General features: G+C 57.5%; 4 protein-coding genes and 3 non-coding genes across 11 annotated transcripts; 5 read left to right on the forward strand and 2 right to left on the reverse strand.

The window, feature by feature from the left end:
- Positions 1–5325: 5325 nt before the first annotated feature.
- Syngr1 (synaptogyrin 1) lies at positions 5326–36979 on the reverse strand. Of its 3 annotated transcripts, none has more exons than XM_071609466.1 (6): positions 36818–36979; positions 22406–22643; positions 21227–21372; positions 15587–17310; positions 13062–13188; positions 5326–10782 (listed from the first exon to the last, which is right to left on the reverse strand). In XM_071609466.1, exons 1-4 carry the CDS (start codon positions 36914–36916, stop codon positions 17155–17157), a joined length of 639 nt encoding a protein of 212 aa, XP_071465567.1. In that variant the 5' UTR covers positions 36917–36979; the 3' UTR covers positions 5326–10782; positions 13062–13188; positions 15587–17154. The 3 variants fall into 3 exon arrangements, with proteins under 3 accessions (XP_071465567.1, XP_071465566.1, XP_027785148.2); XM_071609465.1 differs by having other exon boundaries at positions 15587–17376; XM_027929347.2 differs by lacking the exons at positions 5326–10782; positions 13062–13188; positions 15587–17310 and adding an exon at positions 19750–20016 and having other exon boundaries at positions 36818–36976.
- Positions 36980–52505: 15526 nt separating this feature from the next.
- On the reverse strand, positions 52506–58803 carry LOC139705160 (uncharacterized). 3 transcript variants are annotated; one of them, XM_071609469.1, is made up of 3 exons: positions 58462–58803; positions 56039–56210; positions 52506–53251 (listed from the first exon to the last, which is right to left on the reverse strand). In XM_071609469.1, the coding sequence occupies exons 2-3, from the start codon at positions 56056–56058 to the stop codon at positions 52525–52527; spliced, it is 747 nt and encodes a 248-aa protein (XP_071465570.1). In that variant the 5' UTR covers positions 56059–56210; positions 58462–58803; the 3' UTR covers positions 52506–52524. The 3 variants fall into 3 exon arrangements, with proteins under 3 accessions (XP_071465570.1, XP_071465569.1, XP_071465568.1); XM_071609468.1 differs by lacking the exon at positions 58462–58803 and adding an exon at positions 57127–58048; XM_071609467.1 differs by lacking the exons at positions 56039–56210; positions 58462–58803 and adding an exon at positions 54886–55459 and having other exon boundaries at positions 52506–54728.
- A 2-nt stretch (positions 58804–58805) lies between these two features.
- Rpl3 (ribosomal protein L3) lies at positions 58806–65113 on the forward strand. The gene is made up of 10 exons (XM_027929545.2): positions 58806–58939; positions 60052–60244; positions 60712–60880; positions 61481–61616; positions 62629–62815; positions 63075–63235; positions 63825–63926; positions 64319–64414; positions 64763–64882; positions 65020–65113. Exons 1-10 carry the CDS (start codon positions 58937–58939, stop codon positions 65062–65064), a joined length of 1212 nt encoding a protein of 403 aa, XP_027785346.2. The 5' UTR covers positions 58806–58936; the 3' UTR covers positions 65065–65113.
- LOC114088824 (small nucleolar RNA SNORD43) lies at positions 59424–59487 on the forward strand. Its single transcript, XR_003582071.1, has one exon. It is a non-coding gene; the product is annotated as a small nucleolar RNA SNORD43 (small nucleolar RNA).
- On the forward strand, positions 61426–61480 carry LOC114088907 (small nucleolar RNA U82P). The gene has a single exon (XR_003582086.2). It is a non-coding gene; the product is annotated as a small nucleolar RNA U82P (small nucleolar RNA).
- On the forward strand, positions 62877–62969 carry LOC114088893 (small nucleolar RNA U83B). The gene has a single exon (XR_003582083.1). It is a non-coding gene; the product is annotated as a small nucleolar RNA U83B (small nucleolar RNA).
- A 47872-nt stretch (positions 65114–112985) lies between the features above and the next one.
- Pdgfb (platelet derived growth factor subunit B) lies at positions 112986–128888 on the forward strand. The gene is made up of 7 exons (XM_027928979.2): positions 112986–114036; positions 121479–121575; positions 123596–123685; positions 124562–124767; positions 125857–126001; positions 126970–127118; positions 127446–128888. Exons 1-6 carry the CDS (start codon positions 113974–113976, stop codon positions 127092–127094), a joined length of 726 nt encoding a protein of 241 aa, XP_027784780.2. The 5' UTR covers positions 112986–113973; the 3' UTR covers positions 127095–127118; positions 127446–128888.
- The last annotated feature ends 8828 nt before the right edge of the window (positions 128889–137716 follow it).

Genomic DNA, 137716 nt, shown 5'->3' on the forward strand with positions numbered 1-137716 from the left:
TCTATTGCGAGCGTTGTGTACTGCGGCCCAGCGGCCTTGGCATCTTAATGGCTGCATCAATTGGAGATGGTCGGTCAGAAAACTTCTCTGCAGTTGCTGTGCACTGAGGACTCACTCGTGCATTTAAGAGCTATTTATTGAACTTCTTAGAGGAACAGGGAAATGCCGCGGGAAGGGGAGGATTTGTTTTTATAACACGTCAGCAAAGGAAAAAAGGAGACATGGAACCCGTGGGGTGAAATCTAGATCTCTGTGGGATCTGGGGTGCGGGGTGTCTCTTAATAAAAAATTCAAAATTCAGAATACGCTCCACTGTCATGTCTATCTAAAAAGAACAGATAAAAAATTAAGAATAGAGGATGGGGTAGGAGACCCAGCGGGGGGCCACCTCCTCTGACTCCGGAAATCAGGGGCGGCTTCCTGGACAAGGTGACATCTGAGCTGAGGCCTGCAGAGTGCCTAGGCGGAGAGGGACTGGCCCGGGCAGGGAGCTGGTGGAGACGGCGCGGCCGCAGGGACACTGGACGCAGAGGCCCGGCTGGCTTGAGTGTGGTGAGTCCACAGGGAGCCACGGCCAGCTCGGCAGGGCCGGAGCAGCCTCACTCCGAACCATGGTAGAGTCCAGCGTCCCCCCGCGGGCCATGCAGCAGGGGACGCAGGACCTGAGGACACTCCCTCTAGCTGCGGGGCAGGACCGGTTGTGGGGCTGTGGGTGAGAGACTGTCGCGCCTCTGGGCACCCCTTTCAGACAGTGTCCCCAGGTCTTGTCCCTGGGTGTCTCTGTGCACCCTGATTTTCAGACCAGCTTGTCCCTCCTGGCACAGGCCTTCCAGGAAGCAGGGCTCGGTTCTGCTCCTCTCTGCCACCCCGCGTCTCGCACACAGCAGTCACCAAATAAATGCTTGGTGAATGAGCATGTACTGAGCGCTCACCAAGCGGCACATTCATTACTTCCTGTGCCAGGGCTTACGGGTGTGTGACTGTCATCCCTGCTCTCCGGGTCCTCCAGCAGTGAGCGCCAAGATCAGGTATTCTGGGGAGACCCCTGTGGAGGAGGGAGGGGAGCCAGAGAAGAAGGGAGTTCCCCAGACGGAGGCAGGACAGCGTCCTGCACAGGGGACCGGGGTTAGGGGAGATGAAGGGGGTTTGGTAGGAGGGGCTCAGACCTTCGTATAGCCTAAAGAAGTGCTGACCAGACCAGCCGGGGTCCCCAATCTCTCAGGAGCCCCCTTGTGCTCAGTCGCTGGCTGGGAGCAGCCTGCTCCTGTAGGAATATGAGGGGAGATCTAGAGGGCAGCAGCTAGAACTGCTGGCTAACAATGTGCACAATCGCCATTTATAGCTCTGCGAATTGAGGCCCAGAGAGGTAAGGCCACTTGTCCAAAGTCACACAGCTGGGAAGGAGCGAAGCCCCTTTGTTTTCGAGGCTGTGTTTGTGACTCCAACTTGACAACAGCATTGTTACGGTGGAATTATGTCCCCAATTATGGGATTAGGTCAATGCAGATGTAATGAGTTAAGATGAGGTCACACTGGAGTAGGCTGGGCCACTGACCAATGTAACTGGTGCCCTTACGAAGAGGGAGAATTTGGACCCAGAAACAAATGCCTACAAGGAGAACACCAGGTGGACACTAAAGCAGAGCCTGGGCTGCAGTACCTACAAACCAAGGGATGCCGAGGGCCACCAGAGCCAGGAGAGACCTGGGAGAGCGTCTCCCTTCCGGCTTGGAAGGAATGGACCCTCGGACACTTTGACCTCAGACTTCCAGTTACAGTCCAAACCCAAGCCAATACCTTCCTCTTCTTGGGTCCCCAGTAGGTGGCATTTGTCACAGCAGCCATAGGCAGTTCATACAGTGTGACATCCTTAGGAGCAGTCACATGCAAAGAAGTCTGAGGTCTCTGGCTGAGAAGCAGCTCTGGGCTGCAGGAGGAGCCGGGCAGGCCTTGGCCGTGGATCCAGGTGGGCACAGGTGCACATGGAGTCCAGGGCTGCAGGAGCGTTTCCAAAGGTGTCTGAGCGGCATCGGTGACAGGATCACAGCCAGGAGACTGAGGCCCAGGGGATGGGAGTGACCAGCTTGAGGGTGGTATGGCCATCAGTGAACCCCAGATGGGCCCATGTCCCGTCTCCCCGGCCAGCCCCCTGGAGAGGGCCGAACTGCGGCCAGCTGCACCCCTGGCCCACCTGGGCAAACGCACAGGCAATCCCTGGCCCTCCGGAGGCTTGTGGCCGGCCAGCCTGGGACGAGGGCTGCTGAGGCCCCCCTCCTGCACTTACCCTCGGCTCTGTCCACCGAGGCCCTGGCTTCTGAGCCATCCTTTCCGAGGCCCCCGGGAGGCTGCCAGTGCCCATCTGCCAGGCAGGCTGCTCTTCCGTCTGGAGGCTCCTGGAAACAGCCGCCTCGGACCCCTCCCACAGCCACCCGCCCACTCCAACCACCTGCCCACCGGCCCCAAAGGAAGGGGAGTTTGCTGGAAGATGGCCAAGGGTGGACCCAAAGGTCTTTCCGGAGTGTCCAGAGGACTGTGGGCAAGGAGAGCCAGGGTTTGCCTCCCAGCCCCTGGCACCCACTTCGCCATCTCTACAGCAGACGGGCACCCAGCAGGTGTCAGGCCGCAGCAGGGAGGCCGCGGGCGGAGCGTGGACTGAGGCACTGCTCTTGGGACACCTGGTTTGGGGCTCAAGTCAGCCACTACTCACTTTGTGACCTCAGATAGGTTGCTTCACCTCTCTGGGCCTCCTTTGCCTCAACAGTTAAATGGAGGTAATTTTACCCCCTCTGCAAGATGCCTGGGAGATAGAGCAGGCATGGGGCAGGGGCCAGCGCAGCCGGCACTCAGCAAAGACTCCACCAATGGCTCTGTTGTTGCTATGGAAGGCGCTGGGGGTTGAGCGGTAAGGTGGTGCCCCTGTCCTTGAGGAGCAAACAGGTGAAGACAAGTGTGACTCACCATTACTGACCCACACCAGGAGCGAGCGAGTCACAGAAGAGGGCCGTACAGGCTGGTGGTGGGAAGAGGACGGAGAGGAGAAAACCCCAGAAGGCTTCCTGGTGGAGGGGGCAGCCCCAGGCAGCTCAGCTAACTTCTCTAAGAATCTGGTCAATTGTTCCTCCCTTCCTTTCCTCCCTCCCTCCCTTTCTTCCTTTTGCGTTTCTGGGGATTGAATGGGGCCTTGCTACCCAAGTTCTCTACCACATCCCCAGCCCCTTTTATTTTTATTTTGAGACGGGGGTAGTGCTAAGTTGCCCAGGTTGGCCTCAAAAAGTAACTTTGAGACAAAACTCTATGGTGACCAAAGCAGATCAGTGGTTACAGGAGTAGGGCTGGTAAAGGAGCCCAGGGAATGTTCTGGGCCTCATTGTGCCGGTGGTTACTTGGCTGTGTTTGTCGGACCTCATGGCACTTCACACTTGGAAGTGGTGAGTTTTATTGTGTGTGAATTGTGTCTGATGGGGCGGGGCTGGGGCTGGGGCTGGGGCTGGGGCTAGGTGGAGAGCGCTTGCCTCACAAGTGTGAGATCCTGCGTTCCAATCTCAGCACCACATAAAAATAAATCAGCAGTCACCCATAATCCCCACTGCATTGTTAATGACTTGGTAAATGACCTAGAGAAGTAATATGTGTACTCCATACTTACCTTTACAAAAATTTGGTATCATTGTACATACTATTTTCTAATCTGATTTTTTTTTTTTGTGTGTGTGTGTGTGTGATCAGGGATTGAACCCAGGGACTTAACCACTGAGCCACATCCTCAACCCTTTTTATTTTTATTTTTTTGAAACAGGGTCTCACTCAGGTGCTTAGGACCTCACTGCATGGCTGAGGCTGGCCTCCAACTTGCAATCCTCCTGCCTCAGGCTCCTAAGCTGCTGGAGTTACAGGTGTGCACCACTGTGCCCAGTTAATTTTCAAATCTATTTTGATATTATCACGTGAACATTTTCACTCTGCTATTATCCTGCAATGAAGTTTTATTTCCCATATGGTGGCCCACCTACAGATACCACCCGCCTGAGTGCCCCCCCTCCTACTCCCATGTGATGGCCTGTCATTTCCTGCTTCTCAGGCTCCTGCAGGGTGCCCTGTACATCCTACAGCACAACTCAGCATTCCCTGTGTGGCCCCAAGTGGACCTGGCGTGAGGGCCCCCAGCAGACCGTCTCCCTTCAGGAGAGGCAGAGCAGCCCCTGCCCCAGCACCTCCACCTGAAGCTGAGCCCCCAGGCCAACCCAGCCTGGGTGAGCTGACCAGGGGACCCACAGACGCACGATGAGTCCTGGAGGGTTTGCTCTGCAGCAAAAGCTGCCCCATGCAGTGAGGGAACAAGGCCTTCAGGCTTCGTGCAGAGAGCAACATTTGGGCTGGGAGTCAGGCCAGGCCGGGGAGGGCCAGGAAGCACTGAGGGTGCTGCACATCGTGAGCCTCAGTCAGACGTCGCTGCACACCCTCCATGGCTAAATCCCAACACCGACTACACCGAGTGCTGACGAGGATGCAGAGCAACAGAAACTCCCGTTCTTTGCTAGTGGGAATGCAAACTGGTGCAGCCACCTGGAAGATGGTTAGGGGGTCTTCACAGAGATGAATATTCTCCTACCATAAGAAGCAGCTCCTTAGTATTTACCAGAGATGAAAAGAAATGCATTATCAGACCACGAAAGGACATGGAGGGACTTCACAGTATATTGCTAAGTAGGAGAAGCCAGTCTGTAGAGACCGTATACTGTATGATTCCAACATTCTGGAAAAGAAAAAACTGGGGAGATGGCAAAGAAAGCAATGGCTTCAGCCAGGCACTGTGGGTGGAAGCCCAGTGACTCGGGAGGCTGAGGCAGGAGGATTGCGAGTTTGAGGCCAGCCTCTGCAAATTAGTGAGGCTCCGTCTCAAAATAAGTAAATAAATAAAGATGTCTGGGGTTGTAGCTCAGCGGTAGAGCACCCCTGAGTTGGAAGGAAGGAAGGAAGGAAGGAAGGAAAGAAGGAAGGAAGGACATCCAGGAATGCAGGGAAAGAGAGGGAAGGATGAATAGGTGATACATAGGGGATTTCTAGGGCCATGAAATTATTATTATTCTTTACGTGCTTCATTTATTTTCAGAACTAGAGATTGAATCCAGAGGCATTTTACCCCTGAGCTACAGCCTCAGCTCTTTTCATTTACTGATTTCATTTTATTTTGAGGCAGGGTCTTGCTTAGTTGCTGAGGCTGGTCTCAAACTTGTGATCCTCCTGCCTCAGCCTCCTGAGAAGCTGGGATGACAGGCATGCACCACCCTGCCTGGTGCCCTGAGATTATTAAACCCCTAGGAACGGTTCTGTTGCATAAGCACATGCCCGTTTTTAATGGTTGATGACTGGAGAGTTGACTCTCAGTTTACAGCTGGGCCTCTGGGCTTTTTAACACTCAGATGAAAACAGCGGCAGTCCCTAGGGTCAGGCCTTCGCAGGCCCCCACCCCACTCCCCACCCCTGCTTATGTCCCCCCAGCAGGGCTTCCTGTTGTCTGCCCCGACTTTGGCTGTGGCTCCTCATCTCAGCCACGGCCTCTCCTCTGGACTCCTCAGAGACATCACTTCCCACAGTCTGGTGACATCTCCAGGCCTCGGGGGCTGGCTGGTGGCTCCTGTGGGCTGGGCACCCTTCCTGAATCACAGAAACGTGGCCATGATCAGCTGAACAGAAGCTTCTCGAAGGTTTGGGGCAGATCTCAGCCTGGCCCTGGCCGAGGGAGGTCCTGCCTGGGATGGCACCAGCTGCCTCTCCGCTGTCTGGGGTCAGGCCCAGGCCATGTCCCACAGTGGGAGTGCCACAGGCTGGCACCGCACCCAGGGCCCTGGCCGAGGCTGCTGCAGCTCCTGCTCCTGAAGGGTCCACAGTGGGAATACTGTTCCCCTAGGGAAGGTCCTGACTCCGCTAGAGGGCTGGTCACCTCCCCAGGCCCGGCCAGACCGCCACGCCAGTGACCGTACTTCTTCCAAGCCAGGCGAGCTCTGCTCAGGTCTTGTTGCTGTTGTTGTTTTGTCTTCGCTGTGAGCAGAAGACCTAGCAGAACAGTTAGAGGAGGAGAAGTTTATTTGGGATCATGGTTTCAGAGGTCTCAGTCCACAGATGGCTGTCTCCGCTGCTCTGGGCCCCAGGCGAGGCAGGACATCTTGGCAGAAGGGTGTGGTGGAGGGAAGCCACTCAGACCAGGACACCAGGAAGCAGAGAGCTCCACTCCCCAGGGACGAAATATGCATCCGACGGCACCCCCAGTGACCCGCCCTCCAGCCACGTCCTACCTGTTCCACTCACTCAGGCTCTTCAAGTGGATCACGGGCTGCGTGGGCTAAGGCGCTCGGATCCCCAGCGTTTCACCCCTGAACTTTCTTGCTTTGACTCACACGTGAGTTTCGGGGGGACACCTCATATATAAACTCTAACACCAGGGCGCCCCAGCAGGCCCAGGGCACCCTGCTGAACTTGGGCAGCCCCCCCACATCCTCCTGTGGAAGCGGTAGTTACAATGTGAGCGCGCACACACACACACACACACACACACACACAATCACAAGATTTTCCTGCATATTGCTGTCAACGTTTTTTTATTCTTTAACACACCAGCTCACAGGATTGAATGGAAGACGTGACACTGCAGTCGGAAGTGCCTGGCTTTGGGCAGAGCTCTTCCCTCCAGCTGCCCGACAAGGCCTTTCAAGAACAAAAGGAGGGTCTTCCCAGAATAAATCCCCTCTCAGGCCCTTAATGCAAAAACTGCCCACCATCTTAAAAATGGCAGTTTGCAGCTTGGCACCTCTAAGATGCCTCCTCCCGTGGCACCCCACCACGCGCTCATTCCACTTGCACTGATGTTTGAAAATTGGCAATTCAGAACGGTACTTTTTCGTCTGGGTACTTTGGCTGGGTGTGGTGGTGCACGCCTGTGATCCTAGTGGCTCAGGAGGCTGAGGTAGGAGGACCATAAGTTTAAGGCTAGCCTCAGCAATTTAGTGAGGCCCTAAGCAACTGGTGAGACCCTGTTTCAAAATAAAAAATAAAAAGGGGCTGAGGATGTGGCTCAGTGATAAGGGCCCCTGGCTTCAATCCCTAGAGGACACACACACACACACACACACATATACAAAGGTACTTTGATTTGTTTTAATTTGCATTTCTCTGATTGCTAGAGAAATTGGACATTTTGGGGTACATAATATTGGCCCATGTGTATTTCTTCCTATGTGAGTTGCCTATTTCAATGACAGGCTTATGTTTTTGTTGCTAACATGTTGGGATTATTTCCCCCAGTTTTTCATTCTCATTTCATTTATGTTCTGACAGCTAAACATTTACATCTTTACATGGCCAAATAAAATATTTTCCTCTATGACCTCTGTCTTCTGTGTCATCCTGAGGAAAAGACTCCCCACCTTAAATTCATGTCAACATTCATTTATGAGGGCAACCTTGATTCTTGTTTGGGATTTCAACGCAATGGAAGGGATCCAATTTCATTGTTTCCAGATACAGAGCCAAATTCCTAGGAAACTTGCTTATTGAATAATCTCTTCTTCCCCTCACTGCTTTGAAATGCTACCTTTATCGCTTTAGTAGATCCTGTACACCTACACCGGTGTCTTTGTTCTTAAAATCCCTGCTTCCCAGGGTGTTATGAGATTAAAGAAGTAACCTCATCAGGCCTGAGCACGGGGGACATGGGATCTGCTCCAGGTGTGTGGTCTCCCCTCCCCTCCCTCCCTCCATATGCTATGCCATTGACCTTGGGGTTCGGCCACAGCTCCTCACCATTAGGCCCCAAGCCACTTTCTGGTCTTTATCACCTCCGTCAATGTGATCTGGCTCAGGAGCTGGGGTGGATTGGGGTGGGGTGGCCTGTCAGGGAGACTTCACAGGGAGATGGCCTTTAAGCTGGGTGTGGGAGGGGAGAGGAGTGGGCAGTGGAGCAGGGAGAAAGGGCCATGCAGGCCAAGGAAACAGCATGACCCAAGTGGGGATGACATTGGGCAAGGACAGGAAGTCCAGGGGGAGGGGGGCAGCAGCTCACCCAGAAGGAGCTGCTTGTAGGGTGAGGGGCTTTGTCTTGTAAGGTGAGGGGCTCATGGAGTGGCAGCCACATGGTCATGTCTCCGTGACTTAGGAAGATCACCCTGGGTCAGATGGGAGGCAGGGAGGCCAGCCTTAGGAGGCTACTGAGACAGCCTAGATAAAGGGTCACGATGGCCGTGAGGGTGGAAGGAAAGGGACAGTTCACGGGAATATCCTAATGGTCAAATCTGGCAGCAGCCGGCAGGGGAAGGAAGGGGGGGGGGTGGGAAAACTGCAGGCTCCTGGCTCGGGCAGCAGGACAGATGGTGGGGGCGGGCACTCCAGGGACAGCAGGTTTAGGCCTGGCAGGGGAGGGCTGCGGGGGACAGAGGGTGTGGTGGGAGACACTGAGAAGTTCAGAACGTGGAAACCGCGGCACGCAGTGTGTGCTCTCCAGGCTCCTGGAGGCCAGGGCCGAAGCAGGGCAGAGGGACGGCGGGAGTGGGCGGTTTGGAAAATATTTAGGAAGTGAGTCAAGGAGATCTGGTGGGTGAGAGGAGAACTAGTCTAGGACCATACCTGGGGGTCACTGGGTGTGACACAGGGGAAAGAGGAAGCTTGATGGGCAGATCTGTTCATTAACCAGTCTTCAATTAAGCAGCTGTGTGTGTCAGACTTTAGCACCTGATAGACCAACACCATCCCTGCCCTCGGGGACCTACATTCAGTGAGGACAGATGGACGATAAAAAAAAATCAATAAGTAGGGCTGGGGCTGGGGCTCAGTGGTAGAGCGCTTGCCTGGCAGGTGTGAGGCACAGGGTTCGATTCTCAGCTTCGTATATAAATAAATTAAATACACTCCACTGATCAATATTTCTATCCTTATCCCAGTACCAGTCTTGCTTGCTGGAGCTTTATAATAAATTTTGAAACAGAAAAAAAAATTAAATAAAGTCCATTGATAACTAAAGATACATTTTAAAATAGAGCAATTTTAAAAAATCAATCAGTAAATGTGTGTCAGGTGGTAACAGGTGCTATGTAGGAAAATAAAGAGGAACTGCCTTTAAAAAGGCATGGCCAAGGGTGGTCCCACTAAAAGGTGTCTTTGAGCACAGACCTGGGGAGAGGGGAAACGTGCATTCCAGGCCAAGGGAACAGCAAGTGCAAAGGCCCTGAGACAGAAATGTGCTAGGAGCCAGTGGCTGGAACGAGGGAGAGAGAGGCCAGGCACGAGATGGGAGAAGTAGCGGGCAGATCCTGTGGAGCCTTGGAAATTTTGTGGGGGACAGGGGGGTTACTGGGGATTGAACTCAGAGCACTAGATAACTGAGCCACATCCCCACATCTATTTTGTATTTTATTTAGAGTCAGGGTCTCTCTGAGTTGCTTAGCACCTTACTTTTGCTGAGGCTGGCTTTGAACTTGACATCCTCCTGCCTCAGCCTCCTGAATCACTGGGATTATAGGTGTGTGCCACCATGCCTGGCTTTGATTTGTATTTTAAATGCTTAATGGTTAAAATTTCCTTGGTCTTTGGATCCCAATGCTGTCACTCTAGATGGATGAGTTTGGAGAACTCCATGCCTTCACCATCTGTAAAGTGGGGATAGTAACAGGACTCCCTTTGTATGGTTATTTGAAGATCAAATAAGATTAACAGAAGGAAAGGTCTCGCTCAGGACAGCCTCTGGTGAATTCTGATCACTACACATGGAAGCAGTTATCATACTAATGATAATCAACACGATGCTCTTGGTGAGGATACACTGGCTAAGGTCAGGGTGGAAACGGGCACCATTTGAGTGGCCCCTGCCGTGGGGCAGAGCGATGGAGTGGCCTGGACTAGGGGGACCACAGTGCACGCCAGGTGGTCAGCAGTGGAGCTGGCTGAATGTGCTGACGGGTCAGATGTGAAAAATGGGAGGGGCGCTGAGCACTGCTTCAGGGATTCTGTCCTGAGCTGCCGCTTGACGACGGACGAGAGGCTGCAAGAGGAAGCCTGGGCGCCAGCGTGGAGTGTGTCAGCTGGGAGACGGGGCCTGGGTGTCCCAGGGTAAACGCAGCTGGAGTGGCCTGAGCTGGGCGAGGACACTGGACAGCAGCCGGGACACAGTGGACATGTGGTGCTGGGAGACCAGATGGGCTGGCAAGGAAGGGAGTGTGGAGGAGAGGAGGCCCCAGGATAGGCCTGGGGCCGCCAGGTGGACACCGAGGGCTCCCCCCAGCCGGGTTCAGCGAGGTGCCTCGTGAAATGCCTGCACTTTTGAGGCGCCTTGTGCAGAGGGCTTTCTGTTTTGCCTAAAATCTCTCACACATCCGAAGTAGCATTTCTAGGACACATAATTGGGACAGGGCTTGGGAAGACACCAGAACACAGAGGAAGCACAGGGGACAGATGGGGAGCCAAAGCAGAAGCCTTTGCCACTCCAGAGACACGCAGCGCAGGGAGGATGTTCACATTAGAGACAGGCTTTCAGGGGGCGCGAGTGGCCCAAAACGTGCAGAAGGATTGAAGGAAAGGCAGCGGGGGCTGGGAGCGCGGCTTCAAAGATGGACACACTGTGGTTCAAGCCAGGCTCTGCCCCACGGTGACTCTGGCTATGGCACTGTCCTTTTGTCCTAGCTTGTCTGTGAAACAGGAGCATCAGGGCGTCTCTATCACAAGTATCGGAAGCTGTGAACCAGATAACGCTTTATAAAGTGCTCCACGTAGCTCCAACCCACAGTCAAGTGCAGCTGCCTAAATTCACAGGGAGAGCAGGAAAAGCAAAAAGGATCCAAAATAGAACAAAGGGGAAATGCACAGGGCTGGAATCAGTGCTGGGAGCGGGGCTGGATTCTAGGGCGTGACTCTGACAGACCGGCCCTGCTCTCAGAATAATGTGCTGCCAAATCCCTGTGCTGTCTTGGAAAGCCCCATAATTTCATCCTTGAACTTGTGTTTTGCAAGCAAATCCAGTGCAAAGGAAGTACATGCGGGAGCAGAGAGGACATACCAGGTGGCATCGAGCAGGTTGAGGCCAGTGAGAATGACTGGCAATGAGTAGCACAGGTGCCTAGTAGTTGCCCTGGCCACCTGGCATGCACCCACATGGCTGGGCAGCCTGGGACACTGTGGGGCTGCAAGGGGACAGCAGGGGCCAGAATCTGTGCCCAGACTGGCAGCAACAGAAGAAACAATGGTGGTGGCACTTCCAAGCCAACCACGCCAAGGCAAGAGAAGGGGTCCACCTGGAAAGGCACTCCCAGCTCTCCGCCCAAGCACTGGCCAGGTGCCACCCGCCCACCACTGGCCCGCCGCCTGCACCAGGGTGGTAAACTTTGTCATGATATGTGAGTTATTAAAATATAACATGTGAATTATTAAATTGTTAGAAAATAAAAGCATCCACCTGGATGTTGCAATAAAACATAACAGAGAATTTTCCAAAGAGTTTAGAATCTCTGGTTTTGAGAACTGCTGCAACATTGCAAAGCAAAAATCCTCAGGCTTGGGCTGGGGATGTGGCTCAAGCGGTAGCGCGCTCGCCTGGCATGCGTGCGGCCCGGGTTCGATTCTCAGCACCACATACAAACAAAGATGTTGCGTCCGCCAAATACTAAAAAATAAATGTTGAAATTCTCTCTCTCTCTACCTCTCTCTCACTCTCTCTTTAAAAAAAAAAAAAAAGATCCTCAGGCTTACACATGGAAATTTAAGTAGAACGGTCATCACATTCTATAGAAAACAATTGTATGTTCAGGTGAAGTTTCACTGTTATTGAGGAAGACAATTTTAAGATTAATTTTTTTTGTAATAGAAGAAAAAGCAGGTGACTCGCATAAACAGGTTATTAAAATAATATACATGGGCTGGGGATGTGGCTCAAGTGGTAGCCCGCTCGCCTAGCATATGTGAGGCACTGGGTTCGATCCTCAGCACCACATTAAAAAAATAAAAATAAAGACATTATGTCCACCTAAAACTAAAAAATAAATATTTAAAAAATAATAACAGGGCTGGGGTTGTGGCTCAGCGGTAGAGTGCTCACCTAGCACATGTGAGGCCCTGGGTTCAATCCTCAGAACCACATAAAAATAAATAAATAAATAAAGATATTGTGTCCATCTAAAAAAAAAAAAGCAATAAATATATTTTAAAATAAATAAATAAACAAATAATAACAATATGCAAATCACACTTGGCGAGGTAGTGCACACCTGCAATCCCAGCAACTCAGGAGGCTGAGGCAGGACTGCAAGTTCGAGGCCAGCCTCTGGCTACTTAGTAAAAAGGGCCAGAGATACAGCTCAGTGGCAGAGTGCCCCTGGGTTCAAACCCCAGTTCCACTAGCAAATAAATAAATAAATAAATAAAAATTAATTAAAACATCACAGCATGAACAACTGTTCTGGTCACCTGGGAAGGCTGGCACATTCGCCTGGAGCTCCAACTTTTCCAATTTGTCTTCCCATCATCCCCTTTAGAGAGCTCTCAAAGTGAAACTCCTGCTTCTGAATTACCCTGGGGCGGGGCGGGGCACATCCGGGTCCCTGGCAGGTAATACCTGTGACAAGTGCTTTGGTGTCTGAAGACTGCCGCTCCTACTTGAATGAGGGCGGGGAGCAGTTGCACGTGGGGGGTGGCGTGACCACTAAGCAATACCGCCTCCGCGTCCCAGTTAATCTTCTTGACTGAGATGGGCAGCTAACCCGGGGTCCAGCAAGGTGGGTGGCCTGGCCAGCCCACGGCAGCACTGGGTAGGGCCCAGCGCCGCGGGCCCCAGGGCTCGTTCCCTGCGGCAGGCTGCAGCCTCCTGGCCGCGTCTTCCAGGCGGTGGGGCTCCAGGCCCAGAAGTCCCTTCAAGGCAAGGGCTTAGCGCCTGGGGAACCGGAAGTGCGAACCCCCCCAGGCCTTGGCCCCTCCCACTTCTGCTTAGCCAATCCTTGTGCCCCATCGTGGAGAAAGGCGACCTGATTGGCTTAGCCATCACCAGGTGTGGGCGTGGTCACACCATGACTGACAGTGGGCCGACTTACCTGCTCCTCCACCCCAACCCGAGCTCCCGCGCCTGCTCTGATCAGCTGGGACCTCTTTCGTCCTTCTGATGGCTCCTCCAAATTCATCTTGACCTCTTCCGCTCTTTCATCAAGGTGATCCTTCTGTCTGCACAATGGTTGGCATCTTTCAATGGTCATTCGGCCCACAACACACCAGTTTGGCCACCACCCTTAGTGGTTTTCCATGTCACTGGGCCCCCATCTAGACCCCCAGAGAATGAACCCCTAGAGAATGAACAAGCCCCATTCCTGAGACCTCGAGTGGTGGGTCCCCTTCAGCCTGTCCCTCTTCATTCTCCTCTTTCCGTGCCTGCCACTCTCAAGCTCCTCCCCAGCCAGCCCCCTTGCTGCCAAACCCCTGTTCATCCTAGAGAACTCGGGGTGTCACTTGCTCAGAGGGCTGCCTCTGAGCTCCTGGTTTCACCCGCATCTTCTGGCCTTCTTGCCAACCCCGCCCCAGCACAGCTCACAGTTTATACTTGCGGTTGTCTAACCCAGACTTCCTCTACTTGGTGACCATCTCTGGAAGGGTGGGGACTTATCTGCTGTGGAACTCCAAGGCCCGGCACAGTGTCTGGTACTTTCTAGGCTAACTCAGTGGCCAATTCAGGGCCACTAACTTTAAAAACAGAGTCCCAGACCTTGCATACTGAAGAGATGGAAATGGTCTGGAATGAGGCCTTGGCCTCATCCTGGTTACCTGTGGGGTTGGAGGGGAGACCAGGACAGGGAAGTGGGGGGCAGGGGTGTGCATTTGTGCACATCAGGGGGAGACTGGCTTCAGTTGCAGTGATTTTACAATTTTACTTTTTAAAAAGGAGAATATATTTGGAGCTTCATGTAATTAATAGCTTCCTGTGTAATTAAAAATTAACCGAACAATAATAAATAAATAAGTGGCCAGGCACTGTGATGCACGCCTGTAACCCCAGTTACTTGAGAAGCTGAGGGAAGAGGATTGCAAGTTTGAGGTCTGCCTGGGCAACTTAGCAAGCACCTGTCTCAAAATAAAGAGGAAAATGGGCAGGGGATGTAGCTCAGTGGTAGAGCACCCTGGGTCCAGTCCCCAGTCCTGCAAAACAAACAAATAAGACATGGCCCAGGTCAGGGGAGACAGAGGCGATGGCAACGCCAAGCCACAAAGAAACACTGACAACTTGTGATCCGCTGGTGGGTTCTGAGTCTTCACTTTATTACTATGTCACCAGAAGTCACCACCTTCACTTGGTTCACCACAAATGGACAGATGTCATAAAGGAGGGTGCCACAGGGCCACTGGATTCACTCTTGAGAGACTTGACCAGGTAGTGGTGGGGGTCTAGATGGGGGCCCAGGATGGGGACCACCCTTCACCACACGTGCGCGTGCACGCACACACACACATAGATATATTTGTGGAGCCTTATATTATACATCTTATATATAGAAAATATATATATTTATACTATACACAGGCAGTACCGCTGCGGGAAGGGCCAGGGCACCCAGACAAGGGCTGTGGGCACCAGGGGCTGGGAGTGTCAGGTCAGGGGCAGCGCTGGGAGGTGGCTGGACCAATCCATCCTCCATAAACTCTGGGGGTCAATCCCCCTTCATGCTCCTTAGAGAATCAAAGGAGCCTTGGGCCAAGGGTAGCAGCTCCCAGGGGTAACAAATGGGAGCTCTTGGTACATAGGAAGAGCCTGGGGCCCTCAAGAGTCTTTGAGATCGAGATTCACCAGGGAAGGAGGGAGAGGGGAAGCCGATGCAGGCCCCTGGGAATTAGCCCCTCCATTATCACACCTCCAGGTGGATGAGGAGCCACCCAGGCCTGACGGCCCATTGCACAGGATCATGTCAACTCAGGAGGCAGAAGAGAGGGCTCCCCACCTCTTGTTCTGTGCTTGACCTTGGACAGATTACTGCCTTCCTGTCCAGACTGGAGCCTTTCTAAGGGTCCTTGCAGCTCCACACTGTGGAACCCATTTCCAGGGCCTCTTGTGCTTGATGGGGAAGGGGGAGTCCAAACCCTGCAGGGTTGGGCTGAGGGCGAGGTGTGGGGCACTTCTCCAAGGAAAATTTGGAAAAAAAAAAGGAAAGCAAAGGGCATTGGAGGAGCCAGAGGGGATTCGAGATGCCGGGGCCTCGGGCTCAGGGCCCCAAGGGGCTGTGTGCAGACAGCAGAAGGGGGATGAGGCCTCTAGCAGCACTCAGGGGTGTGTCCCGTCCAAATCCTACCCTCGAACATCTGTCACCCTCTGTCTCATTTTCACATAGAACCCAGCTGCTGTCCAGCTGTCTCAGGCCTTCTGCCCCCACTGCCCTCGGGGGGCCTGGACAGACCCAGTTCTGATCCACGCCCACTGCTAGCTTGCCTGTGCTCACGGAACCTCAGCGTCCCTTCTGTTCAGGGGGACAGTGCTGCTCCTTCCCCGCTCCTGGCCCACCTCAGGACCCTTGCTCAGGGGAGCCTTGGGCTCACGGGGGTTTGCCCCACGCCTCCCACCCTCAATGGCTCTGTGTACCTTTTCTGGCTGGTGCTTGTCTTCCCAATGGACCATAAGCTCTGAGGGCAGGGAGCAGGGACCATGCACACCCTCTGTGTCCCCAGCACAGGAACCTGACAACTGGCTGCTGAGAGTGAGCAAGGCAAGGGGTGAAGGGGTCAGGGGGCGAGGGCTCTCTCTCCCCATCCCTGTGGCCAACCCACAATCCCCTCTGCTCTGCTGCCTGAGGTACTGGCTCGTATGCACCGGGCAGAGAGGTGCAGGAGGACGGACGGCACAGACACGCAGCCTCCCTGTCACTTGCAGCTCAGGGTGGAGGAACCTTATGCAAGAGCCTTCCCTGCCCAGCTCAGAAGGGCCCGCTATGCCCGCAGGCCCCACCCATGCCTGTGTCTCAGGGGTTGCCAATGCCCTACCCACTGCAGCCCAGTCACCCTGAGCCACTCTGCACCAGTCGCCCTCCCTGGGTCCCCTTGGGGGCTTTGCACTGCCTCCCACAGCAGGCCTCTGGAAGGCCAGGGAAAGATGCCTCATGTCCAGGGTTGCTCCAGCCGGAATCCCTGGCTGACCCCAGCGAGAGGAGGATGAGTGTCCCAGATCAGGCAGGGTATCAGGCACCTGCTGGGTGACTGGGGTCAAGAAACCTAGGCAGCAAACCCAGCTCAGCTCCACCGGCTCATTGGGACCTTGGGCCAGCCCTGCCCCCCACCTGGCCTTCTTACCCACCAGCCCTGGGCATGGACCTGGGGAGCCAGTCGTTTGGGAGACCACAGAGGGAGTTGCTAGAGCTCCCTGCAGGACATAGAGCAGGAAGCACGGGGTCATGGGCAAGCAGGGTGAGCACCCCGGGAGAAGGAGAAGGCCAAGGGTGGGCACCCACAGGAGCAGGCCCCTGGCTTGCAGCAGGATTGTGGTGTCTTGGGGCTGAGGCGCCCATGGCCCCAGGACGAGGACACCACGGAGCCAGGCTCGTGATGCGGGGGGCGGGCAGGGCAGGAAGAGTGGGCAGGCACCATCCTCGGGGCTGCCTGCCCAGCCCTGCCTTCACTGCCAGCCTCCTGAGCCACCTGGGCAAGCAACCTTGACCTTCCCAGGCCTCGGCTTCCTCAACCTGCCAGTCCTAGCAGGTCGGGTGTATTGACAGGTTCTGGGGGTGACAGCCTGAGCCCCGTGCCACCAGACCTCTGGGCATCACCCCAGCCCTGCCTTGGTGCTAACAGGGCTCCCTCCACATCTCACCCAGCCCTTGACAGGGATCACCTCTGCCTCTTCCCCATGTGTGCTGAGCACAGGCCTGGCACACAGCAGGCGCTCAACAAGCACTTGAGGACACAATGAATGAATGCACCTCACCCCTGTCCCCCAGTCCCTGCTGGGCACATGCCCTGGACACACTTGCAGACTCAGGCAGAGAGAACCCAACACCTGGCTGCTCCCACCCCTCCAGAGCTCCAAGGACCTCAGTGGAACACCTTGAGGCTGTGGGGTGCTGGGCAGGGCAGCCTGGGAGGGGAGGGTGTGGGGCGGAGAGCAGGGCAGAGGGCGGGGGCAGGGCACTTGAGGATGGGGCAGGCGGTCACTGCGGCTCAGTAGCCCTGCGACTGGTAGCCCTGGGGCTCAGTGTCAAAGGCGTTGGCCGGCTGCTGGTAGGTGCCACCCATGCCGGCGGGGTCCGGCCCGGTGCTGGGCTCCACGTAGGGGGCGTAAGGCATGCTGGAGTCCTGGCTGGGGTCCATGTAGTCCTGGGAGAAGAGGGCCGAGTCGGCGCCAATCTGGTACCGCTGGAAGGCCAGCACAGCCTGGCCCGCCTGGGGGCGGGGGCCAGCAGGGACAAGGACAGGTGGGAGGGGTGGTTAGGGGAGAGACAGACAAGAGCCGGGGTTAGTGGAGGTTAGTTCACAGGACACAGGCAGTAGAAGGTCTCAGGCCCTCAAAGCACTGAAGTGAAAGTAAGTCCAACTGGGGGCAGGAGGGCCGTCCTGGCGGCCACCCTGCCTGAGGCCCAGAGGTCACTCTAGGCCACCAAGAAGTCCTGACCTCTACTGTGGAGGGTTAAGATGGCCCCAAAGCCCACAGCCTCCTCCTCGAACTGTGACCTCAGGGCTGCTCTGTGGAATGGGGCAAAAAGTTTCTTAATAGGTCAGAGAAATCTTGGCACCTCCTAAAAGCCATCCTCTGTCTTGCAGCTAGGCATAGACACCTGACTAAGTTTTAGCCACTATGGTGCCCCCATGTTCTCTGTCCCACTCTCTGCTCTGATACCTGGAACACAGATGTGATTGCTGGAGCTTGAGTTGCCAAAATGGACCACAAAGTCCATAAGCTACATTGTAGGAGGGAAGATGGCTGGGTCACTGAAGACCTCAGAGCCACTCCGCCAGTCCTGGGCCCCTCCTTACACCTAGACTTCTTTGAAACCGCGGTTATTTGAGATTTCCATCACTTGCTGCTCACTCTAATTCTTGCTGAAACACATGGTCAGAGAAGTTTGGGAAACGGAACTAAATGGAAGGAAACTAGTTTCAGGACCATAGGACTTGCCAGATCCCCACGGGGGAATGGTGGCACCCAAACTTTGCTAACCTCATCTGACCCCACGCCCGGTTCTCCCAGAGCCCAGGCGAAGAGACTCGGCTGTGCACACATGCGTAGGGACATTCTTTCTCATTAAAAGCAATTACACTGTCTTCAGGACAACGACGCTGGTCACTCTGAGCTAAGGGTAAATCAAATTCGCCATCAAAATCCAACTCAGAGGTCTGGTGACGCCTGCTCTGGGGATCTTCAGCCTGGGGACCCTGCCTGGGGGAGATGCTGTGCTGAGCACCCCGGCTGCAGGGCTGGGAGACGGAGGTCCCCAACTCCTTCCCCACAGGGCCGGGGGGGGGGGGCAGCGGGGGCACTCTGCCCAGGAGGCGCCGGGAGCGCAGTAACTAGGTGCCAACCGCAGCGGCCTTGGCAGCCCTTGCTGGGAAGTGGGTGTCGCCACAAAGCACCATGGTCCCGAGGAGGGTGGAGCAGACCCGGAGAAGCTGGGCTGAGGCGTCAGGTGGCCTCTGGGGTTGCCCTCGGTGCTGGTCTGGGGTCCTGGCTGCTGGGGCTCGGAGACTGGGCCCTGAGCTGTCAGCAGCCCTAAGGGACAAGGCCTGCGGTCCTGGCCCGTCCGGCACTTCTACTCCCACTGTGGAGGCTGGTCTCCTTCAGAGAGGCAGAGGGCTGGCCCAGATGACCTCGGTGAACCCTTTTCCGAGAGGCTCTGGCCATAGGCAGCGAGGACTGTGGCTGTGGTCAGCCCCCACCCTGTGGGCTCAAGGCCCCATCTGGCCACCACTTCAATGGGCCACAAGTCGGGAGCAGAGGCCAGGCCTGGGCTCCCACTATCCAGGCCGCAGTAGGTGGCTGGGGTCCTTGGACACCTGGCCCTCTTCCTCAGAACAGGCACATCCCTGCAGCACGCCCACGGGGCAGCAGCCACCTCCACCTGCAGCGCCCCCGGCCCCCGGCCAGGAGCCACCTGGGCTCAGCTCCGCCAAGCCGAGGCCCTGCCCTGAGGCCTGGGTGCGCCACTGCCTTCTGCTGCCCTAGAGTAGAGCAAGAGGCAGGCTCCTGTCCAGGCAGCTGAGGGCACCAGGGAGGCCAAGCCTTCGGCAGAATGAGGATTCACAAGAGGCTCCCTCCCAAAGCGCTGATGGAATTGCCCCTGACTGTGGGGAGGATGAGTGAGTGAGTGAGTGAATGGGTGAATGAATGAATACAGAAGCTGACATTTATTGAGCATTCCTGTGCCAACCTTGAAAGGTTGGTCCATTATTACCTGTCAGTCCAGGAATATGGACTGAGGCTCAGAGAGGTACAGGGATTGCTCCAGGTCACACTGCACACAAGAGCAGAACCAAATCAAAAGGCCTCTGACAGTCCAGGCCAGGCCCCTCTCGGCAGCCAGCCTCCAGGGAGACAGTAAGACCATCCTTCATGCCACAACTGTGGCCACAGAGATCATACGGTGCCTGCAGCTCAGCACCTTGGACCATGGACACCCTTGGCAAGCCCGTGGATGGAGTAACCTCCAGCCTTCTAGCAGCCTGTAGCCCATTGGGGAGGTTTTGGTGTCTGTCTTCCCCTCCCAGCCTGGGGGTTCCTGGGGAGCAGGATCCCTGTCTAACTCAGCACTAGGCACAAGATAGCTGCTCAATAAACGTTTACTTAATGAATGAATGGACAAAGAACGGACAAAGGAGCAAGGAGTGAAGGAATGAGCCAGGGAGGGTCTGACTCTTCCAGCCGTGCCCTGTCCTGGGGTCCCGGGTATCTTTGGCACTAGGTGGGCACGGGGCTCCCTGCTCTGCAGGTTGGGGCTACGGTTGTGCCGAGGCGGGGAACAGTGTGCTGTATTCCTCCTGGAAGGTAAGGTCCTTGAATCTGCGCACGGCCAGGGCTGCGGTCAGGCTCTGCCAGGAGAGAGCAGGGGTGAGGCCGCTGGAGCGGAGCCGGAGGGCAGCAGTGCTAGCAGGGAGGGAGGCCTTGGCACCTCGGCCAGGTGCTTCAGATGCCCAGAAATGCTGGTGTCCCCTCACCTCCGCTCCTCTGTGGGCCCCACCTCTGGGCTAGCTGCCTCCAAGCTCTGCCTGCAGGCGGCGGGGCCCAGTTCTGGGTGCCCCTCTGGACTGAGAACCCGTCTCCCACCCAGACTTGAAGACATCAAAGCCTAGAGTGGCCCTGGCTGGCCCACGGGGATGGGGCTACCGGTTTCCTCTCCAAACTCCAGCTCCAGATATTGTGCTGTGGGTTGGGTGTCCCCAAAGAAAGTGCAAGTCCAGGGACCCTCGAGAAGAGACAGAAGTCACCGCAAGAGGGTGGAGGAGCAGGGAGGGCTGGGTGCACACAGCCTCGAAGGTCTCCTTGCAGGAGGCTGGGCAGGGACTGCGCAGCGGGGAAGGGAGAGCCCTTGAGGGGGGCCTGGAGCTGGGGTGACCCTGGATCTCGGGGAGAAGAGAGACTTCCTAGACTTGCGGGAGGCCAGGCAGGGTGCCCACAAAGACCCGGTCTCCAGCCTGGTTCTCAGGGGCCTGCTCTCCTTGACTCACAGGATATATATTTTTAAAAATGTGAATAAATTACCAACACGTGAAGATCAGATTTCATGTGAAAATTTAAATTTCTTGTTTCTCTGGAAAAATTTCTGCATGGCCACAGGCGCTTTGCAGAGGGGCCCCTTAGACAGAGCGCACACGCCACCTGGCCACTCACCTGCTCTCGGCCCTGCCTGGACACCAGGGTTTGTGATCCCCCCACCCCACCGGCCATCTCCAATCCCCTCATTCTCCAGATGGGAAGACAGAAGCTGGGGAATCAGAGGCAGCCCCACCGTGTGAACCGGGTCTCCTGACCCTGGGAACCTTGAAGCCCCACCTCCCTGTCTAGGGCTCCACCTTCCCATCTGTAAAATGGGATGATAAATACCATCCAGAGAGCCCAAGAGTTTATGACCTTGGGGCAGCTGCTCTGAATCAAAGTGAGGGCCTTGGCTGTGCCCAGGGCGGCAGCCGGGCTGTGAGGCTGGGCTGTGAGGCCGGGCCTGCAGGTGGAGCTCCAGAGGCAGCCAGAGAACCTGCGGGAAGGCTGCCCCCTGGGGGCTGGGCCTGTGGGTGCTGTACTCACCCAGGTGAAGATGGAGAAGAAGGAGAAGGCGATGGCGGCCCGGGCGGCGTCCGTACCCTCGTTCAGTGGGTTGTCCTTGGGCTTGGAGACCTGCCACTGGTTGGCCAGGTAGCAGAAGCCCACAAACCACAGGAAGGCCCAGAAGGCTGGGGTCCCGGGGGCCAGGCAGAACAGTGAGGGTGCAGAGCGTGAGGGACAGGGTGTGTGGAAAGCAAACAGGGACACGGAGGAACAGGGCAAGTTCACAAGCAGGTCTCCCCCGCTCCCCACCCCCCAGCGGGCAAGGCAAGGGGGAGGGGAGCAGGAGAAGGTGCAGGGGGAAGGGAGGAGGAGGAGCGGGAGGATTCAGTCAGAGGCAGAGGGGGAGGCCACAGGAGGTCAAGCCAGGGTCAAGTGGACAGGGCAGGGTGGGGCAGAGAGGGAAGGCCACAGCAGGGGGGAGGGGGAGGGAGGAGGAGAGAGGGAGAGAGAGCGGTCAGCTCGGGCCAGTGTTTCTCTAACCGCCAGACACCAATTTATAGCCACGTCCCTGACTAGGCCCACCTGAGGCCAGCCACTGTCCAGGGAGGAAGGCTGTGGCGCCCCTGCTCAGGCTTCCAGAAAACTAGTGGGGATTTGGGGGAAGAGGCTGGTGTGGGGACAGCTCCGGGGGTGGAGCCTCACAAAGCCCCCTAGTTCAGAAGGGGCCCTCTGAGACCTGGGGTGAGGCTCAGAGGGGTCTGTGGTAACATGATCTGCCTCCCCGGGGCACTGCTGGGGACCCCTGGGGCTCTGCGGGAGCTTGAGAAGCATTGATTTGCTTGTGGCTCCTTCTAGAAGGCCTAGGGAGCCCCAGGCCTGGAAACCGGGGGAGTTCCCTCCACTGAGCACATTCTGCAACTCACAGGACACCGTCAGGGGGCCGGGCTGAAGGTCACTTCTGAAGGGCAAAGGGTGGCAGGTCATGTCATGCTAATACCAGAAGAAGAGGGTCGGGCTCCAGGGACCCACACTGTGTGCCAGGGTCCCATGGCCCTGGCTTAATTTTCACAGGCTCCGCCAGGAGGGGGCGCAGCCAGGCTGCTCTGGGGTCTCAGGCCTTGCCAGCCACGTGACCCTGAGTCTGTCCCCTCACCCGCCTTCACCTCGGTTTCCTCCTTGGAAAATGGGGTTAGCGCCACGTCCCCCAGCAGGGCTCACCCGAGACGCCGATGTCGGACAGGACAGCCTTCTTGCGGTCCTTGACGCTGCTGATCTGGGGGAAGTAGACGTCCAGGGCCAGGTAGAGCAGGCAGGTGAGGAAGGCCAGCACGCCCACGGCCACACCGTAGCTGCAGGCGCTGGCGTTGCGGTTGTAGATGCAGAACTCCTCGCCCTCCGAGGGGCTGTTGAGGTAGCCCTCGTTCACGATGGAGCCGAACACCACGATGGAGAACACCTGCGGGGGTGCGGGGTGAGCCTGGGGGGGCGCTGCCCCAGCCCCGGGACCTGCCCCCACCCCTCTGACCTCTCTGAGCCATGGGACAGGCGGTGAATGGGCATTTCAGAGAGAGGCCCAGAGGCCCAGAGATGCCCACCACTAGGGCAGCTTGCCTGGGGTCACACAGCGCAAGTAGGGTCAACTGCTTCCTTCCTGAGCTGCAAGCGCTAACCCCTAGCCAGAGAAACTGTCCTGGGCCCTGACACCAAGGTCCCCTAGTCAGGGCCCAGGACAACAACAAACGTGTTTGTTGCCTTAAGACTTGAGTTTGGGGGCAGTTTGTTACACAGCATCAAGGCTGGACTAGCCCCAGAATGGGGAGCCTTTGGCCCTCCTAGTGTGAACATGCCCAGCCCCACCCCACCCTTCCCTCTGGGGTCTCAGGCTGTGTTCAGTCCCTGCCCTGTTGCCAGGGCCAACAGCAGTACCACATGTGCCATCTCATGTAGATCCTCATCGGCCCCCAGACAGGCATGTTTCAGCTGGGTAGGCAGCAGCTGAGGTGGCCCCAATGACCCTGCATCCAGCAGTGCATGACCTTGTGTCCCTAAGGTCCCTTGAGAGTGCTGGACCTAGCAATTTACTTCTAACAGACAAAAAATATGGCAAAGGTGATGAGGTCTCCCTCCTGGGTACAGGTCACGAGAAGCCCTGCCCACCCCCAGCTTGTCCCTGCACCAGTGGTGGAAGCCAGCATGGTATTCTGAGCTCCGGAAAGAAACAGCCAAGAGCCCCCAGGAACTGAGACCCCCCCCCCCAGGCTGGATTCCTCCAACACAGCGTTAGTGAAGTTAAGACTGTCAGATGAGACCAGGGCCCCTGGCGGGTGCTGTGGGTATGGCCCTGTGACAGCCCTGGAGGCAGCAGCACCCAGCAAGGCAGAGCCCTGCCCCACAGAAACTGTGAGGCTGCCGTGTTTGTTGCCTTAAGACCTGAGTCTGGGGGCAGTTTGTTACACAGCAATAGCTGTTGAATACATCAGTACCACCAGCATTTTACCAATGTGGTGATGAAGGCATGGGTATTAGTGAACGTGCCCAGAGACACAGCCTGGGATGTGGCACAGCTGGGCTCTAAGCCCAGGGGACCCGACACCAAAGTCCATGCTTTTTCCCTGGGCTGCCTGCCTCCCCGGAAACCACGAGGAGGGGACCCAGAGCTGAGGCACATACACTCCAGAAGATTTGGCCCCAAGTGTGGCCGCCGGTGGCAGACCTGGCAGGGAGTGCTATCGTCCAGGTCCACTTGTCTTTACTTTCCATTTTTTCCTGAAAGGAGGGCATGATCAAAAGTGGAGACCCTGGGCCAGGACACGATTTCCAGCCGAATGCGCACTGGCAGAGGGACCGAGAGAAACGAGCAATGGCTCGGCCGCGCTAGGGTCGTCGTTCAGCCATACGGAGGGACAGATGAAAGGTGTGGAAACCAGGGAGAACCAGGGAGAGGTGGCGAGCATCCGGCGGGCAGCAGGGAGAGTGCGCCCCCGCCACTGAGTCAGGCACTGGTGAGGAATCGCAAGCTGCGCGAAGGTGGCCGCAATAAAAAAAAGGACCCGAGGCGTGTCCTGGATTGGCCACAGCACCCATCTGCTAGACCTGGTTGGGAGGCCCCTGGCGGAGGCAGGGCGTCCTGGCTCACGGCTCCGCCCACCACAGCTCCGCCCACCACAGCTCCGCCCACCACAGCTCCGCCCACCACAGCTCCGCCCACCACAGCTCCGCCCACCACAGCTCCATCAGACCCCAAACTAACAGGGCAACAGGTGCAGCCCCAATGGGCAGATGTCCTGGCGTCGCCAGCACAGGCGGGAGAGGGCCCAGGTCTCCGGATTCCCGCCAGAGCTCCTTTCACCTGGCCAAGCAGGTGCTCAGCCTCAGGGCATCTAAAGAAAGCGTGGCATCAGAGGGACCAGCAGGGAGAAAGGCCTGGAGCGGCATCAGTGCGACTGGATCAGGCAGCTGGACCCGAGTCCAAGTCTGAGGCTCAGAAGACAGAAATAGAGTGACAAGAAGCCAGGCTTCAAAACAACTGTCAAAGGGGCTCCTGGCCACCCCTCAGGCAAAGCAGACTCTGCACACTGCAGGGAAAGGTGGGCTCCTATGAACTGTGACTTTGAACCCTGGCACTGCGACAAGCTCCAGTTTGCAACCAAAAACTGCCAGGGCAGGAGTCTGAGGTCTAGTCCTGCATGTCGCCAGATGTCAACAAACCATCAGAAAAGAAAAGACTCTTGGGGGGCTGGGGTCTTGGCTCAGAGGTAGAGCACTTGCCTAGCATGTGTGAGGCCCTGGGTTTGATTCTCAGCAAATTCTCAATAAATTAATAAAATAAAGGTCCATCAATGTTAAAAAAAATAAAAATAAAAATTCTTGGTTAGAGAAAATTTTTCACACAGACCTGTCAGACCCAAAAATGAGGCCTGCTGCTCACACTGTGGGATCCTGGGCAAGTAATTTGAGCCTCAGATTGGTCCTTTATAAAAATTAACTTCTTAATATGGAAAGCAGTATGAGATTTCTTGGAAAATTGGGAATGGAACCACCATTTGACCCAGCTATCTCTCTCCTCTGTCTATACCCAAAGGACTTAAAAACAGCATGTCGCAGGGATACAGCCACATCAATGTTTATAGCAGCACAATTCACAATAGCTAAACTGTGGAGCCAATCTAGATGCCCTTCAATGGATGAATGGATAAAAAAACAATGGAATATTATTCAGCAATAAAAGAGAATAAAATCATGGCATTTGCAGGTAAGTAGATGGATTTAGAGAAGATAATACTAAGTGAAGTTAGCCAATCCCAAAAAACCAAATGCCAAATGTTTTCTTTGATATAAGAAGGCTGATTCATAGTTGGATAGGGAGAGGGAGCATGGGAGGAATAGATGAACTCTAAATAGGGCAGAGGGGTTGGAGGGAAAGGGAGGTGGCATGGGGTTAGCAGAATGGTGGAATGTGATGATCATTATTATCCAAAGTACATGTATGAAGACACAATTTTGGTGTGAATGTACTTTGTATATAACCAAAGATATGAAAAATTGTGCTCTATATGTGTAATAAGAATTGCAATGCATTCTTCTGTCATCTATAAATAAAAGCATAAAAATGGGAATAAAATATGAAACACAGTATATTGCCTATTATAGGTTAGAAATTTAATAAATGTGATTTTCTTCTAAAAAAAATAAATCAACTTCTTGGCTGGAGTGTAGCTCAGTGGTAGAGCATTTGCCCGGCATGTGCAGCCCTTGGTTCTGTCCCCAGCACACACACAATTTAAATGAACCTCTCCTCTGGGGAGACTTAGACACACAAATACCAAGAGCCAGGCAGCATCCCGTAGGCAATTAGTAAGGGCTCACTTCCTTCTCCAAAGGCCCAGGAAAGAAGGACCCCTTTGGGGCAATACTTCCTAACAGACCCACATTCCCTGCGGCTGGAAAAAAGCCACTGCTGCCTGAAAGAACCCCCTCCCAAAGCAGGAAAACTCAGGCTCCCAAAGGCCAAGAGGAGAGCCTGGGAGGGAAAGCAGAAGGCGGCAGTCTGGGCCTTGGGACAGCAGAGGAGGAGCGGTGAGACTGGGTCCTCTGGGGGGAATAAAGCAGGCAGTCCTTGGAAAGGCCCGAAGGAAAGCGCTGCATACGTGTCCCCAAGAGGGGAAGCGCAAGATCAAAATACCTGGGAGGGACAGGGCAGCTCAGCTCAGGACAGCCTCCCGCCCCAGCAGGCTGCAGTGGCCCTGTGCTGGGAGGGCCACCAAGGCTGGCCTGCTGAGACCCTGCTGTGGGGAGCTACCAGTGGGGCAGGAGTCCAGCCGCTTGCCCAGCGGTGGCCCCGGGCAGTGACTTAACCTCTCTCAGGTGACTCCAGGAGCCACTGCAGACTTAAGAGCTGTTGAGAGACCAGATCTGACTTAGGTTTGAAAAGAACCTAAGGGGGTAGTGTGGGGGGGAGGGGCAGCCCCAGGAACATGCCAACAGACCCTGCCAGGGAACGAGGGGGGTGCTGAGAAGGCGGGCTTGGGACAGATGGCGCACACCCCAAGATGCCACGTCCCTGAAGGCCAGGGGTCCAACATGAAGACCAGGCTCAGGAGGGGAGGGAACGTCTCTAGGAGCAGCCCCCCAAGAACAGGCCAGGCCTCAGGTTTCCACTGCTGGGCCCCCCACAGTAGGAGGCAGGAGGAAGGGGGACTCTCTCCGGCCACTGGGTGTCCCCTGGGACACTCGCTCTGGGTTGGGCCGAGTCGGCACCGGAACCAGAGTCCCTCTGAAGCCAAGGTTCCAGAGGCCAGCCAGCCTCCATGAGTGACTCGTTAAGGCTGATTCTGCAGGGACGGCGAGGCACGCCCAGGGCACCCCAGGAGCCACCGGAGAACGGGATGTGACACCAGTGGCCAAGGCCTGGGGGAAGTTCACACAACAGCAGACCTGCGGGGGGAGGAGAGGGGCCTGCGGAGCCAGAACCAGGGGCCCGAGACCTCGGGTGACAGCCGGGCAGGACCCAGGGAGGCCGCTGGGCACCCATAGGCCCAGGAAAAATTGCCTCTTTCCCTTGAGCTAAAGAAAAACGCGAAGAACAAGCACCAAGCCAACAGCCAGGCCTCTCCCGCGGCTCCCACCCTCTTTTGAATCCCATCCCGAGTCTTTTTAGAAACAGCTCCAGATGGCGCTCCGTGCTGGTCCGCGTCAGACTCAGAAAAACAAATCTGCAGGAAGCTCGGGTTCCTGGAATCTCAGGATCTTTTCTTTTTATTATTATTATTTTTTTAAAAAAATTATTTAGTTGTAGATGAACACTCTACCGCTGAGCCACAACCCCAGACCCGAATTCCAGGATTTTGGGCTCATGAATTAAAAAACACAGAGAATCAGAGACCCAGGGATGGACTAGGTCTCTGTGGCCTGCAGGCCTCTGTCCCTGCCCCTGGCCTGTTCCGCCACTCCACAGGGAGGGGATGGCGCAGACACAGGCTGTCAAGAAGCTGTGCGCCTGCTGTCCCCTGCCCAGGGTGTGTCCCACCTTTCTGTTTGTCAGATAGGAGCCTTGGAGACCCTGCTGGGTTGTGGTGACACCCTCGCCACCTTCTGGGACAACCACCTTCCCAGTCACTCTCCCCCATGTCAGCACTCCTGGTTGGGACTTATTTACCCATCTGTCTCCCCCGTGAGACCTGGGCCCGCGTGGGCTGGGCCCGAGGGGAAGAAATCCCACTAACCCTCGCCAAGAGCCTCCGAAAGAAAAATAAAGGTAAACACATCTGCATGGCATAGCCTCAGGCCACCGCATAGAGGGGGACCCTGAGGTCAGAGAGGCCCGTGGCAGGCGCTGCAGCAGGATGTAGAAGCACAGTGTCCAGTGGGGTCTGTCCACTAAGCCCATTCCAGATGACAGCTGTGACCTCTGTGATCAGCTCCCTCCCCACGAAGGAGCAGACTCCAGCCCCACACTCCAAGATCAGCAGGAAACCAAGGAGCGGCCCCAGCCCATCCCTAAGCCCCGCCCTATAGGGCAAAAGGGGGCCCTGGCCGCCCGTCTGGAGGGACCAGAGGATGTCTCCACTTCAGATGGAGCCTTCAGGCCAGGGGCTCGCTGCCCTCTTGATGGCCCAGGCTGCTGGGGAGCCGCGAGTGCAGAGGTCACTACCACACCCATGGACAAGTGCAGGGGTTGTCCCAGATAAGCTGCAGAAAACGACACCTGGCGGCTGTGGTACCCCGTCCCCCAGCACCATCTCCGGTTCTGCACAGAGATATCTGTCCCCAAGCCAGGCGCTGGGAGGAGCCCATGGTCCCTGCCCTTCACTGCAGGCAGCCAGGTGGCCTGCTCAATAGCCTCCATCTGGGGCCTTGGCTACTGCCCACATCCAGATGCCCGGTACTCCCCCTGGGCTTCCTTGCCTCCTCCAAGGAGGCCCTGGCAACAGCGGGGCTCATCCTGCCGCCCTCCAGTCTTGCCACCCCGCCCAGCTAAGGATGGAGTCTACTCTCTAGACAGCTCAGAGGCCCGGCTTGGGCCACCGATCTTGCCTCCGGCCACTCCTGGCCTCCCCAAGACCTCAAGCTACCCCCTCATCCACACGCTGGCTCCCCAACTGCTGCAGCCCAGGCCCAGTCCTGGCTCCAGCCTCCTCAACCCTCCCAGCCACTCCTGGCCACCCTGCTCCAGCAAGGACAGCAGTCTTGCCCCTCACAGCAGTCAAATTATGTCACTACCCTGTGGAAGCCCTTCCCCTGAGGCTCATCCTTCCCAGAATTACAACCCCCTCCCCTATGAACCCCAGACCCCATGAAGGTCTTCTTCCATCCCCTCCCCTACTGTGGCCTCAGGACCTTTGTCTTGGCTGCTCCCTAGGATACCTAACTTCCCTCCTGAGGTCCCTCCTCTGAAAAGTCCTCCGAAAAGCCCTCCTCAGACTCCAGATCAGCAGTGTCCCCTAGTCCCCCAGTGCTCTCCTTGACAACACTGCTCCTCCCTGTTGTTGGGTGAAAGTCCCTTCCCAGACTGAGGGAAGACCCTCGAGGGGAGTGAAAGCCGGTTGACAGAGGCCCAGGCAGCCACCAGGGAGCCAGGAGAAAGGGCTCCCCGCTAGTGCCCCAGCTTGGGCCTGTGCCCCAGCCCAGGCCTCACCTCCTGGGAGCTGGGCCCTGCCTGCCGGAGGCACCTGCCCCAGGCCTGATCCCCCTCCTGGGCCTGGGAAAGGCCGGGTGCTGCGAGGGCCCCCTTCACAGCTCCACAGGGCAGGGCTGACCCGAGCTCTTGTGGTAGAAACGCCAGCACAGGGACAAATGGCTGCGCATGACACCTGGCTCCCTCCTCCCTGCCCTGCCCTGCGGCCTGGGAGGGACCTGCAGGGGATTAGGTGGTAATCTTCACACAGGCTCTAGCTGGCCAGCAGGGCCGGGCTCCAGATGCTGAGATGTGGGTGCAGACTGACCCTTCTTCACCCTCCCGGGGCTGTGGAACCACAGGGGCCCTGAGGTCTCATCAGAGAGGGACTGAGCCCAGGGAGGGTTCACCTGACTGGCCCAGGGCCCCTGGGTGGCAGAATTACCTGCATTCCTGCCCCGAACTGAACCTCCAGCCAGAACCTCCGCCAGCCCAGGCCCTTGGGAAGCAGGGAGGCGGGGGTCACGGCCTGGGGAAGGGCTGTCAACCAGCACTCCCGGCCCCTGGCCCCTGGCCCCAGGGGCTCCCTCACCCAGGTCTGTCTGCTCTCCTCCTCTGGGTCCGCCTGCCAGCCGGCCCCCACATCAGAGCCAGCTCAGAGGGAGAACCCAGACCCGGGCCTGCCTCGCCTCCTGGAGAGACCGGCGCCAGGAGGGGAGCCCCTGCTCTGAGGGTTCCCGCAGCCATCACCCTGGGCACAGGGCCCATGGGGAGTGGGCGCAGGTGGGGATCCAGGAGGCTTCACCCCACCAGCCGGGGAACGTGAACTGAAGTGGGGCGGGAGACCTGAATGGGGACAGTGGTGGAGGGAGGGAGGCAGGGCAGCCAGGGTCCCTAGCCTGGGACAGTGACCTGCAGCCCCTGCCACGCCTCACCTCTGCCCACGCACCGCCCCCTTCTCTGCCTGCCGGGCTCCAGTGTCACCTCCCTGTCCCTGGGCCTGAGCTAGTGTCACCTCACTCAGGTACATGCTCGCCCCATATTTTACCTGGGTTCCCGGTTCCCTCCACTAGAAATGAGCCCTCCCTGGCCAGCGTGGGGCACCCAGGGCCTACTCCAGCCCACAGGGTCCTGTCCTGCGCGGCTGGGATCCGATGGGAGGACAGGAAAAAGCCCTCACTGACACCCGATGCTGCTCAGAGATCTGCTAATGACAATCAGCCACCGGATTTGGCAAGGTGAAGGTCACAGATGACCCTGACAAGATGGGACAGCCGGGAGAGCCTGCTGGGGTGTGTGACAGAAAGCAGGAGGCCCTGGACACACAGCCCCTGGACGGGACCAGAGACACGAGGGGGGTCTTCCTCAGAGGCGGCTTCGCCCATCATAAGTTGAGGAAGAGCCAAGAGGAGAGGGCGAGCGGGGAGGGGGGGGAGGAGCTCTGGATCCTCGGCCTCGAGCACGAGAGGGACACGTCTAGTGGCCTGGTCCACGAACAGGAGTGATGACCTAGGAGGAGGGGGAGGGCGGCGGGCCAGCTGAGCTGTGCTGGGGGTGCCCCGTCAGAAGGGCCAGAGCTGGGGCTCTGTGACCAGCCGAGGCCCCAGGTGGACCAGGGCTGAGGGTGGTCAGCAGGTGGGTCAGCAGTGGTCCAGGCCCAAGGAGCCCTGGAATCAGGGTGAGCGTGGGGAGCTGGAGGGGGAGGGGAGGGCTGGGTACCTGGAGGAGGCCGTGAACAGCCCAGGTTTGGCTGAGACAGTGGCTGAGGCAGGTGACGAGAAGACTGTGGGAGGAGGGCGTCTGGGTGTGGGAAGGACCATGGAGTGAGCATGACAAGAACTAGGACTGAGGGCAGGAGTGGCATCAGGGGACATGTCCTGGGCTGTCTATTTGGGGGGAAGGGGCTTCCTACCTGATGCTTCAGAAGAATGGCCCCTGGTGGCCTCAGAAGCCAGGAGGAGACCTTCACCTCTAGGCCCCACCAAGCTGGCTGACCAGAGGGTGGGGGACAGGCCAGGTTACAAGGCAGTCAACGTCAAGGCCACAGCTACTGGGAAGACTCAGGGACACAGGCCACGTCCCACCCCATGGGCTACGAGTTACTTGGGGAGCCTCAGCTAACTGGGGTTCTGGCCACCAGCACAGCGTGGGCTTGATGGCTTGAGGCCACCCTAGCTAACCAGCTACCGGGTCCCTTGAAGTCCCTTTCACCTGGCGCCTGCCTTCCCAGCCGAGAGGAGCTGGGCAAACTCCATCTCTGGAAGAGGGAGCTCCCCCAGAAACACGGGGACACGGCCACCTTCCCAGACTCCAGTAACATGCTCTGCCACACACGAGGACCCCCCCAGGGAGCTGTGCTGCAGGCCACCCAAGAGCATGGGGGGACATTCTTGATTTGTTACTTAAAGATGGACAGGCCAATCCTAAATTGCCTGCCTGGAACCCTCTAGAAGCAGGAGTGGGGTTCTGCGAGGCCAGAAGGCTTGGGAACCGCAGCCCGCTCCATCTGGCCTCTTTTTGCTTGACAGATGGGGAGACTGAGGCCAGGGAGCGCTGGCATCTTGCTCAGGTCACTCAGTCAGCGAGGGCTGGACGGGGCTGCGACAGACACTCCCACGCCCCGCCTGCCTCCCCCCCAGGACAGCCAGTTCTTCAGGTCTAGATGCCAAGTGTGGCTCCTCCAAGCCCCGCCATCTGCCTCCCACCTCCCGTGGGATCTCCCCCCCTCGCAGCCTCTGTTCTTTCTTCTCCAGCCAAGACTTGCCCCGCGGCTTTGCCCAGGCAGGTCATGTGGGGCTGGTCAGGTGCCGCTTCCCGCGTGGCTGGGGACTCCCTCCACCCAGCACTCAGTCTTCCTCTCGGGGCCTCAGCTTCCATCTACAGGGGGACAACGGAGCCCTCCAGGAGCTCACCACCCTCCCCACACCCCGGCCAATGTGGCCTCCAATCCCTGCTCAAGGCCAGGAGAGGCAGGGGTCTTCCTCAGTCCCCACCATGGTCCTTGAGCTAAACCCCAAGACTCCCTAGGCTTCCCAACCCCCAGCTGCTCAAGATACAAGGCAGAAACCCAAGAGCCCACGTCTCCTGCAGGGGGTGACCCCAACAGAGGCTGGAGAGAGGGGCCGCTCAGGAGTCGCGGCAGGCAGGCAGGCAGGCCAGGAGGAAGCCGAGACAGTCGGCCATGAACGCCAAACAAGGCCATGGACCCACCTCTGCCTAGGTGACAGGGCCATGCCTGGTGTGGGAAAGGGCAGACCAAACTTGACCACACCTTTCCAGCAAGGACATCAGCCCCCAGAGGCCTCTCCCTCCAGCGCCCCTGAGACAGCCACAGGTGCTTTCAAAACACCCTCCCCCACCCGAAGCCCTCTCTCCAGCTCCCCATGTCCTCAGATGAAGTCCAGCTGGTGTCAACTAAGACCCCACCAGAGCCACCAGGCAACCTCTTGACCCCTGTCACTGTTACCTACACTCCCTGGGGCCCCAGTGGCTCATCATTTCTAAAACCCAGCCTCACCTCATGCCTCCGGGCATTCGCACAGGCTGCTCCTCTGCCAGGAACGTCCCTCCTACCTTTGTTTGGTACTAGGGGTGCTTAGTGACAAGCCATATCTCCAGCCCTTTAGAGACAGAGTCTCGCTAAGTTGCTTAGGGCCTTGCTAAATTTCTGAGGCCAGCCTCAACTTGTGACCTTCCTGCCTCAGCCTCCAGAGCTGCTGGGATGCAGGCATGTGCCACTGTGTGCCATCTGGCCTTCCTACTATTTTAACAGCTCAGTTGTCACCTCCCCTGAAAGCGCTCCAAGACAGAGGGGTCTCCTACCCCCAGGGCTTCCTTTTCTTAGTGATCTGAGCCTCCTGGGCAGTGCTTGCCAGCTCAATTCTGTCCTCCTCACTGGACCAAGTGCCCCTGAGTGGGACATAAGCTGGCACAGAGCAGGGGACTTGGTATTTGTGGAATGAATAAGTCAGCTGGCCAGGGGGCTCTGCCTTCCCCCGGGACCTCTTCCTGCTGCAGCAGGCTCCAGAACTTCTCTGCAGGACGCCCCGACATGCAGCCTGGTGGGGAACAGGCGAGGGGGCTCCTCTGGAGGCTGCTGCATCTGCAAAGCGAGCCCGGCTTCTCCAGTCAGGATCCACTGGGATGCTGGTGGGTTGATAAAACCCAGGTCTGGCCTTGCCCAGCCTGGGGGAACAGTGACACAGAAGAGCCTTGGTCAAGGGACACACCAGGCTGAGGGAGCCTGTGGCTCAGGGTCCAGGGCGGGTCCTGCTTTGGGGAGGTCCAGCAGCTTGCCTGGTTTAGGGGCCCTCCTTAGGAAAAACAACAGAAAACCACCTTTCTTGTAAGATTGTAGAAAACCACAAGTCTAGGTGCACATACTGGTGGGGACCTTCAGAGCTGCGGTGGGGGCCTGGGTAGTACCGGAGTACCAGCTCAGTTCTCTGGAACTGAGGGGCTCCCAGGATACAGGACTTCCAGTGCCAAACCCAGGAAAGTTCTGGCAGCCAGGATGAATCAGTCACCTGCATCTCAGAGTTCAAGCTCCATCAGCTTTGCAGGGAAGCCCTCTGGGTGTAGGGGGACTGGGAGCTCTGAGGGCCCTTAGCTGGCTGCATCTGCCCCCGGCGCCCGAGTGCACTAAGATGTCTCAGCACACCACAGACTGCCGAACGGCAGCTCCTCCTAGACCCTTCACATGGGTGTTTTTGCCCAGTTTTCTCTATTGTGGTAAAATACATGTCACATGAAATTTGCCATCTTCATCGTTTCTTTTCTTCTTTTTCTATTTTGTAGCGTTGGGGATAGAGCCAGGGCCCTGTGCATGCTAGGCAAGTGCTCTATCACTGAGCTGCACCCCTACCCCAATTTCACCACTTCTAAATGGACAGTTGAGTGGTATGAAGCACGTTCATGTTCCTGTGCAAACATCATGTGTGATTTCTACATTTTCCAATAATCAGCAGGTATTATTATGATGACTAGAAAAGAGAACTATTTATTTCTTGCAAAGCTTATTTACAGGTGCACACCTGCAATGCCAGAGACCCGGGAGACTGAGGCAGGGGGATCACAAGTTTGAGGCCAGCCTGGGCAACTCAGTGAGATCCTGCCTTAAAATGAAAAATAAAAATGTCTGGAGATGGAGTTTAAAGATAAAGTGTCCCTGGGTTCAATCCCGCCCCCCTCCAAAAAAGGTGTCAATGAGCCTGTATCAGACGTCTCTGCCCCAACAAAGGTGAGGAGCACTTTGTATCTAGGTGTGTGAGCATTGCCGGGAGGTGGAGGGAGAAATCTGGGCATTGGATGGGGGTTGCTTGATACCCCTTATGTCCTTTCCAACCCCGAACTTCCAGGATTCTGCACTCTTCCTTTATTGAGTATTATTTTTTGGTACTGGGGCTTGAACCCAAGGGCACTTTACCCCTGAACTATAGCCCAGTTCTTTCTTTCTTTTTTTTTTTTTTTTGGTGCTGGGGATTGAACCCAGGGCCTTGTGCATGCAAGGCAAGCACTCTACCCACTGAGCTATATCCCCAGCCCCCAGTTCTTGCTTTTAAGTCAGTCTTGCTAAGTTGCCCAGGCTGACTGTGAACTCGCCATCTTCCTGTCTCAGTTTCCAGAGTCTCTGGATTACAGGCATGCGCCACCACGCCAGGCTTCCTCTGCCACTTTCATGCTCAGTAACCTGAGGCCGGGACTGCCTCAGCTCCTCAGGTGTTGGGGAGCTGCTGCGCCTGCCCACGATGGGTACTCCATCCAGCTATTTTCCTTTCTCCTGCTTGGAATGTCCTTCTGTCACCCCGATGTGCACAGTGCAAACCCTCCTCCTCCTGCCAACTTGACACCCCCTTCTCCATGTAGGCCACCAGTTCCAGGGCAGGGAGACTCCCCTGCCTCCCATGACCTCGGCCTGGGGGCACCTGGCACTCTCTCCAGTGGGACTGTGGGCTCCCCAGCACAAGGGCTGTGTCTGAGTCATGCGGCCCTGATTCCCTCAGGGCCTCACAGACTCAATAAAGCTCTGCTAAATGAAGCCATCAAGGGAGAAATGACCCAAGCAGATAAAACAGCACACCCCCACACAAGCCAAGCCTCCTAGGCCAGAGGCCCTAGGGCTAGCAAGAGGGAGCAGTGCACACAGCCAGCGAACTTGACCAGACAGGTCCCCAGGGCCCGCCAGGGCCCGCAACTTGCCGCAGGCCTGCTGGGGTCTCTAGGAGCCCCAGATGAATTCAGTGCCACAAACCCTTGTGGATATTCCTGGGGTGCCAGGACACAAAGACAAACAGAACTGGGCTTCTCTACCCTTAAAAAGCTCCCCATCTGGTGGGCCACCCTTCCTATGGCCTCAGGAGGGGGTTTTAACTTTTTTAGATAAAGAGTTGCTTCCACTTTGGGAGGCCAGAGATACGTACTGTCTCACCTACCAGATCCTGATATGGCCCTAAAAAACCCCAGAAAGAAAGGCACTTCCGAACGGTCGGGGTCACAAACAGTCCCCTGACAGTCTCCAGGCCCAGAATCCCCAATCCAAGCTCGTCTTGTCTGGGCCCAACAGTAATGTGCCCCAAGACTACAGAGGCAAGACCTTCCTTGAGTGTGTTTCACAATGACCAACCAACCTCAGGGAGCCCCAAGCACCCCCCCAGCCTTCTTTCCCTGGGATGTTGAACCCCCACTCTGCTCACTGTTTGGGGATTCAGATCCCCAGATCTGATTAAGAACCCACTCAGCACTGGGGGTCCTGGGCTTCACTGGGCTGCAGGTCCAGAATGGGCCCCTGTTTTCACTGTGGGGAGGGGATCTTCCTCCCAGACACACGCGCCCCAGAGACATCCAGGTGTACCCTAGGCGGGGTTAGGGACTCATAAAATGTAAGCGGCAAGGGGGCCTCAAGGAGGCTCCGCCCACCTGCTCTATAAATAGGGAAACTGAGGCATGACAGAAGCGGTAGCTATCCGCACCTCGGATCTGAATTTCTCCTTTCCAGTTAACATTTCCTGGGTGGTTCCCTGCCCAAGGTCACGCCGCGAAGGAGATGCAGATCCTGGTGGAAGCCAGGTATCCGGCTCAGCTCCAGACCCCTCGCTCCACACTTTCCCAGCCGGGCCACAAAATCCCGGTCCCCTGTCCTCTACTAGAGCGTCCAGGGCAGGCGCGGCGTGCGCCCCGGCGAGGTGATCCACGCCCTGATCCGCTTCCCTCCTGAGGCCACCTGACCCGCGCGGGGTCCCCACGGTCGCGCGCCACCGGAGCAGCTAGCTGCAGAGCCGCGGTGCGAGGTCACGCGATGGGGGCGCGGGGCGCACAAGCCGGGGGCCCCGGGAAACGGGGTCCTCGGGAGCCAGCGCCCACGCACGGGTCGGGGAATGGGGACTGCGGCGCCAGCGCGGCCAGCAGGGCAGATCCCGCCCGCGGTCGCGTCTCCGCGGGGCCCGGTGGGGTCGGGGTCGGTCCCGGCGCGCCGCCCTCCACACCCCACCGGCCTGGCCCTGCCACCCGTCTGTCCTTACCCAAGACACGACGCGCAGGATGGTGTGCGGCTGCCGGACCAGGGTGTGGGGGTCGAAGGCGCCCCCGGCTTTGCCCGCTCCGTACGCACCCCCTTCCATCGTGGCTGCACCGCGCGGCGCCCCCCGCTCGGCGCGCGCCGCCGGCCCGTGCGCGTGCGCGGCTCCCCCGCCCCCTCCCCTGCGCGCAGCCGGCGCGGCCCAGGGCTCCCGCCAGGGGGCGTCGTGCACGACGGGCCCAGCTCGCGGGCGCGGGCGGGGTCTGGGCGGCGCGCGCCCGGCTCGCGGGGGACGCGCGTGCTGGGGGCGCGCGTGCTGCGGCCCCGGGCGGAGGACGCGCTAGTCGCTAGCGCGGTGACCTCTTTGCAAAGTGAGGGGGAGGAGTGGACTGTGCAGCCCGTACGGACGCGTCCGGTCCCGGGCGCCCTAGAGCCCTTGGCTCTGCCTGAAACCAACTCCGTGATTATGTATGGGTTTGCCCTTTTCCTGTCACCGTCTGCCCCAAATATAGAGAGGAAAGGGGGCGCCTCCGTCCCCGCCACGGAGTGTGTGGCACACAGTAGGCGCCGCAGGGACATTCACCGCGTGAGTCAGTGAGCCGGGAATGAGTAACCTCCTCCCAGAGCCCCCAAGGCAGCCCCGCCTCCCGGAACCACCTCTGCACCTGGCTCCTAGGTGACGTCATGCGAGTCCCAGCGCCACCTCCACCCGCTCCTGGAGCGACCCGGCCCAGGGGCAGAGACTGGGAAAGGACAATAAATTCTTTGTCAGACTTCCGTCCTGGTTCCCATCACCCTGCCCCCTTCCTTAATTCGAGATTAATTATGTAATTATTTTTCGCTGTCTCTGCTAATCTCTGTGCTGCCGATGCTCAGGTTTTTGTGTCTTGTTCACTGCTGTCTCCAAGGGCCTGGCACACAGTAGGTGCTCAATAAACACACCCTAGTCCCCATCACGCTATCACAGCTTGGGCTACAGCTCTGTGTTTTATGGAAACAGAGGCTGGAAGGAACAGTTCTGGGTGCAGTGGAAAGGGCCGCCTCCCAGGTCTGGCGCCCTGCGGACCCGGTCTCTGCCTTTCCCGACCTTCTGATTCCAGAGCAGTTTGGACAAGGATGTCTGCAGAGACTTTTGCCACCCTGGTGTCCGGTCATCCCAGAAAGATCTGTGCAGAGGAAATGCGTGGTGGGGCTGAGGGCACCTCTAACATTGAGTAGGCCAATGTCCATCTTAGACTCAATTTATTGTTTACTTTCTACCTGGTCTGTGCTAAGGGGTTATCATTAACTATCACATTTAGTCTAGCAAATTTATGAAGTAGCAACTCACATTATATAAAACTTCTAGAAGCTACTCAGGAGGAGGACGTCAGGAGTTTAAGGCAAGCCTGGGCAAATTACCAAGACTATGTCTCAAAATTTAAAAAATAAAATTATATATATATATATATATATATATATATATATATATATATATATATATATATATAAACACACACACACACACACACACACAGAGCGCTGGGGAATATAGCTCTGAGGTAGAGCACCCCAGGTTCAATCCCAAGTACCAAAAACAAAAACAAAACAAAAAAATATTGTAGAACAAGAAAAAATCTTTGTGACTTGGGGATTAGGCAAAGAGTTCTTAGTAGATAGATACCAAGAGTAGATTCCATCAAAGGAACAATCGATCAATAAATTGGACCTTGTTCCTTGAAGGCACTGCTAAAAGAAGGAATGAAGCCACGGATGGTGGTGGGCACCTGTATCCCAGCAACTCAGGGGGCTGAGGCAAGAAGATCTAGTCAGCTTAGCCAACAGGGAGAACCCCTCTGGAGGAAAAAAGAAAGGTGGGGGGAGAAGAAACAAGAGAATGAATGAAAAGAGAAATCACAGTCTGAGAGAAAATATTTGTAAAGCGTATATTTGATAAGGAACTTGCATCCCCAATATACAAAGAACTGTCAAAACTCAATGATAAGAAAATGACACACTTTTTAAAAAGTGGGTAAATGATTTGAACAGACATGCACTCACCAAAGACATAAAAATGGCAACTTTTTTTTTTTGGTACCAGGGATTGAACCCAGGAGTACTTAACCACCGAGCCACATCCCCAGCCCATTTTTTCAGATTTTATTTAGAGACAGGTTCTCACTAAGTTGCTTAGGGTCTCACTAAATTGCTGAGGCTGACTTTGAACTCTCCATCCTCCTGCCTCAGCCTTCTGAGCCACTGGAATTACAGGCATGTGTCATCAACCCCAGCCTACAAATGGTAACTAAGCACATAAAAAGATGTTCAATATCATTAGCCATTAAAGAAATGCAAATTAAGGCCAGGCACAGTTGCCCACACCTGTAATCCCAAGGGCTCAGGAGCCTGAGGCAGGAGGATTGCGAGTTCGGAGCCAGCCTCAGCAAAAGGGAGGTGCTAAGCAATTCCGTGAGACCCTGTCTCTAAATAAAATACAAAACAGGGCTGGGGATGTGGCTCAGTGGTCAAGTGCCCCTGCATTCAATCCCCAGCACCCCACCCAAAAAAAGAAATGCAAATTAAAACCAGAATGAGGGCTAGGGATGTAGCTCAATGGTAGGTAGCTTGCCTAGCAGGCTCAAGGCCCTGGGTTCCATCCCTAGCACTGCCAAAAACGAAAAAGCCAGAATGAGATAACACCACAAACCTATTAAGATGGCTAAATACTTTTTAAAATTGACAATATTGAATGCCAATGAGACACATCGCAACTGGAACTCTTATCAACACCAATGGAAAGACAAAATGGATAGCTTCTTCAGGAAATACTGTACCAGTTCTTTATAAAGTAAATTATTCATTTACCATATGGTCCTGCAATCTCATTCCTAGATATACCCTAGAAAATTGAAAACCAGTACAGAAATATTTGTAGAAGTTTTATTTGTAGTAGCCCAAACCTGGAAACAATCTAAACATCCTGCAAATAGGGAAGCGGTAACCAATCTGTGGAGAAGAGACTACAGTTCCACTTAGGGGCAAAAGCAATGAGCAGCAGGGCATGGTGACACATGCCCGGAATCCCAGGGCCTCCGCAGGAGGATCGCAAGTTTGAGGTCAGCCTCAGCAATTTAGGAATATTCTGTCTTAAAATTGAATAATAAAAGGGGCTGGGTATGTAGCTGAGTGAATTCAATCCCCCAGTACCAAAACCAAACCAAACCAAACCACCTTTATGAGCTTAAGCAATCCTCCTGCTGCAGTCTTCCAAGTAAGTAGCTGGGACTCCAGGTGCTCTGCACTTGGCTTGGCGTTATGGGACATTCTTGTAAAGGTAAAAGTATCAGGACAGAAAAAAGATCAGTGGTTCCTAGGGACTATGGGCCTGGAAAAGATTTACTACTAGGGGGAAGAGGGAACTCTGGGGAGATGATGGAAACATTCTATACTTGTATATGTTGATGATACACAATAAAGTTGCTTATTTATTTTAGTAAGAAAATAAAGCATATTTATTTATTTATGGCAGTAATGGGGATTGAACTGAATGTCAATCTCCCTTTGAGCTATACCCTCAGCCCTTCTTATATTTTTATTATTATACCTATTTTAATTTCATTTATGCATTTATTTATTGAGACAGAGCCTCACTAAGTTGCTAAGGCTGGCCTTGAACTTTCAATCCTCTTGCCTTAGCCTCTCAAGTAGCTGGGATTACAGGCATGTGCCACTGCACCTAGCAAGTATATTTTATTAATAAAATGGAAAATGTGTGTTAAAATTTGCACAATTTCCCATTAAAAGGGATGATTTTCATTGAATGTAAATTCTACCTTAATTTTTTTTTTTATTTTTTTAGTACTGAGGATTGAACCCAGGGATGCTTTACCACTGAGCTACATCCCTAACCCTTTTTATTTATTTTTTTGAACCAGGGTGGTCTTGAACTTGTGATCCTCCTGCTTCAGCTTCCCAAGTAGCTGAGATTATAGGTGTACCCCTTGAGCTGGGTGCAGTGGTACATGCCTGTAATCCCAGGAGCTTGGGAGGCTGGGGTAGGGAGATCATGAGTTCAAAGCCAGCCCCAGCAATTCAGTGAGGCCCTGAGCAACTCAGCAACACCCTGTCTCTAAATAAAAATAAAAAAGGGCTGGGGATGTGGGTCAGGGGTTAAGCGCCCCTGGGTTCCAATGCTGGTACCAAACAAAAGGAAACAAGGGAATACCTTAATTTTTTTAATGGAGAAAAAAATGTGCACGTATAATGTGCTGCAGATCAATAAGTAATATCACTCATTTTTTATTCAATAATTATTTATTTGCATCAGGCTTTGTGGTAGTCATAGGGGCATAGGGTGAAGAATTAAGACTGTCCTTAATCCACTGGCATTAAGACTTGATCATACAAAGGAATGAAAGGGTTTAGGATCCTGAGCTTCAAGATCAGATATTTGGGGGGATGGGTGGAGGTCCTGGCTCCCCCCACCCCACCCCGCGCACATCTACTGTGTGATCTTGGGCAATCGGCTTCACCTCTCTGACCTTACTTCTCATCTGAAAAATGGAAATAAGGATACTACCTGCCTCTGGGGATTATGGTCGGAATTAAATGAGATAACATACCAGGCGTTTTCTTAGAACTCCAAGCTATGGATAGTGGGGAGGTTGGCGCGCTCCTGCGCGTGAACCTCTACTTTTGATCTCTCATTGCACAGTGTGGAAACATCCCCCGACCATCTGTGCTGATGTGTTCCGTGCAAGTGATCAGGCCAAAGAAGGAAGTCAGGCTGGTTTTGCAAGTCAGGCTTTTGCAAATCCGGGGCTGCCTGGATCCCGTCCCACTCTGCCGGAGTTCACCTTCCCGCCGGCCGAGGCGCGGACGGCCGCGCCGCCTCTCTCCTGCCCCCACGAGGCCGGTTTGGCATCGACGCGTCCGCGGTGTTCTCGGTGAGGGTCGGAGGTGGAGTTGACTGGGCGGAGGCGGGGCGGTCCGGGCGCGGGGAGCACCTCGGCATAACTGCAATCTCGTAATGCAATCCCCCGGGACCCTTCAGGATTGCTGTTTGTCGATGTGTTCAACTGTCTTGACACCCAGAGATGGCTGATATAAATGCACTGTTCCGGACGCTCGCTAGAGAAAGACCAGGTCTGGGACAAGTTCCAGGACTAAATAGCAGCTGGGAAATGTCTGCTGGATCTAGAGCTAAGCGGTTTCTATAAGGTAGACTTGGGGGAAAGAAAGCACCCTAAACCTTCATCGGCGACGGATAAGGGGGTGGGATGATGTGAATCAGAGAAGCTTGGAGTGGGCGGTTAGACCATAGGAAGGACTCGCTGCTTCTGGGTTGGTTGGGGGTTGTTAGCAGGATGTGGTGGGCCCTTCAGGGTGGCAATGGGTGCCAATGGATCTGAGTAAGGTTTAACATATATTCAGTAATGTGAGCCGATCATTGATTCTTGTTTTATTTATTTATTTATTTTAGTTGTAGAAGGACACAATACCTTTGTTTTGTTGATTTATTTTTATGTGGTGCTGAGGATGGAACCCAGAGCCTCAACTGGGAGGCAAGCTGTACCTGCAGCCCCAACCCCAGCCCCCTTACTGATACATTTTAACTGATAAATTTTTCCATTTCTTTCCTACTCTATCCTCTGGTCCTTGAAATGAAATTTAGCACAACTCAACAATATTTCTCTCATCAAACCCAGCGAGCCCATTCACACAGGTGAGGTTAAAGCCAAGCCTGTGTGTCACACACTCAGCCAGTCACTTCTTCAATACATGTGGAACAGTGCGGTTTGCCAGGTAATTGAAGACTCCTGGGATCCAGCAGTGACATTGTGCATGATCTCTGCCCTATAAGGATCTCATGGTCCAGGGAGTGAAAATAAGCAAGGTGTTCTGGGCTGGGCTCGCCTAGCACATGTGAGGCACTGAGTTTGATCCTCAGCACCACATTAAAATAACGGTATTGTGTCCATCTATAACTAAAAATATATTTTAAAAAATAAGCAAGGTGGCAAATGAAGTATGGACACATATTCGTCAGAACTTCTCCTGAGGCCAGCCGCGGTGGCACAAACCTCTAATCCCAGAAGTGCGGGAGGCTGGGGCAGGAGGACTGCAAATTCAAAGTCAACCTCAGCAATTTAGTGAGGACCTATGCAATTTAGCAAGACTCTGTCTCAAAATAAAAAATGAAAATGGCTGGGGATGTGGCTCAGTGGTTAAGTGCTTCTGGGTTCAATCCCTGGTACCAAAAAAAGGAAAAAAAGAAAAACTTCTTTAGCGGAGAGGAGGGGTCTATGTCTCCTACCCTTGAATGTAAACCAGCTGGTGATTGGTTGATTGACAGAATGACAGACAATACCAGCTTTCACTGGAACTCTCTAAGCCTGAGCTTTTAAGCAAGAAGTCCTGAGACCACGGAGACCTCCTATAAATACTCCTGCCAAGGGTCCCAGGGGACACCAGCTTCCAGGCATCTCCTGCTGTCACCCTCCAGACTAACCCATGGAATCAGCCCAATGCCTCCAGGGGACCTCAGTTGGCACCTCTTAGAAGACTCGCTGAGCCCCAATGCCTGCAGCACAACATCACGACAGATGTCATGAAATGGCAGGGGTTTTGAGTCACCAGCACTTGGAGCAGCATAAGAATAAGCCACCAGAGGCCTCTGGTGCATGCCCAGAGAGACAGTGGATAAAACATAAGAAGGGAAAATAAAACAGACTGAGCCAGGCTCAGAAGCCAACAGCTCCATGGGTAGAAAGCAGAGGGACACTGACTCCCTGGGCCGGGGTCTGGACTCGGTCTGCACAGCCACCAGTTTCAGGTTTTTTTGTTTTTTTTTTTGTTTTTTGATCCTGGGGATTGAACCCAGGGGCACTCAACCCCTGAGGCACATCCCCAGTCTTTTAAAAAATATTTTATTTAAAGATGGGGTCTCACTAAGTCGTTTAGGGCCTTGCTAAGTTACTGAGCCTGGATTTGAACTTGCAATCCTCCTGCCTTGGCCTCCTGAGTAGCTGGGGTTGCTGGCGGGTACCATGGGACAGTGGAGTTGGGTTCTAAGCTTGGTTGGTTTGCGAGCCCCAGCTGAGTGGTGTAGAGCCGTGTGCCCCGCAGCACTACCTGGGGTCTTCACGATCACCCCTATTTCCCCTTCCCCCAGCTTCTGATTCAGAAGACGCCAGGAGGTATTTATTTATAATTCAAAAAATCCCAGATGATTCCCTTGTTTTGTTTCTTTTCAGAACACATTTTTTTTAATTGCACAAGTAATTAATGCTGCCTACATTCTCACTGTGAAGAATATAGCAGGGTATACAGAATCATCTGGAAGGTTGCTTCGCACCCACCCCCTATGCCCACCATTGGTGAGCCCCCTTCAGTCAGCTCTCCAAGGAATACTCATCCTGTGTCCGTGGGCATGGTGAAATAACCAGAAAATAAGAACGTCTGGGTCCTGTCTCCTGGCGCGCAGCTCCCAGCGCTCTTGGAACGTCCTGTTGATAATATCTTTCCGTGTGCTACCGACATCACTGGGAGCTGGGGGCTCCTAGAGTAACCAAGGGAATGGCAACCAGGGCATACCAGGTTGGATTCTCAGCCCCAGCCTTGACCTCCAGAGAGGGGAGAGGAACTGAAGGTTAAGGTGATCACCAATGATGATCAATGATTTAGCCAATCATTGATGATGCTTCCATAACAATACAAGCAGGGCTCAGAGGATCCTGGTTAGGGAATGGATCCTGGTGGCACATGCCAACTCCAAGGAGACAGATGCTCCTGCCCAGAGCACCTTTCAGGTCCTTAATTGGTGTCCCTTTTCACGTGTCTCTTCATTCCTATTCTGAAATATCTTTTATAATAAGCCACGCAATGGAATGAAGCATGAGCATCGTGAGCCCCCCCAGCAAGTGACAGAGGCCCCGGTGGGGTGTGGGAGCTCTGATTTACAGTGGGAGGGTCAGAAGACAGCTGACCACCTGGACTTGAGACTGGCCTCTGCAGCAAGGGGCAGTCCCGGGAGGCTGGGCCCTTCACCTGGGAGGTCTGCACTAGTTCCCGGGAGTTGGCCTCAGAGTTGAGCTCTAGTTTACCCAGCTGGCGTCCGCGGGAAAGAAAGAAGAGAGTTGCCAGGATCAAGACGGAGTCGCAGGGGGCTGGAGATATAGCTCAGTTGGTCGAGTGCTTTCCATGCATGCACAAGGCCCTGGGTTCAATCCCCAGCACCAACGAAAGCCAGGAGGTTGTTAGGAAGGGTCTGACACACGACTGCCTGCTACTAACCACCACCCAAGACTGCCAGAACTAACCCGTGCAAAAAAGCCACTTCAGTGTTGGGCAAAAGTACTTCCACAAGTACATCCACCCCACAACTGTCAGTTCAACCTCACACCATCACCTGTTATGATTGCTGTGGCCAAAGATTATCAGTTCAAAATATCTTGTGTAATCCTCCCCAGTTTGGCCTTTAAAGACTTCCCTTGGGGCTGCATTGTAGCTCAGAGGTACAGCACTTGCCTAGCATATGTGAGGCACTGGGTTCCATCCTCAGCACCACATAAAAATAGATAAAAGTATTGTGTCCAAATACAATTCCCCTTGATACCATGTCTTTGTTTTTGTGGTGCTGTGGATAAAAACCCTGGACCTCACACATGCCAGGCAACCACTTTCCCACTGAAACCAATCCAGCCTCCATCTCCTGGCCTCACCCCTTTTTTGTGGTACTGGGGATTAAACTCAGAGGCGCTATTCCACTGAGCTACATGCCCACATTCCCAGCCCTTTTTATTTTTTGTTTTGAGACGAGTTCTCACAAAATTATGGGGGCTGGCCTCTGTGATTCTCCTGTCTCAGCCTCTGGAGTCACTGGGATTACAGGCGTGCACCATCATGCTTGGCTTCAGTGTGTGGTTTCTGATGATACTGCAGAACATATTGGAAAAGGAAAGAGTGGCTGGGTGCGCAGGAGGCTGAGGCAGGAGGATGGCGAGTTCAAAGCCAGCCTCAGTAAAAAGTGAGGCGCTAAGCAATTCAGTGAGACCCTGTCTCTAAATAAAATACAAAATAGGGTTGGGGATGTGGCTCAGTAGTCAAGTGCCCTTGAGTTCAATCCCTGGTACCAAAAAAAAAAAAAAAAAAAAAAGAGTGAAACTTCATGGGCAGAGTGGCACGTGCTTGTCATCCCAGCAACTTGGAAGGCTAAGGGAGGAGGATTGCAAGTTTGAGGCCAGCCTTGGCAGTTTAGCAAGACCCTCAGCAATTTAGACCCTGTCTGAAAATAAAATAAAAAGAACCGGGGATACAGCTCAGTGGCAGAGCACCCCTGGGTTCAATCTCTATTACCAAAAAAAAAAAAAAAAAAAAATGATGGGGCTGGGGATAACTCAGTGGTAGAGCACAAGGCCCAGGATTGTTCAATCCACAGGTGGGGTGGGGGGGAAGCAAAGAGAAAAGTTAAGGGATCAGGTGCTGGCGATCTGGGCCAGGCAGCAGGGCTGGGCCCATCCCTCAGCCCACATTCCATTGGCCTAGTGCAGTCTGGGCCACTCCTAGCTGCAAAGGAGCCTGGGAAATGAAGTCTTTCTGTATTTTTCTTGTTGATCTGTAGTTCTTTTTAGTCTTTCTACACAGCCCTTACCAGCAAATAATTTCCCAGGTGGGTGGCTGTACTCTTCCTCTGGGTCACCAAATTCAGCTTGCTGCCAGCTTTTGTTCAACCTTTAAACTGAGAATATCTCTTATACCAGGTGTGGTGGCACACACCTATAATCCCAGTGACTCCAGACACTGAGGCAGCCTGGGCAACTTAGTGAGATCCTTTGTCAAAATAAAAATACACTTTAAATAAAAAGAGGTGGGCATGAGCTCAGAGGCTGAGGCAGGAGGATCATAAGGTTGAGGCCAGCCTCAGCAACTTAGAAAGACCTAAGAAATTTAGCAAGACCTGTCTCAAAATAAAAAAACAAAAAGGGCTAGGATGTGCCCTAACCCCAGCAAACTGGGTTCTTCAGTCCAGTACTTCTCAGTTTTTACTCCACTTTGCAATTACTAGAGAGCTTTTAAAAATGCCCGATGGCGGCCAGGAGTGTGAACAGGCCTGTGAGCCTAGCCATTGGGAGGCTGAGGCAGGAGGATCACAGTTTGAGGCCATCCTGGGAAACTTGGTAAGATCCTGTCATAAAATAAAATAAGGAGTGCTGGGGATGCTGCTTAGTGTAGAGCACTTGCCTAGCATGTGTGTGACCCTGGATGTGACCCCCACCACTACAAAAACAAAACAAAAAATGAATAAGTAAGCAAACAAACAAAACTCTACACCTGCTTCTCACCCCTGGAAATTGTAATTTAGTTGTTCTGAGATTTATCTTGGGAGTCAGAATTTTTAGGATCTCCTTGGGTGACTTTAATGGGCAGCCAAGGCTGATGACTTCTGCTTTACTCTGTCCCTGGATCTCCTGTTGACCTCTGTCAGCTGTGGGGCCCTCAACCTCTCTGAGCCTTAGTAATCTGGGCTACAAAATGGGGACAATAAGATCTACTTAGGACCTTGCTACTTAAGGAGCGTTCCAACCTGCAGCCTCAGCATCCCAGTCCTCCTGGGCCAGAACACACTTTTTTTTTTTTGTATTAAAATTGAACCCAGGGGTGCTTAACCACTGAGCCACACCCCCAGCCCTTATTTAGTATTTTTATTTTGAGACAGGGTCTGGCTGAGTTGCTAAATGCCCTGATAAGTTGCTGAGGCTGGCTTTGAACACATGATTCTCCTGCCTCAGCTTCCCTAGCTGCTGGGATCAGAACCCATGTATTAAGCTGCTGGAGGGTGATTTATGGAGACTTTGCCTGGGCAGGTAGCTCAGTAGCGGACCCCTTGCCTAGCACGCACAAAGCCCGGGGTTAGAACCCAGCATTGCAAAAACAAAACAGGTTTAAGAGAACTGTTCTGGGGGACTTTGAAGATTGATGAGACAGACAATCTAAAACTTCTACTAGAACTATATAATGAATAGTATGTAACGTCTATAACAGACCCCGGCATGTGACCGCCCTAGACAAGGCCTTTCCCTCCTTACACCAGAGGAAATCAAGGCTCAGGCTATTAGGTCACTTTGTTAGAATAGCAAAGTGCTGGGGGCACCCCCACGGTGTTAAGGGAGGGTAAAGAGGAGGTTCCTAGAGACTTGAAGACCAGGACACAAAATGGCCATTCCAGGAGGAAGGGTGGCCCAGCCTCCCAGGGGACACCACTTAGCTTCGAGGGAGGGAGGGGACCCAGTGCTGTTGACAATCCCACAGACAAACATGCTCACCTCGCGTTCCTCCACAAATGCTCATGAAGCCCTACTGTGTGCTCGGTACTGGGCATCACAGAGGTGACCCTATCTCTGGTGGAGCTGACAATGACAATTTAGAATCTCAAGAGGAGGATCAGGGCTGAGAAGAGGACCGGGAGGGGAGTGGGACAGAGGAGGAGGGACGGGGGAAGGTTTCGAGGAAACAGGATGAGAGGAGGGCAAGGAAGATGGGAAGATTTTGGAATAAACCAAAGAGATGATTGACACTCCTTTCAATGACATGCCGGCACCCAGGGATTGTCTGGTCCTGTGTCCCCGACAGGCTTTTCTTCCCCTTAGACTATTTCAAGGCTTTGTATGTTGCCAGTAAAGAAGAGTGATGCAAGGAACCTGATCTATATACCTGCAAATAGATCCCAGCCAGTGGGTGTTGTCACAGAGCCCTTTAAATTTATAAACACCAAGAAAAAATAAAGAAAAAATGTAAGCCCAAGAGGGACGTGGTGGCAAAGGACAGAAAACTGGAGGCCAGGCTCAGCGATTAGCAAGACTCTGTCTCAAAATTTGAAAAACAGGCTGGGTTGTGACTCAGGGGTAGAGCGCTTACCTAGCATGTGCGAGGCTGGGTTCCACCGTCAGCATCATATAAAAAAATTTTAAAAATAAAGATATTGTGTCCATCTACAACTAAAAAAGAAATCTTTAAAAGAATTAAAAAAACAGATTTAAAAATTCTAGGGGTGAAGCTCAGTGGTAGAGCACACTTGGGTTCAATCCCCAGTATCACACACAAAACAACAAAACAAACAAATAAGAAAGAAAAAATTAAAGTCTCCATCTCCCCAATTTCCTGATCAATTTTTTTTCCCCCTGCAACAAAGTTTCCTCATGCTGAGAAAGGAAACTAGGGAACTGGCCCCAAAGCCTGGGCAGGCGCCCCACCACCAAGAGTCAAAAAACTGACCAGATACAGTGGTGCACAGCTGTTATCCCAGCAGCTCTGGAGGCTGAGCAGGAGGATCAGGAGTTCAAAGCCAGCCTCAGCAAAAGTGAGGCACCAAGCAACTTAGTGAGACCCTGTCTCTAAATAAACATACACACATACACAAAAAGAGGGGCTGGGGATGTGGCTCAAGCGGTAGTGGGCTTGCCTGGCATGCGTGTGGCCCGGGTTCGATCCTCAGCACCACATACAAAAAACAAAGATGTTGTGTCTGCCGAAAACTAAAAAATAAATAAATAAATATTTTTTAAAAAATTTATCTCTCTCTCTTAAAAAAAAGGGGGGGTGGGTTGGGGATTGGCTCAGTGGGGATTGGCTCAGTGGTTGTGTGCCCCTGAGTTCAACCCCCATACCCCACCCCTCCCAAAAAACGAATCAACTTAATCTTCTTTCAAAATGTACTTTTAAAATAAGAGTTAGCCATGCTGGGAAGCCCAGGGATGTGCCTGGATGCAGCTCGAAGTCCCTATGGACCTCAAACTCGTGGAAGTCACTGGAGGGTACTAATTGGTGGAATGACCTTGGTGTGATTTACAGTGTCAATAAAACCTCTCTGGGGGCTGAGGTTGTGGCTCAGTGGTAGAGCGCTTGCCTAGCATGTGTGAGGCACTGGGTTTGATTCTCAGCACCACATCTAAACAGATAAATAAATAAAGGCCCATCGATAACTAACAAATAAATAATTAAATAGATAGATAAATAAATAAGACCTCTCTGGGTGCTGGGTCAGGATGGGGGGGGCAGGAGGAGCACAGTGGTTGCCGGCAGTCACTGGACGCTGGGAGAGAAGAGTGGTTCTCTCCCCTGATGGCGTGTGAGGGGCTGGCGCAGGAGTCCAGGGGGAGGAGGACAGGGCTTGGGTGTGGTGGGCTAAGTGAGGAAGCCACCAGTTTCCCTGAGCAGCAAGTGAATGGGCGCCGTGGGGGAGGGGCCTAGGAGGGCCTCTGGCCTTGGAGCTGGTCATGCGCTGCTCAAGCTGGGCAGGCACTGCCCTAGGCCTGGAGGGACGCCGGGAACTCGGCTAGTGGAGAGGGAAGAGTAGGAAAGGGGCGTGAGAGGAACCCTGGAGGGGCTGCAAGGCCCGTGGTTCAAGGCGAGAGCTCCTCTGTGACTTCAGGAATTTATAAGTTTTTCAAACTAAAACAGATCAACAGAACTGTGCTTTCCTCAAAGAGTTGCTGGGATGAGAAAATGAGATAAAGGATTATTCTGCCTTCAGAAATGGCAGGGGGCTGGGGATGTAGCTCAGTTGATAGAGTGCTTGTCTCGGGTGCATAAGGCCCTGGGTTCAATCCCAGCACCACCAAAAAATAAATAAATAAAAATGGCAGCTGAGGGGTCGGGTGTGTAGCTCATGGCAGAGGGCTGCTTAGCCTGCGTGGGCCCTGGGTTTGATCCCAGCACCAAGAAAAAATGTGGCTAGTATTATTTCCCCCAAATAATAAATGTCTTTGGCATACAAAATGACCTTTACATTGATGTAACACTTTAAAAAACATTTTTTGGAACTTAGGTTCACAGTTGAGATACAAAGTAGGAATCAGTGTTAGTTTCCTGTAGCTGCTATAACAAACTACGTAATACTTGTGGCTTAGAACAGTAGAGAATTTACTCTCTCATAGTTCTGGATGCAGAAGGTCCAATATCAAGTTGTTGCAGGGTTGGTTCCTACTGGAGGCTCTGTCAACCTATTCCACGCCTCTCCCCCAACTTCCAGTGGCTGCCAGCAACCCTTAGCCTGCCTTGGCTTAGTTACATTAACCTGTGACCATCTTCATGTGGCCTCTCTGTGTTTTCTCCTCCTCTTCACTTTTTTTCTTCTCCTTGTTTTTATTTATTGATTGATTGATTCGGTACCAGGGATTGAACCCAAGGGCTCTTAACTACTGAGCCACATCCCCAGACTTATTATTTTGAGACAGGGTCTCACTAGGTTGCTTACAGCCTAAGTTACTGAGACTGGCTTCAAATCTGCCATCCTCTGGCCTCAGCCTCCCAAGCTGCTGAAATAACAGGTAAGCACCATCGTACCCAGCTTCACTTTTCTTATAATGTTGGGTTTAGGGCCCCTCCTAATCCAGAATGGTCTGATCTCAAAATCCTTAGCCTAATTCTACCTGCAAAGATCCTTTTTCCAAATAGGGCCACCCACATCCACAGGTTCTAGGTGTATTTTTATCCTTTTTCCCCCTTTTGGTACTGGGGACTGAACTCAGGGGAGCTCTACCACTGAGCTATACACCAGCCCTCATTTTAAATTTTGAGACAGGGTCTTACTGTTGCCGAGGCTGCTCAGACTTGCCATCCTCCTGCCTCAGGCTCCCAAGTTGCTAGGATTGCAGGTGTGTGCCCCCATGCCAGCGCTCAGTGGCCTTACCCCTAGGGAGCACCAGTCACCCCACTAGGTATTTCTCTATTTCTTCACGTAGTGACCAGATTTCTCCGATCTCACCTGTTAAATAACCCTTGCCTCCCTACTGATTTGGGAAGTCGCCTCTTTGGGTACCAAGCTCCCATCTTGGCCTACATCAGGCTCTGCATTCTATTCCATTTTTCTGTTATTTCTGCCACTGCCATACTGTTTCACTACTGGGACTTTGTAACATATCTTAAAATCTGGTAGACAATCCACATCTTGGCTCTGGGTTTTCAAAATTGCCCTACTTTTTCAAGGGCCTTGATTTTTCATACCATATTAGTGTCTGTTTGAATCCCCCCATCCCTGCTAGAAAAAAAAAATCCCTCAGGATTTTGGTTGGAACTATAATGACTTTATAGACCAATATAGAAGCGATTGACATTTTGGGGGGCGGGTACCAGAGATTGAATTCAGGGCTCTCGACCACTGAGCCACCTCCCCAGCCCTATTTTGTATCTTATTTAGAGACAGGGTCTCACTGAATTGCTTAGTGCCTCACTTTTCCTGAGGCTGGCTTTGAACTTCTGATCCTCCTGCCTCAGCCTCCCCAGCCGCTGGGATTACAGGTGTGCACCATGGCGCCCAGCATAACTGACATTTCAAAGACATTAAACCAGTCCATTCATGAATTGGTCGTGTCCTTCCATTTATGGCAGGACATAAAACAGTTGGCCAGAGAGGCTTCGTGTACTCTTTTGGGGTGCCTAAAGAGGGACCGGCACTCCACAGTTTACAAATTCTCTCCATCCCCTCCCCTTGGAGCCCTATGACCTGTATTTTACAGAAAAGGGAACTGAGGCTGAGAAGGGGAAGGAACCCCCCCCCCAAGGACACGGTGGTGACAAGTTGAGACCCAGGCCCCAGCCCAGACCCTAGTGTGCACACCAGGCACCCCCTCCTTGCCCCTGAACCCGGCATGCGCCTCAGTGGCCGGATGGCTCAATTGCTCGCGACAAAGCCAGGCAGGAGAGGCGGCCGGGGCTGGCCCACATCAGATCACTTTATTTTAAGATCTGCACGAAGACGGACGCGGCGTAGATATAGAGAAGGACTACGAGGACGCAGGAGGCCTTGACCTGCTGGGCCAGGGCCTGCCTGGATGACCACCTGGCGGTCCTGCGGCTAGGCCTGCTGCTCTGGAACCTGGTGCTGAGGGGTATGTTGGTCGCCCCAAAGCCACAGCCTCCTTCTCCCTGCCTGGTGTTTGTGTCCCCATTCACAACGCACAGGCTGATGGAGGCTGACGGCAGCTTGCTCAGCGCGGCTGGGTCAGGCCCAGGGAAGCGCTGGCTGAAAGGGACCGTGGTGGCAGGGAGGCTGGTGGTGACGGCATCCAGATCTTTGGAGCCTGCCCAGCACAGCCTGGCTGGCCCCAGGAGTTTCAGGCCACCACCCCGGACGGCCCGGGCCACCCACGCCGCGGCAGCCCACAGCCTGTCCTGGCAGCGGGCCAGCAGGGCCATGACCACGGGCTGCAGCACCACCCGCAGCAGCAGCTCCAAGGCCTTGTTGCTCTCGTGCTGGGAGTCGACCAGGCTGTAGAAGGCCCACTGCGCCATGGAGAACAGGGTCAGGCTGGCCTCCCACTGCAGGTGCCGCAGGAGGTGCAGGGTGCCTTGGCAGGTTCTGCGGATCAGCGTGGAGAGCAGCCGGAGACTCCAGATCCTGGCGATGGTCAGGCGTCGCCACAGGATCTGCTGCACGGGCAGCAGCCTCTCCATGCACAGCCTGTGGACCAGGATGAAGGTGAGCACCCCTGCCATCGGCAGGCTGCTGCACCACAGGAGGCAGAGGCCCAGGATGGAGACAGGGACGCAGTGCGAGGCCGGGCTGGTCATCTGTGCCTGCAGCGCCAGGAGGGGCACATAGAAGTTCGCCAGGCCCAAGCTGAGCAGGAGCAGGAGCTGCCAGATTCTCCTGCCTGCCCCGCCCCCTAGGGCCTCTCCCCCACAGCTGGTGGCGGAGGAGCAGGGTGAGGGGCTTTCATAACCTGGAGGCTCTGGGTCCAGGCTCCTGCCCCTGCGGAATGGGGCTGCACTCATACCACAAGCCCATATTAACTGACCTTGGCATCAAGCGCCCTGCCTGTCAATTGGGCTGAGTGGTTTTGCAACAATCAATGACAGCACAAAAGATGCGGGTGGGAGCTCCTGTCAAGAGGGGCATTGTTGCTTCACGGGCGAGGCAGGCTGCCATAGGGAATGTTGGGGTGTCCGTGTCCATTCCTCTCCTGACAAACGTGACTCAGTCTTGTCTGTGCGAGGCGATGACCTGCCTCACTCAGCTCCTCTGTGGCCCTCCTGGTCTCTCCATTCCCGTCTTCCATGGGTCCATGCAGTGGTAGTGAACCTTCTACTGCAGCTGAAGCACACACCTCTGGTTTTACCTGGCAGCAGAGAACCTCCGTCCTACAGGTACTAGAGCCAAATCTTGGACCTTTCCCACTGCTTGCAAGAAGCTCCTTTTTGAAAAACAGTACTGATGGAGGATCACAGCAAACAGTTGATCCATTTCTTTCCAGACTTTGGATTTCGCTTTTGAATTAAGTTAGCAATCAGCAATCACGCAACCCAAGTGCCTTGTTAGGGATTGAGGGGTTGCCGTGAGCTCTTTGGTCTGGGCTGAGTGTGCACAGCCTCTCTGCATCACTGGGAGGTATTCCAGGGACCATCAGCTGAATTCCACTCTGGCTCCTTTAGGAGGAAACCCCCTGCCCAGGAGAAATATCTAAACCCTTGGAGCCGGGCGCAGTGGTGCACACTTGTAATCCATCCCAGTGACTCAGGAGGCTGAGGCAGGAGGATTGTGGGTTCAAAGACAGCTCCAGCAAAAGCAAGGCACTAAGCAACTCAGTGAGACTCTGTCTCTAAATAAAATGCAAAATAGGGCTGGGGATGTGGCTCAGTGGTTGAGTGCCCCTGAGTTCAATCCCCAGTAACAAACAAAAAAACACTAATGCCTTATTTCAGGCATAGTGGACTCCTTTGGCTCTTTGTTCGTTTTCATCATGAGGATGCTGTGAATTACGTTAGTAACGTTCATTTTTTTGTTTGGCTACATGGAGGTTCAGAACTGAATGGCATAAACACAGAGATCTCTTGATTTTGAAAATATATATTTTGAACGTGATCCTACATCTCGATGAATCTCTCTTTCTCTCTCTGTCTCTGATTGAATCCAGCAGCACTCTGCCATTAAGCTACACCTTGGGGGGCTGGGGATGTGGCTCAAGTGGTAGCGCGCTCGCCTGTCATGCATGCGGCCCGGGTTCGATCCTCAGCACCACATACAAACAAAGATGTTGTGTCCGCCAAAAACTAAATAAATAAATAAATATTAAAAAAAAAAAAAAAAAGCTACACCTTGGGCCCCTTTTGAGACAGAGTTTCCCTAAGTTAATAAGCCCTCAGACTTTCAATCCTTATGCCTCAGCCTCCTGAGTTGCTGGGATCATAGGCATGGCCACCACGCCATATAACTTTTTTCTTTTCTTTCTTTGGCAGTAGTGAGGATGGAACCCAGGGTCTGCGCATGCTAGGCAAGTGTGCCATCCCTGAGCTACACCCCCAAAACCTTGATGGGTTGCATACATCTTGGTAAGTAGCCTTAAACCTGTTCTTTTTTATTTTATTTTTTTAAAGTTCTAGGTGAACAAATACCTTTATTTTATTTATTTAGTTTTATGTGGTGCTGAAGATCGAACCCAGTGCATCACACATGCTAGGCAAGCACTCTGCCACTAAGCTACAGCCCCAGCCCCCTTTTTTATTTTGAAACAGGATCTCACAAAGTTGCCCAGACTAACCTCCAACTTGTGATCCTCCTGCCTCAGCTTCTCAAGTAGCTTGGATTACAGGTGTGCGCCACCACACCTGGCTCTTCTTAAACCTGAACATTCCACTCTTTAGCTCTGCAGTCAGAGCAGCGCATGGCAAAGAGCAGCCTTCAGTAAAAATTTCTTCTTGAGTCATTGAGTGGCTTAGGACCCCAAAAGTTTTTTTGTGTCTTGTTACTTTTTTTTTTTTTTTAAATTTTTTTTTTAACATTTATTTTTTTTTAGTTTTCGGCGGACACAACATCTCTGTTTGTATGTGGTGCTGAGGATCGAACCTGAGCCGCACGCATGCGAGGCGAACACGCTACCGCTTGAGCCACATCCCCAGCCATGTCTTGTTACTTTTTGAGACAGGGTCTTGATATATTGTCTAGGTTGGTCTTGAACTTCTGGGCTCAAGTGATTCTTCAGCCTCAGCCTCCCTAGAAGCTGGGACCATAGGCATGTGCCACCACACTAATGATGGGGGTGTTCTTGGTTCTCAAGTCAGACATAGTGAAAACCCAAAACTAGAATCAGATAGACTTGGGCTCCATCCTTCATTAATTGTGTGACTTTTGTCAAGTTATCAATATCTTGGCCTTAAGCTTAATTTTCTCTGTAAAAAGGGAATAATATGTCAACACAAAAACAAAACCAAAAAACTTCTTAAATAATTTGGCAGCAAAAACTAAACTAACCTGAAATTATTAGGCAGCATTGTTGCGGAACTTGAGGAAACATCTGGTTCTTGGGAAGATCTGGAGGGCAGGACCCGAGGTCATGGGACAAATGTGCGGCTATTTATATTTCTCCTGCTCTGTGTGACTGTCCTCCCTCCCATCTGCAGTTTTGCTTTCCAAGGTTTGTAATCTGAAGTTTGAAAATATTAAATGGAAAATTGCAGAAATAAACAATTAATAAGATTTCATTGTTGTTGTTTTGGTGCTGGGGATTGAATTCAGAGCGTTGTGTATGTTAAAGCACATGCTTTACCAATAAGGTATATTGCCAGCACTAAAAATTCATAAGCTTATTTTTATTTAATTTTTTTCTTTAGATTTTATTAAATCATAAATGTACAACAGCTTCTTAACTCTACACATGCACTTAAATTTTCTAAAGGAAAACGTTATGTCTTATTACATCATGATCCTGGCTAATACCTTTTCAAAACTTTAAATAAATTCTCTCTCTCCTCTCTCACTCTCTCTTTAAAAAAAAAAAAAAAGAATTTCCTTAACATTGTTATTTCGATAATCTGAAGCTGTTCGGTTACCTTTGGGCTCTCATCCTCTCCTGTTTATACAATGAAGCTCAAGGTAAATAGGATGAAGCTCAATATCGGCTCCTCCCACCATAACCCTCACTTCCTCCAGGACCATAATTTCCTCTACCACGTGGTCGCCCCATGTTCCTGCCACCCAAGTTCCACTCTTCATTAGACTATATTTAGAAGGTTGCTGGTTATAATTTCCAAAATCATTATAACTTCCACTTCCATAATTTCCTCCTCCGTAGATGTCATAACCACCTCCATAGCCCCCACCCCGGTTTCCATATTCAGACCCTCTACCACCAGAGCCTCCTCTTCCTCCTCCATAACCAGGGCTACCTCCCAAATCACCACTTCCAGGTCCTCCTCCAGATCTATTATAGCTATCCCCAAATCCACGTCCGCTTCCATATCCATCAGATCTTCCTCTTCCCATTGCTCGTAGTAGTTTCTTAAACTTTCTTCTGTGGTTTTAAAACTTAAGCCACCAATAAAGAGTTTACGGAACTGTACCTTTTCTCTCTCCATCAGTCGCTTCAGGCAAGTGAGATAAGAAAGATCTGAAGATAAGAAAGATCTGAAGAGCACCTCCACACCAGGGACCGGCTGCTGCTACTGCCGCTAGAGCCACTGCTGCTGCTTTTCTAGAACCTTCCTCCGACTAACTCCAATTTACTTTTAAAATGGACTTGGTTCTTTCTTTTCTTCTCTCTCCCAGCTCCTCCCTAATCTCTACCCTCCCTAATCTCAGGGAAATGGGATTCAAAAATTCATAAGTTTTAAGTGGTCTTTACTATAGTGTATATACAGTACACACACACACACACACTTTTTTTCCCCCTGCTATTTACCCAAATAACAAGACTGGGGATTGAACCACCCATGGGGGCTCTATCACTGAACTAAAATCCAAAAGCTTTTTATTTTTTGAGACAGGATCTCAATAAGCTGCCCAGGCTGGCCTCAAGCTTGTGGTCCTCCTGCACCAGCCTCTGAGGGCACTACAGGTGCTCCCCACCTCCGGAAGCAATAGTTGTTCTATTATATTACTTGCTATGGTTGATAATCTCACAATGCTCAATTGATGTTAAACTTTACCAAAGGGATGTGTGTTTGCGTGTGTGTATCATGTGTAAATGCTGTACACAGCATTCAATGCTATCTGCAGCCTCAGACAAGGGAGAGGAATGTCTTGGAATACATCTCCCTCAGATAAAAAGCAACTATAGGGAGTCACATTTCCTTGTAGAAATGCTAATGTGTCTCAGTCAAGAGTGCAGAGAGGATAGGTAACCCAGTACACAGTATGTGCATCATATTAACTTTCTTTCTTTCTTTTTCCCCTGGGTACTGGGGATTGAACCCAGGGGCACTGGGCTGGCTTTGAACTCGCGATCCTCCTGCCTCGGCCTCCCTCAGCCTCTGCAGTCTAGGATTATAGACATGCTGCCTGGCCTCATGTTTCCTCATGATCCCAAAAGTGCTGGATTTCAAAACCACTGACTCCAACGATTTCCAGTAATAGATTGAGGACCTATCAAATGCTGCCTCTCAGGGACGCTGTGAGGGTTAAATGAGAGAATGGTTTTCACACCACAGTGGGTGCCACGGCCGTGCCCAGGATCACGATGCCCGGGTGGGAAGGAGGAGGTCGGGGCACGAGCGAGGCCTGGCGTGGCAGCCTCGGGGGTAATGCGGAACCCGAGGAAACCTCAGGTTCCTGGGAAGATCTGGAGGGCAGGACCCGAGGTCGTGGCGCGGGCTCAGGACGCGGAACCCTGCAGCTGGATACCGGAACGACCCAGGCAGGGCTTGAGGGAGCTCGCGAAAGCCGTGCAACTAGCTCACCCCATCGAGCTGCTTCTTCAACTCCGAAACAAAATGGCAACAACGTCCAAGTGGTTAGGCTTAAAACTGGCTACCACATGTGAAAGAAGCCTACAGCGGGGTTATTCAACCCCAGACGACTGCAGCCATTTTTCTCTCTCATCATAAAGTTTGGCTGCTGCAGAACACCGTAGACCTGTCGCAGTCTGCGCCGCAGTCACCCAGCGTTTCAGTATCTTTTTAATAAGTCTGAACTCTTCCGCTCGCCGTAGGGCCTCTAAGTAGATTTTCTTTTTTTTTTTCTGAAACATACGTCCTCTCAGAATTTACGTTAGGAGTAGGAAAGCGTGCGTGGAAATGGCGCTCCGTACGCCCCTCCGACCCGACGTCCGCCGCGGGCGCGCGCTCGCACGCCGGAAGGGGCGGAGTCAAGAGGCTCTTTATATATCGTGTACCAAGGCCCAATCGGCCTCTACCGGCGGGATTTGGCGGCGCGATGGTGAGTTCCTTAATGGCGTCTTTCCTCTTGGCTTCAAAGTCGGCCTGGTGGAATCCGCCGCGCATCGTTGCCATCTTGGCTTGGCCGGTCCCGGGACCTCGTTCTGGGAGCGCAGGGGATACAGTAGGGACTGCAGTGAGGCCTATTTTTCTGGAAACTCGCGAGGCCTGTGGGGAAGGGAGTTATGGAGGAATACCCTGGGATTGCGAGTCGGCCACCGATCGGCCTTGGGGCGGAAGCTCTCCTGGACGCCCACTTGAAGCCGTAGATGGTTTCTGAGCTCCGACCTCACCAGATTTTAGCGATAGTTGTTATTAATCCTCAAGAGCAATTTGCCGGGCCAGGAGGGTCTTGAGTGGGACGCCCGGTGTTCTGGTAAACTGGGGCCGGCGCATGCGCGAGGGGAGACTATTGGCAAGAGTTTTAAAGGGTCCCTTTGGAAATTCCTTGGTGCAACTTGAAGGCCTCTAGACTCGCCAGAAACCTCACATGATGAACTTATTGACGGGCGGACAGAATCTGTGTGCTGATTGTCATGTTCTGATTTGGCTCTGTGAGTCCTGTTGGCCTACTATGTACCAGGCTGGCTCTGTCCCAGGGGCCGGAGAGTACTATGGTACCATTATTAGTGCCCAGCTATTGTCCCATGAGTCGCTTCACTGGTGAGAATCTTGGTGACAAATCATCTGTTAACACGGTTTTTAATATTCTAGTTCTCTTAGAGCACGTTGGATGACTTTGTTTCTTGTGAAAATAGTTCCCAGTCAACATTCAGAAGGAGGCAGTGTGATGTGGTTGATCCTGGCCTTGCTGGGTGTCTAGTTAAGAGTCAACATTGTGGGATGAGTGTGCTGGGGCACACTAGTAATCCCAGCCACTCTGGAGGCTGACACAGGAGGAGCAAAAGTTCTAGGCGTCATAGTGAGACCCTGAGCAACTTCCACCCTTTCTTGGGATAAAAAAATGAAAATGCTGGGGATGTGGCTCACGGTTGGGTTCAATCCCTGGTACCAAAAAAAAAAGAAACTCATGGTTGAGTATAGGTCAGCAGCTGGGAAGCAGTGAAATGAGAGCTGCCTCTTGTTTGGGTGCATATTTTTTTTTTTTCCCAGTCTCACAGGAAGTTCTCCGCTCCCAGACATGGATCCTTAGGCTTCTTGCCTCGGAAGCGTAGCAGCAGGCATCGAGGGAAGGTGAAGAGCTTCCCGAAGGATGACCCTTCAAAGCCTGTCCACCTCACAGCCTTTCTGGGCTACAAGGCTGGCATGACTCACATCGTGCGGGAAGTTGATAGGCCAGGATCCAGTACGTATATGCTACTGTGTTGTCTAAGTTGGGGGATGGGAGTGTTAAATTTTAGGACTGATGTTTAAGTGTACTTATGGAGGCATGGAACGTGCTGAGTGAATTTGTGAAGAGCTACAGCATAGAGTGTGTGCTAACTTGGTGACCTTTCACTATCAAGGCTGGAATATACAATGCCTTTATTTACACTTGGTTGGCCCACAGCACTAGCTTTCAGCACTTAGTTTATATTGTCTACCCTGAGTAAATTTAGATCTGTTATTACACCCCATTGTACTTGGGACTCTTGTCCAGGCCACAAATTTGTCTGTTCCTAGAGATTGCTTAGGTTTCTAGAGAGAACTGAAGCTGTATTAGAGTCCTGATGTTGGGTTAAGTTAAATGTAAACACTTGAAGGAGAAGGTTGTGTGGCCACCTTGTGTGGGCATTCGTGTCAGCTCACTCCTGTCCTATTTTCTGCCTTCAGAGGTGAACAAGAAGGAGGTTGTGGAGGCTGTGACCATAGTGGAGACACCGCCCATGGTGGTTGTAGGCATTGTGGGCTACGTGGAAACCCCTCGAGGCCTCCGAACCTTCAAGACCATCTTTGCTGAGCATATCAGTGATGAGTGCAAAAGGCGTTTCTATAAGAACTGGTAAGAGCCAGAACATGCAGTTCCAGCATTGGGCTGCAGAGCAGGGAGACCCTGTACAGAGCCTGAATTCTAGTGGTGGGAAGCTGTTGTCTCCTTTTTAAGTTGGCCTCTTGAATAGAACCAAACCTGGAGGTCAACTTTAGCAGCACTGGTTCTTGATCTAAGAACTGGCATCTTAACTCTGGTCAGCCTAGTGCAATTGGTTGACTGTGTTCCTTTGGCTGTTTGTAACTCCCCAAAACAGGAAAGATAAGGCAGTGGTAGTGTTGGGCTTCTAGCCCTGGCTTAGCACCCTGGTTTCTTAATAGTAACTGAGAATAGTACCTGCTAAGGTAGAGAAAGGGAGCTTTCTGGTACCCTGGAGCAAGAATAGTGCTTTGGCTATCTGTGACTTATATTAACCTTGTTGGACCTCCGCTTAGCTCCGCTCGGCTCTGCCCGATGAGCTTCATCCAGGCTCCGCTTGCCGGTGGAAAAGGCTCCTTAGAAGCCGGCAATGAGCCCCATCCCCTGGTGGTGCCAGTGTGCCTTCCGCTCACCCCTCAAGGGTGATGAAGGTCTGCGCCCGGCCCCTTCCCCAACTCTGCTCTGCTCCTGAAGGCATAAATCTAAGAAGAAGGCCTTTACCAAATACTGCAAGAAGTGGCAGGATGACATGGGCAAGAAGCAACTGGAGAAGGACTTCAATAGCATGAAGAAATATTGCCAGGTCATCCGCATTATCGCCCACACCCAGGTAAGCATGTACTGTGTCATCTTGTTGGTGATGTACCTGATCAAGTAAGACTTTATTTTTCATGATGGGGATTGAACCCTGGGCCTCTTGCATGGTGGGCAAGCATGTAAGGGTTTGAGCCTTCCAAAAATGTGCTGCTCAGATGTCAGCTCATAAGGGTTTTGTGCCTAACCAGGATTGGTTGGGTTTAAGACTCAGATTCCTTATGAGGTCCCTTCAAGGACAGATGGTATTCTCAGGAGGGTCCCCATATGCGTAGGTCTCTCTCTTTCCAGTAGAGGGCGCTGTGTCCTCACTGTGAGTGAGGAAACCATACCTCATTTGGGAAAATCCCTTTCGAATTTGTTGACCCAACTGGTTAAGTTAGTTGTGAAATGCTGCATTGATGTGAACTGAGTGGGCCCTTGGTAAAATAGGCACCTCTTGTCTGGTGCGGTCCTAGCTTCAGGGCCTCTATAGCCCTGTGAGGTTAGAGATCACTAGATGGGTGATTGCATGGATGGTAGAGGTTTTTTTTTTTGTACTGGGATTGAACCAGAAGACTACCACATAGCCACATCCCCAGCTCTCTTGGAGACAGTGTCTTGGCTAAGTTCCCCAGGCTGACCTTGACCATGGGATCTCTTGCCTTAAGGAGTAGCTAGGATTATAGGAACGTGAGGCCAAGCTTAGCTGGGGTACAGGATAAGCACCTTTGCCAGCAACCCTCAGCTTGTGCTTCGGTGCATTTTTTTCTAACCCTTAACACCTTGTGTAGGTTTTTTGTGTTTTTGGCACTGGGGATGGAACCCAGGGCCTTGCGCACTAGCCAGCTACTCCTATACTGAGCCACACCCCTGCTGTCTGCTCTTTACCAGGCCTTCCTGTCCAAATCAACTTTGTTAGTAGAGCAAGGGTAGATGAACTGGCTAAAAAGACAGTAATGGGGACAGGGCTGTCTCAGCCTCCGTTGATGTACTACCAGAGGGACTCCAGGCCTGAGCTGAGCTGAGCTGTGCCTGCTCTTTCCTAGATGCGGCTGCTTCCTCTGCGCCAGAAGAAAGCCCACCTGATGGAGATCCAGGTGAATGGAGGCACCGTGGCTGAGAAACTGGACTGGGCCCGGGAGAGGCTAGAGCAGCAGGTCCCTGTGAACCAGGTGTTTGGGCAGGATGAGATGATTGACGTCATAGGAGTGACCAAGGGCAAAGGCTACAAAGGTAAGCTGTGCAGAGGCTCACATTGTTGTGCTGAGCCTGGGGGGAGGTGGCGTCAGGCCCAGCTGTTCTGTGATGAAGCCTGGAATGTGCGCTGGGCACAGCGCCCGAGTCAGACTGAGGAACCATTCCCTGTTGCCTTCCTTCTGAGAACAGCCCTGTGGTCAGCCTGGCTGGGGTTCTGCACTTGGGCACTCCCAGCAGGAAAGGGCCAGTGGTGTGAGTGCCAGACCTCTGGTGCAGCAGTGCTTGTTCTCCCCAGGGGTCACCAGTCGCTGGCACACCAAGAAGCTTCCCCGCAAGACCCACAGAGGGCTGCGTAAGGTCGCCTGTATTGGAGCCTGGCATCCTGCCCGTGTGGCCTTCTCTGTGGCTCGGGCTGGCCAGAAAGGCTACCATCACCGCACCGAGATCAACAAGAAGGTGAGAAACCCTGAAGAGTTGTAATCCATGTCACTGGTTGGGTGGCAGCCTGTGTTGTGTGTCAGTGGGCCTCAGATCTTCACTGGTCTTGGATGGTTCTGGTTCTTGGGGGTCAGGAAAATTGCAGGATGACATCAGGTGGTTCCAGGAAGGACGACTCTTGGTGTGATGCAGTGGCCCTCTGTTTATAGGCCTGCCTTGGGCACCTGGGCATTTTCTCTAGTAGTGTCCTTTTGTTTGGGATAGGGTCTGAGTCGGCGGTGCTTGGTGCTTGACTGCTGAGCTATGTACACCCCAGTCTTCTGAGACAGGTTCTCACCAAGTTGCTGAGACTCCTTTGGACTTGAGATCCTCCTGCCTAAGCTTCGTAGATGAATACGAATACAGTACCTTTATTATTATTTTTATGTGGTGCTGAGGATCAGGTCCAATGTTTCACATGTGCTGGGCAAGTGCTCTAACCTTGCCCCTAGTGATTTTTTTTTGCAGGGGGGGACTCTGTCCTATTTGGGGGATTCCCCCTTGACACCCCACCCTGAGGCACTCAGACCTATCTTCCCAGGTGCTGATCCTCACGCATCTCTTTCAGATCTATAAGATTGGCCAGGGCTACCTCATCAAGGATGGCAAACTAATCAAGAATAATGCTTCCACTGATTACGACCTGTCTGACAAGAGCATCAACCCTCTGGTGAGTGCTGGACTGACTCCACCTGCAGAGATTCCCTGGTACCCTGTGGAGCTGCCCGGGCCTTGGCTGTGGGGTGAGGGGCCTGCTCTCTGGGGTGCTGGGTGCAGTCAATCATTGGCCCCTGCACAGCACCCTGTTGTGTGCCTTGCAAGTCATGTGTCTTAGGCCCTCTAGATGGGGCTGGCTAAAAAGGTAGGGGTTCATGCCCAGCTGTTCCGTGATCAGGCCTAGAATGTGTAACACTCCCTGTTGTCTTCTGAGAAAGCCCTGCAGTCAGATGGCCAGGGACAACCTGACCCCAAAGGTCTGCCATATCTGCAGAGCTCACAGGTCTGCAGGGCAGCTGCCTCCATGCTTACTCTTCTGACCCTGCGGCCTTGCTTTTTCCCCAGGGTGGCTTTGTCCACTATGGTGAAGTGACCAATGACTTCGTCATGCTGAAAGGCTGTGTGGTGGGGACCAAGAAGCGGGTGCTCACTCTCCGCAAGGTAAGAGTGGGTGACCTCCCGCATCCTTTCAGGATCTCACCCCTGTGGAGAATCACAGGCTCAGCCTTTGGTGCTGAGCCAGGGTGGGAGGGTTGAGGAAGGGGAGGGCGTTGGTTTCCCTTTGACACCAGCTTTGAAGTCAGGAGGAGGAAATTCCTAGTCTGGCTAGTTGGGCTCCTGTGTTCATGGGTCATCCTGCTCTCAGGGTCCTCTTGCTCCTCTGCCTGATGGGACAGGTTCAGAGCTTGGGCCACTAGATGGTGCTGTGTGGGTTCTTGGCCTCAGTGGGCCATGAGCTGAGATGCTGGGGAGCCTCTGTAAGTCACAGCCCCTTCCCCCTTGCCACAGTCCTTGCTGGTACAGACCAAACGGCGCGCTCTGGAGAAGATTGACCTTAAGTTCATCGACACCACCTCCAAGTTTGGCCATGGCCGCTTCCAGACCATGGAGGAGAAGAAAGCATTCATGGTGAGCACTTTTGCCAGCTACCTCCCTCTGGGGTTAGGGGCTCTGGTGGCCCATCCTGGGTGCTCCCCTCCTCGGTCCCCTAGGGAGTGCTTACTCCTGCCGCCGCCTGCTTCATCTCTGGCCTTCCTTCTCCACAGGGACCACTTAAGAAAGACCGCATTGCCAAGGAGGAAGGTGCTTGATGTCTGGATCCTGAGCAGCTGGCTGTGGCCAATAAAGCCTTCTTAGTGACATTTGCCTCTGTTTTTTTCTTGGGAGTATTGAGGCCTCAGAGACAAAGGCCTGTGTGCACAGTGGCCAGAGGGGTCTCTGCCGCGCTCTCTTGGGCTTTGGTTGGCTCTGACCTTCTGCACACCTGGCCCCATCTCTGGAGCAGACAAGACGTGAGGGAAGCTAAGGCCACACCTGGGAAAGCCAGTGTGTGTGTGTGTGTGTGGGGGGGGTGCTTTGTATCAATGTTTGTCACCAGGGTGAGGCAGCTGAGCCTTAACTATAGAAGTCTGTTCTGTTTGCACAGCTTGGGTGATGCCAGGGCTTTGGAGAGAGAAGGAGCACTTGATGTTCTGGTGCCTGAGGCAAAACGAGGTCCATCCAGTGCACAGTGATCCTGCTAATCCACGCAGGGCCCCTTCCAGTTGTGACTTGCTCAGGTTCCTTGTCCAAGACGTGGCAGTGGGAGAGGCCATGTCTCAGGAGTGGTGCCTCATGGCTTCTAGAGTAACTAGAAGGGTTCTATACAGGCATGATGTGGCCTAGAGGTGCAGCTGCACCCAGGTCCTTAAAAGTGACCATTCTGGGCTGAAGTCTTTCCCTTTGGGACAGACCCTGATGTTATAGCTGGGTTTTGGGTTGAGTGCCACCTCTACCCCTTGTAGGAACTTGCCCCCCAGATTATGAGCCATTTCTGTTAACAGGAGGGATTCCTACCTTTCTCAGCACAGCTCAGCCCCGCTTACTTGGGTCCTGGTAGCTCTCAAATGAGGTGGCCTTCAGGCTAAACCCCCCATTACATGATTTAAGTGCTGAGACCTGTGACTGCAGGCAGCCTAGTGGGTGACCTATGAGTGGGGAGGAGGTTGCAGGCTGTAGGTGTCGCTACCTGAGGTTCTGTTATCCTGGGAGCCCAGGAGCGGGTGAGGGTCCTAGCTGTTACTGCACTTAAGTCTTTGGCCTCCAGGGGGAGCCCCTCAGTTGTGCTGCAGGTATGGGGGCTTAGGGTCTCATCCCACAGTCCAGGGACTTGACTGCACAGCAAAGGGTGTTGGGCTCCAGGCCCTAGGTCAGCAGTACCTTGGGTTGTAGAGTTTGGCAAGAAACTGTCCAAGGCCAGGGCTTTTCCCTGGGGCCTCTGGGTCTTCCTGGTTCAGCCAGGCCTGCTGAGGCTGTGGCAGGACCTCTTCCCAGTGCGGTCACCCTTGGCTTCTGGAACCTCCTTTCCTGCTTGGGGGGCTTTGCTGGTCTGAGGCACAGTGGCTGTGCCTTGTCCCCTGTCCAGGGCTAGGTGTCCAGTTGTGGTTATGTCTGGATGGGGATGTGGACAAAGACCCCTAGGGGTGGTTTCCAGGCTGAGGGCACATGCAGGCCATCAGTGGAGGCTGCCACCCCACAGGTCCACCTGTCCAAGTTACTGGGTGCCTTTGGCAGCCTTGGTGAGCAGGTCAGGGCCACATCCCTTCCCTGTCCCCACCCTGACCCCCCCCTGTTGGGGTGACTGGTCACATTCCACAGCAGTTCCAAGCCTAGGTCTCCTCAAGTCCCAGCTTCTGGAAGGCAGGCATTTTGCCAGAATGGTTCCTCTGAAGGGACCCCAAGTTCCGCTGTCCAGCTGGGGCTGTGAAGGCCAAGTGCAGAGCACTGGCTCCGCCTGGTGGGGCACAGGGTTTTGTTTTTGTGATGCACAGTCTGCTGTCTGGACGATGGCAGGGACCTCCAGCTTCCCAGGGGCCTCTGTTCCACTCGGGGAGGCAGACGCTGAACAGTAAAGGGGGTGGGTGGCTTTAGAAGGGATAAACTGTGAAGAAACATGACACTGGGATCCAAAGGAGGAAGGCCTGGGCCTGGGGGGGGGGGGTGTGGATCCAGCCTGCGAAGCTCTGTGGGGACAACACCCAGGCAGAGGAGCAGCACAAAGGCCCTGGGGCAGAATGAGGCCTCCCTGTCCTTAGAGCTCCGGGAGGGGGAGCGCCCTGGCCTCTTTGAGGAATAGAGTGGGCCCTGGGCAGGTCAGGCCTGCAGCAGTCCCTGGGACTAGTGGGTGGGTCGTTGGCTCCTGTGCCTTGCAGCTCCAGGTGGCATGGCGTGCACTTCCTGTCACGCTCTGAACTCCCAGACCTGCCTCTGGAATCTGGCGACAGAACACAGTCTCATTCCAATCCCCCTGAAAAGGAAAAAAAGAAAACGAAAAACCTGCTGGGAATTTCTGAGCAAGTGGGGACAGGGAGGTGGTGGCAGGAGCCGCTGTTGCCTTAAAAGGTGCGTCAGAGCCAGAGTCTGCAGAGCTCACAGGGGACGGCCCCGGGCAGAACCCAGGCCAGCTGGCCGCACCTGGCGGCTCACCCCAAAGTGCTCCCAACCTGGAGCCTGGGGAGGCCTTGCCAGGGCATGGGCCGTCGCCTGCTCCATGGCTCCCGGCCGGCAGCTGCTCGTCAGAGGCCTCTGGGGTCCAGCCCTGCCTCCCTGTCCTCCAGGCAATGCCCCCCAACTGCCCACCCACCCAGTATCACAGTCCCTTCCTGGGCCCAGCCTCTGGTCAGATCCCAGGAGCCCAAACAGCTTCCCCTTCCCTTCAGGAGCAGGCCCAGCAGCCCAGGCTGGAGCACAGAGAGGAAGCCCCCAAACCCAGGGGAGGCAGGACGGGAGCACCCCCAGGCTCTCCGGAGTACAGCTGGGAGGAAGCATCCAGAACCTTCCAGGGCCCAGCCTCACGCTGACTGAGGCCGCTCTAGGGACAGGCGGTCCTAGCTGGGAATGGCGTGTCTGCACCAGGCACCGAGACTGCGGGCTGTCCCTCAGGCAGGTTCTACTGCGCAGCTTGCCGGGAAGAAGCTGAGGCTGAGGGAAGGCAGTTAACTCGCCCGAGGTGCAGCTCTCATCCCCACCCTGTGCCATGAGGGGACAGAAGGCATATCTTGACTCATTTATTGAACACCTACTATGTGCCACGCCTCGTGCTAGACTCAGAGTTGTCTCATCAATCCCAATGACCGCCATTCCCACTTCACAGGTGGAGAGTGAGGCCTGACTGGTCCAGAGACACCCCCTAGATCACAGTAGGCTCCTTAGGTGCTCGTTCTCACTGAATGAGCCCAACAGTCCACAGGAGGAAACTGAGGCACAGAGATGAAGCATGGTTCCCTCAGGGCAGACTGCAGGAGAGGGAGGCCAGGACTCAAACCCAGGCTCCGAGCACCCCCTGCTCCACCCTCCCTGGAGAGCCTGCAGGAGGGGTCCCCACAGCACCCTGTGTTCTCTGCCCCTGTCTCAGGATACCTCATGGCCCCTGCTTTCTCCACAGAAGGGGGTGCAGGGCTGCTTCCCTGACCCGCCCCGCCAAGTCCCCCTCGGCCAGGCAGAGGAGGAGGCTGTGAGCAAAGGCGCTAAAGATAGCCGCTGGCCACTTCCCCATCCCGCTGGCCACCACCTCAGAGCCAGTGGCCACCCCAGAAGGCCTCCACCCAGACATCCGCACCCAGCCAGACTGCAGAGCCTGGTCACCCAGCCCAGGGCAGAGCGCAGGGGCCCAGGTGGTGGTCACGATGGTGACTGTCACTGAGCCTTGCCACACCTCAGGCTTGGGCCAGGCAGGCGTCCCTCGTCCCACGAGGCCCCTCCACCGAGGTCTGAGCTCAGAGAGGCACCAGCTCCTGTGAGCACACGGCTCCAGAAACACCCGACGTCAGCAGGACCCCCGTTTCCACCATGGCCCAGTGCCTGGGGACACACCAGCCTGGCGGCACCCAGGCCCGTCAGGACGCCATGCCCACGCTGTGGCAGAAGCATACACCAGGGAAGCTGGTTCACCACACACCAGGGCCGTTCCTCCCGAGGTGGCTATTGGACACCTACCAGCACACTGCTGGCCCCACCTCCAGCCCCCGGGTCCCTCAGGACCCAACCCCACTGGGGCAGCACAGTAGCCAGTGGATGTCACCCATCATCCCTGGAGGTCAGTGTTCTGGGGCACAGAGCAGGGCTGGAAGGGCAGCCCGAGGATCTGGAGGGACAGACAGGCCCCCTGACACCGTCCTCTAAGCGCCGATGTGTGCCCCTCGTCCAGTGCAGGGCCTTCCTCGGCCCAGTGGCCTCCCTGGCTGCACCTCACATTCGTTTATTCACGTCGGCGACGTTTATGAAGCACCTACTATGCTACCCGGCATCGGCCCGTCTGCCTCCAGCTCACCCCAGGCTGCTGTGCTTCGGCCACACAGACACCAGATGGCCCGCCAGGCTGTGCCTCGAGGAGGACCTGTCGGCAGTCCTGGCTCGGTGTGTGGGAGAGAGCGGCCAGGGCTGGAGGGCTCAGTCTCCTCCTAGCACCAAACTCCCACTCTCAGGGCTGAGCTCGTGGTTAATTAATGAATTGTGTGGTGTTTGGGCCCTGCTGGGACTCCAACCCAGGGCCCAGGGCCATGCTGGAGGTTAAGTGGCGGATAGCTACAGCATCTCTGATCTGAAGCGCCGGGGCCTAGGGGTGTTTCAGATTTGGGAGTTTTCAGATTTTTTAATATTTGCATAGACTAGTCACCAGAAAGATGGAGATTTCCTAATCCCCAAATCCAAAGTGCCCAAATTGGGAGGCTGAGGCAGGAGGCAGAAGTTGAAGGCCAGCCTTGGCAACTTAGTGAGGCCCTAAGCAACTTCGGAGAGCCTGTCTCAAAATAAAAATAAAATAGGGGCTGGGGTGGGGCTCGGTGGCAGAGCACTTGCCTAGCACGTGTGAGGCACTGGGTTCGATCCTCAGCGCCATATTAAACAAATAACTAAACAAATGAAATAAAGACATGGTGCCCACCTACAAACTACAAAGAAAAAAAATTTAAAAACCCCAAAGGTATAAATAAATAAATAAAATTAAAAATAGATAAATAAAAATTTAAAAGGGTGGTGCTGTAGCACAGTGGTAAAGCACCCCGGGGTTCAATCCCCAGTACTAAGAAAAGAAAAAGAAAAATCAGGAGCTTTCACATAAAATTCAAATGTCCATCTTCCCTCGAACTGGGACAACGGCACTATCAGCCTGGGGCTGTGATGCTGCTGCCCTTCACCCGGGCACCTCCCTCTGACCTGCAGGTTGTCCTCCCACCCGTGAGCCGGGTCGCCTCCAAGTGCTGTGGGCCCAGAGGTCAGCAGGGCCCAGCACAAAGTAGGTGCTCAGCGAGGGACGGGGCGGGGAGCAAAGGCAGGGCAGAGGGATGAGTGCGGGGCGCCTGGGCGACCCGTGGACCTGCCCCATGAGCTCCTGTCACGCGGGGCTTTGGCCTCAGGAGCTGGCCGGCTGGGCTCTTATCTTTGAAAGCCTGATCCACACACCGTCCTGGGAAGGATCCGGAAGGTCCCAGACGCCAGAAGTGATACTGGACGGCGCGGCCTCCAGGCCTGGGAGCTTCATCCTGGCACAGACCAAGGCCCTGGAGCCTCCTGGGCCCCACAGGAGGGACCAAGGACCTCCCCTCACCCCTACCGTGTCACCAAGCAAAAAAGCAAGTCACAGGGAGACACGGGGGACATGGAGAGACCTTCCCACGTCCTTTGGTTTGTGGGAACTATTGTATAATCCCCCCAGGACACCCTGGATACGTGGGGCGCACCTGAAGTCCCAGCTACTGGGGAGGCTGGGGCAAGAGGACGCTGGAGCCCAGGAATTCAAGGTCAGCCCGAGCAGCAGAGGGACACCTGTCTCAAGGTGAAAAGTTAAAAAGAGGAAAGAAAATACGCAAAGGGTCAACCCGACGGCTGTGGGTTATGGACAGCGGCCAGGCTGGGCAGGGGGAGGAGGAGGGGAGGGGCAGGTCAGGAGGCAGGGGCCAGTGCCCGGAGCTCCGCGCAGGCCGCGCCCGCTGGGTGCCTTTCCTTCTCTTCTGGAGCGGCGTACCTACCCTGCTCGCCTCCTGGCCTGGCTTCGGTCACCTCCTCTTGGAAGCCTCTCCGGGCTCCTGTGCCAAGGTCCCCTGATGTGGCCTTTCGCCCTCTGCCTTTCCCTGACTGTCCCCAACACCACTTTTGCTGCTTTCAGCTCTGTGACCATCTTCCGGCCACAGGGGATCTTCTTGAGCCAGGTTGGCATCTGTCCTGCTCTCCTGACCCCCGGCCCTAGCACAGTGCGGAGCACATGGTCACCGTTCAAGACACATTTATTGCCTATAATCCCAGCAGCTCAGGAGGCTGAGGCAGGAGGATCATGAGTTCACAGTCAGCCTCCGCAAATGTCTCTAAATGAAATACAAAATAGGGCTGGGGACGTGGCTCGGTGGTCGAGCATCCCTGGGGTCTGACCCGGGACTGCAGGAAGAGTAGTTCCTGTTGGAAGACCCATCAGCCCGAGGCGTGAGGCAGGGTGAGTGCTGTGTCTGCCCAGGGTGACCCAGGGGCCTCGGCAGCGTGGCTGTGGCGTGGCTGCAGTGCCACCCTCTCTGGCCTCCTGGCTGGTCCCCCACCTCTGCTCTGGACCCCACATCTTTTCACCCAGCCGCCAGCACCCATGTCAGAGCCGGGCACAGCGGTGTGTGCCTGTCATCCCGGCTCCTTGGGAGGCTGGGTAACCTCAAGTTCGAGGCCAGCCTGGGCACTTTGGCGAGACCCTGTCCCCCAAACAGAAAATAAGAAAGGGCTGGATGCAGCTCAGGGAGAGCCCTGGCCCAGCCTGGCCCAACGCTGGGTTCCATGCGCAGCAAAGCAAATTCCAGACCAGGGCAAACTGTACCCCTCCTCTGCGCCCAGCCCTGCAGAGTGCCTGCTGGATGCAGAGCAAAGGCCCGAGTCAGCACCTGGCCCTGCGGCCTCCCCATCTCACCTCCCTGTGGTCCCTGCCCTCAGCCCCAGCCAAGCCACCTCCTCCCGTTGCTCTAGCTCGGCAGCTTGACTCCACCCCAGGGCCTTTGCACTGTCTCTGCTTGGTCCCTGGCCTGCTGTGCCCTGGACGTTCAGCCGCGCCAGCCCCTTGGCTCCTCTGTCCCCTGCCCCATCACTTCACTGTCCTGCTCCCAGGAGGGCAGGGCGGGACCCTTTCTTTTGGCCACTGTCCTCCAGGCTGCCAGACAAGTGGGGGTGGGAAGGACGTGGCGTGGAGCGCGAGGGCGCGGGAGGAGGCCGCGGCCACTTCCCCAGCAAATTGAGGGAAAGCGGAAGTGAGACAGGCCTGGGCGGCCGAGCGTTTCCTGCGGGTCTCGGGCCAGGCCGCGTCTGTCCGTGTTGGTGTGACCGCGTGCGTCCGGGCATGGTGGGGGGTGGCCGGTGGTCCAGGTGGGTGGCACTGGGGGGCTCCGGCCTGACGGTTCTGGGTCCTTGGCGCTGGCTGTCCTGAGACTCCACGGTGCCGTGGGCTCTGGGCTGCTGTCCTGCCCCTAGTGGACGCCTGAGGTCACAGCCTGCAGCTCCTGGCTGGGTCCCACCCCCAGCTCTGCCCCCAGCCACGTGACCTGGGGGAAGCCTCAACCCCCCGGGCCTCAGTCTCAGAACCTGCAAAATGGGAATCAGCCGCGTCGTCCTGTGCCGTGGCTGACTGCGGTGAACCGAGGCGAGGAGGCCCTCCTCAACCTCCCCGGCCCGGGGTCCAGACCGGGGAGGCCAGGCCAGCGGAGGAAGGGGCGCCTAGTGCAGAGGGGGAGGCCCGAGGCCCCAGAGGAGGCCGCTCCCAGGAAGGTGCAGAAGAACTGGCCGGTGGGGAGGGCGGAGGGAAGGGGCAGCCCGGCTGGGCCAGAGGACAAAGCCCCCAGGGAGGGGGTGCTGGGGCTGTGAGAATCTGCCTGGCGGGAGGCCGAGGGCGGCCCAAGCTCACTTGAAAGCCTCTTGGACTTGGTCCTGGGCAGCGGGGAGCCACGGGAGGTGTCTGAGCAGGAGCATCAGCGGGACGCAGGCTGTGAAGGGGACACTGTCACACACAGCACCCAGCATCCAAGTCCAGGGCCGTTAGATGAGCAGTTAGAGGACCCGGCTGGCGCAGTGATAAAGGCTGGAGGCCGAGGGGCCGCAGGCCGAGCTGTGGAAGCCCTGAGGGCGTCCTGGAGGAGGGGGCCTGCCAGTGAGCCTGGGGGGGGGGCATGAGAGCAGCAGGCACCAGCTGACTTCAGGCAAACCGCTGCCCTCTCTGTCTCAGCTCCCACCTGCCTGGCCAGGGACCGACCAGGGCCCTCCATGGGCTCTCAGCTCACACTGGGCAGTCAGGGCTGGGAGTCTGCCGGGGGCTCATTCAGATTTTTTTTTTTTTTAAATTTTGAGTCTGGATCTCACTGAGTTGCTCAGGATCTCGCCAAATAACTGAGGCTGGCCTCGAACTTTCCATCCTCCTATCTCAGCCTCCTGAGTGGCTGAGATTAAGGGCAGGAGCCACCATGCCCAGCTCAGGTTCCTGATTTAGCCTGAGACCCCACCTGCCTCGGTTTCCCCGGTGACAGGCTGCGGGTGGAGCAGGGAGGATAATAATGGTCGATTGTGGAAGGCCTTCCCGCCGCAGGGACCAGATGCCAAGGATTGTTTTCCATCCTTAGGAGGGTGGGCCCTTCCTGCGGAGAAAATTCCAGGCTCCTGCAGCCAGGAGGGAGCGAGCCTGCCACCCCCGGTGACCACCGCTTGCCGCCAACCCCTGGCATCCACTTGGTCTTGCTCCTCTGCTCCTCTCTCTTGGCCTCGGGGCCTGGAGGGGGCCGCGGCTCCCTGGGCTTGTTCCCAGCTTCTCCCAGCCCTCCCGCCATGCTGTGGAGGCCCAGCCTCCTGGCCTCCTCCTGGGCTCCCATGCTGTGGAACACTGAGATGTTGATGAGTTTTCTGGTCCTAAGAGCCCCTGCTCCTAGGTCCCTAAATCCAAGTCTCTGGGTCTGATCTGCGTCTGCCAGATGCTGCGTCCCTGCGGTGACAGGGTCTGAAATGTCTTGGGAGTGGAACAGGAAACGCTCCAACAGCCCCTGTGGGTCTAGAGTTTTCCGGTTCACAGGCACTGTGGTCCTGGACGTCTTGTTTGTGTCCCTCTGATGCCACCTGGCAGGTGGGGGTGTCCCGGTGCTGGGGGCTGGGGGAGGAGCGGCCTGGGTGGGGTGGTGGCGGTGGCGGCCAGGTGCGCTGCTGTGGGTGTTGGCGGCAGCTCCGATGCTGACAGCTGGGCAGAGGCCGCTGCCTGAGCCTCTCACAACTTGCCCTGACCCAGGAAGAGGAGGGGACAGCGACAGGAGGGACCCAGGGGCCAGGCAGGGGACCTTCCTCCTCTGTGCCCCGGCTGCTGCTGCTGCACTCACGCTCACGGGGCTGGGCAGGTGCGGGCACAGCGTGGGGAGGGGCTTCGCGGTCCCACTGAGCGCCCAGACCCCCTGGGCTCCTGGGGACAGCCGAGGCAGCCCCTGGGACACGCTCCTCCCTGGGTGTCGTCCCTGGTCACAGTCAGCCTCCCCGTTCTTTCCCCTCCCTGCCTCCCTCCGGCCATCTCTGGGAAGAGTTGGGCTGGCGTGGATCCCCGGGGGCCCTCGGCTGCCCCCTCCACTCGGCTGCCCTGCCTCTCTCCTCGGCTCCCTGGGTGGAGGGGCTCCGGCTGCCCAGGGGCCGGCTTGGCGGGCTCCCAGCGGCCGTGGGAGCTGGAATTCGGCGCGGTCCCTGGCGTGCGCTCTGCCTCCTGCCTGCCGGGGCACCTCCTCTGACTCGTGGCCAGGAATTCCTGCCGCTGTTCCCCGCGGCCCCCAGGGAAGGGGTTGCCGTGGGAGGGGCCACGGCACATGCTGGAAACCGGGACAGGGAGGGAAGGGAAGGGACACAGGGCCAGGGGGGCCTGGCAGGGGGACGGTGGAGGAGGGGGCACAAGGTCCGGCTTCATCCCCCAGCCCTATCATTTCAGCCCTCCCACGTGCTCAGGTGGCCACTGTTCAAGAGGCCTTCTGTGCCAGGCATATAGTAGGTGCTCAATAAATTAGCCCTCGCTGGGCTGCAGCCCTGGGAAGGGCAGAGAGAAACCCCGTCCACGCAGACACCTGAGAGGGGGTGCAGAGAGCTTCCTGTGAGGACAAGCAGCGGGTGCTGGGCAGGCAGCAGCTGGGGCCTGCTGCTCAGTGGGCTCAGGGGCATCTCTTGGTGGAGACACTTTGGTGGAGGTGTGCAGAGGCCAGAACCGCCCGGGGGACATGCAGATGAGCTGGAGACCCCGATGCTGGGGTGGTGGAGGACAGTCGGGGCACCAGCCGTCCCTGATGACCACAGGGTGTTTCTGGCTGCCGAGCTCAGAATGGGCAGTGGCAAGGCAGGGGGTGCAACGGGGTCCCAGGGAGAAAGGACGCAGGCTGGGACCCAGAGGGTAGAGGTGGCAGGTTCTGGAGGCGTCCCCGAGGGAGAGCCTGGCTCACGGGTGGGGTGTGGGCAGAGTTGTGCTGATGAGTGTTTAGCAGTTGCAGCCTGTGCCAGTTTCAGTGGTGTAAATACTCCTACCCGCCCAGTCCCGGGGACGGAACCCTGGGGCTCCACCACTGAGCCGCATCCCAGCCATTCCTCTTGTTTTATCTTGAGGCAGGGTCTTGCTGAGTTGCTTAGGGCCTCGCTAAATCATTGGCCTCAAACCTGGATCCCCCGGCCTCAGCCTCCGAAGTTGCTGGGATTACAGGCGGGTGCCACCGCGCCCGGCCTGTCAGGGTCAGTTTCAAGCCACTGAGCCCAGTGGGTGAGACGTGCACGGGAGCCCCCCGTGGCATCACCCTGCAGCATTGCCACCATCCAGATGCAAGAGATGCTGGGACCTGGAGAGCACAGGCAGCAGGAGACGGGCAGCGCGAGGAGGGGAGTTCCCGAAAGCGGAAGTTTGAAGACTTTAGGGAGCTCCCTAGGGGACAGCACCCTGTTGGGGGTCGGGGGCTCCTGTCCTGTCTGCCCCCTCTTGCTGTGACATGGGGTGGCTGTCACACTGCAGTCCTCAGTTTTCCCATCCGTTAGGCCCTCCCCAGCCCGATGGCCCCTCACTCTGGTTTCCGAGGCGCGTGGGGCCTCTGGTCCCTGTTGGGCTTGGCCCTGGGGCTGCGGACGTCCCTCTCTCTCTTTTCTGGTGAGTATTTCTAGACACCCACCTGGCCTGCCTCAGCCTGCCTGGTCCCCCAGCTGTGTTGCCCTGGGGCCTCTGGCTCGCTGATGATGTCACCCTGGGGAGACAGTGACTTCAGATGGGGGTTACCCTGCCCCAGGCTCCCCAGGCCCAGGGCCAGGCCTGCTTCCTGGGGGAGGGGCTTCATGGGCTTACCCTCCTCTTCAGACACGTCCTGGACCCTGGACCCTGGGCACAGATTAGGTCTGACGGGGAGAGCGCTGGGCCTCCCCAGCCCACCTGGACACCCAGAGGGCAGGGTGGGGGTCCCCAGGGCAGAGAGAGGAGCCTGGGCTCAGCCCTACCCAGCAGTGTGACCTCGGGGAAATCACTGTCCCTTGCTGGACATCAACTCTTATCTTGAACTCGGGGTCAATTTCCAAACTAGGGCCTTTAGGCTCCTTACGGTGGAGAGGAGGCCGGAAGGTGGCTGGAGCAGGTGGCCCTGGAGCTGGTGGCTGCAGGTTTGATGCCATCAGCGGGGGGTGATTCAAGCGTTGCTCTGCGTTAGCCTGGTCCTGGTCCCGAGGCCCCCACGCCTCCCAGGACTGTTCCCTGGTGGTCCAGAGCCCTGGCCTCCCTGCGGGCACCCACTCCACCTCGAAGCTGAAGCCGAGGCCACGGGTCACCCCTTGCCCCTCGGCAGCACCGTGAATCTCACTGGGTACAGAAGCCAGTGTGGGCGGGGCACCCACAGGTCCTGTTGCATGAAGGTCAAGAACAGGAGGGGCACTTGGTGACAGAGAGTGCGCAGCCTGGGGACAGGGGTGGGTACCACTGAACGAGGTGCTTCTGAGGTACGTTCTTGCCCTGATCTTGGAGGGTGCTGGGGTGCTCTGCTGAGATGCTCTGGGAGCCTCATCCTGATGCTTCTCTTTCTTCATCAGCAAAAGACACGAAACCCCGACTCTTTACATTTTCCATTCTAGTTGGGGAGGTGGGGGGGCAGGCAGACATTGGACAAGAAAAACAGGTAGAAACGTCATAGATGGACACGGGGAGGGAGAGACCGAGGACGCCTGCTGGGTGTGGCGGGGGACGGGCCAGTCTGCATGCATCTGAAGGGTCCTGAGGGGAGCTCGGGAAGGGGCTCCAGGCCCCTGGAGGAGAGGGGTCCCCGGGGAGGGACCTCATGCTGGGCTCCTCGCTAGAATGAGGCTGGTCACCACAGGTCACGGAAGGCCCAGGGGGAATGAAAACCCACGGGGGTGGAGGTGGGGGGCTGGTGTTCACGGCTGATGTTCCCTGGGCTCCTTCGTCCAGCAAGCACTTGTCATCTGGCCCCATCAGTCCGTCCACACCCTGGGTGGACATCTCCACCTGGGTGGACGGAGGAGCAAACTCAGCCTTCAGCAGAGCTGCCCCGCCTCGGCACGAGGCCTCGCCCGCTGGGCTGGCTCTGGACCCACTTTCTCCTGGCTGCGTCCAGCCTCTGCCTCCTGCGCTGAGCTGTGCCCTGCGGGAGGTGGAAAGCGCGTGGGCCGGGGATCCACGCTGACCTGGGTTGGCTCTCAACATGCTGCTGCCTCTCTGGGTGGCCTTGGCAAGCCTCTGTCTCCCTGAGCAGCTCCTGGTCCATAGAAGGGGGATACACTCACGGGCAGGGCCTGGCCCACCAGGGTGCAGGTTGGCGCTGGCCGGCTGGGCTGCCCGGTGGCCTGCACTTAGGGGGGAGGAATGAGTTGAGGCCCAGGGCTTTGGGCTTGGCCTGTGTGACCTGGGACAAGCCACCGGCTCTCTCTGATCCTAGTTTGCTTCCCAGATAAATGCATGGCTGTTCGGCTGCCTGTTGGGTCTGGGGACCTGGAAGGGCGCTTGGCTTGTGGGCCCCACCTGGAAGGGGAGGGCACGGGAGGTGTTGGGGCCAGAGCGGCAGTTCCAAGTGTCTGGGGCAGACAATGGGCACTGTGTATGGGGGACAGGGTGGGGCGCTGGGGGGGCAGAATGGCACCCAGCAGGAATGCACCCGGCCTGTCTGGGACGCTCCCCTGTGGCCGGCTCCCCTGTTGTGGGCGCCCGAGCCTGGCGTCCTGCCCACCTGACACCGCAGTCCAGAGTCAGAGCCTGGCACGGCAGGGGCTGGGAGTTTCCGGGGGCCAGGTCTTCCTGGGTGCACCCCCTGCAAGTCTGAGCGGCCTCTCTGGGCTTTGGAAGGGTGACGGGGAAGGGCACCAGCTCTCTGTGCCACTGACTTGCTGGGGGACTCGGGCGAGTCCCCGCTCCCTCTGGGCCTCACTCTCCCGGTCTGTGTGAAGGGTCTCTGAGCCCATCGAGGGGACTCCCCATGTCTCACTCCCCTCCTCCTCCCCCTCGTGCAGCGGGACTTGCCTGCTCTGGTCCTGACTCTGTCCCCAGAACAAAGCCTACCCATGGCAGAGCCTTCTTCTGTCCCCAGATCCTCTGCCTGAGGCTGCCTCCTGCAGCCAGGTCCCTCCCTGTGGGCTCAGCCCAGGGGTGGCTCTGGCCTTCCTGCCCCCTCAGGCCCTGTGCCCACTCTGCAGGGCCTCCCCAACCCCTCGGCCCTCCCCCGCCACCCGCCCAGCTGTGGCCCGGCCCCTCCCCAGGTCTTCTGACCTGCGGCAGTTTGTGTCCGACCAGGAGGGGAGTCACACCTTGGTGTCCCCTGCCACGGGGCCAGACGGCCTTCAGGATCCCCATTTCCCAGATGAGCAACTGAGGTCCAGAGGGGCAACTGTCCAGGCTCCAGGGCCTGCAGCTGTGGTGCCGGCTTGGCGCCCACGCCTCTGGGGTGGTCCTGGGCGGGGGACTGTCAGCTCCTCTGGTCATCAGGGTCTGCTGGGCAGAAGGCTCAGCACACGGTCACCTTCACGATCTGCACCCGACGCCTGCCACACCTGGCTCTGTGCCAGGCCCAGAAGGGCTCCTCTCTCACGTGGCTGCCGGGGAGGGGCTGCGGCCGGGCCTGTTCTCCACGGTGGACGCAGGGCCTGGGAACCTCAGGGTCAGTCTCCATGCACGTCGGCGGGTGGGGCTCCATCCTGCAGCCGCAGGACAGACGCTGCCCTTCCTGGGGACCCCCCAGGCCGGTGAGTCCAGGGGCCGAGACAGGCTCCTGAGCTCACACGGTGGCCCAGGCGGCCAGATGACCTCATGGGTCTTTCCCAGACCTGAGTCACCACGGCTCACTCACTGACCCTTCGGCACCTTCAGAGGAAGGGGAGGTGGCCGGCTCTGCTGGTGGCCGCGCAGGGCACGACTGGCCTCCGCTACCTGACGTGCAGGGGAGAGGGGAAGGGGACGGGCGCAGTCCCCAGCTACAGCCTTGCCTCTGGGGAGCTGAGATGAAGGTGACCCCTGGGCCTCTCTGGGGGCTCGTCTGGAACTCCCCCTCTCACACTCGCTGACTGGGGGCTGCTGGCACTGGCCACCAGGGGCCTGGGGGGGTGGCTGTACCTGAGGAGAGAAGGAAGATGTCCCTCAGTGTCCCCTCGGCCCCGCCCCCTGCTCAGATGTGAGGCAGCCAGGTGAGGAAGTTGACTCACCTCCCCCACCTGGTCCTGGGGACAGGGCCATTTTCTCTTCCCTGGGGGTTTGAACCTCAGGTGACTGTTACTTTGCCATGGGGGCAGGGTACTGGATGCCAGGACTCAGTGCCCCTCTCCAGGGACACCCAGCGCCTCAGCGCCAGGCTCATCCGCCCACTTGGCAGGCGTCATCTCCAGGGCTCCTCAAGGCCACGGGTGCCCTCGTTTGGCGGATGGTGAAACAGAGGTGGGGGGAGCCTCACTGAGGGTCCCGCAGCCCAGTGGAGCTGTGTGGTGCCCGGAGGGAGCCCAGGGCGCTTCACCGAGCCACACCCCGAGCCCTTTTTTGGGTATTTAGAGAGAGGGTCCGGCGAGTGGCTTAGGGCCTTGCCAAGTTGCTGAGGCGGCTGTGACCTCAGTCCTCCTGCCTCAGCCTCCAGAGGCGCTGGGATTCCAGGCCAGTCACCGCGCCAGGCCCCGAGATCAGGGCTCCAGTTCCTGGAAGAGCTTCCCTGTCCCCTCTTACACCGCCCAGCGGCTCCCCGACGTGAGGTCAGCTTCCCCTCCTTGGAGACCAGGAAAGGCTGGTGACAGAGGCGGGAGGGGTGGTGTCAGGGGCCAGCGGTGTCCAGGGAAGGGACAGGCACCGCTCTGCACCCCATCGGGGTAAGCCTTTCCCGCTCTGCCCTCGTTAATCTTTAAGCAGCCTGATGGTTCACTAATTGCCCAAGGCCCACGGGGGCTCGGTTGAGTGCACCTGATGTCTGGGCCGGCGCCCTCTCCCCGCCCCCACCCCCGGTTCCAAGGGGCTGGAGCCCCAGGGATGGGACCCGACAGGCCCCAGACCGAGCAGGGGAGTCCTGGTCACGGCCATCGGCCGACCCTGCTCTTCCTGGTCCCGGGCCACAGCACAGCCTGCAGCGGTCAGGAAAGGAGGGGCCCTCAGAGGGGAGAAGACAGAACCCAGAGCCAGACGGGGCGCGAGGCTGCTGGGGTCCGCGGGTCTGTTTGGACCCCCAGGGCAATGGGAGCTCCCTGTCCCCGTGTGCCTCAGCGCTCAGTGTGGCACGACAGGGGGCCTGGGCCCAGGAGTGTCTGATTGGACGAAGGACAGGCCCTCCCCCTCCACTCGCCCGAGTGTCTGTGATCAGGGCTGATGTTCCTGTCCTGCTCTGCCCACCGGCTGACCCAGGGAGAGGCAGTGTCTGCTGGCAGGGTGGAGGGGGCTGGGGGGCAGGTTCCTGTTGAGACGGGATGGGACAGGAGGTGACCTCGGTCAAGGCCCTGTCAACCTCGCTTCCCTGTCTGCGCAACGAGGGGTGGGGCCTGAATGTCCAGGACTCTCAAGGACCCTTTCGTGGGGAGGTGGGTCACGGCTGCCCAATGGCGTCCCCACCCCCAGAGCAGGCGCCAGGCGGTGAGTGTCGAGGGTCATCCCGCCAGGAACTCAGGGAGTCCTTCCCCCAAGGTTCCAGGACTGTACCGCAGTGACCTCCAGCTTGGTCACCCCGGGCAGGTGTGGAGAGGTGACCTCGTGGTGGAGGGGACTCTTGAGACATTGGGCTTGGGAGGCAAAGGATCTCTGAAGACATCGTGTCTTCTGGGAATTTGGAATTGTAAAAAGATCCTAAAGGAGGGGGTGACAGAGTGCCACCCGAGCCGCAGACACACTAGCTTTGGAGCAAGACCAAGGGGTGGGGGAGGGGTGCCTGCCCTCCTACCCATGGTGAGCAGGTCCCCCAAGTCCGTGTCCACCCGGCTCTTCAGAACATGGCTATTGCTGATGTACTTAGAGGAAGGCACTCAGAATGAGGCCACATTGGATTAGGGTGAGCCCCAAATCCACGAGTGTCCCTATAGGAGGGAGAGGAGGAATATTTGAACACAGTCGGGAGAGAAGGCGGGACTGGAGCCCCCGGCCCACAGCCAGGGAGCATGGTAAGCCAGGAGCAGAACCGGCCAGAGCTTTCCCCAAGAGCCCACAGGGTGCTCTGCCCTGCCTACACCTTGCTCTTGGACTTTAGCCTCCAGAATTGTGGGAATAAAGTTCTCTTGTTTCAGCCTGTGTGCGTGGATGGCAGTGTGTGCTCGTTTGTTATAGCAGCTACAGGAAGCCCATACACACCCAGAGGCCACAGCCTTCCCAGTCGGTTGTGTGTCCCTTGGGGGTTCTCTCTGCTAGCCAGGCACAGCTGTGGTGTAGACACAGAGGTGTATTTGGAAATTTCAGTACGTGTACACCCTGGTCCATCCACCAGGGCTCTGTCCCCTTCTGCGTGTTATCTGGGAGATGGCTCCACCTGTGTTCTTTTCCTTTGCATGTGGGCCTGAGAATGGAACCCAAGGCCTCAATGCTGGACAAGCACTCCACCACCGAGTCACCCAGCCAGCCCTTTCTATATTGTAACGAGGCAGGGTCTTGCTAAGTTGCTGAGGCTGGCCTCAAACTTGAGATCCTCCTGCCTCAGCCTCTGGAGTCACTGGGATTACAGGAGGGCATCACTACTCCAGGCTGCTCCGTGTTTTTGCTCCCAAAGCTGACTCTGTCCTTTCAGGGTGTTAGCTCTACTTGTGGCTCTATCACCCCGCACCTCGTTGATGGACATGGAGGGCATTCCCAGCTTCTCCTTGAATCGTCTCTTTTGCCCATGCCTGATGTAAGCCTGGAAGATTCCCTGGAAGAATCGCTGGATCAAAAGGATGAGCTTGGGGCTGGGTCTGCTGCTCAGAGGAAGAGTGTTGCCCAGCACGTGAGAGGCCCTGGGTTTGATCCTTAGCACCGCATAAAAATGAGTAAATAAAATAAATGTATTGTGTCCATCTACAACTAAATTTTTTTTAAAGGGTAAGCTCATTTGCAATTTGATGGATGTTGTGAAACTGAGTCAAAATGTATTAGAGCCAGGTGAGGTGGCGCACGCCGGTCATCCCAGCAGCTAGGGAGGCTGAGGCAGGAGGATCGCAAGTTCAAAGCCAAGGCATTAAGCAACTCAGTGAGACCTGTCTCTAAATAAAATACAGAACAGGGCTGGGGCTGGGGCTCAGTGGCCGCGTGTCCCTGAGTTCAATCCCTGGTACCCTCCTACCCGCCAAAAGTGTTAGAATATTAAGGAGAAGATCATGGAAAAGCCTCTCAGACTTGATAGTGTTGGGTCCCTCCCACCCAGACTCATGGAATTCTAGGGTTTAGGGGTAGAGGACCTTGGAAGGACGTCGATTCTGGCATCCTACACAGGATCCGGAAATGCCAATTTCCAAACCCTGCTTGGGTTTCCATCCCCTGCGGTGAGTAAGGAGAAAGTACAAGAGCTAGGGCAGGGGCTCTGGAACCCTGGGGACTTCTTTGGGACCTCTGGCAGGGCTGATGGAGTTCAGTCCCCAGCCTGGGCACCCTGTTCCTGTGCAGCACTGGGGCTGCCCGTTTGTAGCCCAGATGCCCGTGCAGTGGAGCTCTGTGGCCACACACAGTGGCCTCCCTGTGCTCGGCACAAAAGAAAATGTGAATGGAGAGGGCAGGGGGTGCCTGCACCAGGACCGAGGGCTGGCCCCGTGGCGTCCTGGGGTCTGGGACAGGGCAGAGCGATGGGGGCTCGACACGAGTTGCTCACCTTCCATCTTTACTTGGGTGGTCTAGAATGAGCTTTCCCTGCAATTATTGATCATTCCTCTTATTGAGAGGTGGGGGTCTACATGCCATTCCCTGGAATCAGGCTCTGCCAATGCTTGGTCCATGTGGCGGCAGTGACACTGTGAGTTTCTGGCCCCTGATGGTAAGAAACTGCAACTTCCCCTCCCCCGCGAGGATCACTGCTTGGAAATAGGCCGCCATGCTGTGAGGAAGCTCAACAGCCCCGGGGAAAGGCCCGTGCCAAGGGCACAGGGGCTGCAGCTGTCCCCCTGCAGAGCTCCCGGGCGGTCCAGCCCCCCACCAACTGGCCCCAGTAGACCCCACAGAGAGCAAAGATGTGTCTTCGCTGCCAAGCCCGGCTTCACTGCAGATCTGTGAGTGAAGCTAATGACCACTCTGTTTTAAGCCACTACATTTTGGCATCATTTTCTTCACAGAATTAGGTGGCTGGAACAACTCCATGACCAACGATGTCACCAGCACCCCGCAGGCTGGGTCAGGAGCATGGTGCTGGAGGCAGGCTCACCGGCTCTGTGCCAAGGCCTCCCTCAGCCTGATGGTGACAGGTGAGGTGTGCTGATGTGGGCGGGGCTGGTGTTGCATCAGGACTTGACCGACAGCCGCTGTCATGTCATCGTCACCCTTAGTGTCTAAGCAGTAGCACATTCCTCACTCCAGCTTCTTTTAAACAGACAGCTCTTTGCTGCTCATTCCTTTGGGGAGCTCCTCCTCCGGGAAGCCTTCCCTGACCACCAGGCCCACTGCCCCGCCTCTGTGCACCTCCAGCCGTCTGCGCTGTCTCCTCCAAGGTCCTTCTCTAGTCTTTGCCTGGTCACAGCCCCAGGCTGAGGCCTTCTGGAGGGCACCATCAGAAGGGCCAGCTAGTGGTTGAAGTCTGTGGAGCAGGGGATAGGTGTGAGTAGACATGGGTGGCACTCTGGGGACCCTTACACAGCTGAGTGACGCTCGGCCACTCAGGCTGCCTGGGGTTAGGGCGCCTGCCTGTCCGAGGTTCGACGAAGCGTCTGGGGGAACACCTGCAGGTGTGAGGCCGTGGACAGACCCCGGGCCCATTCCTGTCCCCGTATGAGCTTGTGCAGCCGCGTGAGTGCTATTGCGCCTGGGCGCGTCCCCCTGCGTGAGCTTCATGCTGGGTGCATGCTCCTGTGTGCCCCGGGCCGGGCAGGGCCAGGGCAGTGTAGCAGCTGCCACATCCAGGGCCCACTAGTCCTCATTTGGGAGCTAAAAATAGCCGGTGCCCAGCCTTGTCCCAGCGGGCAGGGGGCCGACGGGCAAGCCCACAGGACACCCCAGCCGGGCTGTGGCTCTGGTCCCTCTTGGGCCACCGCCCTGCCTGTCCTTCCTTGCCTTGGGCTCCCATGAGCTCATGCGGGCCTTGCCCAACCAGGGCTGGGGGAGGGGAGGTGCCGAGGCCCTGCCCATGTCCAGGCGCTGGACACAGCCAGGCCTGATAAGGTCAAGCCTGGAGTGGGGTCAGCCCCTCCCTACGCCAAGGCCAGCCGGGCGGACATGAGTCAGCACAGGGGGCATCAGGCCGCCCGAGTCTGACCGCTGGCTGGCGACAAGGAGGGCCCGGGGTGGCTGCCTTCCCGGGCAGGCCCAGCACTGGCCACAAGGAACCACCTGCCAGGTCGGTCATGCTCTGGCCTCGTCCCCCAACTTGAGGAACCCAGGAAACCCTCCACCTTCCTGCCTGGCCCGGGGCGTCTGTGGCCCAGGACAGCTGACGCCCATCCCCCAGGAGAGCGCCCCGTGTAGTGGCTGCCCAAGGACCTCGGTGTGCCCCGTCCTCAGGAAGTCCTCCCCGGTCCCAGGCCGAGCTCCCAGCTCCCCCAGGGGCTCCCACGGTCCGGGGCCCAGCTGCTCAAGGTCCGGAAGTGTGTCTGTCCCATCCTGTTCACACCGTGTCCCCTCAGAGGGCTCGGGTCATCGTCGTCCTCCTGTACAGGGGAGGAGGCCCAAACCCAGACACAGGGCGAGTGACAGGCTCAAAGTCCCCAGCAGGAAGTAGCCCACTTGGGATGTGACCCCGTGAGTGCTGTGGAGCTCAGTGGAGCCCCAACCTCAAAGGCCCCAGGGCTGGGCGGGTATGCGGCTCCACGCGACAGCCCCAGCCCAGGCCACGCTGTGGTGAAGGAGGCTTCATCAGGTACTCCATTCAACAGCTGAGGACACTGAGGCTCAGAGAGGTAGAGTGACGGGCCCAGCCTCACACAGCCAGGGGCAGCCCAGGCGTTTCTTGAGAACACTGGCCCACGTGCTCCCATGCACCCTCGTGGCCTGTGTGTCATAGTGAAAGAGGAAAAGTGGCCCTGGACGCCTGCCAATCCTCCACCCAGGGACACGACAAGGGGGCTGCATGTGCGTGAACCATGTGGGGCTATCCTGTGATCCCAGCGGCTTGGGAGGCTGGGGCAGGAGGGTCGCAAGTTCAAGGCCAGCCTCAGCCACTTAGCAAGGTCCTAAGTAACTCATCGAGACCCTGCCTCAAAATAAAACAGAAAAAAAAAGGGCTGTGGATGTGGCTCCCCTGGTTAGGCGTCCACTGGGTTCAATCCCTGGCACCCAAACAAACAAACAGACAAACAGACACACAGACAGGCAAACAGACAAAACAGAATCCAACAACAACAGCAAACAAAGCCATCAGCAGAGGATCATCCGATGTTTCCGTCACTGACGCTCTTCTGTCCCCTCTTCCACATCTGGGGGACCCTTGTGCTCACATTGGGCCCCCCAAATAACCCCAGATAATCTGAGTTCAAGGTTCAAGGTGCGGATCACAGTGGACTCGACCCACAACACCACATCTCCTGGGGACAGATGACATCACACATCCAACTCTGTGGTATATCCCAGAGGGGACAACTGCTGGGGACAAAGTGAGGCAGGGCAGAGGGACAGGGAGCAGTGGGCCAGGGCATCTGCATATTTGTTCTATGAACCAAACTGGCCTCCGTGTCTCCTGACCCAGCACAGCAGTGTCTTCCTCCTGCTGTGTGACTTTAACCAAGTGGCCTGATCTCTCTGGTCTCTCCATCAGAGGAGTCGATGGGGTGCTGATCCCCTCCTGCAATGCTGGACGTGGCCCAAGGGGACACCACAGCTTCCCTGGACATCCTGCTGCAAGCCCCACCTGGGGCAGGATGTATTGGGGTTCCCAGACACAGGCGGTGCTGGGGGCTGTGGCAGCCCCAGCTGGACCGGAGATTCGGGGGTGGGAACACGTCTTGCTGGACACAGGTGGCCTTTGGACCTGGGGCTTGAGCCATTCCCGGAAGGAGTCCAGCTGCTCCAAGTCCAGCTGGGCAGGCAGGAGCCTGGGGCCTGGCTGGGGGCTGGGGCTGCCCCCGTGGCTCAGGGCAGGAACGTGAGGCAGCCGGGGCGGGTTGGCTGGAGGCCAGCCTCCACTGAGAGGGAGGCCAGTGGGGAAGAGCAGGGTGGGCCACGCCCCTGGCCCTCCCCAGAGCCACATTCCACGTCTTGGGTTGTGTGACCTGGGTTGTGTGACCGAGGGTGAGCCCCCTGCCCCATCCTCAGCTCCCAGGGAGCCGCCCAGGCCCCTCCACGTGCCCCTTCCTGTCCCAGGAGTGGACGATGAACGAGGGGGAAGGAGAACAAGTGACCCCAACGATCCCTTGCTGAGGAGCTGATGTCCACGTGTCCAGAGATCAAAGCCGTCGAGGGCCACCGGGGCTGGGCTGTCCTCGAGCTTTCTGCCACGGGTGGCCTCGCGGTGCCAGCCACGGGGCTCTCGCCCTCTTGCTCTGCCCCAGACACACGCCCCTGGACGGCAGCGTCCAGGACAATGGTGGCCACCGGCACCACACACAAAGTGCTTCCTGCCGCCCGTGCGGCCGCCCTGGGTGGGTGCTCCTTTGTTCCTTGGCCCGACGGAGGGGACAGATGGAGGGCGGAAGGTGGCGGTTTGTTTTTTAAACAAAGGAATCGCCTGGTGGGGCAGCTTTGCGATCTGGGGGGACCTGGGTTTGCGGCTGGGCCCTGCTCCCCAGCCCCCCGATGACTTGAGGGTTCCGCAGGCCCTTCCCCTCCCCGCGGGGCCTCACTGGGCGTCCACCACCCGCACGGTGCTGCTGAGGGTGGCCCGCGGCCTGTCGCTGCCCGGGAGCGCGCTTGGCTATCCGGCCTGTCCGAAATCTGGAGATTCCAGGTACATTTCTGGCTTCTCTTGAAAAATCAGGTCTAGCCCAGCTGGCGGGGCCGGGGGCAGCTGTCCACTCTGGGGACAAGCAGGTCTGCTCCTGGGGTCCGCCTCTGCCCACTGCTCACTCATTCTCCCCAGGCGCCTGGCACAGGCGGCTTCACCCCCCAGGGGCTGTGGGCGCCCGGGTCACGCAGGCCTGTGGCCCCGGCCTGGGCTCCAGGGATGCCCCCCCAGAAGGAGCGGAAGTGCTGGCACCAGGTCCAGGAAGGGCTCTGGGCTCGGGGCCAGGCGCTGCGTCCCGGGAGGCGGCGAGGCCTCTTCCCCAGGCTGCAGCGGAAGCCGGGCAGGAGCACCTGGAGTTCCCATCTCCTGGTCCCCAGGATGTGATTCCTGCGCCCGCCCCCGCGCCTCCTCCCCCCACCTACGTTTGGCAGCTACATCCTGCCTTCCAGGGCGGGGCCAGGGCTGAGGAGACAGGGACGGGGCCCCGAGGGACCTAGGGACCTAGGGACATCCTCTCTGGGGTGGCTGAGATCTCCTCTTGGCCCGTCTGATAAGTGGGAAAACTGGCCTGTGGAGGGACGGGAGGGCCAGCCTTGGGGCCCTTGCGGTCCCCTCTCGCAGTCTACCCTGGGCCTGGCAGGAGGACATGCAGCTGGCTCCGGCCCTCCTCCCCACCCGGAAGGCTGCCTGGCCCTCAGCCCTGGCCCTGCTCTCGTATGTCCAAGGGAGGTGTCAGGGCCCCTCACTTCCTGCTGGACACCCCACTTCTCCAGGACTCACCTTGCCTTCCCTGCCAAACGCCCACCTTATAGGTTGGTGTGAGGGAAAAAAAAATGATGATAGTGAAAATAACAAGAATAATGATCCTAAATAGGGCACGGTGACTCGGGAGGCTGAGGCAGGAGGACTGCAAGATTGAGGCCAGTCTGGGCCATTTACCAAGACCCTGTCTCAAAAAATGAGTAGAGGCTGGGGATGCAGCTCAGTGGTGCAGCACCCTGGGTTCTTAGTTGGTAGTGCTGGGAACCGAACCCGGGCCTCGCCCAGGCTACACAAGCGCTCTGCCGTGGAGCCACAGCCCTGGCCCTTCTCGTGGGTTTATTTTTGAGACAGATTCTCGCTAAGCTGCCCGCCTGGCGTGCGCCACCACACCCGGCCCCTAAGCACACGACCGAGGGGTCATTCACGGATCGTAAAGAGCGCAGGCATTTGAAGCCCATGAGTCAGTGGTTTTGAGAATATTTGAAGACAGGTCCAACCATGGCCCCCTCCAATTTAGAACATTTTCATCATCTCCCAAAGGAACCCGATCCATCAGCCGTCACTCCCCAGGTCGCCTCCCCCAGCCCCAGAAACACTGATCTATGTTCTCTCCGCCAATTGGTCGGTTCTGAGCATTTCACGTAGGAATCCCCCCCTCTGCAGCCTCTCGGGGCGGACTTCTTCCCTTAGTGCATGTTGGTGCATTTCTGAAGCTCCTCCTTCTTTCTTTTTCTTTTTTTTTAAACTGGGAGTTGAACCCAGAGCCCATGCATGGTAGGCAAGTGCTGTACCTCTGAGCTGCCCCCAGCCCATTTTGTTTTATTTTGAGACACAGAATTGCTAAGTCTGCCCTCCGTCCTCCTGTCTCAGCCTCCTAAGTAGCTGGGAAGACAGGCACGTGCCATCACACCTGGTGACCTCCCTTCCTTTTCAGGACTGGATAATATTCCATTGTGTGACTCTCCCACAGTTGACACGCTCAGCAGCTGGTGGGCACGTGGGGCGTTTCCACCCTTCGCTATTAGGAGCGAACTGCTGGGCGTTGGCGTCTGCGCACGTGTGTGATGTGCTTCCATTTCCCCTCTCGTGTACCTGGGGGAAGTGCTGGGTTCTACAGCAGCTCCGTGTCTAACGTGTTGAGATGGCGTCACTGGGTCTTGCTCTGTCACCCAGGCTGGTCTCCAACTCCCGGGCTCAAGCGATCCTCCCGCCTCAGCCTCCGGAGGGCTGGGACCCCAGGCGCCTGGCACATGTCACATTTGGAGGAGCTGCCAGCTGGTTTTCCAAAGTGGCTGAACTCTTGTCGTTCCCCAGAGCAGCAAACGAGGACCCCACTTGTCCTTGTCCAACCAACGTGGTCACTGCCTTTTAACTGCAGCCACCCAGGGGGGTGCGGGGCCTCTCCCCGTGGCTGGTGTCCGTTTCCCTAAACACCAACCACTCTGGCCATCTTTTCTCTTTTGGAGAAATCTCCATTTGAGTGACAGCGTCTCATTCAGTCGTCATCACCATCTGTGACAGGCTCAGTCACTCGGGAGGGTGGCAGAGGCAGCACTGTGGGGCAGCGGCCAGGGTGAGGGCCCTGGAGCCTGTCACCGTCGTGGGGTGGAGGCTGTGGGCTCCCAGGGCCCCCTGGCACCGCGGGCCGCAGAGCTGGGCCCCGAGTCCGGCCCGTGTCTGCCGCCACCTCTGAGCCCAGCCAGGCACCGCCTGCTCCGGCCTCGGGTCCCCACCGGCCAGCTTTATTCTGCGGCGAGCGTCAGGTTAGCTCAGGTGGCCGCGGCACCAGGGACGAGGCTCGGTGGCTGCAGACCTGGGGGGACTCACCGGTTCTCACGTTCACCTCCTCGTTCATCGCCCCCCCAGCCCCGGGTGCTGGAAGCTTCCACGACCCTCGAGGTTACCCTCCCTGTTCTTTTTTGGCGACGCTGGGGCTAGCGACCCCAGAGCCCATGTCCATCTGTTCGGGCAGATGGAGACACTGAGACCCAGAGAGGAGGAGGGACGTGATCGAGGTGTCACGGTGAGTCGGTGGCAGAGCTGGGGACAGAAACCTGGGGTCCCGCTCCCGACTCTGGGCTCCTCCTCATGCCTGTGGCTCCTTCCTCTGCAATCCTCAACCCTTCTTCTGGAATTAGACCTGGTGTCTCTAACCCCCGGGCTCCCTCCTCACAGAAGATAGAAGCCTGATGTGCTCAAGAGGAACATGCAGTGGCTGGGGGATCTGTGTTCAAGTCCTTCCTCTGGTGTCAAAATGCTGTGTGACTTGCACAGGCTTCCCAGCCTCTCTGATTTCAGCTTCTCTTCATTAGTTAGCAGAGGGCTGGACAGCCTCATCGGCCTCCCTTGGACTCTTTTTTTTTTTTTTTTTGGTACCAGGGATTGAACTCAGGGGCACTCGGCTGAGCCACATCCCCAGCCCCATTTTGTATTTTATTGAGAGACGGGGTCTCACTGAGTGGCTTAGGGCCTTGCCATTGCCGAGGCTGGCTTTGAGCTCGCAATCCTCCTGCCTCAGCCTCCCGAGCCGCTGGGATGACAGGCGTGGGCCACCACACTGGGCTGGCCTGGGTGCTTTTGAAGGGCCCTTGGTTGTCTAGGCAGAGGCTGTGTCTTAGGGCAGCTCTGGTGAGCACGGGGTGGCCCAAGCTTGGGGAAGGGCAGCTGCCGCCTAGAAGCCCTTTTCCGAGGGACGCGGGGGGTCACCGTCCTCCGCAGCGACGGCCCTGTTATCGCCGCGGTCCGCGCCACTCTTCCGAGCTGCATCTTGGGTTTCTGCCTGAGTCGGTGATAGCGGGGCGGGGAGCCCGGGCAGGTGGGTGGCCGCAGCGCAGGGCTGGGCAGGGCTGGCTCCTCCGGGTTATCTCCAGCCCGCGGCAGCGGGAAAGCGAGAGCTTCTTATCTGCCCACTTCCCTCCGGAGATAGGCCGCTCGGAGCTCTCCTGTTCCGCCCCGGCTGCCCCTGTCACCCACTGGCCCCAGAGACGGGCACCGCCTGCAGCGCGGGTGCCTGTCCCTCTTGAGGCCATGGGCGGGGTGAGAAGTGGGTGGGGGTGAGCACTGGGGGGGGCTAGGAGCGCCGGGCCCCTTCACTCCGTTTTTCACTGAGCACCTACTATGTGCAGAACACAGCAGATTTCAAAGCCGTCACACCCAGTGTGGCCTGGGCACGGGCCAGTCAGGTGCCTGCAGGATCCTGGCGAGGGCAGCAGTGCCCACTAGATCCTGGCTCTTGAGGAGTCTGGGGCTCTGGTGCGGTCCCTGCAGCGGGGACACTAGGCCTGGAGCAGAGGCGAGTTACCCAGGGTTCGGGTTCCCTTCAGGGTTTCACAGCTGCGTCGCTTCCCCTGGGCTCCCAGCCTACAGTGTCCCTGTCACGGGGAGACCAGAGGCATGCAAATGGGCACCTGTGAGCCTGTGCAGAGCTCCTGCCTCTGGGGGTCCGTTTCTTGGCTGTAAAATGGAGCCGAGGGCAGCGCATTCCGTCAGGCCCTTGCCAACTCGGCGGCAGGTGTGGACGGCCGGTCACCCGGTCACCGTGCCCGGTGTGGACGTGGGGGAGCCCGAGGACACTGCTGCTGTTTGATGGTTGCTTCCAAAATAACTGCTTCTGCCGGGTGCGGTGGCCTGTGGTCCCAGTGGCTCAGGAGGCTGAGGCAGGAGGACTGCTAGTTCAGAGGCAGCCTCAGTGAAAGCGAGGCTCTAAGCAGCTGAATAAAATATAAAGTGGGGCTGGGGATGAGGCTCACGGTCGATGCCCCTAAGTCAATCCCTGGTACCCCCCCCCAATAAAATAGCTGCTTCAGCGGCGCCTGTGATCGGGGCTCTGGGGGCGGAGGCAGGAGGATTCCATGTTCTTGAACCAGCCTGAGCAAGACCCTGTCTCAAAATAAAAAATAGAAAGTGCTGGGATGAGGCGAAAGGGAAAGGCCCCGGGCTGGGTCCCTGTCACACTCACGTGCTGTCACCCTGCTCGGGGGAGAGCGCTTGCTGGGGAACTTTGTCTTCGCTGTCTCAGGCCCCATCTGGGCACTGGGGACATGGCAGTGACAGGGCTAACCAGGCACGGCCTTTAGGAGCCGAGTCCCGTGGGGGCTCAGGGGGTCCTGGGAGCAGGCAGCTGGCGGGAAGGTGCACCTGAGCCTGGTAACAGCCGCGTAGGTGACCGCGCCCGATCCACAGGGCCCGTGGGCAACCCTACGAGGGACTCAGCGCTGAGGTCCCTCGGCCGGTTGCCTGGAGCCATCACAGGTCTGTATGGGCGGGAGGCAGGGGACCGCAGACTTGCAGTGGCTACAACCAGGTGTGTCCATGTTCCCACAACTGTATCCGCAGGTGAGGGACCCGGCCCTGGGCGGCACGTTCTAGATGGGCGAATGGTGTGACACGTGAGCTGGGTCTCTATAAAGCAGCCGGAAAAACCCCAAATGGAGGGACACCTACACAGTGCCCAAGCAGCCCTCCTGGAAGGGACGGGTCAGGAGGCACTACAGACGGGGACACAGAGGGGACTAAGGGACAAAGGCCAGATGCCACGGGGTCCTGAAGGGATCCAGAAACGGGGCCATGGGATGAGCAGAAAAGCTAGTGACGGCTGGGCACAGTGGCACACGCCTGGGACCCCTGTGGCTTGGGAGGCTGAGGCAGGAGGATCACAAGTCCAAGGCCAGCCTCAGCAACTTAGTAAGGCCCTGTCTCTAGAAAAAGAAGGGCTGGGGGTGTGGCTCAGTGGTGAAGCTCCCCTGGGTTCAATCCCTGGTACCAAAAAAGGAAAGAAAAACTAGTGACCTCAGGATCAAGTCTGTAGTTTACGGAGCGAGCGGAGCGACGTTGATGTGCCAGTGTGATGAACACGCTGTCGTCATGGAGATGCCCCCAGGGGACTTGGTAGGGTACGTGGAAACCCCTTCTATGACCCAAGTTCTTCAGAATTAAAAGTTAACAAAGTAGAAGGAAAGGAGAGGGTGGGGTCAGAGGGGAGATCTGAAGATGGAGGCCAGGGCCACAAGCCAAGGAGTTCAGGTGGCCTCTTGAAGCTGGGAAGGGGAGAGAACAGGTCCTCCCCCAGAAGCAACACAGCCCGGCCGACATCCAGGCCTTTTGAATTGCGATGTGTGTGCTGTTTTAAATCACCACATGTATTAGTCTATTTTCTATTAATGTAACAGGATGCCCGACACTGGTGAATTTATGAAGAAGAGAGATTTATTTGGGCTCACGGTTCTGTAGGCTGGGAAGTCCAACAGGGTGCGTGTGGAAACGAGGAAGAACGAGCAGATGCAGGTGGAAGAGACGAAACAGGAGGGGCTTGGCCTTAGCACTTGCCACCATGAGAGTGACCCCAGTCCTGCAAGAGGGCGTTGCTCTCTGTGAATGGCCTGATACCTCTTAAATCCTGTCCCACCCTCTCAATATTGTCACATTGGGGACCAAGCCTCAAGGTGACTTTTGGTGAGGACAAACCGTGTTCCTGAGCGAGGGCACAGCCCGTCCTTCAAGCACCTTTTGGGTGAAACACTGCCGTGGCCATGGTCCCCAGGGCTGTTAATTATCAGCCTCATTGTTTTGCAGACCAGGAACCAGAGGCACAGAGAGGTTCAGCACCTTGCCCAAGGCCACACACTCTGCCCGAGGCGGGGTGGCATTCTGGGCCTGTGGTGGCTGAGTCCGAGGGTGCAGTCGCTGCACCCCCTGCCCGGCTTCACCTTGCCCCCCACCCCCATCACCCAGCTAAGGCCAGGCCTTCACAGTGAGCACCAGCTCCTGGGGGGCGGGGTGGTGGTGACCTTGTCATTCTTCATTTTACAGTGGGGACAGCGCGGCCCAGCAGGGTGGAGCCCTGGCTCCTCCCTGCCAGAGGCTGGCGCTCAGTGTGGGGCACAGGGACTTCTGACCCCGCCACCCCTTGGCCCTCTCTGGCGCCATGGCTCCATTCCCTGGGTTCCCGGAATAGGACTGGTGTCCTGGTCAGATGTCCCCACACTCCTGCAGGCCAGAGGCTGAGGGACATCCCGGTCCCATTGTTCCGTGCAGGAAGCCTGGGCTCTGGGGAGAAGGATCCTTCACAGAGAGGTGAAACCCAGGGAGCTGAGCCTGGCTGGGCCTGGACAGAAGGCAAGAGGCTGGGGGCGGGGGCTGCATTGCCCCCGTGGTCACTGGCTTCCTTTATCAGAAACCCTTTGAGGAGGGGTGGCCAGGCCAGGTGGTGCACACCAATTCCAGTGACCTGGGAGGCTGAGGCAGGAGATCCTAAGTCTGAGGCCAGCCTCAGCAACTTAGTGAGAGCCTGCCTCAAAACAAAACAAAGAGACAGAGAACTATCTGATTGGTAAAGTGCCCCAGGGCTCAATCCCCAGTATAGAAAATAAAACCCTTGAGGAGGAGTGGACCCAGGGTTGGGACCACCTGGTGGCATCAACCCAGGTAGCCTGGTAAGTGCTCTCATTTAAGGTGTGGTTCCCCCTTAAGGTTTTGGTTAAATCTCCCAATTTTTAAGAGAAGGCCAAATGTTAGGAAAGAGTGTGAGGCCCAGGAGACCAGCTTTGCCCTCAGAGCTGCCCACTTCTCCCTGGGTGGCATGCAAATGAGATGGTATGTAAATTAGATAATATGCAAATGAATAGACCTCAGTTTGCAAAGGCTGCACTTGCCCTCCTTCCCATCATGCCTTGCAGGTGGCAGTGCCTTGAGGACCCAGGTTTGTCTGCTGGGTCCCCAGCGGTATCTCTGGGCCTAGGCCTGCCCCTGGCACAGAGTGGCTTCCCTCCTCTGTTGAATTCGGTGAAGGAACGAATGACCAGCAGTACGGGAAGCTGAGGAAGGCTATGGGCCTTGCTGACTGTCTGGGGCCATGGGCAGGGCCTCACCTCTGAGGGCCTCTCTGCTCACACACTCCCTCAGCCTGGCCCAGGTCCCCAGGGAGGCATTTGGGCTGAGGGCACCAGCCTGGTACCTAGGAGTTGTCCCTAAATATGGAAAACACAAGCCTTTCAATACAAAGATACCAATCAAAATCCATTATTATTTATAACTTCAAAAAAGTGGAAATAACCGTGATGTCCAACAAGAAGGGAATGGCTAGATAAACTATGGAACTTCCACGGGACCAAATATTAGGCGGCCAATAAAAATGAAGCTCAGAGAAAGGAAAAAGAAATGGGGGCAAAATAACCAAAAGAAGGTTCCGTGATCTAAAGGCAGGGCAGCAAAGCAGGGCGCCACCGTTGGCGGTTTTTTTTTTTTTTTCTTTTAATATACAGTATGATCTCAGCCATGTTTTTTTTTTAAAAAAAGTCCTCAAACAAAAAAACTATGGGAGGAAATACATCACGCCTTAACAATGACGGTCTCTGGGTGGGGGGCAGTGGGCGGTGACCTTTCTTCCTTATTTTGACTTTTCTGCATTTTTCAGATTTTGTAAGTAAGCTTGTATTGTCGCTTTTGTAGTAAAGAAATGAAAAAAAATAGCGTTTTGGGAACGGGGGTGGGGCTGTGTGAGACCTGCCCAGCTGCAGTCCCGGGGGGCACTGGCTCAGGGAGGGTTCTGGGCTTGCAGGTGCTGGCCCAGTATCAGAACCAGGGCCGCTGCCGTGGTCCTGGGCAAACCCCTTGGGACTCAGTGGTACGTCCTGTCAAATGGGCCTGACCATCCGTGTGTCCAGTGGTGTCATTATTATCGGATCCTGGAAGAGCAACTCTGTCCTCAGACACCCCAAAAGATGCTAGTGTTCTTGCCAGGGAGTCCCTGGGATTGATTCTGGCCCCCGGAGGTTCAGCTGTCCCCGAGTCTGAACTGGGGTGATTTCCAGGAACTTCTTGGTGAGGATGGAGCTCGGCCAGCGGCAGCGTCCAGGGTTCCGGCCAGGCTCTTCCCCAGCGCTGTGACTGTGGGGGACTCACTCAACCTTCCTGGGCCTGGGCGTCCTCCGCAGAAGGCCCTGCACAGAGGCCTCTAAGTTTCCTAAACTCCCTATTTACACGAAGCCATCTCCCCGGCCCTCGGGGGGAGGCACCAGGAGGCTGAGTGGGACCCCTGAGTGGCCGGGGTCTCTGAAACCTTACTCTGGCTGTGACGGTGATTCCAGTCGCTGTTCCCTGGGGGACTGGGTCCGCGGTGAGGGTGGGCGTCTCTCAGGGGGTCTCTGCAAGCTCCGTCTGTTGGGAGATCACCTGCAGTGTCCCTCAGTCCCCCTGCCCCATCACCCTTGGGAGGGCCCGGGAGGGGAGGATGGCGGCGTCTCTGGGCAGCAGTGTGTCCACCAGCAGGAACCAGGTGGCACACACCCCCTCAGCCTGGGCCAGCAGGAGATAGATAGGGCCTGGGGTTTCTGGTGGCCTCTGTCCAGGGTGCCATATGAGCCAGAGGACCTCAGTCCGGGCATCCCGGCCTCCTGCTCTGACACAAGTAGTAGTTGTGTGCACACACGTGTGTGCTATCCTCTAAACCCAGATCAGGGCCACAGACCTAATTAAGGACTCGTGTGTGCAGTGATTTTCATGGGTTCCGGCTTCCCACAGTCACCTCCGTGAATATTGAGAACCATTCTGCTAGACAGGCACTGATGGCGGGGAAATGAGGCTCAGGGAGGTGAAGAAATTCAGCCAAGGTCAGCAAAGGGCAGGGCCAGGCTTGGAAACAAGGCTGCCTGGCTCAGGTCGACCCTGTGACTTGGGCTTTGAGAGTGGTTAGACGCTCCCAGCTGCTGCTGCAGGAAATGCGAAGACGCTCCTCACAGACCCATGGCTTTCCTCGGACACATTAGTCACTTTGTGAACTAATGTCCATCCATCCGCCCACCCACCTATCCACCAACCCACCCACCCACCCACCCATCCATCCATCCACCCATCCATCCATCCATCCATCCACCCATCCACCCACTCATCCACTGCCCCTGGGGTGTGGGGGGCATCCCTTGGTGGACGTGTGAAAGCTAAGGCAAAGGTAACTCGACGCTTGAGGGTGACAGCCCTGATCCAGGGTTCTGAGGAGGTCACTTTGTGAACTAATGTTCATCCATCCACCCACCCACCTATCCACCAACCCACCTACCCACCCATCCATCCACCCACCCATCCATCCACCCATCCATCCACCCATCCATCCATCCATCCATCCATCCACCCATCCACCCACCCATCCACCCATCCATCCACCCATTCACCAACCTACCCATCCATCCATCCATCTATCCACCCATCCACCCTCCATCCACCCATTCACCAACCTACCTATCCATCCACCCATCCATCCATCCACTCACCCACCAATCTACCCACCCACCACCTACCCATCCATCCATGCACCCATCCATCCATCCACCCACCCACTCATCCATATACCCACCCACCCATCCATCCATCCATCCACCCATTCATCCATCCATCCATCCATCCACCCACCCACCCACCCACTCATACATATACCCACTCACCCACCCATCCATCTACCCATCCATAAACCCACCCACTCATCTATCCACCCATTTATCCATCCACCCACTCATCCATATACCCATCCACCCACCCACCCATCCATCTACCCATCTACCCGTCCACCCGTGCACTAAGCGCTGGGGTATAGACAGGAACAAGATTCATTTTCTTCTTATAACTCAGGGAGTTTCGGGAAGAGGAGGTGACAGCTGATCTCCAGTCAGATGGAGAAGGGCAGGAGGGGCGTCCAGGCCCAGAGTGTGTCTGATGCATGGGGGAGCCCCAGGTTCCCAGGAGGGCTGGGAAAGGGGAAGGGGAGGAGGTTCTGCTGGGGGCTGGTGGGTGGGCCAAGGCCGAGGGTCAGCTGCTGTGTCCAGTGCCTGCTCTGCCCGCTCCGCCCTCTGCAGGGGCGGGGAATGCAGTCTAGGAAAGGCTGTGCTCCCTGCCCTCGTGGTCTCAAGGGGAAGGGGAAGTGGAGGCTGGGCTGGGGCTGGGTGGGGCTGAGCTCAGAAGCCAGGAGGGGGTGGCAGAGCAGCACCCAGCTGTCCCTCGGAGGTGGGGACAGGGAAGCCTACCAGCACCCTGGCTTCTCTGGTCTTCTCCAGCTGCTGGCCTCCTCATTCACCCCCAGGTCTGCCGAGGCTCCCCCAGGGGCAACCTGCCGGCCCGGCCAGCCGGGACATGGGCTCCACTGGGACGGGGCGTGGTCCGTCTTGTTCACCCCCGACTCCTGGCTCCAAGCACAGAGCTGGCCCTCGATGCCCACTCTGTGCCGGGCACCATCCCAGGGCAGTAACTGGCCAGCTTCTCAGGATGACCTTGAGGGCAGGGCCTTCAGGGCCATTAGGCGCATCAGTCTCCAGATTTTCTTTTAAGAGAAACTTGGGTGATGGTGCACATGGTGGGCGGGGCTCCTCGGGAGGGGCTGGCGGGAGGGAGGTGCTGGCGCTCAGGGCTCCACATAGCTGCGGGGTAAATCTTCCCCTGCCCCTGGGGTGTGGGGGGCATCCCTTGGTGGACGTGTGAAAGCTAAGGCAAAGGTAACTGGACGCTTGGGGGTGGCAGCCCTGAGACTGGAGAAGATCAGGTTCAAAGGTTCCAGAAAGTTCTGACATGCTGTGACCCTGTCCCTGCACCAGCATTGTTGAACAGGCAAATGACCCACCAGCTTTCAACAAATGACTCCCCTTCTCTGGGCCTCACTGCCTCATTTGAAGCACGAGGTATAGCTTGAATGGGCAGGAGAGCAACCTAGTTTCTAAAAATTTAAATGTTGATTTTTTTTTTTTTTTTTTTTGCTACCAGGGATTGAACCCACAGGTGCTTGACCACTGAGTCACATCCCCAGCACTTTTTATTTAGAGACAGAATCTTGCTAAGTTGCTTAGGGCATCACTCTTGCTGAGACTGGCTTTTAACTTGTGATCCCCCAGCCTCAGCCTCCTGAGTCGCTGGGATGACAGTGTGCACCACCACGGAACCTGCTAAATGTTAACTTGGTGGCGGGTACTGGAGATTGAACTCAGGGACACTCGACAACTGAGCCACATCCTCTTTATTTTGTGTTTTATTTAGAGACAGGATCTAACTGAGTTGCTTATTGCCTTGCTGTTGCTGAGGCTGGCTTTGAACTCACGATCCTCCTGCCTCAGTCTCCCAAGCTGCTGGGATTACAGGTGTGCGCCGCTGCACCCCTAAATGTTGATTTTTAATTGAGACATGATTATTGTGCGTATATTGGGGTTCGGCATGGTATTTCACTACATGCACACACTGTGTGCTGATCAGGGTGATTGTCGTGTCAATCACTTTAACATGGATCCTTTCTTTGTGCTGGGAACTTTCAGGATCCCTCTCCTGACGATGTTGCAATACACTCTCAATGACCTCAGCCCTGGCCATCCTAGGGCGCTGCAGAGCATGCGGTCACCCTCCTGTCCAGCCTGCGCGCTGACCCCGCCATCCCTGCTCCAGCCCCCACCCTGGCTCTGCTAAGGGCTGCTCCACTGCTGCAACTTCCTCAACTTCTGCATATCAGTGAGCACACGTGGCTTTCCCTCCCTGTCCCCGCGTCCCCACACGCCACTTCCTCCCGCTTACCCGTGTTGCTGCAGATGACAGAATCACCCTCTTTTCCGGCTGCGTGGGAGGCCACTGTGGACAGGCCACGTTTTCTTTAGCCACTAATCCCCCGATGGACACTGGGGTCGAGGGCACTTCTTGGGACCGTGAAGGACGCTGCAGGGATCATTGCGGAGTGCACACCTCGGACCTGCTACGCTCCTGTCCCGGGCTCTGGGCCCTGTGGCGGTTAGGGGAGCAGAGCGCGGTCTTGTGTTTTGAGGAACCTCCGCTCTGCGGGCTGTCCTGCCGGTGCTGGCCACAGGTCTGGGACTCTCCCTTCCTCCACGTTCTCACCCAGCATTTGCTATTTCTTGTGATTTTGATGATAGCCACACTGACGGGGTCACGAGCTCTCAGGTGGCTTTGATTTGCATCTCTCTGGTGATTCATGATGCAGATGTTTCTTCATGAGCTTATTGGCCTTTGTAGGTCTTCTTGGCAGGGAGGTCTATTCAGGTCCTCTGTGCACTTCTTAGTGGAATTTTTCCCCTTGGTACTCGGGACTGAGTCCAGGGACTTGTGCATGATAGACAAGTGCTCTCCCCGGACCCTTATCACAGCCCTTTTCAAATTTTAATTTGAGATGGGGTTTTGCCAAGTTGCTGAGGCTGGCCTCGAACTTGAGATCCTCCTCCCTCAGCCTCCCAGAATCACTGGGATTACAGGTGTGCGCCACAGTGCCTGGCCGGATTTTTTTTTTTTTTTTTTTCTGTGAGCAACCTGTCTTGAAAGGCTCAGTGCTCTCCCTGTCACCCTGTCACCATCAGGGGTGAGATGAGTCATGCATGCATCCATCCACTCACTCACAGCTGCATGGCGGGCCAGGCCCTGCTCTGGGCCCTGAAGATAAACCGTAGAAAGTCCCCGTTGGCAGGGGCTTGCAGAAACACAAGAAAGGCAGGCAGCGAAAGACTGAGCACGATTTACCAGCCTCAGCAGGAGCAGGAGCAGGAAGTGAAGGCTGGGGGTACTGGAGGCAGGGGCAGGAGTCGGGGAGGCCTGCTGATTGGTGGCATCTCACATTCCAGAATGTGGGAGCCTGTGGGAAGGGACATCCCAGCTAGTGGGCACAGCGTGGGTGGCGGCTCTGAGGAAGGGGTGTGCTTGGTGAGTCTGGGGAGGAGCCCGAAGCCCCAGAGCTGGAGTGAAGTGAGTTAGGGGAGTGGGGGGGCTGAGGGGAGGGAGGTCGTGGGGTTGCACAAAGCATGTGTCCCTGTCTGGGCTCCGCGGGAGTCACTGGGGGCTTTGAGCTGTGGTGCTGCATGGATGGGAGAGTCAAGGACAGGGCGTGAGGCCAGGCAGGAGACCACATCGGCCTGGATTTTGGTGCTGGTGGTGGGTTATTTTGACCATTGATCCAACAGGATTGGCAGTGGATCATGATCCGTTAGCTACTGCTGCGTAACAAACCAGCCCAAATTTAATAGCTTAAAACTTACAAGAAGCCAGGCACGGTGGTGCACTCCTGTAATCCCAGTGGCACGGGAGGCTGAGGCAGGAGGATCACAAGTGCAAAGCCAGCCTCATCAATGGTGAGGCCCTAAGCAGCTCAGTGAGACCCTGCCTCTAAATAAAATGCAAAATAGGGCTGGGGATGGGGCTAAGTGGTCGAGTGCCCCTGTATTCAGTCCCCAGTACACCCCCCCCAAAAAAAAAACTTACAAGAAGCAGCTTGTTCTCGTAGCTTCTGCAGGTCAGGAGGTCAGGAAGGGCTGAGCAAGGCTGTGTGGCTTGGGGTCTCACACAGCTGTGGTCAGTGGCTGGACTTGGGACTGTGGGCGGCTGAGTGTCCTCCTAGCGTGGCTGCCTGGGGCTGCAGAGGCCAGCGTCCAGAGAACCAAGTGCTGCTTCCCGTGACAGCCTAGGGGCCACGGAGCGCGCTCCACTCACCCAGCCCACCCTGGCCGGCCTGCAGCTCCTCCCTGGGCAGCCTGGAGGGGGTTCTCCTGGGCAGCGAAGAGGGACCAAGCAGGCCCCGGCCTGGACCTCGTCTGCCTCGGAGCCGTCCTTCCGGGCCTGGCCTGCTCTCCTCCTTGTATGTGCGAGCAGGAGTGTGCTCACGTGCTTGTGAGTGCACACTTGTGTGTGTGTCTGTGAGCCCCCCTACCCCCCCCCCGAAACTTCTCCTGGCCTCTGCTGAGGAGGCCCTTCTTAGATCTGGCCACAGAGTCCTCCCAAATCAGTTCTCCAGCCAGGCCTCCCTTCACCTTTCCTGGGCCTGTCACTTGTGCCTGTCACCTGTCACCTGCTGACGGGCCCCTCCTCTGACCCTTGTGGCCATGGGAGCTGGCTCTGCAGAGGCAGGTGTAGGCGGTCACACGCTCTTGCTTACGGGAAATTCTAGAAAAGGCAAAATTCTGGTGCCCGAGGGCAGGTCGGGGCTGCCCGGGAGGGAGCTGGAGAGGGAGGGCCTGAGAAAGGGGCAGGAGGGGCCCTGGGGCAGCGGGACGCTCTGGGTCTGGTCACGGGGGTGGCAGTCGCGTAGCTCGCCAAGCCCTTCCCTTCTCCCCGGGACCGTCCCTCTCCTCTCCCAGGAGTCTCCCTCTGGGGTGGGGGGGCCAGGCTCGGGAGAGAGGGGACCTTGGTGACCTGTGCTCCCCGTCTAGCAGGAAACAATACTGGCGAGGAGGGGTCCCCCGCACACCCTCCTCGTGTCCCCCTGTACCCCCCGGGCGCTCACCGAAGGTCGCAGCCCACACATGCCCCAGGCCTGGATACAGCCTCGCCCAGGACACAAATGCACACCTCCAGCCTGGTGCCCGTTCTCGTCCCCACATGTCCGGTGTCCTCCACACTCTGGGGTCACCCAGTGCCCAGCTTCGCGTTTCTCTGACCTCGTGGCAGCCCCGGGAGGCGCGGTGGCTTCAGCCGTTCTGCAGCTGAAGAGGTGACGGCGGTGACCTGCCTGACCTTCCAGATCCGAGGCCGACCGTGGCAGACCTGGGAGAGACGCAGGTGGCCTGGCCGGGGTGTGGGTCTGTGGGTCTCTGTAGGGACCACAGGGGCTGGGCCCCCATTTCCAGCGTCCCCTGCCCACCCAGAAGCCAAGACCGTTCTCGCCGTGTGATGGGCGTGGGGTGGCTTATTGTCCCTGTTGCCCAGAAGAGGAAATGACGGGACAAAGGATGGTTATGGGTCCTGCTCAAGGTCACACAGGGGCTGACATTGGGTTCCACACAGGCTGCTCCCCCTGACTCTCATCCAGTCACCCTTGCCTGGCTCGACTGTCACCGCAGGTCACTGTCAGGGACACTGTCCTGCTGCACAGGGGCAGGAGTTTCCCACAGGGCTGTGAGCAAGGGGACTTGGGGGCGTCAGGGGGTCATGGGTGCTGGACAGGTCGGGGGGAGCCTTCCCAGGAGACGGTGTCCAGCTGCCGAGGGCTGGAGGGGCTGGTGGGGGTGGGGGTGGGTGACCTGGCCAGGGCCCGGGGCTGCTGAAGATTCTGGAATCCTGACCCCCTGCGGCTGAGAAGGAGGGCCCAGCGGGCTCTGTGCCTGTCTTGGAGGGGGGCGGCGTCCTCTGGGGAGGAATGCTGGCCCAGGAAGCCTGGCCCCTCCGCTCCACGCTCTCTCTGTCCTCGGAGAAGAGGCTGAGCCGGGCCAGCCATTGTTTGAGGTTTAAAAATAAAGCCTCCTTGGCCTGGGTCCTGCTGCGGAGGGAGGGGGCTCCTCACCCGCCTGCCATCCTGCCACAGCCTGGCTGAGCGGGTGCCCGCGCACCGTCGACCTGGACTGGGTGGATGTCCGCCACCTCTCCTGGCCCCGGCTCCTCCAGCTGCTCCTTACCCTCACCAGAGGTTTCCAGCACCCTGGGACCACTGGGGGCGCGTGAACTCCCCTGCATCCTCCTACCCCAGCTACTCACTAAGAAAAACGCTCTGCCCCAGGAACCCCAGCGGGTTAGGCCCTGTAATTATTGCTGTTAGACAAATGAGGAGACCAAGGTTCAGGGAGGTTTAGTCACTTGCCCAAGGTCACACGGCTGGAGTCAGGGTCCTCACTGAGTATCCCACTTCCCATTCGCTCCACCTTCCCTGGGCTCCCCTGGCCAGCAGAGAGGTTTTCACCTTCTTCTCAGGGGCCAGGTTGGGGAGATCAGGAGTGCTAGGGTAAGCCTGGCCTGGGTTGGGGCCTGTCACCTCCTAAATGCTCACACTGAGCCCTTGTGGCAAGAGACACTGCAGGGATGGGTAGGGTCACCATTGCTAGGTCTCAGCTCCCACCCTGGGGGAAGCAGGGACAGCAGCTCCAACAGGAGATGTCCCCCAGCTGAGACCCTGCCCTCCTCGGCTGGCCCCTGCCAGCCTCCCCATTCTGGAAGAGAGCTGATGGTCCCTCTGTGTGCCCCCCAGGTCTCTGCCGAGGGTGGCACACAGTGTGGCATCAGAAGGCCACATTCCAGGCCCCCCACTCCCTGCCTACCCTGGGTTCCTGGCAGAGTGGGGGAGAGGGGCTTCGTGGAGCCATTCAGGGAGGGACAGTGGGGAGGTCGCTACCTACTCTCAGCGGTGTTCCGGGGACAGCTGACCTGCTGTGGGACACATATCCTCTCTGGGCCACTGTGACTCATGAAGGGACTAAAGGAGGAAACTCCTCAAGGTGCCTTTGCCCGCAGTTGAGGGTGCTCAGTTCTTGTCCTTCCTCGTCCTGTCCATGTGGCAGCGACACAGCTTTTTAAAACCGAGTCGGCCGCTGGCCCATCCGCACACGGCCCCCTCGCAGCCACCCCCCCTCCAGCTGCGCGCGGAGCCAGGGGGCTCTTCCCGGCGTCTGCCTCGCCCTCCGCTGGCCTGGAGGGTGCAGCCCCACCCAGATCTTCGAATAGTTCTTCTGGTCATCCGAGCCCCGGCTCAGGTGTCACCCGGAGGCCTTCCCTGACCCCTCCAGGCGATGCCCTCCGCTCACCCTGGTGCCGTGATGGCATCTCTCGTTTATTTCCTTTATGCCACTTTCCGTGAGTGACATTGTCTGGTTGGTTTATGGTCTACTTGCTGATTGTCCCTGCCGAGAGGGCAGGACATGTCCCGGTCCGGTCCGCTGCCCTCTCCTGGGCGCAGGGCCAGCATGGACTGGACTCTCCATAAGTCATTTTGATGACATTCCCGGGACTCAGCGGGGCCGGGGTGGCCAGGAGGACGTCGGCCGCAGGGCCAGGAGCAGGAGGGGCCCCAGGGCCCTGGAGGGAGGAGGACGCTCAAGGCCCTGTCCCCAAGAGCCGCAGAACACCCCGGACCTGGAAACCCCCCGGCCTGGCCGCTGGGGCAGGCGGTTCCGGGGTGACCTCATCGCCTGGAAAGGAGGGAGCAGGGGCAGGAAGCTCGCAGTAGCAGATGGGCTAAATTTAGAGCCTTTGATTCAGCCTGGGGGACAGTATTCCTGGAGTCCCTATTGTGTGAGGGGCCAGAGGGCAGGCTACCCATTGAATGGCGGGGTCCGGGCCATGCCAAGCTGTCTGGGCATGCAGGGGGCAGGGCAGGGTGGGGCTGTGTCTCCTGGAGAAGAGACAAGGCCAGGGTTGGGAGCCAGGGGCGCGGCTCTGGGGGCTCCCTTTGGACAAAGGCCAGAGATGGAGGGGGGTGCTGCATGGCCGAGGTCGGGGTTCTGGGGTCCCAGTGCTCAGCCCTCAGCTGTGCCACCTCCCAACAGCCAGGAGACTCACGATCTCCCTCTGACTCTGGGGTCCTCAGGCTCAGTCCCAGGGACAGAGCCATGTGGTCACATGGTCACCCTAGTGCCTCGACAGGCGGCCTGGACAGAACACCTGCTGTGCCCCGCCAGACACTCCCCCACCAGGACAGGTGTGATGGGCTCCTCCCTTCCATGTGGCCCTGCTGTCCCCACCAGGCCTGGTGGCCCGAGGCGGACAGGAGACGTGGCCTGGCCTGCACTGGCTCCAGAGCCCGTTGCCATGGCAACGGGGTCCGGGCCTGTGTGGCTCTGGAGATGAGTCGGAGCAGAGGACTTGGGTGAGGAGCCGGGGCTGGGTGGCTGCTGATCCAGCCTGCAGGGCCAGGCCCTGGCCTTGCCGCCTGGCTGGTCACACGGCTCCGCCCGAGGTCCTTGAGGGTGTCCTGTTTCTGTGCCCATGCCGCCGCAGCCAGGCGCAGAGGAAGGTGTTAGGCAGAGTGTCCTCGATTCAGGGCCACTTGGGTGGGCGCGGCCCCGCAGGCCCTTCTGCTGCTGCCCAACCCCCTGCTCCATCCCACAGGTCCCCATCGAGGCCCAGGGGACCCCAAAAGCCACTTGCCCTGGAAATGGGGCGAGGGGACCAAAAGTTCCGATGGACTTATTCTGTATGCCACATGTGACAGGCACAGGGAGAGGACCCAAGGACGCTGGGAGTGTGGCCCCTGCCCTCCTCCTCCCTCCTGGCTGGGGAGGGCCCTGGGAAGGACGCCGCCCCTCCAGATGCGCAGAGAGGGCGGGGACACCGAGCTGTCCCACCCTGCCTGTGGCCTGGCTGAGACCGTGCTTGGCCTGCGGCTTCTCCGCGGCTGGGACCCTGCAGGGTGCTGTCCCAGCACCGGCACCGCAGCCCCTCCCGGGAGCCCACCTCTGCGGTGCCCGGGGCGGTGCCCGGGCTGACGGCGCTGTCTTGATTTCGCGGGTGACTCATGTTATCATGTTCCCGCGGCTGAGTAACCACCTGGGCTATTTATACCCCGCAGAGAGAGCGGGGCTTCCTTCCCCCCAGCGAGGCCGGAGGACGGTGGGGGCGGGGAGGAGCCTGGGGGGGACCAGGACTGGAAGGAGGCAGCCTGGCACCCCACATCCCCTCCCCTGGGGCGCCACCCCCGCAAGGCACCCAAAAATAACTGCCACTGTCCCAGCACAACAGGATGGGCCTGGATCTATGGCATCGATACCAGGCATGACGGCGGCGTGGGGAGGGGGAATTCCTTTCCCCAGCGAGTCACCCGTCTGGAAAAATAAAGAAGGAAAAGCTGAAAATTTTTCCTTCCATCAAAACAGGAAGGAGCTGGGGGGGTGGGGGACGGAGGGAGCTGAGATCATCCTCCAACCGGCGGTGGTCTCGGGAGGGCAGGCTCCTCCGGCCTGCACGGGGCTCATGGCCGCGTGGCCAGGGCTGGCACCCGGTGCCACCTGCCCGGCCAGTCCCCGCGTTTGCTGTCCCCCGCACAGGCCTGTGTAGCTGGGGTGCACACACAGGGCCGCCTGTCTCCCCAGGCCCCTCTGCCCCCCGCCACCCAGGCTCACCCTCCTGCGCACCAGCCAGATCCCACCTGCAGCCGGCTCCATCCCCAAGCCTCCCCTTCCTTCCCTGGGCCCTGTCCTGGGAGTCCTGGGACTTAGGATCCAGCTACAGCTCTAGGCAGCTGAGCCATCTAGAAATCACTCTCCCGCTCTCGACCTGACCTTGATCTTCCCTTCTGTGACGCGGGCAGGCCATTCCCACGCCACCGCCACTGTGGGGATGGAGTGAGTTTGGTGACCCGGGAGCCCCACCCCAGCAGGGGCACTGGAACCAGGCACCCACTCCCCAGCCCTCTCCGTGCTGAGCACCGGTGTCCACTCACCAGGTTCCAGATGTGGTCCCAGGACATCGAGAGCCCTGTGTTCACCCAAGGAAGAATGTCACGGCCCTGGGGTGGGGGGAGGGGCGGCGGGAAGCCTCCAGCCCCCATGTAGGACCAGGGACAATACCTGGGTGACCTCAGGGGATGTGCACGGTGACTGGGAGTACATCTGCCCCCAAGGAGCACCGAGCACTCTTGAGACAGTCAGTCACACCTGCTGGGCGACCTGCCCTACCTGTGCCACCCACTCCTGTGGCCACTGCCCGGCTGTGTGTGCGCTTGTCTGTCGGCCTCGGCCTGTAGGCCCGCCCCTAGGACAGGGGCTCCCCGACAGTGAGCTGGCAGTCATACCTTTCCTCTGTGAGGACACCCTCAGGGCACCAGCTCATCTGCACATACTCCCCAGAACCAGACCATCTGCACCCCAATTCTACAGATAAGAACACGGAGGCCTTGGACTCAGTTTTTCTGTCTGTAAAATGGGGAGAACAAACTTTCCCTAGGTTATTGGGAGGTCCGGGCAGTTGATGTAGGAGTGAACCATGCAGCATCACCATGTTTGCCTTAAAAAAGAGAGAGAGGCTTTATTTTTAGGTTCCCAGCACAACTAAGAGCCAGGTGCAGAGGTAGCCCGTCAAACTCGGCAGTGAGGGCAGCCCAGGTGCCAGGGCAGACATGGTCTTCGCTTTGCCTGTCGGGTGGGTGGGGGAGAGGTTCACTGGGTGCTGCTGGTGCTGGGCTGCCTGGGTTCGAGTCCCAGCTCTCTCCTCGTCACCCCAACCCTGGCAAAGCCGCTGGAGGCCTTGGTTTCCCCATCTGTAAGATGGGTGGTGACGGCCGTGCCCTTGCAGGCACGCTGTGCAGTTTGAATGAGTGACGGTACCTCCCGGGCCTGGAGCAGCTGCCTGACACAGTGTCACGGTGCCTCTGCTCGGATGGATAGTGATCATTTGTGCCTTTTATACCACGGCTGCTTCCCATTCTTCTGACAGGAGGTTCCCTGAAGTTACAAGGAGTTCTCTTTGGCAAGAGAGGCTGCCCCTCCCTGCCTGGGCTTCTCCTGCCCCGTCCCTTCCAGAATCCCCCGTCGGCTCCTTAGGAGGGGACAGGAGGACGCCCTGATTTGCAGAGGGCAAGTTAACCCACATCCAGGACACAGCCTCTCTCCCGAGGTAGCACATGGCTTCCTGCCCTGGGGTGATGGGTGGGTGCTGGAGGCCCCGGAACCCCTGCTCCTCACCAGCTCATACCTTTCCTGGGTGCATCAGGATGTGGAAAAGGCTGGGCATCTCCCGTTAGTCCACACGGGGAGGCATTGGGTTAATATTTGAGGGGGTACTGAGGATTGAAGCTGGCGGCACTTTACTAGTAAGCTGCATGCCCAGTCCCCCTTTTTTTAAATCTTAAGATAAGTTCTCCCTAAGTTGCTGAGGTTGGCCTTAAACTTGTGATCCTCCTGCCTCAGCCTCCCAAGTCAGAGTCACCAGGACAACCAGTGTGTGTCACTCTGCCCGCCATGGGGAAGCCTCCTGTAACGTGGAAATGGCTTTGGCATCACAGCTTTGGGTCAAATGCTGGTGCTGCCACTTCCTTTCCGGGGGATGCTGGGCCAGCTGGTTTGCCTCTCTGAGCCTCAGTCTCCTCTTCTCCAGGTGTGAGCATCCTCTAAGCACCAGCCCTCCAGGGCAGAGCGGAGGACTCAGGGGCTGGTCACACTTCCTTCCTCACGGGCTGCGGGCCTCGGCAGGAACACAGCCCTGGTGCTCAGTACTGGGGCCCGGGAGCTCCTCCGGGCCAGCCCCGACCCCCGCAGAGGCCCAGGTGGACCTGTCTTCTCTGGGAGAGGTGACCTTCCTGTCCTGTGCGGGCTCTCCCAGCCACGGGGCCTGGCTCCCCTGGCCCCCGGAGAGCTTGGCTCCAGTTCTGCCAGCGTCCAAGGCGGGTAGAGGGAGCTGCCGGGCCACTGGACCACGACGTCCAAACATCCACATCCTCTTCCTCGTCTGGAGGAGCTAAAAATGCCCGCGGAGCCCCAGGAAAACAAACAGGCGCTTCCCCGCCTTTGTGTACAGCACCAGTCCCAAGGCCACGGGTGGGCTCCGGGGCTGGCCCAGGCCTGGGGTCTGTCTGTCTGCCTGCCTTCCTGGGGTCCCCAGCACAGCAGCCAGAGCCTCACCAGGGTGATGGGTGAGGGCAGAACCTGGTGGGGACCCCCCTCCACCCCAGGTGCAAGCCTGTGGTCCCTCCAGCCCTGTCCACCCCCAGCTCTGGCTCTGCAACTCCAGCCAGGTGTGTGTGTGTGTGTGTGTGTGTGTGTGGACACACAGCTTGGACGAGTGACCACGGTGATGACCTACATCTGCACAGGGCTATGTGCTTCAACCCTGCAGATATATTAGCTCATTGAACCTAGTGAGGTGGGAACTTGGGTTGCCTACATTTCATAGTGAGGTTCAGAAAGGTTAAGTAATTTGCCCAAGGTCACACAGCTAGTAAACGGTGGAGCAGGGATTTGAACTCCAGTGGTCTTGGATGGGAAGCCTTGCCTCTTGCCCCCTCTGAGGTCCACTTTCCCCCTCTGTGGGCATGCACGGCTGGCCCTCCTTCCCTCACTGGGTGACTGTGAGGTGACGCAGGCAAGGGCTAGGAGGTGCTTTATAGGTAGCCCAAGGCCCTGCCCACAGGGAGCCGGGGTGGGGGTGGGGGTGGGGGTGGCTCTGGGAGCTGCTGGCAGCCACCCACAGCCCGGGCGCGGACGGCCCCTTATCCTCGTCCTCCTCCGCCAGGTGGGGCACAGCAAACTCTCGTGGCACAGACGAGGCTCCTGAGACCCAGGGACCCGGGACACACGGGTCCCCACCCCTCTGGACTAGTGGGCAGGACCTGGGGGTGGAGCCCTCCTCCTTCCCTGGCCCCACCCGGGGTGGAGGGTGGTTTCCTCCAAGGGGACTTGAGTGGCACCTGAAGCCCAGTCCAGAAAGCCCAGCCCGGGCGGGCCCCACCTGTACTGCTGAGCTCTGGCTGCTGGCCTTCCTTCGGGGCTCCCACCTGTTAGTGGCCTGGGATGCAGTTTGGGGTGTGGGCCCCACCTCCAGGTCCGTGACCCATTCCCTCCGGGAGGGCACAATCCCCCGATGGCCCTAATTTGGAAGATGGGTGGGGCCTTCCCAGCTCTGATACCTCCAGATTCTCCACTGTGTTCCCGGGAGGGGGGCCCACAGGTCCCCATGGTTCTGAGGCTAAAGTCTCACGCTACAAAGCGGCCAGGATTCAGAGAAAGAAACAGGCAAGATGTTTATTCATTTATTTGTTCCTTCAGTAAACATTTAGTTGAGCAACTACTACATGCAGGGAGCCGTGACCTTCGTTCACCCTGAACTGTCTAGGGCTAGACTGACACTTGGACATGACAGGACACACTGGGGAGCCCAGAGCAAGCACTGGGCCTGAGGGCTCCCTGGAGGAGGTGCCACGAAGAAGAGGCAGATGTGTGCTTTCCAGAGCCACCTATCTGCAAGGAGAAGGTGCAGGAAAGGGGTTCTGCTCCTAATGGCATTTAGGTCCAGGTGCCAGGTGGTTCCCAATGCCTCTGCTGGTCCCTGTCCTGCCACTTCTGGATTGTGGAGGAGTCTCTCTCTCTCTCACTCGGGGACGGGGAGGTCCCGGAGCACCAGGACTGGTCTCCTTCCTGACTGCATCTCTCAGTGCTTCACTCGTGTCACATGTGTTAATGCACTTGATGCTCACAAGAGCCCCGTGCAAAAGTTGTCACTGTCTTCATCATCATTGTCGCCTGCCAGGAAACAGCTCAGCTTAGTTGGTAAGCATGGGGCTTGGTAGCTGGTCCACCTGGGTCAGGTTGTGCCTCTATCACTTACTGGTTGTGTGACCTTGAACAAGTTGCTTGGCTCCTCTGTGCTTCAGTTTCCCCACCTGAAAAACAGAAGTAAAATTTCACAGAAGCACTGAGAAGCTAGATGGACAGAGGAGCACTCCCCCCACAGGGTCCGCTCAACAGTAATGGAAGCTATTCTCATTTTTAGGTGAGAACACAGGTCAAGGTCAAGATTATCTTTTAATCTCTAAATCTTTAAACATCAAGTCAAGTGTGTAGGGATTACCCTCCCCCCTTGCTTGTGACCTTGCCTCCCTAATTTATCTGCTTATGCATGTGTCCGCCTGTCCGCACGGGGGTCCCCAGGGTAAGGGTCTCTGTGAGCAGGGACTATTGCATCTGAGCTCCAGACCACTCCACGAGGTGGGCAAATGCTCTGCACAGCGTCCCGAGGTACACAGGACTGCCTGCTTCAGTTCTATAGAAGTATATACCCAAGAACCCATTACCACAAAGATGACAGACTGCCACCGCCCCAAGATGCCACTAGGCCTCTTTGAAATCCCTCCACTTATAGGAACAGTTCCCAGAGGAGACAGTTGAGGTCCTGAGGCTAAATAACCCTCCTGGGGACACTTGCCTGGCCACCTGCCCTGGGTCACCTCCCAGCCTCAGCACCAGGCCGCCAGGCAGCCATCAGGGAGGATAGGTGCCTGTGGCCATCTGTAAAGAGGCCCCTCTGGAACTCCTCCCTAGGCTCTCCCCGCCCCGTGCAGGTCCAGAGAGAGGCAGCTGCAAGACTCGGTGTGTGCAGGTGTGAGCAGTAGCCGGCACCGGGGTCGCATCTGGGTGCAAAGGACAGGTGACAGGACTGTGCAAGTGGATGAGAGGCAGGTGCCCTCAAGCCAGGCGGCCGGGAGATGCGGTGGGCCTGTGGCTGTGTGCTGGGCTTGGCGTGTTGAGTGTGACTGTCAGTGTGACAGTGTGACTGCTGAAGGCAGGGACACAGCACTCCCTGCGCTGGGGGTGGAGGGCGTTAACTGTGTGAGTGCTGGTGTGGGCGGGAGGCCCCTGGGCTGGGACCCGGCTGCGGGAGGCAGTAAACACCAGGGCGACTGCTGGATCTGGTGGAGCCGGAGGATGCGGCAGGGTGGTGGGGTTCGTGTGACTTTGCAGTTCAACAAATTCCAATTCCGCCCAAGCTGGCGGAGCCGCTGTGTGCCAGGCAGCAGCTAGAGGAGGATGCGCAGACCCAGCTCGCAGCCAAGTGGCCGTGGGGTCTGCAGGGCTACCCTGTGGCTGGAGCTCAGCTGGGTGCTTCCGGACCTTTCTGATATTTAATCCAAACCATAACCCTGCCCACACTTTGAGCAGAGATAGGGAGCACAGGAGGGAAGTGACTTGCCCAAGGTGACCCAGCTGCTCAGTGCCAGGGCAGATCTGAGTCCAGGCTGTCAGGCTGCAGAGCCTGAGTCCCGAGCCACAATGCGGGTGCCAGGCTGCTCAATCTGGTCGCGAAGGGGGCTTGGGCTCCTGCGTGGGGCCCTGGAGACACCCCTAACCACGTGGGCTCCTAACGGGTCAGCAGTCCCTATGCTGAGGGTGGGGGAAGGGGATCGTCGCCCCTAGATCTTCTTTCCCCACGACCAGATTCATGGGCAGGGGGGCTACCCGGTTATCAGAGACCCCTAGGAGCCCCGCCTTCACCCCAGGCCCTCCCCAAGCTCCAGCCCCCTCCTGGCGCTGACTCCCGGCCAGAAGAGGAAAGGCTGTCTCCACCCACCTCTCCACTCTCCCTTCTCCTTTATAAAAGCCGGAACAGCTGAAAGGGTGGCAACTTCTCCTCCTGCAGCCGGGAGCGGCCCGCCTGCCTCCCCGCGCGCCCGCGGCCTCCCCCGCTGCCTCCCTGAGGGTTCCCCTCCGGCCGCCAGCGCCCATCTTTCATCCCTGGGAGATATTTTGCGCACATACACACATACACACACGCGCAAAAAGGAAAAAAAAAAAAATCCCACCCTCCAGCCTCGTTGCAAAGAGAAAGCCGGAGCAGCCGCAGCTCGCAACCCGCAGAGGACGCCCAGAGCTGCAAGCCGGCGGGCGGACCGACCCACCGACTCGCGCCGCGTCCACCTGTCGGCCCGGCCCGGCAGAGCGCGCAGCGGGAACGCCGCGCGCGCGGAGCAGCCGTGCCCGCCGCCCGGGCCCCGCGCCAGGGCGCACACGCTCCCGCCCCCCCCACCCGGCCCGGGCGGGAGTTTGCACCTCTCCCTGCCCGGGTGCTCGAGCCGCCGCAGCAGAGCCAACTTTGGAAAAAGTTTTTTTTGGAAGACTCGCGCTTTGAGGTGCCCAGCCCTGCGCTTTCTGATTTGGGGGACCTTTCCAGAAAATGTTGCAGAAAAACTAAGCCAGCGGGCAGAGGAAAACGCCTTTAGCCGGCGAGGGAAGACGAGCCACCGACTGCCGCGTTCCTTTTCCTCTCGGAGGTTGGAGTCCCCTGCGCGCCCCCACACGGCTAGACGCCTTGGCTGGTTCGCGACGCAGCCCCCTGGCCGTGGATGCTCGCGCGGGCTCGGGATCCGCCCAGGTAGCGGCCTCGGACCCTGGTCCCGTGCCCAGGTCCTCCCCAGCCCCCCAGCGACGGAGCCGGGGCCGGGGGCGGCGGCGCCCGGGGGCCATGCGGGTGAGCCGCGGCGGCGGCTGCAGCGGCCTGAGCGCCTGATCGCGGCGGACCCGAGCCGAACCCACCCTCCTGCCCAGCCCCCCGCCCTGGCCGCGGGGGCGGCGCGCTCCGTCTACGCGTCCGGGGCCCCGCGGGGCCGGGCCCGGAGTCGGCATGAATCGCTGCTGGGCGCTCTTCCTGTCTCTCTGCTGCTACCTGCGTCTGGTCAGCGCCGAGGTGAGTTGCGACGGCGGCTGGGGCTGGTTCTCAGCATTCATCGTCCCCACCCCCACGCCTGGCTGCCCCCTCCTCTCCCTGCAGTGAACTTTGGACCCTTCCAGCTCAAGAGCCTGGCGCCGGGCGCTGGGTGACCCCGAGGACTGGAAGGCGAGGTCCGGAGGGGCTAGGCTCTAAGGGAAGGGAGCAGCAGTGGCTTTCTTTCCATGGGGGGGAATCTACGTCCCTGAGTCTGTTAGCCTCTAGGGAGGGTGTGTGTGGCCCTGCCCCCTCCCCAGAACCTGAGTGAAAGACCTTTTCCAGCTGGAGAAGAGGGGGTGGGGTGTGCCAGAGGTGCAGAAGGCAGGGCGTTCTTCCGAGCCCACGTTGGCTCGCTCCAGCCTGGCCTTAGGTTCTGTCCAGGACCCAGCCTTCCTGGAGGTACGAGCTTACACACCCGTGACATCCACGCCGACCTTTTGCGGGGGTTCGGGTCCCACCCTGGCTAACGCTCTGGGTTGGGGTGGGCACTTCGGGCCGCGCAGGGCATGCCTGGCACTCGAACTGTCCAGGAGCAGTTGTGTCTTGGCATAGGGAGAGAGGCAGGGAGACAGACAGGCAAGGGTAGGTTTGGGGCACTTGGGCGCGTAGCGTAGGAAGAAGATTGGGGGCTCGTAAGGAATCCAGCCCCCGGGGCGGTGTGTGCCTGAGGCCCCGCCATACCTGCGCCCGCGCCCTTCGAGAGGAAGCACCTCTCTCCCCCGCATGTAGGGTGCGGAACGCGCCGCCTGCAGAAGCCGAGCTGCAAGGGAGACGGGGTGTAGAAACGGCTGCGGGAGCGACCGGGTCTCGATCGGTGCCCCCACCCTGCCAGGCGCACGTAGCAGTGAGTTGGCAAGTCCAGCCGGAATCCAGGTGGGAAAGGGGGCGGGGCCGGAGGAGGCGCGAGGTGGAGGGGAGGAGGGCACTCGGGAGGCGGCGAGCCTGGGTCCCGTCCCGCCCCCGCCCCGCCGCGGTCCTCAGCTCGCACCCCGCCGGCTCCCGGGGAGCGCCAGCCCCTTCGGCCTCCAGCGGGGCGCAGCCTAGAGGCGGCGGCGGCGAAGGGGTTAAGGCGGAGGGCTCCAGGCCGCGGCCCGGCCTTGGGCCGCCGCCAGCGCAGGTTGTTTTGACCACGAAGGAGCCGTCACCGTCTCCTTTTGTTCTCGGGGCTCCTCGAGGGCCGCCGGCCGCCTGACCTGGGGCCCCGCCCTTCCGCGGCCGCCCCCCGCGGCCCGCACCCGGGAGGGAGGACGCGGGGCTCGGCCCGGCAGCCCGCAGGCCTCTCGCGACGTCCCCTCCTCGCCTCTCCCGCAGCCCCCCGGGCCGCGGCCAGCTGTTGGGGATGGGGGCGCCGGCCGGCCCCAGCTGCCGCCTCGCCGCGGGACCGGGGGGCTGGCCCGGTGCCAGGGCGTCCTGGGAACGGTGGCGCCCCGCGGCTGCTCTCCGCAGCCCACCCCGCCCGGCCCCCCGACTCGCTCACTCACCCCACGCATGCACACTCCTGGCCGGAGGCGATGCTGCGCTCCGGCGGCGGGCACGCACTACCGCGGCCAGGTCGCGCGCCCGCCGCTGCCACGCCCGTGCACACTCGGGACACACACGCGCGCGCACCGCACACAAACGCACGCACGGCCCCTGCACACGCGGCTTGAGTACACGTGCGCGCACACCCACGCACGTACACAGGAACGCACGGCTCCGTACACCCAGTGCCAGGTGCCCGCCCCCGCGCAACAGGTGGGTCCACCACGGGCCCTGGCACCTCACCGCCTCTGCAATGACCCCATTTCCTTCCTGGGGTCCTCGGAGGGCGACGGAAGCCTCCATTGGATCTGGACTCCATAGCAACCCCCACCTTTTTTTGCCTGGTCAGTTCAGTTTGGCGCCCCTCAAACCTTACCCCTCTGTGCTTTTCTCAGCCACCCCCATGTGACCGTAAATGGCGCTGATGTGACTGAAGCCAGCAGGGATGTCTAGTGCATTTCTCTTTTCATATAAGCCTGATGGGAACCTCCAAGATAGGAGGGCCCCGGGGCCACCACCAATGGGTTCCTATCCTGGGCTGTTGCCCTGCAGATTCCGGCTGGTCTGCAGTGTCTGGCTACCAGAGTCTGGCCTCCCCTGGCCATTTCCAGCTTCCTCCAGCACCACCTCTTCAACTCCTTGAGTATGTGCCTGGGGCAGAGGCTCAGACACGTCCCTTCCTGACTTTAGTCAGTGTCCTCGAACACAGGAATACAGGACCCACAATTGTGTGTGTTTTGCAGTTTGTGAAAGCTCTCCTGCCGCTGCGGAGGAGACCTGGATGGGAAGGGGACCTATTCACTTCGGGACCAGTTCAGAGTGGTTGGCCAGTGTAGGGAGGCTCAGGGAGGGCTGGCTGCGGGAGGTGGCCCTGTCCTAGGGCATGTCGGAGGGATGCTTCTGCAGCTGGGAAGGGGGATGGGGGCCCGGAGTCTGCAGAAGCCTCTGAGGTCCCCTCTCCATCAGCTGAGCTGGCTTCCGGCAAGGTAGACTGCCCCTGTCATGTGATGCCTGCGCCTCAGCAGCCTCAGCACCCTTCTGCTGGGAAGGGGTGGGGGGGCCCTCCTCTCACCCCCTGGCTGCCTCCCCCTTTGCCAGCCTTAGGGGGCGGAAACCAGCTTGCTGCAACCCCCCCCCCCCAAAGACCTGGAGGTGTGCAATCCAGGTCAGACAGGATTTGGAGGCTCAGGTGCAAGAGCCAGGAAGTGGGTGGGGGGGGGTTGAGGTGTTTTCTAGAAGTCCTTGGCAAAATCTTCCCCTCCTCTCTTCCAGATGCTCCTTCTATGACGACTATTTTCGTTTTTCTGGGTATTCAGCTGTTTGTTTTCGGTTTTCCCACCGGAGTGCAAACTACACTCTGGGGCTTTTGTCTTGACCACACGGTCCCTGGGACTTGGTGGACAACTGGGAAATAAGTGGAAAGGACAGTGAATGGTAGGGCGGGGCGGGGTCCAGGCCAGCTTTAGAAACACCCCTCCTTCCACCCTCGCCCCCCAGGGTGGCCCTCATGGCACACTGTTCTCTGGCCAGGCCGGGAGGAAAAGTCATCGGGCTTTCAAGACCACCTCCCACCCTACCCTGAGAAACAGGTGTCTGTTTCTCTTCTGTCTTGTCAGGATAGGAAAGGACAGAGGGGAAGGACCATCAGGTGTTCTATGTGTCTCTAGCGGGGCCTCAGTTTCCACCAGCTTAAAAAAAAAGAGCAACAAGAAGGTTGGGTTCACTCAGCTCCCAGGGAGCAGCGAAATTGCTCTCGGGGTGGCAGCAGTGATGGCGGTGATGGTTGCCCATCGCTGGACAGGCCCTCTCTCTTCTCTTCCTGCTTTGACATTTTCTCTTGCTGCAGCAAGAGGCCGGGAGGCCGAGCAGGAGGGTCCCGGGAGCCACAGGAAGTGAAGTGAGGGAGGGAGACGCTGGTGGAGAGGGCGTCTGTGGTCTGCCTGGCCAGGGTTCCCCACAGGGCCTGGCTCCACATCCCATCTAGATCAGGCTGGGGCTCCCGGTCAGCGGGCACGCGGAGCCTAGTGGGCCTCTGCCTCAGCTGGCCAAGGTCAGCGCCCCTGGTTGCCGGGCCCAGGGCCTGCCGGAGAGTGTGTCTGCGTGCGCCCAGGCGGAGGGTGGGGTTCGAGCCCTTTTGATCTGCCAGTCTGCTGGGAGCAGGTAACTCACCTGGCCTCAGCTCTTGGGTGCCCTCCTACCTCTGGCAGCTGGCTTTGGGGGCAGGGCGGGGAGGAGGCTGTTTGCCTTGGCTCCTGGGGCTGGCTTTGCCCCAGCCACGTCCTGGCCACACCCTCGCCCTGCCAGAGCCTCAGGCCTGAGATCTGGGGCAGCTTCTGCAGGGGCCAGGCCTCTTCTCCTGTCTAGGGGGTGGGGCGGCACCCACCTGGGGGCCTCCAGAACCTGGGGCCAGGAAAGCTAGGCTCCGGGCAGCTCGTCCTCCCACACCCAGAGTGGCCTGACTCCAGACAGGTGTCCCTGAAGTCAGGGCAGCACATCCTGGAGCTGACCACAGGCTGACTGTCCCTACCCCTCATCCACCCTCAGTCCCGGAAGGGACCTGCCAGCCCCCACAGCACCAGGTGGTGTCAGTGTGGGGCTGCGGTGCCATTTCCTGTGGCCCAACGCAGGGGATCATGCAGTCGCTCTCCCACGGGCAGCTCTCCACCCACTCATTGTCCTCTTGAAACTGTCCTGTGCTGCTGGCCCAGGGCACATGTGCCTCTTGCAGCTGCCCTCGAAGGAGCCATTCTGACAATGACCCTCATTAAGTACTGGCTATTTGCTGGCTGCTCTGCAGTTACGGCCCGGGCGAGATTTCCTTAGTCCGTCTAAGACGAAGAAGCCAAGGTTTTTGCTGTTGTTGGGGCTGGTTTTGAGGGGAGCTGTGCTGGGGACTGAACCCACCGTTGCTCTACCACTGATCTACATCCCCAGCCCTTGTTGATGTTGTCATTATTTTTTAATTTTGAGACAGGGTCTCAGTTTCCCAGGCAGGCCCTGAACTTCAGAGCCTCCTGCCTCAGCCTCCTGAGTCTCTGGGATTACAAGCGTGTGCCACCGTGCCCTGCTTGTGCCACTGCGCCCCGCTAATTGAGGTTTTTGAGAGTTAAAAGACCTGCTCCCTGGATCCAGGATGCCCTGGCTTGGGAAGTCCCTCTCCCCTCTGCTGTGGGGTCTTTCAGCCTCTGCACACTTGGGGTCAGTACTGCTGTATGTGTGGGGACGTCCTGTGCACGGTGGGGTGCTGGGCAGCCTCCCGGCCTAGCCCTACTAGACACCAGCAGCCCTCCCCTGCTCGGGACCACAGAACGCCTTCAGCTGTGCCAGTGTCCCCCGGGAGTCCAGTCACTGCGATGGAAATACCACTGTTGTGCCACAGGGGTAAAGAGCCAATGGGGACCTCAGCCATGCTGAGGCCCTGGGGCATCAACAGAGAGCAGGGACACCTGGACTCCCCTGGTGGGCTGGGAGAGGGTGGGCGTGCTGGGCCTGGGGAGGACCCGGCTGTGCTTCACTGTCCGTAGACTGGGGCCTGCCTCTGTTTTCCCATCTGGAAGATGGGGTAGAAGTGCTGCTGGCCTCTTGGGACTGGTGGCTTGATCAGCATCTTGCTCATGGGGAGCTTATGGTTCACGGTCAGCAGGTGACAACTGTTAGCTGTGTCACTGCTGCCACACCGGGGCTTCATTGGGAACCCTGGGTGTCTAGTGGCCAGATTAGCAGAAGCACAAGTAGGAAAGGCCTCACGCCTGGAGGGGGGACTTGTTTGGGGTTGGGGAAGAGGATCCCAGTGGCCCTCTGGAGGAGGAGGCGGGAAAATCATATTGGAGAGGACCCCAGGGAGGGGGGGAGAGAGTCCTTGGTGCATTATACCAGTATTTATTGAGTGCCTGCTGTATGCACGGTACTCCTGCCTCTGCAGTCTGTCTTGTGCTGTCCCCGCCCCAGCCTTAGAGGTCTGGGCTGGGGGCATCCATCCCCTAGGCCTGCTGGGGGGGTCTGCCTGCTCTGCCAGGCTACCAGCTATGGCCAGCTCTCCAGTGGGCAAGGAGACCTTGGCTGGAGTATAAGCCTTTGGGCCCCTTCCTGGAAGGTTATTGAATGATTACTCGACAAATACTTCTCGTTCTCCACACCGAGGGAGCCTGGGAGGCCTGGCAGGGTACCCCCACTTTGGCTTTCTTCTGCTCCTCCTGTTGCCTCGAGGCAGCATTAGAATCAAGTCGAATATTTTTCAACTGCTTTGATCCACAGATGAGAACTAGGACCAGAAAGGGGCAGTGACCAGTCCGAGGTCCCACAGCAGTAGATAGCAGCATGGGGCATGTAATCCAGCGGTCCAGACTGTCAGTTTGGGGTTTGACCAAACTCAGAGGAGCTTCCTTCCCTGGAGACCACCCACCTGCCTCTGCTAGTGGGTTGGATACTTTGTGGACATTTGGAAAACACTGCAGTGTAGACTCACTCTTGCGGTTGGGCTGCAGGGACATTTGCAGGGATCACACTCCCCATCCAAGTCTCCTAGCTTCCAGTCAACATGGGGGCCAGAGCAGGACACCGCTGTGCCCTGGAGGGGTGTCCCTGACACCACCACAAGTGTCAAGGCCCCTAAAGCTTGTTTTTCCTTGAGACCAGATCTTGGCCTGGTGCCAGGCTGGTCTTGAACTCTTGGGCTTGAGCAATCCTGTGGGTGCATGTCACCACCCCTGGGTCCCCACAAACGTGGAGAAAACACAGCTTTCCAGGCGGGGTGCCTGGGGGCTGAGATGACCCCCTTCCCATTCAGGCGGTACAGGGGCAGCCTCTCTGCCCCCTCCTGCCCCGTGCCCACCTTCAGATCTCACCCCAGCGGGGCAGGGCTTCCTCCCTGCTCAGCCCAGAAGACTGAGGCTGAACATACGGCCAGTCTGCTGCCCTCTCTCAGGGCTTTTCCCCAGGCCACACGGTCCTACATGCACGTGTGGCCAGGTCACTCACACATGCACACGCACACGCACACGCGGTGATCACATTTTCTGCTCCCCTTGACTGGTGGGTGGAGCAGACTCTGCCTTTCAGACTTTTCTGCTCCTCACCTCTTTGGCATTGGGCCCTCGGGTCTCCTGGGACCACGGGGATGTGGCGGTGACCTCTTGTGTTGTTGGGGGATCTGTGGTTTCCCTGGAGGAAGCTGGGCTCCGCAGGACTGAGGCCCTGCTAAAGTGCTTGTTAAGTTTCAAGTGTGTTTGGTGACAGGCCAGGGGCGGCCTAAAAATAGACATTGGTGGGGCCTGGGGCAGCTGCAGGTCTCCCCCCACCCCCCCAGTCTGAGGATTCCCTCTCTCCTCTTTCACACGAGACCTGAACAGGTGGCCTCCTGAGACCATCCAGCGCTACAAGCATTTATTAAACGCCTCTCGTACCCAGAGGCTGGAGGACAGGCTCTGCTGTCCCGAGGACTTGGGTTTGGGTACGGTTCCTGCTGATAATAGGATGACGGGCAGAGGATGATCCCCGTGGAGCCTCTGTCTTCGCATCTGTAAAATGGGGTCATTAGGTCACCTGTGACCTGTGCCGGCTGTCCTCAGCGGTCAGGTGTGGAGAGAGAAGCAGAGAGAATTCTGATTGCCAGAGCCTTCCTGGAACCTGTGGTCTGAGGGGAGAAGTTGAACAGGCAGCTGGAAGTGGGCTGGGGCTCCTGGTGGGGAGTGGGGCTGGGGTGTCACATCTGAGCTGCATTTCAGAGGTTCCAGTTCCAAGGCCTTGGTGTTCCTGGTTGTCCCCCTGGGTCCTGTCTGGCCCAGCTTCACTGTTCACTTTTTCATGATGGGACCCTGCCAGAACCTTCCACAGGGGAGGCCAGTGCTGGAGAGTGGGGAACACCCCTACCAGGCTGCTCAGTCCCCGTGTCTGCCTGGCAGGGGGACCCCATTCCTGAGGAACTCTATGAGATGCTGAGTGACCGCTCCATCCGCTCCTTCGAGGACCTCCAGCGCCTGCTGCACAGTGACTCCGTAGGTAAATCGCATCCTCCTCCCGTGCCCTGGCCCCTGGCCTCTGTCATGTCCTGGCCTCTGTCATGCCCCGGCCTCTGTGGGGGAGCTGGGAGGTACCCAGAGACCTGGGGCCCCTGCAGCCCTCCTGCCTTCCAGGGAGGGCCCCGCCACACCCGCCTCGGCAGACCGAGGGCACACAGGTTGGTACCTGGATGTGGGGTGTGGCAGAGAAGCGCCCACATGTGGCTGGGGAGCCCGGGGCGGTGCTGAGTGTCTCCAGGTGTGGACCCGCCGGGAGGGCGGTGCCGGGGAGCCATCGCCCTGCCCCCTGGCCCGGGTCCAGGCCTTCAAGGTCTCCCGGGGACACCTGGCCCAGGACAGCCAGCGGCAGCCCCGCGCGTGCCCGCCCTGCCCGTGCCGAGAGCGCGCCGGGCCGGGCACGTGCTCCCTGGCGCGCACGCACGTGGCGCGGGGCGGGGCGGGTGTATTTATAACGCGGTCTTCAGAGCGAATTCCATTCTATTCTAACCTCTGGCCTGGTCCCTGGAGCCCTGGCCGGCACCCCCCCTGCACCCCCGGGTCCCCTTCCCCCTGGGGTCCCGTCTCTGTCACTTTGTGATCCCTGCCCGGCGCTATCTACGGGGGAACAGCACTTCCTGCCTTTGTCTCCTCGCCCCGTTGGGCCCCTGGCGCCCTCTCAAAAGCATTCCCGGGCCCTTTCAATCCGCCGGGGCTGGGGGGCTGGGGGGCAGCGGCCGCTGGAGGGGCCCAGCTGGGCCACCTATTGTTCCCAGGCCCCCACCCGAGTCTCCCACAGCCCCGCCCGTGCCCGGCTGGCCAGCCCTGGCCACACAATGGGGCAACTTCCAAATTTAGCCTTTGTGCAGTTGCTTTCCAAGGCCTCCCCCCAGCCCCTCCACACCCCGTGGGGTCGGATCTTGGACAGAGGTTTTCAATGGCAGGACTGTCCCGAGGCAGCCATGTGGCTATTTTTTTCCTAATCAACTTAACATTTCCACAAAGCACATCTTCCAGTCGCCTCCTCCCCACCAGGACATTCCAGAGATGGCAGAGGGAAAGGAAGGCAGGGAGAGGGACAGACAGACGGCTGGTGGGAAGCTGGCCAGTCAAGGCTCCCTGCAGGACTGTCCCCTCCAAGCCTGGGACCCTGGACGGCGGGTGCAGTCAGCAGGGCCTTTGTCCTGACGGGGCCAGTGGGCAGGGAGACTGAGTCGCAGGCGGCGGGACTGGTCCCCAGCACCCCTTTGTTGGTTTGCTGGCTCATGAGCGAGCTTCAGGGTTGAGCTCACGACTCTTCCCCACCCGCCATTCCCAGTAGCCGGCTCTACCACCCTCTCTAGAGGGGCACAGTGTCTCTGAGGAGTGCCGCTGGCAGAGATGGCAGCGGCCCAGCCCTGAGAGAGGGGCGAGGTAGTCAGTGACCACAGGAATAGCGGCCACGGTGGGAGGACAAGGGCGGGCAGGATGAGGGGTGAGGCGCGACCTGGCAAGGGCACGTGGCCCAGCTCCTCCCTAGTGGACCCCGCCCCCTGCCCCCCTTTCCCTGCCACCAGCTCCCACCCCACCCTCTCCAGCCCCTCGCTCCGGCTCCAGAGGGGCTGTGCTCAGGGCTGGCTGCCCCCCGGGGATTCTGGGAATTTCTGCATCCTGCACTTCCTGTGGGAACGCTGGGCGGAGGGGCACTGGGAGCTGGCCTCCAGGGCGCGGGTCCGCAGCCTGCAGGCTGCTCACAGTAGCAGAGGGAAGGATTATTTTTAACTCCATTGACATGGGTTCTGGCCAAAAATGTGGCTGAAGGACCGGAGTGGGGCTGGAGTCCCCTGGAGATGCAGGCGGACCCTCCACCACGCCAGCCTCATGGCCGCCTAGGGCTCTGCCGGGCCCCCCTCATCCCAGCCCGGGCCCTGGGCTCACAGAGGGCGGAGGGCCCTGCCCGACGGAGTGGGGGCCGGCCGGGTGTCCGGAGCTCCTGCCCGTGCTGGGTGGCAGCCGTGCTCAACAGCATGTCCCCTTCCCTGCAGATGACGATGGGGCTGAGCTGGACCTCAACATGACCCGGACTCACCCCGGAGGCGAGCCAGAGAGCTCTTCTCGTGGGAGGAGGAGCCTGGGTAAGACCGAGGGTCCCCACAGCGTCCCCTCACAGCGTGGGAGCCAGGGAAGAAGAACCAGGGCACACAGCCAGCCAGCGTGCCAGGGGTTGTCTCCACACCCTGCCCCCGTCCTCGGGGCTGAGTGGGGCTGGGAGAGCGTGACCCTGGAGTTGAGTTACCAGGCCCTCTGTCCCCACACTGTTCCTGAATTGGGCACTTTAACACTCATTTTTCCTTACTTCAACCCTAGAGGTAGATGCAATTGTCCCCATTTAATAGAGTTGGAAACAGAGGCCCAGAGAGGGTTCGAAAGTAGGTGAGGTCACTCTTGGACGCGTAGGGCCGGGGTCCCAACCAGCTGCTGTCCCTTGCACTCTGTGGGCCGCACATCTCTGCCACGGTGCTCCAGGCTGTGGCCTGAAGCTGTAGGGCCCAGGACTGCCTCCTGCTCCTTAGCCGAGGCCACAAGGAGACAGTAGGTCAGCAGCCCTGGAGAAGCCTTCCCAGGCGAGGCCAGCACTCACCCTGAGGCCCTTTGCCCACTTGCAGACTCCAAAACACTGTAGATGTGTCTGGGCTGGCAGAGTTGGGCACGGGCACACGACCCGCCATCTGTGGCATCGGGTGGGTTAGTGCTCGGAGCTTCAGTTTCTCTGTCGGTGAAAAACCACAGTAGCCCCGGCATTGGCCAGCGCTAGCCAGGGGCGATCTGAGCAGCTCCACCCACCAAGTCCCCACCCTCACCTGGCAATCGCCAGGGCCACAGCCTCCCCTGGGCTTGAAGGAGGTGGGACAAGCACCCAGGTCCCAGGAGGGCAGCTGGGGGCGCTGCCCGCTCTCCAGCGGGGCAGGGGCTCAGGCAGGAGCCTCCTGATGCAGCTCCCCTCCCTGCAGGGCCCCTGGCGGGGGCAGAGCCAGCCATGATCGCCGAGTGCAAGACGCGCACCGAGGTGTTTGAGATCTCACGGCGCCTGCTGGACCGCACCAACGCCAACTTCCTGGTGTGGCCGCCGTGCGTGGAGGTGCAGCGCTGCTCTGGCTGTTGCAACAGCCGCAACGTGCGCTGCCGGCCTGCGCAGGTGCAGCTGCGGCCCGTGCAGGTGCGTCCCGTCCAGCCGCCTCCCCGTCCGGGGCGCAGAGGGGCACGGAGCAGTGTCAGGACCCATGTGCCCAGGCCTGAGCCCCAGCAGGGCTGCTCGTGGGACATGAAGAAATGGACGCTGCCTCCTACTTTATAAAATCTCATGATGTCCCTCAGAGACATTCCACAAACATTTGATACGATTCCCCTTTTCAGGGGTCTCAGAAAGGCTCGGGCAAGGGTCCTGCGCTCTGACTACTTCTCTTATCCCTTCGCCAAGCTGTGTCTTTAACAGGGAGGGCGAGAAAACACCCAGGTGACAGACACTGGTCCCAAGCAGTGTGCAGAATCCACTGTCCCAGAGGGCTCTGGCCTCAGGCTGGGCAGGGCAGGGCCCAGGAGCCTCACCAGCCTTCTGATGGGTGTGGACAGGCTCTGCACCCCTGGTCAGGCCTCCCCAGTGCACCTGCCAGGTGTTCGCCACGGCCTGGTGCTGGCTCCGCCTGGCCACACCCCCTTCCCCTGGGCTACCCCGTGGCCTATGCCCAGTCCCTGCCATCCTGGCCTGGGCCCAGTGCCCGAGATTAGGAATGTCATGCTCCACCCACAGCTGCCACGGTGTCTCCCGTCCTCAGCCCTTCCAGCTCTGGACACACACCTGCCTGCCGCCCTCCCCCTTCCCGCCTCCCTCCCCTAACCACCCCCCACCCCCACCACCCCCACCCCGCTTCCTTCCAGACGACCATCTCCTGCCTCTGCCAGCCCTGGCCTTGGCCGGTGCCCCAGGACTGAGGACAGCCCGGAAATGCCTTTCTCCCTCTCTGGGGGACCAGGGGCTGAGGCCGGCCACAGGGCTTGTTTTGATGGAAAAGCTCCCAGGGGCAGAGGGCAAGTCCCTGCCATTGTTCAGGCCAAAACATGGGTCCTGCAGGTTCCTCTCTGGGCTTTCGAGGAAAGCTGGGCTCCAGGGACAGGTGGGAACAGCCGGCCGTGCGACTCCCTGGCACCCGCATTCGCGGGCTCCAGGGACAGGTGGGAACAGCCGGCCGTGCGACTCCCTGGCACCCGCATTCGCGGGCTCCAGGGCTGATCTGATTCTGTCCTCCAGGTGAGAAAGATCGAGATCGTGCGGAAGAAGCCAACCTTTAAGAAGGCCACGGTGACCCTGGAGGACCACCTGGCCTGCAAGTGTGAGACGGTGGTGTCTGCGCGGCCTGTGACCCGGAGCCCCGCGGGTTCCCAGGAGCAGCGAGGTACCCACCCTCCCAGGGCCTGCTCCCAGTCTGCAGGTGTAGCCTGCCTCCCCTGCAGCAGCTGGGAGCCCGTGCCTCTTTATCGTGGAAATCAGATCAGGCACCATTGTCCTGGCGAACAATCTAGATTCCTCCCAGCCTGAAAGGCCCTACATGAGGAGGTAGGCCCTAGCTGGTCCTCTGGCCTTGCCAGTATCCGGTACTGTTCACCCTAGCAGGGCTGGTACCTTCAAGTGGCTGGATAGCTTCCTGCCTCAGGGCCTTTGCTCATGCTAGTGCTGGAGTCCCAGCACTTCCCCCGGCTCTTCAGGAGCCCAGCTCCTTCCCTTCGATTGGGTCTCAGCTCAGAAGCCTCCTCCTAGAGGTCTGCCCTGGCCACCAGCTGCCTTGTCAGGTAGCGAACCCTCTTGGACACTAGAGGTCTGGGTTCTCTGGGCTGTATCTCCTTCACGTTAAGACTGTGGCATGAATATAAGCCTGGGCGGCAGGGCTGCTGTCTCCAGGACGTGGCTCTGAGGTCCAGAGGCTGAGCACACACTAGGCCGCAGCTGGATCTGGACCCTGGGGCCTGAGCCCCAGCCTGAACTCTGGCCCAGCACCCCCACGGCCTCTCGGGATAAGGGGCTGGTGACGACAGGCCCAGCCCCGGGTGGGCGGGCGGGCGCCACATTGAGCCCTCCCTCCTTGGGGAGTGTGCAGAGAGCTTTGCAGGACTGTCACTTATTCCCCCCTCTGGTGCTCGAGGTGGCCCGTCTCGTGCCCCCATTTCACAGATGGAGATGAGGCAGGGAGAGGCTCAATGATGGTCCCCGGGCCTCTTCAGCTGGGGACCAGTGGGGCTGGGACCGGACCCCGGGATGCCTGTCCCCATGGCGTCTCCTGTCCCTCCCTCCACCCAGAGGACCACCTGGTGGAGAGGGCAGACCCCCCGATGGCCGTGCTCATTGCTCTTCCCTTCTCTTGAGCAGCCAGGACACCCCAAACTCGGGTGACCATTCGGACAGTGCGAGTCCGCCGGCCCCCGAAGGGGAAGCACCGGAAATTCAAGCACACACATGACAAGACGGCGCTGAAGGAGACCCTCGGGGCCTAGGGGCATCGGCAGGAGTGTGGGCAGGTGAGGCCAGGCCCGGGGCGTTCCTGCTCGCTGGCCGGGGCGGGCGGGTGGACCTGGGGAGGCCTTGTCCCTCCAGAGCACCCTGAAGGCTCGCCCTCCTCTGTGCTGTCACCAGTGGCTCGTCCACAGGGCGCAGGGTGGAGGACTTTGGAGGCTCCAGCTGTCCTCCGGAGAGAGGACAGTCTAGACCTCGAGTCCCCCCCACCGGCCCCCGTTTCCCGGCCTTGAGGGCTGCTGGGATTGGGGTTGATGCTGGTCCTCTGGCCTTGCCAAGAGCAGGGTGCACCCTGGCTGTCTCTGACCCATGTCCCTCTGCTTGGCCCGCAGGGTTATTTAACATGGTATTTGCTGTATTGCCCCCATGGGGTCCTTGGAGTGATAATGTCGTCCCCCTCGTCCGTCTGTCTCGATGCCTGATGCGGACGGCCAATGGTGCTGCCCCCGCCCTCCACATGTCCGTCCACCCTCCTCCCAGCGGCGCCCTGCCCAGCAGCTCCAGAAGGAAACCAGGGCCAAGTCACTGCTGCTCCCTCCCCGGCCCCAAGGACCTGGGACAGGAGTGCGAGAGACAGAAGGGGACAGGGTCTCCCACCCCACCCCAAGCGTGGCCCACCCCTGCCCAGTGCTGTGGACTGGCCCGAGGAACTTCGCCTGTGGCCCTCAGGACCCGGTCCCTGGACCCCGGGCCAGCTCCCGGAGACACCTGTAGGTGACCTGGATCTCTCCAACTCCTGTGGCCAGGACCACTCGTCAGGGGCACAGACTGGAGAACTGCCGCCCTCTCCCCTCCGGGCCACCTCTGCTCCCAGTGGCTTCCTTTCTCTTTATATGTATGAATCTTCAAAGACGGGGACTCCTGGGCAGGTGACTGAGTGCCCTCTGGCAGGTTAAATGAGGCTCACTCCTCAGGTGGGCCTAGACAGCGACCTGAGCGTCCCCTGCTCTTCCCGTGTCGCCCCTCCCCCAGTGCCACCCAATTCACTTCTTCTGTTTCATCTCTCTACCTCCACCCTGGGTGTTCCTCTTGTCCTGGCCCTTCAGTCTGTTCTACCAAGGGGTTCTTGGACCCCTGATTGAGGCCCCAAATGACCCCAATCACTCTTCTCCAACGCAGAAGGCCAGGGGCCAGGGCAGCAGGAGACCTGCCCATCTTATTCCAACCCAGCCAAGACTGCCATTTAAGATTGTTCAGGGTGTGTACTGCACAAGGGCACTGCATGCAAGGGAGCATTCTGCACACCCTAGATATAGCCGATTTGTCTATTTATTATGACAGTTTCTGGAAGATGTAGGTCAAGCATCGGAGGAAAAGAATCCTGTCTCTAATTCACACACAGGCTCTGTGTGGACTGGCCCTGTTCTGACCCAAGCTGTGGCTTGGAGTAGTCAGACAGGAGTGAGCCCATGGTATGGTAACACAGAGGCCTGGGCTCTGCTGTCCTCGCTGTCCCCTCCCTTTGAGATGCACCTGGAGGCCCTGGGGGGGGTGCGCTCCCTCCCCTGCCTCCCACCGCACCCCCAGCCTGCTTCCTTCAGTTTGTAAAGTCGGTGATTATATTTTTGGGGGCTTTCCTTTTATTTTTTAAATGTAAAATTTATTTATATTCCGTATTTAAAGTTGTAAAAAAAAAAAATAACCACAAAACGAAAACCCAGCGACTTCTCTGGCGGTCTGTGCTGGCGTCGCATCGCGTGCGACAGTCAACATTTCGGCGTTGGCAGGAGGTGGCCGCAGCTTGCGCCCCAGGCTCGCGATCGCAGCTGCAGCCCGGGCGCGCGCTGGGCGGGCAGGCGCGCGCTCCCGCCGTGGCTCGGGAGGCCCGAGGCTCAGACCCTGACCCTGACCTTGACCCTGCCCGGGAGATGGGCTGCAGGGCGCAGTCGGGGAGGCTGGAGGAGGAAGCACAACTGAGCTTCTCCCCGGCAAGGTGTGGCAAGGCACAGCGCCACCTGGCCACAACCTCCCCAGAAACGTGAGGGGAGGAGACTGGCTGTCCCCAAGCGCCAGCCCCCCCCGGCTCCTGGCCTTCTCTTTTTCATTGGTTTGATTATTTTTTGCTGCTGGGGTGCAAGCCAGGGCCTCCCCACGCTGCCCCTGAGCTGCGCCCAGGCCCCCGTGCTTTCCCTTGCTCCTGAAGTCAGGAACAGCACACGGAAAGATGCTGAATGTGTTCCAGTCCCACGTGCTGTCTACCTTGAAGCTGACAATCTAAAACTGAAGCCATCTTGTTCCTGGAAGTAGTGAGCTCCCTGTCACGGGGAGTGTGTAAGAGGACTCTCAGAGGCCACGTGGCTGATGTTTACTGAATAACATTGGGGCTCCCTGACATTGGTTGGTCCATGGATTCATTCATTTGCTCTCCTTTTGGAATGCTCCCCAGAGTCCATCCTGGGGTTCCCGCCCTGCGCTCATGTCTGCAGGACCCTTTCCTCTGCCCTAAGCAACCAGAGTTCTGGGTTCCCAGGCAGCAGAAAAGGCTGTGGTCGGGAGGAGGAGATAGTTGGGCAGGGATGGCTAGGGCGGGAGACCTGTGAGCCTGGGACCCTGCAGCTGGGCCGCCCACCCCTGGCTACGGAGCTTCCCAGGCATCTATGTCTGCTTCTCTCCCTGTCGGTGTGCGTTCCCAGGCGGCAGCCATGCCAAGTCTATGGGTCTTCTAGGGGCCTGGTGGTCAATCATCAGGCTAAAATGGCATTCTTCTAGAAACCTCTTCTGGGAAAAAGACTTTCTGTTCTTCAGATCTGCACTGTTAGCTGTGATTCAGTTGTGATGTCTGGTGCATAAGCAGTGACCTTGACCCATGAGGTCAAAGCCAAATGCCGAGGAGGGAGGGGGGGAGTCTCAGCTCCCACCTGGACTGCACGGCTCAGGAGCTATTACAGAAAGAAAGACATTCCTGTGTGAGCTACTCTTTACTTTGGGTTTTCTGCCCCTTGCACCTGCCCTCAAATACTAATACCTTGCCCTGACAAGCCTTCCTGTCCCAGCCCAAAGCCCACCGTCCCTTCTCTCAACCAGAGCATGGAGCTGTCACCTTTGGAGGCTCAGCATTTGCCACCTCCATAAAATAACATAATGAACATTTCCTGCTTGTGAAGCGCAGTAGGCGTGAGCCCCAGGCAAGCGTGCTGTCCACGATGGAGGAGACATGGCGGGCAAAGCCACGGAAGCAGGCCCAGAGGACCCGCCCAGACCCTCTGTGGACACTGTATCTGGTGTTTCCACAGTTAAGGCGTCAGCCCAGGAACCCCGAACCCCAACATCTGCAGTAATCCTGGTCGCAGCCCCAGTTCAGCCAAGGTTCCTGTGGGACTGTGGAGAAGTCTCCATTCCTCCTTCCTCCGCCTGCTCCTGGCTGCCCTCCCGCTGGGCCTCCACACAAATAGCCCTTCTGAGAGGCTGCCCTGCCCAGGGCATGGCCCCCAGCCTCAGACCCACTCCGCTTTCCTACCCTGCTTGATTATCTGCATGGCTAATGTCCACGTCTGGTCACCACATGTGTGCTTCTCCCCACAACCAAGAAAATTAAAAAAAAAAAAAAATTCCGGGTGGACTTACTAGTTCACTACTCTGTCCCCAGAGCCTGGAGCATGTCTGGCACACAGTGGGCCCTCAACAAACCCTGTTGAGTGAATGAATGAGAGGTGTGGTTGGAGGAAAGGCAAGCGACCACCCTCAGTCACAGCAGCTGGACGGCTCCATCCACACCCCGTTGTGACTGGGAAATGGCCCACTGTGAGGGTGTTGCTGGCTGTAGATCAGATATTTCAACCCGATCCTCCGTGCTCAGGAAAGCATCGTCCTTGATTAGAACACCCTCAGAGGGTCGGTCATGTTGAATTTGCCTTTGCTCTATTTAGCCTTCAACTCTCTCCAGGTCTACATTTACCCATCCATCCATCCATCACCCACCCACCTGGCTACCTGCCCACTCACCTTCCCACCTGTCCATCCACCCACTATCACTTACCTTTCCATCCATTTGCCCTTCCATCCAGCCTTCCTTGCACCCATCCACCCCCACCCCCATTCGCCCATCCATCTACTCACCCACCCCCCATCCACCCCATCCATCTACTCACCCACCCATCCATCCATCCTTCTACCTATCCATCCACCCATCTGCTCACCCATCAACCCATCCACCTCCCCACCCATCCACCCCCTATCCATCCACCCCACCCCCCCATTCACCCATCCTTCTACTGTTATGCTCAAATTCAGGACCCCCAAAAGACCACCAGAGACCAAGATTGATGTAAGCAGCAAAGAGGTGTTTATTGGGAGCTAGCTTGGTCCTCTGTGCACACAGCAACTGGTGACGCTGAGAGGCCCCGAGCCCAGGGTTTGCCGCAGTTTTATACATTCTTTGGGGAAGGCAGGGACTTCACATACATCTCTTAGCAAATCATCATACACCGCAGGAAAATCATAAAACAAGTCTAAAACATGACTAGCACATTCACTGGCAGGAACAAGTTGGGTAGGGGTGATTGGTTAGTACAAGAGGGGGATTCATTTGAACTGACTGGTTTAAGCCAAGAGGGGTGTTTGTGCTGAACTACATGGTTTCCCAACATATTCTCAACCACCATAAACTCCTGGGAGGGTCATCTGGCGTCCCAGGTACTTTCCCTGTCTCATGCTGATTGGTGATTGCTAGGGGGTTGCTATGGGTCCCCACCTGGCCTAACTGAGTCAGGGACACCTGGCTCAGCAGATCTCTCCTGTTATTTGTAGATAAACAACTCAGCAGGGTGGGTATGTGCTTAGTGCTCTGTGGGCCTTTCCAAGGACAAGGGTCACGCCCCCTTCCTAGGAAGGCTTTGCTCTGAGGTAGAGGCTGGTTTTTCACTATCCATCCATCTGCTCATCCACCCACCCACCCATCCACTGATCCACCTCCCTTCTTCCTATCACCTTCACCATGTCCCAGGCTCTGCACATGTCACCTCAGTTTATGGTAGAGCCAGTACAGGTTTAGCACACAACACCAGGTCCCCACCCGACGTGGCTCCCCGGCTACAGGCCCTCACGGAGCGGCTTGCGCAGTTTAGAGACACCGCCAAAGGCCGACCTGCTCCAGGTGCTGGCTGCCTGGCCCGCAGCGGTTCTCACCTCTCCTCCCAGCAGCCAGCAATTGGCCGGCTGCAGCTGGTAAGGCTAGCAGCCAATGAGAATGAGGCGGGTGAGGCTGGCAGCCAATGAGAAGGAGGCGGGTGAGGCTGGCAGCCAATGAGAAGGAGGCGGGTGAGGCTGGCAGCCAATGAGAAGGAGGCGGGTGAGGCTGGCAGCCAATGAGAAGCAGGCCGGTGAGGCTGGCAGCCAACGAGGAGCCTGTGCCGCCAGGGTCAGGAGTGCTGCGGCGCCCGCTGGGCTGTCCAGCGCTCTATTGGATGGCCCTGCAGCTCTGGTCACGTGTTCCGGTCCTCCTCTCCTGTTGCAGATGAGGCCCCGGGAGCTCCAACCCGCCCTCCAGCAAGCAGTGAATTCTCCTTCAGGTGGCCACAGCCCTTTTCAGGGGATGTTCATGGGGAGACCCCAGATGTGATGCCAGGTCCTCCCTCTGTTTGGGCAGCTCTGGGTCCACAAACTGGTCAGGTGTGGGTCTGGGGGGCACAGGTCTCATCTGGGGCCACCAACGTGGCCATGGCTCAGACCTTTCCGGGTTAGTCCAGAGGTCCTTGCCGGGCCGGGCTGGTTTTGCCCTGGGAACTTGGGATCCGTCCGCCCACCAATCCCTGCTGATGGCACCACTGGTACAGCCACCGGGTCCTGTGCCTGTTACAGCTGTGCCCGCTGGCTGGGTGGTCACTGCTGCCCCCAGACCTCTGCCATCCCAGAAACCTGGCAGGACCCCTAAGCCAGGTGCTGAGGCATATTTAAGGCTGCTGGGCCCCGATAAGGTGGCTCTGGCCACCCTGGTGAAGAGACAGCAGTGGGGCTGTCACAAGGGGTCCTGGCTAAGGGCGGTCGGTCATGTGTGGTCACGCCACCATGTCCAGCATTTCTGTCTTCTCCACTCCAGTGGGGGGGGGCTCCGCTTTGGCTCATTCTCCACCCACAAGCCAGGGTGGAAACATCAGTCGCCCGTGCTGAGGCCACCCCGGAACATGAACTGCTGCTGCTTGGTCCAGCTTGGTCCAGCTGTCAGTAAACTCAGCCCCAGCAAAACCACGGCCCTCCTTCCTGCCGGGCACCCTCCAGGTTCCTGACAAGGTGAACTCGCCAAGCTCTGCACAGGTTTGGGTTTGGGACAGAAGGTCACTCCATCCTGTCCTCAGGGAGCGCTGGACCTGACTCCAGTCTGAAGATCCTGCAGGGCGGTGGGTCTGTGAGGGTCACGACAGCTGCCCAGCCAGTGAGGAGCCCTAGACTTTAGGATATTGTCCTCTGAGGCGCCAGCCACCGGGTCCTGCCGGAGCCCCCCCGCAGCCCAGCCCCTCACTCCCTTCCTGCTCTCCACAGTCCGGACCTGCATCCCAGCCTCGGAGGCTGGCCTGCCCTGGGCTGTTCACTGCAGCTGGTCCCAGGTGGCAAAGCAGGTCCTGTTTCCCCATGTGCCACAGGTTGCCAGGTCTGCCCCTGTCATGTGCTGATTTCAACTGATTTGGTCCCCAGCCGTCCACATAACCAATTCTGGCCTCTCGAGTTTCCTCCAAAGGCCGCTGCCTGCAACCACTCCTGGCCCCCATTCCTATAGAAGGCGACGTTCTTAATTGCAGGGCACAGGAACGGACTCCCAGAATGGCTGTGCCAAGAACTGGCCTGTGGCCTGTGAGCTCGGCCCTCCACACGCTGGAGCTGTGTGTCGGGCTCTGTCTGCTGTCCCGGGGTTTGACGGGGTGCGCTCTGCTCCTGTTCAGGACTTGCTTGGTTTTTCAATCTTTGGTGATAGGTGAGACCCATGGGCACTTTTGGTTTCTAGAGAGGGGGTGGTTCGTGGGGCTGAGGCCCCGAGGAGGGGTTCAGGCGGGGGGAGGGGGGCTAAACAATGAAATAGAAGTGCACCATCGACTTCACTGGGGGTCGCACATCTTTCATCTCTTCCAGGCTGGTGTGGAACAAATCCTCCTCTAAACATCTGTCCCTTGTGATTTATTATCTCTGGTCACAAACTTGAGGATGGAGAAGTGCAACTATGTCACCTGCTCTTGGGTCCCCAGATCCTAGCACAGTTGTGGCAAACGATGGGCACACAGCCCGTGGTGTTGAATGATCTGTCCTGAGAGGCAAGGACAAGGGTGAGGCCAGACAGGCACTTGCTTCAGGTGCAAAGATTAAGGGGACACCTAAAAAACCCTCAGTGACCCAGATATGTCGTCATTTCATGCAGAATTTTAAAGAAATCAAGATTAGCGCAAATCCACAATGAACCAAATAGCAGCATTTCATGAGAGACAGGAGGCAAACTTGCGCTTGCTGGGGGCTTCACCGATGGCCGCGGTCCCAAACTGCAGATGCAGCTCTGCCGTCCCGATCCTTCTTTCTTTCATGGCTGAGGTCCCAGGTCTTCCCTCTCCCTGCCCCCAGCCATGGAGCCCCTCTTCCTGGGTCCCCTCCTCTCACCTTAGAGTATACCCCGTCACAGTCCACCTCTCTCTCAGCTGCCCCCTTAGCCTTCTCACAGCACAGAGGTCAAGCCACTCTGATGCTCAAAACGTGCCACTGCTCCTGTCCCCAAAGGGGGCTCAGACTCACTAAGGAGACCTGTAAAGCCCTGTGTGGTCTGCCTGGATCCTCAGCCCCCAGCTGCCTGCATGAGACCTTCTCCTTCCCCTCCACACGTCTGACCAGCTTCAAGGTCAGTCTCAAGTTCATTCTGCCCCTGGAGGAATATAAAATGGTACATTTTCTCCAGCCTCTGGAGAAAATGGTATGGCAGTTCCTCAATGCAGACTTATGATCTGGTCCAGCTGGTCCACCTCTAGTGGAGTGTACCCAAAAGAACTGGAAGCAGCATCTCAAAGGGACATCTGTATACCTGGGTTCACAAGAAGCATCCTTCATGATAGTGCCAAGGTGGAAGCAACCCAAATGTGCATCTGTGGGTGTGGATACACAAAGTGTGTCCCATCCATACAATGGAATAGTACTCAGCCTTGAAAAAGAAGTTCCAGCATGCCCCAACAGGGGGAAGCTTGAGGACCATGCACTAAGTGAAGCAAGCCAGACAGAAGAGGATTCTGCTCCTCAAGGCCTCAGAGTGGCTGTGTTCATGCCAACGGGCAGAGGCACAGTGGCAGGGTGGTGGTTGCCAAGCCCAGGGGCGGGGAGAGTGGGGAGTTAGCATGTAATGGATACAAAGAGTTTGAGTTTTGCAAGATGCAGAGACCCAGAGCAGAAGGTGGTGATACTGTCACAACGATACAAATGTGCCAAATACCACTCAAAAACAGAGGTGGTAAGCTTTATGTTACGTGTATTTTACCACAATCTTTTTAAAAATTAGAGAAGAAAATAAAAGACTGCTCTGCAGCCCTCTTGGGGGGAACTGAGCCTTCCCCCCTCAGAATCCATACCAATATCCTCTCCCCAAGCTCCTGGAGCCAGCCGGGGCTGATGGGCCAAGTCTGTCTACTTTGTTGTTGTTACTGGGGATTGAACTCAGGGGCACTTAACCACTGAGCCACGTCCCCAGCCCTGTTTTGTATTTTATTTAGAGACGGGATCTGACTGAGTTGCTTAGCACCTCGCCATTGCTGAGGCTGGTTTTGAACTCACTATCCTCCTGTCTCAGCCTCCTGAGCTGCTGGGATTACAGGCGTGCTCTGCCACGCCTGGCCCAAGTCTGTCCTTGAGGCCAGGTCTGTCCCCTAGCCACCAACCTGTGCCCCGAGGCCTGGCCTGGTGCCTGGTGTAGCAGATGTTAGTGGTGAACAAGAGGCTCCCGTGCAGCTCCCAAGCGCCCAGTGGCCACTTGGAGCTCTGCAGCCACACGCCTGCCCCTTCACCTGCCGCTGTCAGCGGTCAGCACCTGGCACTCAGGTGCCTGCCTGATCCCATCGGAGGGCAGGGTGCAGTGAGGCTGAAGTGAGTGTGGCCTGACAGAGACCCCAGGACAGGACGGCGTCCGCCCTCCTGCAGGCGAGGGTTCAGCCCGCCCCTCACCAGTTCTGTCTCCTTATCCGCTACCGCGGCCTGGACCAGCCCTGGCTCGTAGGACTGCCCGGCTCGGCTGAGGTGATCCGTGGAAACTGCTCTGGGTGGTGTGGGGTGGACACGGGGGATTCTGCCCAGAGGCCGGCCCTCCCTTTTCTTGCTCAGCAGAACCCTCGACTGCTGTGTGAACAGCGGAAGTTCAGCCATCTCAGAGCCAGAGGAAGGACTGTGATCTGTCTAACCCAACCCCGGCCACCGGACTCCCCAGCACTCGTGGTTTCTCAACATGTGGTCACATGATGTCATTCTGGCTAATGGATCGTAAGAGAAAGCCAGTTGGGTGCTCAGGGATGTGACAGTGGCAACAATCCCTCAGCAAAAAGGCAGAGACTTCCAGGAAGACAGCACTTCCTCTTTGAATGCAAATGTGATACTTGGAGGGTCAGCAACCATTTTACAGTAATGAGGCAATAAAGAAAATGAAGAGGTCAAGAGAAGGCTGGGAACGTGGCAAGCCCAGTTGTCACTACCTCCCGCTTTCTTGTTGTAAAACAAAAGCAAATCCCCATTTTGTCTTCTAAGCCTCTGTAAATAGGATTTTTATGTCTCTTGCGCTGCAGGCGTTCCTATGGAACACCCTGCGGCATGGCCGGCCGTGTGTGTCAGGTTTTACCTGCTTCGTATTCTTTTCCAACCTTGGCAAGACGTGCAACTCTCACCTCCCATGTTCTCAAAAACGGAGATGGAGCCACCACCTCCCTGAATTTTTCTGAGGACAACATGAAGTGAGGGCTGTGACATTACTCCTAGGACAGTGAGGGCTCCTCCCAGGAGGAGTGTCACAGGCCTGTCTCTTGCCACCAGGCTCCCTGGGGGAGGGGTGAGCAGCAAAGGGGAAGCCTGGAGAGCAGGCGCTGGGCAGCGTCCCCCCCACCCCCGCCGGCCGCAGAGGGTCCCAGGAGGAGGCCTGACTGCTGGGGCGCATGTCGCCCTCCCTGGGCCCTGGGCGCCCCAGGAAAACTGGGGTGGTGATCATGGAGGGTCACATGAAAAGCCAGGTGCAGAGCTCGGCCAAAGTCAGCTGTGGTAGCCAGTGATCCCTGGGACACAGGTGACAAACAGCCTCTGGACGTGATGGCCAGGACAAGGAGCATGTCACTGTCCCTCCGGGGTCCGAGAGACATTGGTTGGGATCTGAGGCCAGGCGGTCTCTGCTGGGCACTTGTGACCTTGACCTCCAGACTGGCCTGGCTGCAGGAAGTCATGGGCCTGCAGGGGAAGCAAGAGTGGCCCAGGCAGGAGGCAGGACAGGCAGGAGACATGGTGGTGAGGGACTGTCGGGGGTGGGGGTGAGGGGCCAGGTGCCCTGGGTCCCAGGGGGATGTGAGACCACCTTTCCCCTCCTGGAGAGTCAGGCAGCGACCTGGGAGCAGGCTCTAGGGAGAGGGCAGGGAGGGCAGCAAGGTGGGCAGGCGGGGCTGGCCCTGGGTGAGGC

This window comes from Marmota flaviventris, chromosome 3 (genome assembly GCF_047511675.1).
Source record: "Marmota flaviventris isolate mMarFla1 chromosome 3, mMarFla1.hap1, whole genome shotgun sequence".
NCBI lineage: Eukaryota > Metazoa > Chordata > Mammalia > Rodentia > Sciuridae > Marmota > Marmota flaviventris.

What these genes read in the sequence shown, in the direction of transcription:
- Rpl3 (XM_027929545.2), top strand. An exon ending in GCATTATCGCCCACACCCAG is followed by an intron (nt 61,617 to 62,628) that starts GTAAGCATGTAC and finishes GCTCTTTCCTAG; the next exon opens with ATGCGGCTGCTTCCTCTGCG. An exon ending in AGGAGAAGAAAGCATTCATG is followed by an intron (nt 64,883 to 65,019) that starts GTGAGCACTTTT and finishes CCTTCTCCACAG; the next exon opens with GGACCACTTAAGAAAGACCG.
- LOC139705160 (XM_071609467.1), bottom strand. Translation starts at nt 53,565, where the DNA reads ATGAGTGCAGCCCCATTCCGCAGGGGCAGGAGCCTGGACCCAGAGCCT.
- Syngr1 (XM_071609465.1), bottom strand. Translation starts at nt 36,916, where the DNA reads ATGGAAGGGGGTGCGTACGGAGCGGGCAAAGCCGGGGGCGCCTTCGAC. An exon ending in GTCCGACATCGGCGTCTCGG is followed by an intron (nt 21,373 to 22,405) that starts GTGAGCCCTGCT and finishes CCGGGACCCCAG; the next exon opens with CCTTCTGGGCCTTCCTGTGG. An exon ending in TCTTCTCCATCTTCACCTGG is followed by an intron (nt 17,377 to 21,226) that starts GTGAGTACAGCA and finishes CCCCGCCCCCAG; the next exon opens with GCGGGCCAGGCTGTGCTGGC.
- Pdgfb (XM_027928979.2), top strand. Translation starts at nt 113,974, where the DNA reads ATGAATCGCTGCTGGGCGCTCTTCCTGTCTCTCTGCTGCTACCTGCGT. An exon ending in TGCGTCTGGTCAGCGCCGAG is followed by an intron (nt 114,037 to 121,478) that starts GTGAGTTGCGAC and finishes TCTGCCTGGCAG; the next exon opens with GGGGACCCCATTCCTGAGGA. An exon ending in TGCAGCTGCGGCCCGTGCAG is followed by an intron (nt 124,768 to 125,856) that starts GTGCGTCCCGTC and finishes TCTGTCCTCCAG; the next exon opens with GTGAGAAAGATCGAGATCGT.